The sequence below is a fragment of the Crassostrea angulata genome, chromosome 1 (genome assembly GCF_025612915.1).
Source record: "Crassostrea angulata isolate pt1a10 chromosome 1, ASM2561291v2, whole genome shotgun sequence".
NCBI classification, from domain to species: domain Eukaryota; kingdom Metazoa; phylum Mollusca; class Bivalvia; order Ostreida; family Ostreidae; genus Magallana; species Magallana angulata.
In genome coordinates this window covers 11,728,739-11,854,228 of record NC_069111.1, presented here as the reverse complement: position 1 = coordinate 11,854,228, position 125,490 = coordinate 11,728,739, and the positions used below count along the sequence as shown (strand labels likewise).

The window sequence follows — 125,490 nt, the reverse complement described above, 5'->3', positions numbered from 1 at the left end:
CAGATTTACCATAATAATATCTACGTCAAATTCGATTATGGATTTGATTAAGGTGGAATAACGCACCTGGAAAAATTCCCTCAAATTAACAGGAAATATTTTGATAATGAAAGATATAATCATATATAAGCTGTACAAATGTCAAATAAGTGAACAATTTGCAGTTAAGGTGTAAAAAATGAATATCTAAAATAATTATTCCAGTAAGTAACAACAAAAGGCCCTGTGGGATTCGAACTCCGGATGTACGGATCACAAGTCCAACACTTTATCCACTGGGCTATAGAGTAAGCAACATGTTTTAGTCCATAAAATCGTTTTCATAAAACGAAAAGTCGTTTCGATCAGCGGTCAGCCATTTTGTGACGATGTGTTATTCCACCTTAATTCAATTCAATTCAATTTCAATTCAATTTATTTCACTCAAACCGTCAACATGACGGTACATGAGGTACATATATATATATATATATATAAATATTTACAAATGTATGTATAGAGTCAGAGGTACGTGTACAGTACAAATTAAAGAGAAAAAAAAATATGAGAAAAAAGTACAAATGTTCAAGGAGGACAGACTGATTCAAAAATTTCAATTATAAATAAACAGAGTTTTTTAAGTTTTAAAGTAGACAATAATTCACAAAATTTAAAAGTGTTTGGTCTTACACAAAATCTAGGTTCCAAGTATTTTTGTCTAATACATGAAAGAGCATTACATTCTAATATAAAGTGCATTTCATCGGCTATTTGATTTTTATTACATAATGTGCAACATCTTTCATTAAGAGGAATGCCTAACCATCTACTAGTTTCTACAGGAAGTCGGTGATTCGACGTACGGAATTTAACAAGAATTTTTCGAAGTTTTGATGGCAGAATACTCAAATATTTTTCATATCCAAAAATAAATTTGAAAGTTCTATATATATGACCTTTTGAAGAATTTGCAATATCAGCCGACCATTTCTGCACAAACTGGTCTTTAAGCCTTTGCTTGACAGCATTTGTAATCCAATTAACATTTACAGTACATTGTTCATTCCAAATGTTTGAAAAACCACACTTATTAAAAATAGAATGTATACAATCAATCCATGGGTTTTTAGAAAAGTCATTATTATATTGATTCAATAAGTATTTGTAAAGTATACGAACAATTTTATTTTCTGGCCCGGTGAAAATTTTGCCCAGTATGAAACCATTCTAGTATATATATTAACAGATAACGGAAACCTTCCGGTTTCTCCATAAACCATGTATGATGGGGTACAGCTTTTTAAATTCAGTATATGTTTCAAAAATTTCAAATGAATACGTTCTATAGTTTCTATATTTTCAAAGCCCCATACTTCACATCCGTATAATAATACCGGCATTACTACTTTATCGAAAAGGTCTAACTGACACTCGACAGGTAAATTAAATTGCCTTATTTTCCTAATGACCCCATACATAGCCTTCTGTGCCTGTTCACAGAGATGTGTTTTTGCTTTTCTGAAAGACCCTGAACGTGAAAAAACAATTCCAATTAAGTTATATGTTTTTCGACAGAGTTATATACCCCTTGGACAAAGAAACATTCCAATTGGTTTGCAGTATCCGTTCATCTTCACAGACGTTGCACGTATTGAAATATAATTTGGTAGACAGATTTATCTTGCATGTAAAGTATATAGGTCAAGTTTTATTTTGGGTACAATCTAACAATTTTTGACAGAGTAATGTGCCTTGGACTTGGACAAATTCAAATGATTTGCAGTTTCTGTTCATTTTTAGTCGGATTTTCCAACATAAAATCGGGTTATTGAAATTATGAAAATGGCGGGCGGGCGGCTGCCAAAAGAATATTGTTGTTCTTTGCAGATTAATTGCACATATATCAGAGGTGTGCATATTGCTAGGATTTAATTTCTGATTATTTATGAAAAATACCGCCTTTTGAACAGTCAACTTATTCATTTTTTGGCAAAATATTGCATATAGGGTAGCCTCATTGTACAATGCAACAACTACTCTTACAGTTTTCAAAATAAGGAGTTGTTCTTTTGCAGATCAATTGTGTATATATATATATATATATATATATATATATATATATATATATATATATATATATATATATATATATATATATATATATATATATATATATATATATATATATATATATATATATATATATCAGAGGTTTGCTTATTGCTAGGATTTTGATTTCTGATAATTTATGAAAAAATACCAGCTTCTTAACTTAGTCTTCTTTTGGCAAAATATTGCATTTATCGTACTCCATTTCATTGGATACGGTAGGTAGATTAGTGTTTATTAATTGAGAGTTGACATGGTTTATGGATAGAAAACCCGGTTTGCTGTCACATTGACAGCTTTTCACTTTCTTCGCAGATATTGTAAGGCAGGGGGCATAAGTGTTTCACAAAAAATTCTTAATTAGTTTCTTATATTAAAAACATGCCAATGGTCCACGTATTGTAGTCCTTTTTTAAAGGACAGCAACTTGTTGTTATAATAACTTGAATGTTGAATATGATGCCGAAGTTTCCAACTATCAAATAGCTTTCAAATACTTTTTCAACTTCAACTTATACACATACATTCAAAAACATATTATATACATATAGCAATTGAAGAGAGAAGTATCGTCAGAATATGTAAGAATGGTTTTGTATATTTTTCTTTTTTTTAACAATGTACTAGTATTTATTTTTTCATTTATTTTTAAACTACTTCATGCTCTCTGCAAATAGAATTGGAATGAAGTTAGTTTTTACCTTTGTTACATAAGATATATAACACAAGAGAAATGACGACTGGTTTTTACAGTGTACATCTAAAAATTATTCAGGTTTCAAACTTTCAATTTTTCTTAGTTAGTAAAATGTTGGTGGGTTTTGTTGGATTTGTTTGTTTTTGATTTATTTTGTTATTATTTCTTCCTTTATTTCATTTTGGTTTAGGGATTTTATTAATTTTATTATTTTTTTAGCTCTCTGGGTCATATCAAGCAATCTAGAAATAAGTTACAATAATTTTATCTTATCCGATATTATGAATTTTAAGTAAATGCCTGGTTGTTTAAATGCTGCAACCTAAAGCTACATATTTAATCCTTGAATTTAGGATTTCTACGAAATAATACATCTTAAAGGATATAATTTTTAAGTAGATAAATACATTAATGTGTTTAACTTGATATGTCAATAAACTTACCTTCCATAGAGGTTTACTTACATTGCACCATATGCATAAAGTTTAAAAGTTCATACAGTATTTTTATAATGTGCAGGTTTACACATTTTATACTGTGGAATCATTAAATTTCGTGGTGGCTCAATTTTCGTGGAATTCGTGGGTACCTCTCATCCACGAATTTACATCCTCCACGAATTAATAAATAAGTGTTATAAAACCATATGTCCTCGTGTTGGTATAAAAGAATACACGGAATTACGTCCCCACGAACCTGTAAAAGTGAACAAATCCACGAAAATTGGCCCCCACGAATTATAATCATTTCACAGTATGCAGTACTGTACTTCTTTGTGATGATTTCATGTATTATTATGAAACAGTTAATCATCAAACCATCCCTTTTAAATTCAAAGCTGTAGAGTCAATTTATTCAACATTTAGACAATAAAATGTCAGCAATGGGGAAAATATCTGGTACCAAAAAACAGCAACAAATATTCTAAATCAACCACATTTATAACAAACTTTTCAGTGATGTTAAGATCAAGTTTGGTGCATAGCTTTGTTGACTTCAATCATGGTCTAAAGTTATCGACACAGCTCTCCTTGGTGATGATGCTGTCACAGATACATGTAGCCCCTTGCTCAGCAGGGGTGTAGTTGTGGAGGATACTTTGGCCTGGCGAGCTTGAAAACTATCAAACATTAAAAAGGAACCTTTATGCGAGAACATAGGACACCAAACAGTCACCTTTGTATTATTCTAAAATTGAGTAATTAATTTCAAGCGTAAAAAAATACATTATACTGCAATAGCCCCTATTAAACTCTTGTTAAATTTTCATAAAATTCTTCTGTGTTGACAATATTTTTTTTTCGGAAAAATACATATTTGGCTAATTTTTCACGACAGTTAGAAAGAAATTACTACATGCAATTTCATTGTCGCGTGAACGTTTATCAAATAATCTATCAATATTTTAAAGATATTTTCATAACAAGAGGCCCAGGGACAACATCATTCGCCTGAGCAACAAACTTAAAGCCATAACTGGTCCAATCTGCTTTATTCTATCAAATACCAAACATCTGGAAAATTAAGAGGAGTAAATCTTCTTAGAAAAGATTTTTAATTTACTCCACTTTTAAACATTAAGTCCCTTTTTGTTCCAGGTTTTTTTCTATGTTAAATTTGACGCCCCCCCCCCCCCACCACCACCACCACACACACATACTGTGGTCCCATCCTACCTCCAGGGATCATGATTTGAACAAACTTGAATCTATACGTGTACATGTCCTTAGTTTACCTGAGAATGATTCCACCAAAGTTTCAGCTTTTCTGGCCAAATGTCCATACAAGTTTTAACCTTTCTGGCCATGGTTTTTGAAGAGTTTTTAAAATCTTTTTCTCTATTTATTCCTATGTAAAAATTCAACTCCCATTGTGGTTCCACCCTACCCGGGCCGAGGATCATGATTTGAACAAAATCAATCAGGATCGATATTTGTAGATTGTATGTAACAATAGCAACTTCTCCAGCTCTGCTGGAAAGATCCGAGAGGTTGCAATTGTACAAGAAAAATCCCAAGAAAAGATATTGAAAGTTATCCTTCTTCAATCAACAATTAATTATCTTTTCGTCTCAATAACTGGACTTAACTCATATATGGTTTTATTTTTTTAAATTTCGGACCAATGATTTAAATTAGTACATGTACAAGAACATAAATGGTTTTCAAATGCTCTAAATCAAATTTTACATGTAAGAATGTACTATCGAAATATGCACCCTTAAGATCCTGCCAATGGCCTTTGTGAATGCTACAGCTTGTGGGGTGTCTCCTTCTTCACCATTTTCCCAAATATCGGTAAGACAGAGCCTCGTCCTTGACCATGAAACTTGTCTTGGTGGAATTTCACAATGAATGATTTTATTGTTCGCATGCATCCAATTCCTCTTCTTAGCATCCCAAAATGTACTCTGAAATTACTCGCGACATGTTTCCTTTCTAAATAATAAATAATAATAATGTGACTATCACCAAGAGTTTGTAGCAAGGCTTCACAGAGAGAGAGAGACACAATACATTTTTGTTTTAAGATGTCATGAACAATGTTATTAAAACAAATAACTCAAAAGTTGAATACAAAGTCTTTTTATAATAAAAAAATTATCTTAGTACATATCTCTGATTGAATTATCATTTAATTATTAACATGTTTAAAGAAACAAAATACATACACACAGCATGAAGTTGTATTATTGATAAAAAGGAAAATGCTTACTTATTCGAGAAGCCTGTAAATGAAATTTGCTCTTACACTGTTAAAGATCCTATTGAACTGTTTTCTTTTTCCAATTTTCCCATATTATTCCTTATATTATTAGCAGCAGAGCAGAATAAATAGAACCATTTAACAAGACCTTGGACTTTCAGTAGAACGTAACTACCTATTTCTTGCGTCAAATGTTAAAAAAGACGCTGGTTTCAAGGGAAATATATACACCGATTGCATGGTCTTAGCTCAAAAGCCAGACAAATCTTGTTGATTTCAAAGAGCAATGGCTGAATGGCCTTCAATGAAATAGACAGGCCTACGTCACATGCTGTTTGACACCAATTCCCCAAAGTCCAAGCTCCTGTTAAAATGGTTCTACATGTGTACATGTCATATCAGCCTACATGTATAGATGTCACTGAATCAGGTATACACTCCTGAGACGTAGCATCGATTTCAAAAGAGGCAGACCTCCCCTAAAATCTTGACACCCCCCCCCCCCCAAAAAAAAAAAAACCAAACAAACAAAAAACAAAACAAAAAACTCATGTTACTGGACGTTTATTACATGTACAAAAACAAAAACAAATGCATGTGCATCTAGTTGAACTACTACTTTTTGACATTGGGCTTTTTCCTAAAGGCTTTATATTTTGAAAAAAAATTATCTGCCACTTTTTTCACTTCATCGTCTTTCTCGGCCCAAAAAGGATTAGAAATAAGTTTCATGTTTAACGTCTCATTAAGAAGTTCATTTACACCGATATCATAAATCACTACCTATTATATACATGTACATGTACCATTAGAGTTCCATCATGCAGTAAGACCAAAAATATTGGCATATCATGTACATGCGTGTATAAAATTGTAACAGCAGTACTAGTCAGAACCAAGGACTACGTCATAGGGTGGATGTAAGTCTGAAGCCCTCAATCAATTAAGTTTATCCTGGTGGTGAATATAAAGTCACCTGTATATGTTTAAATAAATATCCATTTAATATTCAATATCATACAATGTTTTTAAAAGAAATATATACTAGCGATATACCTACAAAATCAGAAAGTCAAAATGTTATCAAAAGATCTAAATATAACACATAAGATAAAATACATTGGCTATGTTAATTTTTTTTAATATGCTAAATAAATATCCAGATAATATCATGCACTGTTTTTAAAAGACCAATACTAGCGATATACCTTCAAATTCAGAAAGTCTATCAGTCAAAGTCTAAAGTCTAAAGTCAAAGGTTATCATAGCACCTCAATATAACACATAATATATGAAGATACATTGGTAATGTTTTAAAATCTTTAATAAAAAATGCACTTTAAATAAAGATATTAAAAAACATTTCTCCAATTACAAAAATCGTATTCAAACAACATTTGTCGGACCCCTCTGCGACCTAGCAGTTACATGGAACAGTTACTTAAGTCTCGAGTCCCAATAGGTCTAAAAAAAACCCGAACAAAATGGACGAATAGATAAGAAACATTTTGTCTCTGCAACTTTGCTTGAAACGATAGAATTTAAACTAATAATAAATCAACTTTTTTCTTTTTTGGGTACTCAATATTGGTGGCATTAAAAACGCTGGAAGTATGTCGTGGTGAGCGATGGGGACATCCTGAAAAAAGTAAAGACACTCAAATGGCTTTGATGATTATTACAAATCAGCAGGCATGTTCACGAAAGTTTCCCAAGATATGACCTAAGTGTGTTCCTAAGATTTGACTTAGGAAAAAAGTTAGGAACATCCTAAGATCAACTTAGGACACGTCTTAAGATGTAGCTCGACAGTAACTTAGGAACATCTTAAGTAAGGATATCCTAACTTTCTACAACCATTCTTATTTTTCCCACTTATTCATAAAATTCGAATTTGAGAGACTTGTGCAGGGACAAATCATCAAACATGTTGCCAGAGAAAACGTGGCGGTAGTTACATGTATCACAATAGGCCTAAAACTAGTAATTTTAACGTATACATTTTAAAAAATTTACATTTACTTAAATATATTTTAGTGAACAATAACAACATATAAATAGTTAAAAATATCAACAACCAAAAAACACAAAAAAAAACCAAACAAACAAAACAAAAAAAATTAAACAGCGCCCCCAGAAATCCAAATTACTTCTTTTTTCGATGAAATTATTATCAGGACAGAATAGGCTTACAAGCAAATAATTATTTAGATAATACGTGTTCATTCTTTGAGTGTAAATTAACATTTGATGATCTTGTCATTCAAGTATATGTTATACATAAACATACGCTTTTCATAGAATTTAACAATACATGTAGAAACACAACCAATTTCCCTTTAATCTGTTATATATAGAATACACGATGGTAAATAAGAAATAAGTTGAAATATATCTAGAAAATTCATAAATACAGTTTATTCAACATTATGATTTTTTCAAAGATTATTTTTTTTTCAGAATGAAGAGTGATCACGCATGGCTTATATAAACTGACGTTTTACTTTATAGCCAAGGAAATTTGAATAATCTTATCCAAAAGTAATTAAAACAATGAATGTAACTTACTTAAAGTACATTGTATTTATTAAAAATAAGTGAATAATTTTCATTTGTCAAACAGAGACAGTTTTGCTGGGAAAAAAAATTGCTTAATTTGTCAGCTCCCAGGCAAGCATGTAGCAACGGGGAAGTTGGGGGGGGGGGGGGTTTCAGGGTCCCTCTCCAATTTATATTGATAAAATGAACGTACATGATAGAATTAATGACCATGCGCCCCCCCCCCCCCCCCCCTCCAGGATTAGGAATTAGATGCTTGTTGGAAATGCTGGAACTGTAGAAAATATTGCTTTATTCTATCAGTCTTAGGAAAAAGCTTCACAACAGCCCCGATATCCCCGAAAAAGGTTATTATACAGCCTAAGGATGGTCTTAGGACAAGGTAAGTGATGTCCTAAAGTTAGGACAAAGTTATGACGTTTCCTAAATTTAGGAGAGCTTCGAGAAACAGACTTAAGACCAAGACGTATCCTAAGATGTACTTAGGACACACCATAGTCCTAAGATAGCTTCGTGAACATGCCTGCAGATCGCTTCAATTCTAGGATGGGAAAATAGCCACGTACGAAAATCAAAGTCACAAAATATATCTTATGACAACCTCAATTAATATTTAATCTAATTTCAGGTAAAGTAGGCACGTACTAAGATTAAAGTTTAATAGTATTATAATAATTGATTAATAATTTAATATAGATAATTTTAGTTTATCGATTGTAAATCTGGAAATAACTCATAATTTACAGAATACTTCATGCATGCTTTGATTTAAATCAATAAGATTACGCTTTGTATTCAAAACAGAATAAAACATTTATCTTATTAAAATTGCTTCTATCTCGATCTCTTCTTCTGTCTCGTCTAGTATGTCCTTTAGTATGTCCTCAAACCAATCATTCTGAAAAGGTAATAATGCATTAAAACGTTACAAATACAATTGAAATCGCGATTAATTCAATGCCGTAGAAACAAAAAAAATGATAGAAAAAAAAATAGCTTACCAAGCGTTATGTTTTTCTCCGAGACAAAATTAACGATATGCCAAATGTACTCGACGTACTAACCAACTATAACAGTCATCATCAGCAATATATATAAGTGTATGTACACCAATTCACTTCTGTACAGCATCATGATTGTTAATATGCAGAAATTCACGTGCACATTCATGTAGCTTTTCATGACAATCCACATTTTCGCTAAAATGTTACATATCGAACGTTGTAGCTATGTGATTTTGAATGGCTCATGCGTTAAGTACAATTATAAACTTTTTAGTTTGTAAAATATATTTCTCACAAATTATAAATATAGTCAGAAATCGCTCGTCTACCCAGCCATCAATTTACCACATATACCAGATATTTTATGTATTTTTACCCACTACATGTAGATAAAAATTGATTTCTTTATGTATATTTTTCCAAAACAAAAGAAATAAAACAGGAAAGCATAAAACCGGGCTCGGTATTAAATGGCCATAGTCACGCATGGGCTATGGTGTCGACGGTGCGCTGCTTCTTAGAGATCGCGTAAAAAAGGAATTGAGTGATCTATGCGGGATTTGATTGAAAATCCAGATTTGAGACAACCCCTTCATAACTATAAACCAAGCCACGGACTCTTTGATGTTCGTGCGAATCAGAAAACTGTATGAAATTTGATCCCCGATGTGAGGGGGGTTAGTTGGAATGAAGATCCCAGAGGGACGAGTTGTGGCCGTCTCTCTATGTTGAAGTAAGGGTCTAGAGATCTAACGGGTGATAGATTCGTCGTTTTGATATCGATGAGAAGGTGTTAATTAGCGTTAAATTAAATCTTGTTTGCGATTTATGAGGAGTCTGATACTGTTTAAATATACATATAAATTTGTCTTCATGCAGTCGGCTTAAAGCTTTTTTTAACCCCTCTTTGAAACGGTAGCTGGTTCTAATAACTGACTCATTCATTTTAAAGAGTTGTTATATATACTGAAAATTTTTTAAAGAAAAGATTTAAAATTAAACGTTAATAGTGGAAAAAGCAAATAGTATGGGCTGCAATAGTAAAGAACAACAAAAATTCAGACAGAAAAAACAACTGAAAGACAAAAACAAAAAACAAACCCACGTGCAAAATAACGTAACGTTACTAAAAGTCAGCGCTGGTGAAAACATCAGGATACATATAATGCTGAACCGTGGAAAAAAGCTGACCAACCTATGACTTTAAATTGCATGTCATAAATCAAGACAATACAGGTTTGCGACTACCGTAAACCAGCGACTTCCTGTGGCGCAGGACATCATCACGACTAATTGTCCAGCTGTTCCGATAACAACCGTCCCACTGATAATGTCTGGGGGTCGGAAATTTCCCACCAGAATACACTTTTCTTCAGTGACCAGTCTATATTTTTTGCATGTCGGTGCTATATAGTTTCCGATTACAGAAATCTAAAAATATCTTTTTTACAACGATAAATTTTGCATGGTGTTACATTATATCATATTCCCAAGGCTTGTTTGCAAATTCAATAACTGTGACTATATAATTTTTGGACAGTTTTCCCCTGATTAGTTTACAACTGCATCTTGCTGATTTTACGGGACATGTGCAACCATAAAGTTTGCACTTTGAAGAGCTTAAAAATGTTGCATGCACAGATTAACAAATCTCTTTTTACGTTTGTGATTTTAGGAATCCGTTTCGGTGTTTACATTTTGGAAACTTTACCACACGCAACGGGATTGGTCTTCTTTGCAGCCTGTGCAGAGAGATACAAGCAATAGTCCTTAAATCAATGCACGTGCTAAGATTGCACGTGCATCTAATTTTAATATAAGATTTATAGCTTCTTTAATGATATTGTAAAACAATGTTTACGACCGTCGGTTATAAACACACGTGGTTGCCAAAAGTCTTTTTAAACTCAGTTTCCTCTGCCTAGCTTTGTTCAGATTCGTCAAACAACCCCTTCGTTGTTCCCGAAGCTCTGTTGGACCCCCTTAAAAGATAAATAAATGTCCAACTGAGAAGGATATAGACGTCTCTTTTATTTATCAAACATCAAATTAAAGGCGGTGGCGATAGTTGGAGCATGCGTTCTGTTGGAAATGTGTCGACTCTTCGTCTTCTTCAAATATTTTGATGCATCTGAAATAATAATATCAAAAAATTAACTTAGTAAACGTCTGCTACTGAGAAAACATAATCTTAATTTGACCAACTATTACTTAGAATTGACAGAAATATATGTAAAGTTTTATTAGCAAAATTTCAGATTTTTTTTTGTTTTTATGGTTGGGGATGCACGGTATTTAAATGAGAAAGAAGCGCTCTAGTTTGAATTTTTCTTTGGAGAAAAATGGACATTCCCACAGCCATCAGTGAAGCATATGTCCCGAGAAGCCTTTCTGTCGACATTCTTGCTGCTCTGCCGGAAAATGTACGACATCTTTTGGCGATATCAATATCCCATTCATCACCGAGTCTGTCAGCAGGGGCAGATAGGCAACTTTCCCCTCACAGAGAGGTGTTTGGAAAATAAACAAAGCTATCGGCGAAATAAAATATATCTTTCAAGTTTACAACTACTTTTCCTTTTCAAATTTATATTATCTTGTATCGTATCAATCTATAATTGCCTTTTTTCTCGGATAGAATTTCTGATCATTAAAAGACTACACACATGTACAGGTTTATACATACATAACTTAGGTTCATCAGAGAGACAATGCATATTAACTTAAAAAATACATGTACATGTAAATCCCCCTCCCCACCATACCACCATATAGAGTATTTAGAAAATAATTGAAAAATCTGTAAATGTTTAACAATTGTTATTAGGAGTCCCAAGTGTATGATAAATCGTTGCAATACAACTGGTACATATGTACGCCAAATCATATTGTAAGAAACCTACCACCATAGCAAATCGTTTGTTATGCAATACGCAGATTGGAGGGCAAGAAAGTAAATTAATAGTACCCAAACGTGGTGGAATTCCTGTTTCTTAGTTTCGGCAACTGTGCGTGAAAAATTGCGTTCCTATTGGCCGAGCCCCGAAAACTCTCGCGGGAGGACGGACAGATTTTATCTTCGAAGCAGAAGAGTTCCTCTGCATTTCTTTGGCACATCTGAATATCTCATTGTCGTTTCTAACAGTCATAGATTTATGACGGCAAGATAGGAATTGTCATTTTCTCTAAAAATAATGGAAGAACCAGAGAGGGGGATTAATTCTAATTCACAGAATTGTTCTTCCGGCCCGTGTTCCTCATATTCTGCAATGGGACGATTTTTCCAGAGAACCAGTGCATTTGACTGCATGCACCCCTCTCAGACGGGAGGGGTAGGACTAGCTCCACCACACACGGGGTTCGGGTATTCGGCATATCCGGGTGATTGGGGATTTATGCATGGACCAAGTTACACGCCAAGTTTCAACTTCAACAGAGCATTAAATAGTCCGTCAAATTTCTATTCGGTGTCCAGAGACTTTGGAACTTCGCTGGGACATACTGTGTCCGGTCCGCCCCCGCTTATTGGAGCCAGTGCGAGTTCTGTTGGAATTTCCTGTGAACCTGTGGATAATTATGGAACGGGCCTATGTGGGGAATCCCCTTGCTCGCCTAGCTCCAGTGACAATTGTTTGTCTGATGATTTAGATAAGAAAGAAAACAAGGGACAAGGTATATGTATATTAATTCACACTCATTTTGACTTACAGGACTTATCAAATGTAAAAGAGCTCTAATTTAAGGGAGGGAAATAGAATTATTGGCTAAAAAAATAATATCACTTTGTTCAAACAGACTCTTAAAAAATATTTCAAAAGAAAAAAAGAATACACACCCCTAAATAACGAGAAAAATATCATCATAAAACAATTTTATATGATGTATGGTACGATAAAATGTAATATGTAAAAAGATGAAGACAAATCAAAGCATGCAAAACATAGTATAACTGTCTACTAAAATGTTAACATATGCCAATGTGCATTTCTTATTAATATTCGGTTCAAATTGTACATTTGTACCTTGTACAAAATTAATTTGTAATCACAAAAACAAGTCCCAAGAAATTATCTTTTCGTTACATATATATACTATTCTTGATTGATTTCTGTTGATATATACAATAATAAAAATATCTTTTTCTTAAATTTATTCAAATTTCAAAGAAAACGTAGTCTGTTTGATAGTTTCTATTGGTAACACTAAAACGCTTCAAATATTTACATCTAAATATATTTTTTAATAAAAGATGAGAAAAGATGAAATGTTTATATAACTACATGTAGTGGATATATCTTATGAAGAAAACTTGCGTTATAAACATCGTTTTAAAACATGTTCTCTTATAAATAAAAAATGGGAGAAAAGAAAGTAAAAATAAAATGATTAGTTTAATTTGGTTTTCTTATGGGCGTACTTTTTTATATATAATGCGTCGTTCATTTTTTTTTTTTTTTGTATCCGTTAACATCAAACTTCTCTATATTGTGCTAAATTGTGAAAAATAAATGTTAACTCTTTACATCAACATATTAAAGATAACAATTAAAATTTGTAGAATTGGGTTGAATTATTGACAAAATCACACTGATCTCAAGAATAAATAATCAAGCACTAAAGATCAAACATATTGTCAACAGTAACCAGTAGTTAGTATTGGTGGAAAACGGCGATTTGATTATTTATTCTCATAACGTAAATTCTATTGATCTTAATTAATATTGACCGCAAACTGCAGGGGATAGCTTGCTCGACCGGGTGCGACTTTCAACGGTGGTGTATATTACACGTGTATAGGTGCGTTCTTGGCCTATAAGATGGTGTATTCAAATTGTTACATTAAAATTTTAAAATTCACAGAATTTAAAACTTTATCTAAATTGTAAGCTATAGATATTTTTGAATTCTATTAATTTTAAAGTTTGAATGAAACAAAATAACTAAATGTGAAATTGTACAAATTTAATGCCCATTATTTGTTATCAAATGAAACATACTTTACTTTTTTTGTTGAAAAAAAATCAAAGAGATAATTACGATTGTAATATGTTTTGATCAAATACTCACCAGCTGTGGTACAGAATGATATCAATACTAATTAATTGTGTATTGTCGAATATTATATACATCTAGCTTCAGATAATATCGTTGATATATCTATAAAAAAAGGTCTTGGAAACTACTTTAAAACACTCGAGATACATGTACATTTAGAAAATGAGTTAATCATATATTTTTTGCGAATTCAACAAACATTCATTTATTTCTATTAATTCACTAAACATTTGACATAGGCTGTCAATTCCTTCCATTACCTGTTAAAATTAATAGAGTACAAAATGATTGTTCGATAAAATTTTGTTTGAAATTCTAGTAATATCTGAAAAATGTCTTTATGTAATGGAAAAGGTACCACTTTTTCTCCACTTTTATACTTTGTCCTACAATCGTCGTAGAGATGTTTCCTGTCGTGTTAAAAACTCTTTTTAAAATTTATTTTTGATTCCTAAAAACACTGTCAATATATATCGCGGCGATTATTTGTACATGCACTCGGTACTGCAAGGAACATATTGTCGCATCTCTGAGGATTAAGTATTAGAAAAAGCAGTTACAAAATGTGTCTTTATCGCAGTTGTAAAAAGGTCAGGGAACGGAATTCTTTTAATTTTTGTTTTATTAGCTATGCAATAACAAGGATATCTGCATTACAGCAACAAGCATAAGTGCGACAAAAAAATCACAAAATATTAATCCTCTTTTTAAATAAAAATTAAACCTAATGATATGATTATTTTTTTACAAGAATAAAAGTGTTAATCTTTTATTCATCGACGAAACATGATTTTCCCCCTAACACTGTACGGAGACAAACCATGAAGTTCTGTGATATTTGACCTTACGTGCACGTGGAGAACAAGATTACCTGTATTTTGTAAGTCTTTTTGTTACTCAAAAGAGTTATTTCATACATGTAAGTTTGTGATCTCTTGTCGATCAGAGAGTCTGTTGCTTTCAATTTGAAAATTGTAAATTGAACTGACAAAACGTTCTTATTTTAAATAAGACGAAACAAATTATATTCGTTAAGCTAGAATAAAAAGTAGAGATTCAATGTACACGAAAATAAGTGTTTTTTTATTCATTTGTGAAATTTTATAATCTTATCTTTAAAACTTTAAAATTACGTTTCACAAGTCAGTATTTCCACGAAAACGCGTGGAAGTGCTATATTATAGTCAAATCTGGTTTCATTGCCAAACTTTCCCCAAAACGAATAGATAGATGGTTATCGTCCGTGACAAATTAGTTATTAATTAATGATTCCGACACGCGAACGACTTCATTTAGTGGTGTTAATGATCTCGAGAGATAACGTGATTGACGATGCACAAGCAGACGATACACCAAATCTCACGCGGTCCCGATGAAAACTGAATATAAATGGTCGATTTGTACAAGCTTTAATTAATTTGTTTTGACTATGAAACATGATTAAACAGAAATATCCTTTTATGAAATCTTAATATCCTGACCGGGGACATTTTAATTGCAATTAGTTCACGCGTATTCAGATATATGTACAACAAATGAGAAAAGGAAACATTATCGTAGAAACAGGAAAATATATTTAGAAATTTGTACTGCCTTTGAAATTTATCTGCATTGTTTTTGCATATTTTTTTGTCGTGGAAACCGTTTCTCTCTCAGACATTGAAACGCAAATCGAGATAAAATATTACACGGTTGAAGGCAGACATGATTTTCAGCCATGCGTATCTGATGGAAAATTCCCGTGACACTCGCGATCTTTCAAAAATTACCGCTTTGAAGATAATAAGATCGAGATAACACCTTCATGAGATTCATATACATGTATTTGACAAAAACATTTCATTAATGAAAAAAAGAAGATTTAGATTTTTCCATCGCACAGAGATTGTGCTAATTAATTTTCACCTGGTTTGAAAAAAATGTAATCAAATATCATTTTTGCTGCACATTTTGTGTTAACATTATTGAAATAATGTCTGAAGACAACTTTTCCAATTTTCTTGTCATATTTGATGTAAATTAGCGCCGATAGGAACAGTTACAAATAACTATATTTATAATATCTCTCTGTAAACTTTTTTTTTCGAACGTTTATTGCACAAGGAAAAACGTGTTGTTTTATCACAATTATGAAATAAATCTTCTGTTTTCTTTGCCTACATTTATACTGATGGTATACAATTCTATTATTAAAGTTCGCTAAGAGCTTCATAGTTTCATATTGTTTACGTGAATCCTTTTTTAATTGGAAATCTATACCGTGGAGTTTTTGATTGCACAACTGACTTTGGAAATATCCGCCTAAAATATTAAATATTGAAATAAATACCTAAATCTGAATGTCGTAAATCTATATGGATTTATTGATAATGCAATTGACTCTAGAAATACCAGCCTAAAATATTAAATATTGATAAAAAAAATTATGGATGTCGTAAATCTATACCACGAAATTACATGTATTGATGATGCAATTGACTTTGGAAATACCAGCCTAAAATATTAAAAATTGAAATAAACACCAAATTCTAAATGTCGTCTTCTAATTGTTGACTTCATTGGATCCTAGGCACGAGCAAAACAGGTGTTCAGCGACGCAGACAAATACATTGCATGGACAATAATATGTTGTTTATGTTTTCTATAAATATATATGTTAATTAGAATGCACTCGTATTTAGTGACCAATCTATAGTTTCTGGTTTTCCTTGTTGATCACAAGTGACACTGTCAGCTGCGGCCGAAACCCACCTGTACAATGTGCAAAGTTTGTTCACATGTCACAAAATTTAGCACAAAAACATCCAGGATCGCCATAATATGATAAACAATGAGATTATGACTGACTGAAATTTTGACATAAGTCTAAAATTGCTTCATGATACTGAGGCCTGGTTTAATAACTATATATTTCTATAAACTCAATCGTTGATCTTGTTCAATCTTGTAGATTACGAAATATATTTTGAAAATTATATCATTTCTAAGCGGTTTTGATTGGTGTGGTGTAAACATTTAAAAGATGTTCTCCAATAAGTCAGTAAATTTTCACAGAGCCATGATTTTGAAATGCTTGTATAAAGAACAGACATGTTTGTACTGGACCATGTAGGCGCTCATAGCTCTATAATGTTTGTGCATAAAGAGATCGAATGATATTTTTTTTTCTAAACTGAAGGAGTAATCTTTATTTTTAAAATAAGCAACACAGATGACCTGGAGCATGCGGTGTGACCAAGACCCTATAAAAAGTTTGTAACTGAAAAACACCCCACATGCAGGACTGAGTTAATATCCTAACACTCCAAAATCTCTTTACAGACAACGACCCGTACAAGCTAGATCTATCCGTCAAACCGAGGAAAGAGAGGACGGCCTTCACCAAGCACCAGATTCGGGAGCTGGAGAAAGAGTTCGCCGTCCATAATTATCTGACCAGACTCCGGCGGTACGAGATAGCTGTAGCCCTGGACCTCACCGAGAGACAGGTATACGGCAACCCCCCCCCCCCCCCCCCCCCGAGAAAACACCTGACCGCCTGTCAACGTTATCGCAAAATAACCGTTCACGCTTGATAGTCATCAATATCTTAGAATCAGTAATGATTTAAATCATATTGGATTTTAGCTCAGTCTAATCACACCTGTCACCCGTATTAACATAATTTTATTTACAAACAACTGATGTTTACTTTTTAAGAGGGCTGGATGGTGGTGGCCATATTTAGACTGTATTTATCTCCATTAGAATAAGAGCTCTGTATACAGATATAGGAAATTACTCGTTTAAAAAGCAAACATTTATAATTTTTTTTCTTTACTAAATAATACTTTATGGATTAACAAATAATGATAATCTTCAAATTAAAGGTAGATCTGATGGATAATTTGATGACCACAGAGCCTCCTTAACGATGTAATCATAAATTTCATTACAAACATTAAAAGTCTTCCTAATAATGTACCGATTATTAAGAAAAGTTAGAATATCATTGAATAAAACTCGCACAGTATTAATTAAAAACAGAATTAACTGTACATGTCGTTGGTTTTGATATAGGTAAAGGTATGGTTTCAAAACAGACGAATGAAGTGGAAACGAGTGAAAGGTACAAAGCTGGTCAAAGATAAAGTGGACGGACAACTTAAGCCGATAATGGCACCAAATGTTTCGTCCACCGCCTCGGACGTACAGAACTGCGAGGTACCCCAGAGCTGAGGGACCGATAGGGGGCGGGATTCAAGGAGCGACCCCTGGCGGATTATTTCTGTTTATTACGTGTGTGTGTGTGGAGGAAGTTTACTCCTGAACTGTGCGAAATTGACATCGTCGAGTCAAAATAACTTCTGCTGTGTAACAATTGGTTGGAAATTTTAGGACTATCGGATTAATTAATTCGCACTCGACTACTACACTCCCATGTTTTCACTTTTTGATTGTTTCACAGCATTTTCTGTTTTAACACAGCGAGGGGTGAAAACATGTATTACATTGTAATCACTGACCCCTGAGTATACTTTTTCATGGTATCAATTTATACATTTCAAATAAATAATACTGTACAAAAATATGAATTTGGCATCCATTTTTCACCGAGTGCAAAACTTTACGATATGTTTGAGTACTGCGTGTTATGTTGTATTTAATTTATCACAGATGGTTAACACCGATTTCAAAAGTGATCATCCCTGAAAGATACAATGTGACTAAACAGGTACAAATATACTATAAAATACGTCATAGGTGTGTATTAGACATGGCATGTGATAATGATATTATATCGCTTTCCAACTCTATTTGACACTTTATATAAAGAGTGAATTTTTTTTTTAAAAGTTCAACATCTTGGTAAAACACGTGCAAAACTGAATAAGTCCATCTTACATGTACATCTCTATAAAATAAATGCATGTACATGTACATAGGCAACAATGTGCAGAAATCTGAATGTAAATGTAAACTACGAAAAATTATAGGAGGAGATCTTTAAAACATGAGTATGCAGCCAAGAGAGAAAACTAAATATAAATTAATGTAACGTTTAACCAGCATTCTTGGATTATTCAAAGAAATACATGTCCCCTACACATCAAGTTCAATATCAATTTACTAAAAAATAACTAAAAAGGTAAATACGGAAAACAAAAATGGAACAAAATGACCGACAGACAGCGATGAAGACGATAATTTGTTTTAATTTTGGTTGTAAATTTTGAATTTACTGGATAGATGTAAAAACAAAATTTCTGTACGATATGACAGCTAAAGCATGATATCTATATTCAAGGCACTGAAGAAAATCTGTTAGCGGTCCATGGACGAGAAACGGAATGCTGTTTCCGTGAGCGGAAGGAATCGGCTAAATCGTGAGGACAATCCTGTGATGTTCATATCCTAGATGTCGCTTAACCGGATACGAGCAGGTTTATCCTAGCAAATAAAAAAAATGTTTTCTTTTGATAGATCAAAGTCATATGCGGGTCCATGTCGACAGAAAATAGTTTATTTTTCCCCACCAAGTTAAGCTATATCTATTTCACTTTAAATATGTGAATAGCCAATACAAAAACAGAAAATCTGCTGAACGTGTGATGCACGTGTACACAAAAACTTCGCGCCCATCATTGTTTTGGCCACGTGCTCGTGCCCATATTTATAGGCAATGCGTCGGTATGCGTTTTAATTATCTTTGTTTATGTTACATTTATTGTTATCGCCGATAATGTTTCGTTACTTTCAAAGCTGGTATGTAAGTATCCAGGATCCTTAATGAATGAAAAGCTATTAATCTTCCGTATAATACTTCTTTGATGAAACTGTTGCAAAACCGATCCCCTTCATGCAGCAACAATGTCGAACAGTAAATAACAAATTCATCTGCAGTGCTGGATTTAATAATAAGACAAAAGAGTGAGAACATAAAATAACGAAAAATTTGTATTTCGTACAAATTTCCATTATGGAAAAATTGATTGTCAACTTAGTGGCAGTAAAATGAGCAAAAGAAACAAAACAATGTGGAAATTCTTTTAGAGATTAAACATTAAAGTTCATGTACTTGGTTTAGACACAGACTGAAAATCAATATTTTATCTTGGTCCGTCCAGTTTTAAAGTATAACATTGTACATGTACCTTTCTTTGGGAATGCTACATGCATATGTACATGTAACAAAGATAACGCTCTGAGACAAAGATAAGATATCAGAAAGAGTTGTTAAATAACCAAATATTCGTTTTAAAACGAGATTTTTCGAGTTTATCGCACAATCTCGAGTAATTTTTTATTGTTAAATCGTAGGCACTATCTGTTTAAAGATTGATTTATCAATTGAAAATTCACAAGAATCCAGTAGTTTTCAGAATATTCATATCAGAAACAATATTTTTAAGTACAATTATAAATATAATTTGATATTCACACGAGTACAAACGTTGACTTTATGAGCAAACATAAGAGCCGGATAACAAATACAAAACGACAAATTATAATTCATATTCCCAAGCTTAAGGAAATTTAAAGACAAATCCAAACAATCAATTTTCGACAGTACAATTATTCAGATAGCTGGAAAAATGAACGCGGAACTGGATAGAGTTTGCTTAAATGTGAGTTTTTGATACATTTTTCATTATTAAAAATCAACAACTTTTGTAAATTAGGACGTAATTTCGGGGGTAAGGTACATAAAGTGTACCCCCGATCGCAGACCACCGGTGCGTGGATCTACAGTCTGTGAAAGTCATCACTTTTCCGCCTTGCACTCTCGCCTTTGCATCTCCGCACATCTGCAGAGCATTCGCCGAGCGCTGTTTCCGTTCGAGGATATCACAGGTGCTACTGTTGAAAATGATTATTTTTTCTTAATTTTTTGCTTCACACGTTGGAAAATATACAAAATCTGCGGCAAAATTTGAAGCAACAAAAGTAAGATTGATCAAAATTCTACAGATAACACCACCTTTTACATCATTATTGTAAGTAAGGATTTAAATATCACTCAGCTTTCACATAATAATTTAGATATTAAGGATAAAAATCAGTTACACTTGAAAATATTTTTTTTGGTGATATCAATATCCCTTTTTTTTTCTTTCGAAAAACGGTCCTTTTGTCAACTTTTACCTATTATTTAATTTATGATTTTTCAGTTTAAAAAATAGTTAGCGATGAAATGCCATCTTGATGAAATGCATGTGTATGAAAACGATTGAGTTCATGACACTGATCCAAAAAAAATTAATATATAATCTATATGTAATTTTTTTTATATAAATCGTCACCGTTGCTTTTGATTGAGGGAGTTTCAAATATCCGTTGAGGATGTAAATTAAATGCTTGAATTTTGTAACCTCTTTTCTAAATCATATTAAAATTTTCGTTGCAACTTTTTCATATTATATAAAATACATGTATAGATACAGATAACACTCAAATATCTAAAAAAAAATTGAAGATTTTTTAACCCTTATTTATACATAAGATTTGTAATTGTCCATTCAAATTATAGATTTATAGAATTGAAAATTTAAACTAAAATATAAAACAAAGGTAAGTTAAGTCACTTTAAAAGTTTGGAATATCAATTTAACATTTTGTTTTTAAAATTTGTACTTTTTAAAATATACGGAGACTGGGTAGTTGACATTAAACGAACAAAGAAAGAAACGAGAGAGAGAGAGAGAGAGAGAGAGAGAGAGAGAGAGAGAGAGAGAGAGAGAGAGAGAGAGAGAGAGAGAGAGAGAGAGAGAGAGAGAGAGAGAGAGAGAGAGAGAGAGAGAGAGAAACGAGAGAGAGAGAGAGAGAGAGAGAGAGGGCTTTCAAATATATTTTTTACATTTTATATATTTTAATTGCCGATTCGACACCTCCCCAACCCCCTTTCCTCGAGACAGTCATCAGACAGCGTAGGGGAAATAGTATGAAGGATGGATCTAAGGGTGATGCTCCCTAATATGAATCTACGTAAGAATGAACTAATATATAATTTACCTAATATATTTTGGATTACTGTAATTACACACCACTCATCTTTTAATTGAGATGAATAATGTATTCTAAATGTGTACGCATCCCGCCCGCTCCTTCAAACAGTTAATTATTCAATATCCTGCACAGTTCAATAACTTTTCGATTTTAAGATTTCATAATTCCATTTACCACATAAAGTAAATGCTGTTTAAAGTTCATAAATGATAACTACGTGTAGATTTAGACCAAAGAAGGAGTATTTTCCCTACGGAGTGAGGTGAAAATTTTGCTTGATTATTCGATATTTACAAATGTCTCTTTATATAAATGATCGTCATTTAAAACTATGAAAACAATCCCCAAAATTCTGCTCCCCCCTTCCACTATAGCTTTCCAGGTTTCAATACACAGCTAAAAATGAAAATTCGGGGATTTTACATTGCAAGTTACAAGAAAGTACACATATTCTGCTTATGAAGGTTTAAAAAAACACATTTCGCATTAATTTACGAAATGACCACGATTTAGTTTTATCTCAAACATGGTGGTTTTACTTTAGCACTCATTTTTATGGTTTAAAAAAAAGTCTGAAACATATTCAAAGCAATTTAAGGTATCACTGAACTTGTTATTAATGATTAATAATTACAAAATTTTGAACTCGAAATATGCGAATCATTAACCTTTACTATGAAAACTCGGGCATTTACATGTTTTATTGATATGTTTGAGCAGACGTATTATTTGTAACAGACGATATCGGCCACAGGATGTGTAGGCAATTTTAATATCGAGTAAAACATGTAATAAATAAGTAAATAAAACGTCTTTGTTCTACAACTAATCGACAGATTGTTTTGTTACCATGAATTTTGGATTATCCATGTTATACGCCCACAGGAGTTGCGTCTCTTTTATTGCGTTACAACGAAATTATCTGATGAAACGAAGCAGGGAAAAAATGACTGACCACACGGAAGTTTCCATGCAAGCAATTCCAGTTAATTTCTCAACAATAGAATGATAGGTATTGAAACCGAAAATTCTGTTTACTAGATATTATAATACCCTAGTAATGATTACCAACAGTCTAATGAAATATTTTAATATAACAATTAACATCATTGAACATATCACAGACAATTAACGGAAACGCGTGGTTGTTGATTTCAAGTAAAACTAAGATAAATGTCATCAAACTGCTAGGGATTAAAAGGACAACCCCCCCCCCCCACACACACACATACATGTGACGTTTCATTAAGGAATGGCATCGGTGAGTTGATTGAGTTTTCAAGTTCTTCATTCCTTAGTTATACGTTATATGCTTTTGATATGTCTTTAAAAACATACTATCTTGTTTCGAAATTTTAAAAATATTTACAGCATCTTAAATCACCAACCTTTCCTCTCCGCTACTGTATGAAAAGAGGGAGAAAATCGGGAAATGGGAAATAAAGTACCTAGCCCCGTACCGCGTGCGATCGGACATAATCTACAGAGCTAGACATAAAAGTAGGAGGATTATTGAGAGACGAGCTTTGATAACGACTCATATTAAGAGACAAGCTCAAATATGTCTATGCGCTAACATATCTAATTTTTCTTCTAAATTTGAGCGCGATTTTAACCAAAATATTTATGCTCTTATTCGTTCCACTCAACCGAACATAAATTATTTACAATAATAACAAAACACATGATTAGTGAAGAAAGCGCTTATTTGCTGCATTTATTTAATATACGTACAAATAAATATAAAGATTCTTCAAACTTCTTTCAGAAATAAAACAATTTACATTTTATTTTGCACAGTCCTTCAATTTTTAAATGTCACTAAATATGTGGGTGGGTGGGTGATGGGGATTGTGAAATGCGGCAAAGAAAAGCCTTCGAATGAGTGAAAATCGTGCTTAACTTGAATACCTGTTCTACAGGTTATACGCTATAAATAGTAGCCAATGGCTATAGGTTTAAATATATAAAACCAAAACATATAACATGTGTTCTAGTACCTATGATAAATTAATTTTCTCAGGGCTTGGATTTGATTATTGTTTAGGAAACGCTTTTGTCAGTGTCAATAGCGACACAGTTGTCATGTACAAATTTTTATTTTTATTCCCCATAATCTAAGTGTTTGTGAAGGACAACACTCTGATCCTCCAAATAGATAAATAAATATTAAAACTTTACAACCTGCCAATACATATTTACATAATGTGCCACAATATGTCGTGTATTGTATCACTTGTACATGTATATATACATGTATCAGTCATCTTGGCATTTTTTCATACTTCTACTGTAGCTTCCATTGTTTTCATATACGTATAATAGATATTATAATAGCTTCCATTTTCTTCGACAATTTCTTTTTTCCTTATGACCCCCTAACACATTGAAGAAACTTGATTAAGTTATTCCCCCAAAGATACTTCCTTTGCTCAAAAGATAAAAGTCAAAATATGAAACTTGGTTAACAAACAGTCGTACTGAAGTATTTGTTTCAATAGAAAAGTAAGGAGGCCGGATGTTTAACAAACTACCCATCAGATAAAATTTTAGATGTAATATTTTTAGCCATAAATTGTCAATTAGTGAGGAAAAAATCGACATAGTTAAGCTTTAAATGTTTCCTATATCTTTATATATAGAGCTCTTCTTCCAAAGGAGATCAGTAATGTCGAATAATGGCCACGACAATTGGGCTCTCCTTAAAAATACTCATCGAATCATTGGCCAATAATGACCTGTTGAGGCTTTTGATACTGTTAACGGAAGTCGAACGACTGAAACATAACTGATTATTTAATCTGTTCCGTTCGTCTCAGTTTACACATGTTTCTGGGCCTTTTCTTGTCCGACAATTAAGTTATTTTTTTAGGAGGTCTCAGATTAAGTGGGTTCTTTAGTATGTTAAAAACACCGCCGGACCAAGGTGTCCGCTGAACGCACGGAAGCACTGGCAGTGCGTTTAAATATTCATGTATTCAAAATAGATTTAATGCATGTCCTTTTTTTATTTGACCGGTCTGCTTTTGTTGATCGCAATTGAAATCGAGTCATTAACGAGCAACTACTACACTTGAGAAGGACACATCTGACCTTCACCACCGTATAGCCTGTACAGGTCTACCGTTCGTTAGCCGTTTCGTCTGGTTCGCATGCGTTGGGTATAATTCGTTTTATCTTGCAATTGTTCATTACGCCGATTGATGGAACCTTTTAGTTTCCTCGTTCTTGACATTGGATGGTTTCTGAAAGAATCCTCAAATGAAGACTTTCTGCGATAGACAAACGGATAGTGCAATGTCCTTGTGTCAGTCTGTTGGTCACATGTACATGTAAACATTGCTTTGTTATATAAGTATATCGTAGTGCATTTTTTTTAGATTTACAATGTACATAGATTTACAATGTACATGTATCAAAATGCATTTAGATATTGTCGTACTTTGATATTTATATTTTTTAATATTGCTTTATGTAATTCTTTTAATAAACTCATTTTAATGTTTACTTAACTCTATTTTTCGCTCCAACGATGTTGTACTCGGCAAATTATGTGTTGCACCTTACATATGAATTAGGGATGTTGGTAGGTAGACCAAGGCGGAAATGAAGTTGGTTGCAATACTAAGTACTGATGAATTACTAGAAGGTGGTTCTTAGTTTGCTTATAAGAAGAGTCTTAGCGTCAATCGATATTTTACAAAATCCTGAAAAGAAATTTGATAGCTCATTAATGCTTCATTGACACACCAGCAGACACTGTGTCGTAAATAATTTGTCAAACTTTGAGAACTGATTACACGAGGACCAGAGTATTGCAGATTCATCACTGGAGAAACTCGAGAGAAATTCATCATTTTATGTATCGACCGATCGAAGTGCAAGACAAAGAGAGGACATAAAGGACTTTAGGTAAAAGTAAACATTTCAGCGAGGTATATCAATGAGAAAGTCAGCAAGATTCCAGTTTCCTCTAATCAATGCAATGGTCGAGGGGTATTAGACTCGCACTAATTCCCACAACCCAATTGTCTTATGATACTGATAAACATTAAAACAACAACAAAAACCCAAAAAACCAACAACAAAACAAAACAGACATGCACATATGATGACTGTTGTGGGATTGGTTTCAAGCAGTCAACAGCTTTTTTATTGATTAATGAGCATGGTATTAATTAGTAATGCGATTCCATTTCAACGAATGTTCACAAGAAGCATACTGTGCATTGATACAAGCATCAAAGTATTTGTTTTTAAGGTGGTAAGGGACATCTGTCGATATCAATATGGGTTAAAGTGCAATATAATTAAACAACTTTCACAGGTTTAGAATTTTTAAATCTTACTATATTTAACATCCCCCCCCCCCACAAAAAAAAACCAAAAAAACAATTAAAAACTTTTTGAAAATGTAAGAATTTCAAAATCCCCTTAGGGATTCAACTCATGACATACATATTCGTAGTGAATCTTCTAAACCACTGCCTACTTTGTTAGATGACAATTCAAAGAAAGAAACTATTTATACCTGATTTTATAGTTAATTTAGATAAATATACGTCACAACATGAAGGTGTTTCACACTACCTTAAAACAAGAATATGTCAGTGTTACGATTTTATATTATTTGAGATTAAGGATATATTGAAAAGCACTGTGTGAATTGCATTTTGTTTGACATGTATGGAGAAGTGATGTCATATGCAGCTCAAACTATTTATTTGCTTTCAAATGCATTAATCATCAAGTTGTGTATGCAACACACAAGCCCATTTTGACATTATTTCAACGTAACCAATAAATATCTTTATTTATGGTTACATTAAAATTAAAGCCAATGGTATCATTGAAATAAAGGTAAAAAAAACGCCATTGGTCCTTAGGGTACAATATCTAAAAAGGTCATAGTCTTGGAATGGAAACTACTAAAATTGTTGTTTGACAGCAAGTGTTTTACAAATATTTACAAATGTCATAGCTTAAACTATAAGCGGTAAACACCTTCCTTCAATTCTGATGAAAAATGCCAAATAAATATGCAGAATAGTTGCACACGGGGGTGATATTACAGTTTTTGGAGAACAATATAAATATTTTTTTGTGAAATATAACTGTTTCCGGGAGAGCAATATAACTGTTTCCGGAGTGATTGTGCTTTTTTTCGGGGCAAAATAATAAAATTATCCCATTTGTGGCATAATGAGAAAACTTATTAGAAATGTTATATAACAGAATAATGCATGGGGTCGAGTAAAACATGTTATATCATCGTTTGATTGAAATGATATCTCTCATTCTCTTAAAATAGTCGAAATTAAATGAATTTTGAAAGATAGGCAAATAAAAGTATGTTTAATACTACATGTTTTGATATACATGTATATTATGACCATTTGAAATTGAAAGTATATTACCGATTCCGCCCAAGACAATTTTTGTTTTATAGTATGCCAAAAACATGTACCAGCTTTATCTTGTTAGTTTCTAATTCATCACATAACGAAAGTATTATTCTGCAACTTTGAGATTTTGAGATAACCGATCAGCTTCTCCGTGGCAGAGAAGGTACTGATGACATCAGGAACAAATTACATGTAGATATGCTCGTCATGTAAAAAAGAAATAAACTCGTTAATCAGTTAATAATAGTGAGAGAATTTTGTTGAAATATAACAATGCTGTCTGTCTCATAATTGTAGTGTATATACTACCCGTGTGATAAACCTTTGCTTTATCAAACGGGTGATACTTTATCAAATACTTCTGACTCGAACTATTTTTGACACATCCCCTCACTTCATAGTTTTAAAGAATTTCCTGTACAGTACCGATCAGACCCAACCTAACACCAGAGTATAAACCCCAACTAAACCCCGGGTTTACTTTCTGGGTTTACTTTTTTAAAATGTGGGTCCACTCGGGGGTTTACTTTGGGTTTACTCGGGGTTTACTTTGGGTTTACTCGAGAATTGCTTTTGGAGTCAACTATACGCACTGAAGTGTGAAGCAGACCTGTATTTTATCTTATCATCCTATAGCTACTGCCTGTGATTCCTGCCCCTTGTATATTCCAAATACACGTGTAGCGTCTGCTTTCAGGGTATATTTCTGATATGGGTTTACTCTCTGTGTCCACTCTGGGTTTACTTGGGGTTTACTCTGGGTTTACTCTGGGTCCACTCTAGTAAACCCAGAAAGTAAACCCAGGGTTTAGTTGGGGTTTACTTTCTGTTAGGTTGGGTCTGATCGGTACTGTATATATTCCACATCACTTTTTCTACTACCAAAAATTGATATAAAATGGATTTTTTCGAAGATTTACATTATAAATATGAAGGTATAAAACACATAAATGTGTAACGAATAAAACCGCAAGTCAAGTTAGTTATCAGGGAGTTGATCTGAATTGTCGACGCCATGAAAACAAAGCTTAAGCTGTGTTTCTGTACAATTACTTATGTAAATAATGGGTGCGTTCATAGTTCTGCCGTCAGTAGACAAATGTTGCTGTTGGTAAAATTAATTACCATTGGTATGTCGTTGATACCAATTTTTTTTTTTATGCCAAAGGTATATTTTTCTGCAGACGATCTAGAGTGTGGTAAGTGTTGGTAGCTGACGTCACAACTAGTTATGAACATGGTGGTAAAAACCAAGACGATATTGGATCCCGGATTTGGGGAGACAATTTTCCCTTTATGCTTGACGATTAGCGATAAAGCGTACACGGTTCTTTTCATTTATTTTGGCTGGAGTTTCTTGCCATGTTATTTCTTTAGGCATAATCTCAAGGAGTGCAGATGAAACTGAGCCTCTTTTGTTATACTAGTATGGAAGCTACTCTTTTCTATTCCAAATCTGTCTGCCATTGAACGAAAACTCTCTTTAAGTTAGTTACCAACTTTATACCAAAGAAACATGAGTAGTTCTTTTTCCAGACTTGGTTGTGGGCCAGGTATGAACAGTATTGTCATTGTTTTTACACAGGTATGAGTGAGTAAACAAGATGAGTAATGACCGGGTTCGACCATTGCATATCGATGTTGCAGAATCCACAACACCCATACCGCGGTCGTGTCAATCCTCTCAGTGAGATTACACCTCATAGATGTTTGGTCTTGCAGCGACTTGATTCATCAACTTCTCTTGTTTTTAACACACACAGTTTTACCAACATTTCCATTGGAGTTCCAATAGTAATAATGGTAACACTGGTAACGTTGTTAAAATAAATAACATTTGTATGCCAATGCCCGTTCAGGGTTTAGTGGTACAGTTCGTACCGTTGTCATCTATTTGCACCAATGGTATATTAAAAGTTGGTACCACTCGTAGAACCTTGAACGCACCAAATGTTTCTCAAGACTTTTATTTCACCACCGGTAAGAATCCTTCTTCAATATTTTCAACTTCGAATCATAAGACTATGTGTGTTTTATTAAACATCAACAACTGTTCCTCGTTCGAGTCAATTCAATTTATCGAGCATTCGCAACTTTGTGCATGTCAACAAACTGAACTATTCAAGTCTTCAGTATTTTCATTTAATTTAGCGATAAAGCTCTAGGAAAAAACATTTAGCGAAGACAAATTATTTTAAGGTCCATTTCAGTGAAACTTTACAAGAAAACGGCTATATTTATCTCAGAAGTGACTTGCTAATTTGTATTGCGCGAGATCACAATAACCGCAAAACACAACGCTGCATCAATTAATCTGAAAAAAATTCAATTCGTGTAATTTAATTTCGTGTCATATCTCAAAAGCTTCACAATATAACTCTAATCCTATGAGATAAATAGAACATCTATAATTGTGTGATTTTATATTTGCTTTATCCAACTCTTTGAAATTGTTATATTCGCTTGGCAAGCCTCGCGAATATATACGTCATTTTAACTCGTTGGATAAAGCAAATATAAAATCACACAATATAGATATCCTCTCTATATAATCTAATAATTTTGGACCTTATGGACGAAAATCAAGTGATCATGCATTTGTTCACTAAAACAAAACAGTATTGTCATTGTTTTTTTTCACAGGTATGAGTGAGTAAACAAGATGAGTAATGACCGGGTTTGACCATCGCTTATCGATGTTGCAGAGACCACAACACCCATACCGCGGTCGTGTCAATCCTCTCAGTGGGATTACACCTCATACATGTTTGGTCTTGCAGCGACTTGATTCATCAACTTCTCTAGTTTTTAGCACACACAGTTTTTACACGTACTTCATGATACCCGCGCGTTTTCTGAAAATTTGTCATCAAATCATAAGGATAACTTAAATATCCACTAATTGTATTTCAGTATATTAATTTAGATCTAAAAGGATTGGAAGAGAGTTCCAAAACAAAATTTAATTAAAAAAAACTCTCCTTTTCTTAACAAGATGTATTAATTCAAGCTAACTAATAAAGCACTTAATCTTGCTGGTTTTTTTAATTTAATATTTCATTTCAAAATGGAATTGGATCGGACAGCAGGCATAGCCTATTTTTTTCCTCTCCTCACAAACAAGATCCAAATAACATTGTGTAATTAGATTACTAAAAGATTACTTTTACAATTACCGTGCATGCATGAAAATAAACGATGTACAAACAAAAGATGCATAGACAACAAGAATTAATGAAGGAAAAATACAAAAAAGGGAAAATAATGAAGAAACAAAATAGACCAAAAAAACTTTTAAAAGTAATAATATAAATCCGCAATACATTCCACTGTCTTTTGTTATGCTCTAAATAAATTAAACGATTATATATTATATTATTTAAATGATTAATTGTTCTTTAATTTGATAAAAATTAGGATCTACGCGTAGATAAGCCAGCTGAATCTGCTAAAACTGAGCAGTAAATTGTTAAATATAAAGTAATTATAGTAATTGTTAATGTCTTTTTTAAGAAACTCTCTCATGCGATGTGGAACTATAACACATGGAATATGATATAGTTTTTCCCGTTAAAGCGCTATGTCACCGCTCCGTTTATCATAACATGTAATTCCCCCACAGATAGGAGTTAATCCTAGCTGTTTACACAGCCTAGTGTTTTATTCATGATTGCAACGAAGATACCCACATCTAAAGGACATCACTGCTGATAGTAAGTGCATTAAAAATAAATAAAAAGCTATTGACGACTTTAACACGAGGGATTTGGTCACATATAAGTCGATTAGATACTTCGGCTGTAGGAATTCTACAAGCCAAGTGAAAGCATATGAAATTTTATGTTAAATGTGCTTTGTTTAAACGCAGTTCATAATCCGTTCTATTACCCTTTGCGTTAGCAACACACTTGGCAACGAGTAACACAACAAATTGTTACTTGCGCGTAAATTATCCGCGCACGGTTCGCCGTAGAATTCACGTCCTTCCGAAAGAAGTCATGTATGCGTTTAAAATAATACGAGTAATTAATCAAAATAAAAGCAGTAATTTTTTTTTTAAAACTAAGATATTCAGTATTATTAATAATAAAATAAATAATGCCTATTGTAGAGGGAAACAGTTGAAATTGACACCCCTGAGAAAACCATTGTTATTGACCTGTGTTCTGTGATTCACATGTAATCACATGTATTCACGTGTGCGACATGATTGTAATCAAGTGACTGTAGTTCTTAATGAATTATGTCAATCAGTCCAGTTATACTTATCTACTACTACTACTACATGTACTACTTTTATTTACACTACCAATCTACTACATATACTACTACTACTACCACTACTACTACTACTACTACTACTACTACTACCAATCCACTACTACCACTACTACTACCACTACTACTACTACTACTACTACTACTACTACTACTACTACCAATCCACTACTACTACTACTACTACCACTACTACTACCACTACTACTACTACTACTACTACTACTACTACTACTACTACAACTACTACTACTACTACTACTACTACTACTACTACTACTACTACTACAACTACTACTACTACTACTACTACTACTACTACTACTACTACTACTACTACAACTACTACTACTACTACTACCACTACTACTACTACTACTACAACTACTACTACTACTACTACTACTACCACTACTACTACTACTACTACTACTACTACTACCAATCCACTACTACTACTACTACTACCACTACTACTACCACTACTACTACTACTACTACTACTACTACAACTACTACTACTACTACTACTACTACCACTACTACTACCACTACTACTACCACTACTACTACTACCACTACTACTACTACTACTACTACTACTACTACTACTACTACTACTACTACTACTACTACTACAACTACTACTACTACTACTACTACTACCACTACTACTACCACTACTACTACCACTACTACTACTACCACTACTACTACTACTACTACTACTACTACTACTACTACTACAACTACTACTACTACTACTACTACTACTACCACTACTACTACTACTACTACTACTACTACTACTACCAATCCACTACTACCACTACTACTACCACTACTACTACTACTACTACTACTACTACTACTACTACCAATCCACTACTACTACTACTACTACCACTACTACTACCACTACTACTACTACCACTACTACTACCACTACTACTACTACTACTACTACTACTACTACTACTACTACCAATCCACTACTACTACTACTACTACCACTACTACTACCACTACTACTACCACTACTACTACTACTACTACTACTACTACCACTACTACTACTACATGTACTACTTTTATTTAGTCTACCAATCCACTACTACTACCACTAATCTATTACTACTACTACTACTACTACTACTACTACTACTAATCTACTACTTCTACTTCTACTACTTCTACTACTATGCCCATCTATTGTATTAGTTTAACCTGAAGGAGCTAAGAGAATTTTCGATTGTATTTTCATTGGGTGGAAACATTTGAAAATTCTGTTGGTGAAATTAAACACCGCCTGTGACCGACTTTGACAGTCTCGTACATAAACACTAGTTGCATACATGGATAACAAAACTCTCCCCACAAAGCTTTATAATAGAACTCAGGGGATGGGATGCCGTTTCTGTCTTTTAAATGATCTAAAATGTACACAAATATCATATAAAAAAGCTTTTCATATTGCAAACATCATCCTCTTGCTCATCTAATTCCCATATATTTGTTGCGTGATGCACACAAATGAACATAGCAGCACGCACATCAGGTCTGCGGTTGCTTTCATGTTAGGAAGCATTTAATTAGAGTCCATAGGTAGATGTACAATGGAAATAACTCTGGGTGTCGTGCAAGTAGTTATAACAAATGATAATTGAAAACGCGGAAGAAATTGTTCTCAGTAGGTAACTTGAACGATTTTATTAGGTTAGGAGAAGTATAAGACTCTTTATAACTGGAAGCTCATCCTTTAAACATATTCTTATCGGATGTCCAGGTTCCTGATACAAGTACAACTCTGTCTTTGTCTGAGAAATTCATTATAGTGTCTGATTGATTATGTATGATGACATTCGATTGGTTGGTGACTTCAGCATATAAGCATACTTACTTACTTAGTCCTCTTCGTGCTGGTTAGCACATTAGGCCAGGGATCTCCATGCTGCTCTGTTCTGGGTCAATCTCTGAACATGTCCCTATGTCCAGTTGTTCTCCTTCATTTCTTTATTCACTGATCTTCTCCGGGTCTCTTTTGGTTTTCTCTCTTTCTCTTTCCAGTTGGTGTCCATGTCATCGCTACCATTGGGATGGAAGTATGGTGCATTCTATTTTTACATGTACATGTTTATTTAGCAGTCCACAGTAAAATCATTATAGACGAGAAAAGTTTGGTGTTGATGGAGACAGTTTTCACGTGACTGACCTCTACCAGTCAGAATTGATAAGTATACATTGTCGCAAATTTGACGCAAATGGGGAGATTGTAAAATCGTTGACAGTTATATGATCAAGTTCCGAATTATTTTGTTAATTCATTAATATCAATGGCACATGTACATAATGTATGTCTTGATAGAGAGATAAGTTGATACTAGTATATTGATAGAATCTCGAATGAAAAATATATAGATAGATTTTTCGATAAACAGATATATATTTGATGGATGGATGGATGGGTGGATAGATGGATAACATAAAAGAAACTAAGTCTAGGAACTCAAGATAAATGTTTCTTGATATATTTTTTTTTCTCAGTTTTTGAGGGAAAAACTCAGGTTGTGTGTGTGAGAGGGTAAAGGATAAGGAGGATACATATTATAACCAACTAAATACACATGACTGTACCTATTGTTGAAAATATTAGTTCAAAATGCCTACTCGGGATTGTCGCTATTTTGAATCTTTGGCCAAAATCCGGCCTAGAGAGATCATCCCCCTCTCAATCTGATTCAAAACATACAAGTTTAACACTTATGTAAATTTGTTAAATGAAAACATTAAAAATATAGAAAAATAGTATGTTTTGAATAATGCAGCCGCTCCTTCCAGAGTGTCGGTTGTAACATGGCAACAGGCAACATTGCTTGACAATGACTGATTTTTGTGTGCACGGAACATAATTAAAGTTTTTTGTATTATTAATTAACCGAGAAAGTTTGAAACAGGGTATCTGGTAATATCAGGGTAAATAACATGGATTGATTAAATGTAAACACGACAATTTAGTTCATGTTTGCAATTTTCTTCTGTATTAAATAAAGTATTGCACGCTGTCAACCATGGTTTTCTCGGGGTGACAGTACATGTTTCCGATGTGGCCGTCGCTATTTAGCATGCAATATTTATTACGAAGCTTCTCATATCAATAAAATAAGTCATGTTACATAAATTAATCTGTTAGTTATGACTTTATTGAAAAGTACATGATAGAATGCCACATTTTCTTTGTATTTTTTTATTGACCCTCGTACATTATACTGAATGTTATAAAATACAAGTGATGCTCGTAAAACGCAACTGCATAATTTTCGCGCGTTTTGTGTTGCTAATATCAACCGTTGTCGTTTCATGTGGTATGGGACACCTCCAAATTGTAACGTACTTCCGATCGAAATAAACCATAAAATCAACATAATTTTATGAACTTTTTATTTCCCGAAACTGTTACGTCACAGCGTAGCGCAATAGTTAGAGGGTTAACTACGAATCTGTTAGTCATGAGTTCGAATCCCACTAGGGTTTTTAAAAATGCTACCTTTCCAAAAAAATTCAAAACATATTTTTTGGTCAAATATTGTAAAATTTGAAAATTTTAAAACGTTGAAAGTAAAACGTTGAAAGATTATAATCCACTTTTATCCACATTAATATCGACAGGTGTCCATACCACCTCAATGTCGTCTGTTGCTCTACATAAGGGAAAGAACGCCTTCATCGTTCAAGGGAGATTTCTTTTTTTTCTTTCAATGTTTCTCGCACAATCATATTCCACTTTTTTACATTAATGTAAAATATACTGTATAAACATTAAACTTTTGTTGTCTTTGCTGGCATGTGATTTGAGGTATGGTGTATCTTTGTTCTGTGTCATTCTGTTTTGAAATAAACTGTAAAATAACTTTATATTTGTTTTCATCCTCTCGATACTGTTGTATCTGGGGTGTAGACAAGCTATGATTTTATAACAATGCCTGTTATTGTCAAAAAATTGTACAACTTAAACTAAATATTCTTAAAATGGTGATAATTAAAATATCCGTGTTCCAAGCCAACTAATAAACAAACTTTTACTTGTATATGCAAAACATTATCAACTACATAATTAATGTCTGGAAAACTTACAAACAGTTAAGAGTTTTCAAACTAAAAATTTACAAATTATAATTTTGTTCAAAGGCAAATATATTTTGGATGATTAGTGATCATGTTTTGCAATTAAGCAAATGTCATTTTTAAAAATAAATTTAAATGAATCTTTTACAAACCTTGTCTAATTCACATTTTTTTCGTATGACTTTTTTATTATCTGTAGTAGTAAAGTATTTCATCACATTTTAGCCCATTAAATAATGTTTGGTTCACTAAAAGTTCTTGACAATTTTCAATGATAATGGGGATCTGGGGATTTCAAATTCTCAAATTCTAATTCTTTTTAAAGTTTCTGAATTTATTGCATCTTGATTTACAAAATCACTTAAAGATTAAATAATAGTAATGTCTGCCTGGTATTGTTAAAATGCAATTCAGCGTAATGAAAGTTCAAAGCAATAAATTATTCATTGGGTAGTATTTTATCTCGCGCATCGTTTTTTTTTTAAAATAAATATTGATCGAATCTTGTAATTTGGATTTTATTTGAAAGAAAATATCCAGGAAGGCGATTAAAACATGATTTACTTGAATACAAACTTCAGCTTACAATCTTAGATACTGTAATTTGTAATGCCTGCCACTCAGTGTTTCGGGAAAAAAAATATGCTGGGCACTAATACCGGTACATAATTTTCGTTGCAATATCAGAAAATTACAGCAGCTGTTAAATTAAAAATTTAACCTTTTAGCAAACATCAAATAACACTGATTTGTTTGCAGGGTTTCTTGTAACAAGTGCACAATACTTCAAACTTTCGTGTATACACACAGCAGGGGACACTGTCAAAGTAGGAATTACAAGGTTGTGAGGTAGAATCCCCCGCAGGACCAAATGTCTACAAAGGACGGCGTTAGGGTCTGGGTCCCGAACAAATTTATCGACGACTCAGCGCAACGTATGAAAAGGATTCTTTGTATAGTCCCAGTCCTTATTAATTGAAAAGGTCGTAGTTCCGGTTTGTCATGAAAATCTTCGTTTTTATCTTTGGTAAAACATGGACGATATTCTGCATGTACTTTTGTGATGAAACACTTCTTCGGATTTTAATTGCTAAATAATTACTGATTCGACGTCAAATATGAAAACTTCTTTGCAAAGATAGTGTAAGTCTAGAAGTTTGGGCAACATCCCGTTTTCAATAGGTCGATGTAGTTAGCTTTGACAACAAAATATGCCAAAGTTCTGATATAAAGTTCAGAAAAACACGATGATCATATAAAGTGGATTGAGCGATTGCCAATCCTAGTACCGTTAAAGTACATTTCAAAGAGAAGGGCCGATTTTTGAGCCAGAAATACGATACTGGAGTTTTATAATTAATTTTAATAAACTGAAGGCAAAAAAATTACGTTCAGTGTTTGATACCATCGTTCAATATTTTCTAATCATTGATAACACTAGAATTGCTAAACAATGAATCAAAAGAAGGTGATAATTAAAAAAAAATTCAAAAGAAAGAACCGTTGTGTACTTGGAGATCAGGTCAAAAACAATTGTTGTCATCAGTTGTAATGACACGTCCAAAAATAAAAATGAAAAAAAAGATTTAGATCAGTTGCAATGACTACGACTCTAGTCAGGGCGCTCAACAAGATTGACCAAACCCGTCCTTTACCCAAAAAAAATTTATTTGTTAAAACGTGGAATAAAAGAAAATGACATAATAGTGATACTGTTGATGGACATTGTTTTAGTGTGACAGATGGAAACACGTAGGAAGATGCACATATAGATTTACCCAGCTCCCAATCAACTACGGGGCCCCTTAGGACAACAATATCCCTGGTAAAATATCTATCTCTTGTTGAGATACTTTTTTTTTAAATCCACTATTTGTTTAATTGATTTTGTGCAGAACGCTAAGTAACATAAGAACTGCTTCAAAAGATCAATATCGCATAATTTTTCCCAACATGACAGTAAGACAATATATGATTATCATGAATTCCGAAATAGAGATTTTTGTTTTTCAATTAAATTATGAAATAAAATCAGCATCCCTCTCAAACATTGTTTGCTTAAGTAATAGTTGACCTTCAAAGATTTCTTTTTGTTGATTGAACGTATTTGACCAATTCCAAGTTTCATCATTTTCCCTCCATCTATATACAGGTCCCTGGAGGGCAATTTGATGTTTTTCTAAGTAGTTTGAATCATCAATATTTCATGATTAAAAAGTTATAATTCCGTACACTGTTTCCAATCACTTGATATCGGAAATATGGGTAGCCGTAATGTGGTTGGTTTTTCATGCATTCAGTTCCCAGCGATTAATTTCTCATATAACGTGTACATCAGATACTCTTTATTGCGGTTAATTTCCGTTCTTAATTTTATTTACACAGTGATGGGCGACAATGCACATCGAAAATAGACTAATAACATGGTTACATGCCAGTTACAAGGTCTGACAAAAACCTAAGCTAAAAGAGGGATATGCGTGTACTTCATTTCATATTTCTTATATATATATATATATATATATATATATATATATATATATATATATATATATATATATATATATATATATATATATATAGGTACTTGACATGGTTTGCGGGTCATGATCCATAAACATGGGTTGTGGGACCCTGCATTTGTGGTAGGCTTATTACAAAAGGAAACGCATTTTTAGGAATAGTTTTTGATGAAGAAGCCAAATATAAGATGAATATAAAGATTACTCATATTTGGTTTCAAAGTTATAGATAACGTTGTGGGTCACCACATTGTGGGTATACATACCCACAGTGATATATAGTAGATAATATATATAACATACTTGTGGGTAGGAACCCACAAACCATGTCATGGCAATATATATATAGATTCTTTATGGGATATATCCCACAAACCATGTATGGGTGCTAAAACAATGATATATAGCATACAGCTGAATATGATTTGTATAGGAGCACAAAATACAAAATATCATTTTATCAGACTTATATATATATATAGGCTTTTTTAACCCTTTCGCTGCCACGTCAAAAAAGACGTTATTACGCTTCAGTGCCAAGCATGACGTTATCAAATTCATGTTTTGACGTAACAATCTGACACAACGCGCCGTACCATTTTTTAGCGTTGCGGGATGCAGTTTTGTGTTTAATCAATAATTTCTAATGTTATTATCGAAAACAATGGCTTTTTATCTTTTTCTCTGTCATTTCAAATAAGACGTTACGCCATTCTTTTTTTTTTTCTTTCTTTTTTAAGCGTCGCCAAATGAAAAAGAAATGTAAAGAAAACCACGTCTTTCAAAAAATATGAATTACTTCATTAATGATGCATGTTCCCAATCTTTAACAAATACGTGCAGTTTTTAAAATAATCACGTTCTTATTCTGTCAATCTTAATTATAATCCACGCATACATGTAAATTTTTTATCATTGAAATTTCATGTAGTTCTATAAGATATAATGCATATATCTCTTATTTCTTTATTTGCACATACATGAGAGAGAGAGAGAGAGAGAGAGAGAGAGAGAGAGAGAGAGAGTTTAAGTAGGTTGACTTAAAAAAATCATAAATTATCGGATTTCTTTTTTGATAACCTAATGACGTGCAATGCAAACTTAATCATGTTTTTCACACCAGAAATTCCCTCAAATTGTGAAAAATGGAACTGATGGGGCGGGATTATCAAATAGTTATCACGAAAGTATATGGTCTAAATAGCAATAACTAAGTTTTTCCCACGAATAATTTGGACATTTATTTTTAAAACATCTTCATTCGGCCTCGCACCGTATGGGATTTACTGACCATGTACAAACCATATTAGATTAACATTAAACTATATGTGTAATTAAGCAAAGCACCAAATGTTTTAAAGCGATTTTATATAACCAACTTACATTGTTTTAGAGCCTGTATGCATCATTAATACGATATTTTTGTAACAATCATTGTCATTAATAGCGGATAATTTTCAAAAACTAATTAATTAGTATAACGCAAATATGTTAGTGGTCAAGAGGCGGGTATTGCTGGCTGCAGCTTTAAAGGTTTATCATGATGCAGTTTAAGAAATTCGCAAAAGGAATTGGTTTTTACTGTGTGTTAGATATGCAGACAGACAGACAAAGAATGACAGTGCTAGATTGGTAAGCAATTCCTTGTTCGTTTTAATAATCATTTCTATGAAATCGCGCAAGCATAAACGTCCATCCAAGTTTATGCTCGTAAAGTCATTTGGGGGAAATTTCGAATCACCCCGCGTTCCGTGTTTTAGAAAGTGTGGTGTATCGCACTGCAATGTACAAAACACGAACAAATGAAACTCTCCAACAGTCACCACCTGCAATGTAATTTACTTACATAGGCGTCGGAATCGGAGGGGGGAGGGCTAAGGGGGGCTTAGCACCCACCCCACCATTTTTGCAAAGTTAGACCTAACCATTAGGCACATAGCATCATAAAAGGTTAGCCCCCCCCCCCCCCCCCCCCGGATTAGGAATTTCATGATGTGGGAATTTTTTTTATTTTGGTAGGTAAGATTTTTTTGGAAGTATAGGTATAGTACTACCCCCCCCCCCCCCCCACGGATATTTTGGGAATTAGTTTTTTATCATTTTTTTTTTGCTTGTCAATATTTTTTAGGATTAGTCTAGCCCCCCCCCCCCCCACTCACTTTCAAATTGCTTCCAACGCCATGCAGTGATTTATATATAGAGAATTTAAAGAAGAAATGACATACATTAATAAATTATTTTGTTATTAAAATATTCTCGCTAACCTCAGTAAAGAGAATCTATGTGATGAAAACGCTGCTCAATATTCATTTCTCATTACACTGTATGCTATTGCTTTATTCAGCGAGAAAATTGATATATTGTATGTTTGTTACCGCATGCGCGGATCCAGAAAACATTTCCAGGGGGTGTCCGAGGGATAATTTTGTTTTCCAATGTTGGAGAGGGGTTTTGAGGCCTATTTCGGGAATTTTGCTATATAATCTTTTTAATTTGATTTCCCAAGAGGTGGAAGGAATAGTCCATGCACCCCCTTCTAGGTCCGCACATGAACGAGTATGATCTTTCTGTTGGACCAAAACAACGAACTGTATTAAACATGCGTATTTACACATATTTTACAATCAAGTTGAACAAAAACTGTTATTCAAAATACCCCAAATGACTTTAATGATTTCGTAAATAGAATAATATATAGGCTTATCGTGAAATTTTTAAAGCTGCTATGTTCGATTTTATACGATGGCTATGCTAAGTATGAGTATCATAATAGACATTGCAGTAGTTTTCCAGGTACATTAAGCCATATTTTATTGAAAAAGTGATGTACACAATTTATTTACAAAAACAAACGACATAAATTGTATTGATTTCTTTCGTCTCATAATAAAATTCGCTGCTGAGGTCAAGGCGGGTATGGTTGTATTACGACTTTGAAAAAAATTCAAATCAAAAATAAACGTCGGTACATTTTATTCACTAATATTTGGGGAAGTGTTTTGTATACATGTACAATCGATACATCACATGCGGGTTGAATAAACCCAATCATTCGGGAACAAAACCAAGCGGTTCCCGTTTCTAAACATTCCCAAGATGGAGTTGGTTTGTTTTGGTTTTTGTTTTCTCATACAGAAATTTTTTATGTACTTTAAATAATACAAACTTTGAAAGGAGACGGATTTTGTTTGTGTAAATAGGCATTTGTCTAATAAATTTGGTCTGTATAGAAAAATATTTGATACTCCCATAGCCAAAAAAAATCGGACTATGTAGCTTTAAATTATCTGTATGTTTTAAAATCTTCCTTTTCTCGGACAGGTGAACACTATCTTAATTTTTACATTTTATTCCATACAAAGTAAAAACTTTTACCACATCATACGTGTAATATTGACAATCACGATCGTCAGTTGTTAACGTTTGAACTCTCGGAAAAAGATGTATAATTTTGTTCTTAATGTTCTCTAATATCTTAGCTTATTTATCGATACAACTACGATTGTGATTTATATTATAGTTCTAATATTCAAAGAATCAAAAACAACATAGACCTAAGAAAGTTAACGATTACACATAGTTCATCATCATACGATGAAATATAACAGTTATGAAATGCAAAACATTTACGATTCTATATCTCGATTAGAGCTAAGAAGTTTTTTTTACCAACTTGTGGTCTTACAGTTTGTTTTAGTGATTAAATCCGCTTGACCAACTGAGTTGTCTAAAATATAATAATGATAAAATTTTGTGATTAAATATTTTCATGAAGTATATTACAGTCCTAGAAATCTCTCCTTCTTTTACCGCTATATTTGCACCTTTACACAGAGTAGATGCTCTTTATGACCATAAAACAGGTAATGAAAGTCCGTGCGGTCAAAACCATCCATGTGAAAATTAAATGTCTATGATATGCGGTATCCCATTTTAGAGACACGGTTGAAATTTAGTTTCAAGAAAGAATGTCTCTGTTTGAAATGCTCTGAAGAAGGAGACAGAAGATACGAAAAAGTTATCAATAGGACTTGAAGCGCGTACGCGGGTGGGGGGGTTGTGCACTGAAGTCTTAATCTCGAACACGGTCGAAGCATCACCATTATCTCCAAATAAGTTATTACATGCAGTTCTTGTTTTTCTGTCCAAAGATTCAGTATTGTTCTTTTACATGCATGAAAACTACAGTAAAATGTCACCAGATGGAATTTTTTTTAATGTTGATCATCTGGCTAAAATTTTGTTCTAGGATCATATCAAAGTAATTTTTTCAGTGCCCCATTCCTCCTTATTTGGCATATCGCAGTTTATATTGCCGTTCACTAATTAACTCTGAATAAAAATAATACATATAAAGTACATGATTCCTTTATATTGGTGCTTAATATTCTCTCGATTTCTTGCAAATTATACAATACCAGAGAACGATGCTGTATGTAGTAGCTTTTTACCCGATTAAAAAAAACCGCATTGATATTACCGATGTGTTTTATTTGATTTTTTTAATCAGCACTAACGGCAGCATGAAAATAAAAAAGTCGCGCACACTCGAATTATACTCGGCCTTCGGTGGTGGACTAAAGTAATAGCTCTCGCCATGTTAAAGTTGGACTTAAGACCTGTATTTTGACAGTATTTAAGATTATCCTATTAAGATATGACAAATTTATGAGCTATGGTGAGATCTTATGAAAAATATTTTGTCTTTTAAGATAGATTTTAGTCAAAAGTCGGTTATATGTTAAACGAGCCCAGGGTTTATATGGCAGAGTAGGAAAAAGTAAGATTGGTCGTGCTCTTGTGGGGGAGGGGGCATTTCCTTTGGTCCAGGTTGTGCATTAGGACAGATATTATTTTCCCGTTCTGACGGAAAAGTCCTGGGGATGTATTCACAAAAACCATACGCCAGCCATGGTAAAACGCAGACAACGAGTTTGCGCTGTGTGACAAAGGGTGCTTTCCATTTAACCGGCATCGCCGGATTTGCCGGTGTTGCCTTCGTCGCCGATTGCTGGAACGCGCGTCGCCGGCGAGCGATTGTGGCAACACAATATACCGTTGCTGATTAGGAAACAATATGGCGTCGATGTTATCATATTCTACAAAACTAGTATTTCTAAAACTACAATTTGTCGTACTACATTGAAATACATTAAAACTGCAAATAGCCAACATTTTTGGATCAAATTTTAAGATAGGTATCAGTTTTAAGCTGCAATCGTCATCGTTGGATCATTGTGACATTGCCAACCGTTCCAATAACGTCGCCGTTTGCCGATAACGTCGCCGGCGAGGCAACGTAAATGGAAAGCGCCCATAGTGACGTCATGATTATGATGTCATTTTTAACGTTGTGACGTTATCAGCAGTATTTCACTAAACACATAGATCATACGATGTATATTGATACAAATTTAAAAAAATCAATAATGAAAAACAGAACCTGAATATATTTAATATTTTTTTTATTTTAATGTATATTTTTTCAAATTGCCATAGGCCCAAATAGGCCCTGTGGCACTTAACGTAGATATTCAAATAGGCCCAAATAGGCCCTGTGGCACAGAAATGGTTAAGGGAATTTGTTTTATAAAAGTAACCGAAGAATTACTAACGACTTGTCTCCTAATGGCAACAGTGCATAGTATGGGGCATTCCTGAAAAGGTGGCAGATTTTTTTACTACATGTAATGCATTGAACAGAGCAGCCAGTGATGCACTGAAGAAATTTACTTTGTTAACCCCTTGAAATAAAAAGATATAGATACTGTGCTTATGAATCACAGACTTATGTAATTTAAGTCAGAAGCAGCATGCAAAGCATGCTTTGAAATGATCATATACTAGTATATGTTAATGCATCTCAGGAAGAAGTTTGGTCTGTGTACCCCTTTTGATAAGATGAACATAGATCAAAACATTGTCCTTAACCGGTGTCAAAGATAAAAAAATAAAATGTCTTCAAATACATTGTTTTCTAAGTTTGGTTTCTATAATTATCTTCAAAGAGAATATGGTAACAGACCAGAAAACCTCTTCACTAAAATCATTGACGCCTGAAGTGTCAAATGCCATTGGTTTGAAACTACTTGTAAAAATTAAGGTGTGAACAACTTATCTCGGTTATAGCTTAGGCCACATCAAAATGTCCTATACGCTTTTCCTTGTGACTTTGTATTAGGGTAATACCCCAAATCATTATTTTCCTTGTCACCTTGTCCATGTACTACCACGTCTAGGTCATGACGAATCCCTACATGACCATGACCATCTCTGTGTCAAATAAAGGCAGCAGCAAATGCATAACCCCCACCAAAAATATTGCTATGGCATAGCAATCCATCCTCAACACTTGTAATGTAGACACAGATTAACAGACAGACAAGGTAAATCCTGTATACCATGATACCTTTATTTGCAGAGGTAAAACAATATTAATAAGGGAACACTTTTGTCAGTTAAAGATTATATATTCTATTTCTCAAAGTTAGAAAAATGTGTCATGCATGATTTCAAACACAAGACATGTATATATATGTGAACATTCTTGATAGCTGTAATAGTAGTAGCATTTGAAAATTGTTCACAGAGAGACAAACAGAAAGCTACACAAACAGATCATCGCATACACTCTTCTGGTCTATGGCCAGCAGAGCTAAAACCCACAGGTGTCATGAGAAATTGAACGTCACAGATGTCCTCTGCAAACATAAGGGGAAATATACACTACATGTAAATATTAGATATTAATATGATTGTCCTTTTTTAAAAACGTTAAGTATTCTAAATTACATTGTAATATACTTTTAAAATATATGCAATACATATTTCAATCATGTTCACTTGACCTTAAACATAAAAGTAACACATAAGAAATTACAACATCTTATTGCTGATATTAAGATTTTAAAACGAATAAAAACTAAACCATGAGGTTACACCACAGGTACACATGTTGCAGATGGGAAGCAGAGAGAGTAATACAGATATAACACATACACATTCAATCTTCAATCTAAAACATGAAGCATACAGACGACTCTTGTTTATAAATAAGTCCAGGGTATTTCATGAGGAGATAATCTTCCAATTACTGTTTAAATTTAAAGGGTTTATTACAGAATCATTTGTTACTGCAAGACCAAACGTCCTAAATTTGCATCCTCATCTTCCGCCATTACGTTTAACGGGGGCTCATTGGAATCAGCGTTCGTATCTGCTGATTAAGTCTCAGCATATGTTGCATTTTACTCTTTTTCTGATGAATACTTCTATCAGCAAGAAATTTGCAATTGTTTTTTTACTTTCAGTGCTTCTGCCTCTCTTGGTACACTTTAATCTTTAAAGTCCATATAAAATTCAAATGTCCTATTCCATTGTCCATTTTTTCTTTGATGGTAATGTGGTGCATGATGGTTTATCCACTGATTCTATACCACTTGGGACATAATCCTTGTGTTCTTCAATAGAATCTGTGAATCAAATATAAGAAAGGTTCAGTGAATTAAATTCTACAATTGTACATGTAAGTTAAAATAATAGTGTACGCAACACATTTTCATAACATGCTAGTGCTTGGTATTCAATTTGTATACACACTATGCTGCAGTAAATTGTGACCACATCTTTCAAGTAATAATGCTTTAATGTTTAAAAACTAAAAAATTATCTGCGATCACATATCAATGTATATATTTAAGAAATAAACAACGTTATTTAGTGAACATGGCGTTATGAATAGCAATTGCTCTGTTGGCATATTCCATGATGCACGCTAGCGCATCATGGAAAATATGCCAGCAGAGCAGTTTCTATTCATAACGCCATGTTCACTAAATAATCGTTGTTTATTACTTATATTTGCATTTTACCACTCGCAAATACCCTGTATTAGCCTAGACCTTGACATTTAGCTATTACATCAAAAGTACGCATTCAGACTGTAATGTATCTTTTTAATTCACATAGATTTGTTAACAGAATCAATGATATGTTATAACAGTAATTCCTTTAAAATGTTATCAAAAACATGTTTTAATATTACATGTAAATACGTCAATTTTAATGGAGTTGGAGAAAAACACATGATGTATTGTATAGTGGTTTAAATCTATAACGTCATGGAAAAGTATATATAACGTTACACCTTTATGACGTCATAGTATACTGACAGAGCAATTGCGATTATAGAGAAATAATTGCAGCTCCTCCGTATTGGCTTACAGTGGGAAAGAACAATGGAAATGCAAATATATGCATATAAACATATGTCTAAACTTGCAATATATATATGTACGCATATGAACAGTCAAATATCTGACCTCAAAGACACAAAAAACTCATAAACAACCCACTGCAAAAATATTTGAGCAAACAATCTATGACAGTGACCAACATCCCATGTACCTGGTAATTATGTTTGCAAATAAACAGATAACTAAACTCAAAGACACAGTAATAAACTATAGGAAAAATTTTAGAACAAATAATCTCTGACAGTGACCTACAATTCATGAATAGACACAAACATTTATACATGAAAGAGATTCAAAAACCACAAGCATTCCCATACATATTTTTCATTGTACATATGTACAAACTCAATATGTATGGACGCATATATCCAGTATACAAATGTCAATTAAGTAAACTCAAAGACACAAAAACTCATGAACAATCAACTGAAAAATGTTAGAATAAGAAATATATGATGATAACCCACAATTCATGAACAGACACAAACAGGTATACATATACATGACAATATCCCACAATCCATAAACAGACCCAAACATGTATATACAAGACAATGACCCACAATCCATGAACAGACACCAACATTTTTTTTACAGTACAATAGTTCATCAAACAAATTAGGTAAAATTTTCTCCAGCATTCTATCATACTAATATCAAAACTCTTGTGACAAAAATCAAATTAGAAATTACTGTGGAATCATTAAAATTCGTGGGGGCCAATTTTCGTGGATTGCTTAAATTTTACAGGTTCGTGGGGAGGTATTTTCGTATATTTTCTTATACTACAAAAGGGAATATGACTTTAAAGCCCTAATTTATTAATTCGGGGAGGATGTTAATTCGTGGATGAGAGGTAACCACGAATTCCACGAAAATTGAGCCACCACGAAATCTAATGATTCCACAGTACATGTTAATCATATATGTAAGTAATGGAAATAAAAGATTAATGTGAACAATTGAAGATCTTTATAGGAACATGGTTACAGTAACATTTTTTTCTAGACTAAATGCTCATAGTATTACATTTAATCATATGTACTAGAGTTTATAACTGTGTAAACATTACATGTAATTTGTATATAATTTGTTATTGTATGGATTTTACATGTTTATCAAAAACAACAGTTGAATTTTTATTGAACCTGTTATTTTCCACAGGATTCGATGTTGGGATGAGATGTTAGTAGTGTTTGGCTGGGAAGTTCGGTAATGAAAAAAATGTAGAAATACAGATAATTTATTAATCATGTAAGCCAATAAGTCATTTTTGTATACCCTTTAGATGAAGCAGCTAGGATTAACAACTAGGCAATTGTTAATAAAAAGGTTTCTGCAAGTATCTTAATTTGTACATTTTTTTATCAAACTATGCCATTAATTTATCACATTAATTTTGAAGATCATTTAGAGCTAATATTATATGTTTATCATGAACATCATTTATCCTTTCCTCTGGTGTATCATTCCTATCGTATCTTGCATGTACACTTTTCAATGTACATGTATAACATGCGTCAATCCTATCATATCGTGCCTGGTTTCTATCCTATCATTTTATTATCATGTTAAATTCATTGCGGGTACAGTATAACAGAGAACCAAAAATTAACATAAAGATCAAATATCTAACTCAAAGTCACAAGAAAAATGTTTGAGCAAACATTCTATGAGAGTGACCCACATCCCATGAACAGACAAAAACATTTATATATATGACAGCACTCCAAAAGCAATGAGCATTCACATATATATCTTTGAATTTACAAATGTCTGAACTCAATATGTATGAATGCATATACACAATTGACTAAACTTGAAGACACAAAAAACACATAAACAAATAACATGAAAAATGTTTAAACAAACAATATATGATAGTGACCCACAATCCATGAACACTGATACAAACATATATATATGGTACCCGCATCAATATTTTTTACAATCTTGTACTATCATATCATTTATCAGACCTATTGATCAAGCATACAGATCTATCATCATGCACAAATCCAGTAGTACCGAGTGTTAATCCTAGAAAGTTTATCATTTAACTTCACGGTTTTTCTGTGTATCCTATTATGTTAATCATATCGTTCCTTTCCATAAGCAAGTCATTTTACTTGGAAGTTACGTGTTGTTCAATACGCCGTTAAAGCAAAGATTTATTGATCAGTAAACTCAAAAACATAAAAACTCATGAACAATCAACTGAAAAATGTTAAAATAAGAAATCTACAACAATGACCCACAATCCATGAACAGATCGACGCCAACATGTAACATATTTAAACAATAAAATGCTTTCTATAGTGATTCATTCGGGATATGAAGGTAGTGACATTGCAGGAAAAATACATAACCGCTAAATAACCAGCATTAGCGGGTTATGTAAATTTTTCCTGCAATGATCGCTACCTTCATAACCTGCATGAATCATCAAAGAAAGCATTTTATTGTTTATATTAACATCTTTCTTTAACTAATTAATAAATTGATTATGAAAAGTTAGTAAAATTTACTAAATTACTGTTGACGTACACATGTACGTTAGCTAAAAGAAACAGCTAAATCGTCTCCTGTGAGACTTTCAGTCTGACATCATCATGATTATTTCATGCAGTCCGTGATTTTACTTAGGTCGCTGTAGGTTCAGATCAATCGATAAACAGGGCGTGTTAATTTCAGTCCTGTCACTTTCAGCCGCTGTAGATTTCGACCAATAGTTAAATGGGGCGTGTAGATTTCAGTCTGGCTGTTTCTATAGAGCTATGAATTAACTATAACCTTTCGTAAGAAATTGAGGAAATTATACTTAAAGTTTGTAGATGTAAATATACGACAATGACCCACAATCCATGAACAGATACAAACATGTATATACATGACAATGACCCACAATCCATGAACAGACACAAACATGTATATACAGTTCAATAATTCATCAAACAAATTAGATACAATTTTCTCCAGCATTCTATCATACTAATATCAAAATGTTTGAGACCAAAATTAAATAAGAAATTACTTTGCTATGTAAACAAATCTTTTGTTTTAATTTTGAATGTTGAAGCAAAAATTCCAGTTATAGACCTAAAATGAATGTATTAAATGTTAGGAACTGTTTTTTTATTCTTAAAATGAATAAAATGATAGACAAATCAGCTTGAAAAAGATTTGTATATTGAACCTATGTAAATAAAAAAAATAGGGCACAATCCTGGTTTACATGACAAAGAATTGTGAGCTTTGTATCTTGCTTGTAACTCAATGACTGACTCTCAAATTTCATTTGATCATTAGAAATATATCCTAAAGCATTGTAAATAATGAAAACAGAAAACCAAAATTTGACCAAAATCATGACAGTGCCCCTTTAAAATATTTGCATATATACAAATGTATAAACTCAAAGACACAAAAAAGTCATGAACAAACTACCTGGTACAGGAGAAATAATACAACAATTAACCTACGATAGTGACCCACAATCCATGAACAGACACAAGAATGTATATATATGACAGTGAACCACAATCCATGAACAGACACAAACATGTATATATGACAGTGAACCACAATCCATGAACAGACACAAACATGTATATATGACAATGAACCACAATCCATGAACAGACACAAACATGTATATATGACAGTGAACCACAATCCATGAACAGACACAAACATGTATTAGTATAGCAACCTTAGAACTATAAGCATTCACATATATATACATATACATGCAAACACAAATAAAACTCAAAGAAATGGAACACCTCAACTGCCTTATGTAGATAATGCCCATAATATGCTGATAGTTCAACATTTCATGCTGATCATCAATCAACATTACATGCTGATACATCAAGTGAACTTTACATGCTGATACTTCTTCATTATATGATAATTTATCAATTATCATTACATGCTGATAGTATAACATTACATGCTGATATTTTTTTATTATATGATTATACCTAGTATTCACTATATGCTTTCACTAATACATGCTGATATTTCATAAAATGATGGTATTACAGTATGCGGTGATTCTAAATTCGCTATAAGCAGCAGGATCGTGATTCGATAAAACTCAGGGATATTACTAAGGAGAGAATAGACTAAATTCAAGCTACATTGTACCCAACAATTTAAACAAGCTTCTTTTATGCTTATTTCCTTATATAAATATGGACACCCCATTGGTTATTATCAAAACTTATATTCCCAATACTAGGGCTTGTGCCATTCAGCTGAAACTGGATGCTGGAGGGAATGGGGGCACCATCACTTTTGATTACATTTGTTGGAACTTGCGCCGAAATCTCTGTGTGTCAAACAACTCCATAGTCCCCTTATTGTAACTCGTCTTTGTTTAGGCGCCTTCAAATTGGATGCCAATTTTATGAGTATGTTTTATGTTGTAGGTTGATTGTTTTAATTCTGCAGGCAGGCGCCTTCAAATTTATTTTACCCCCTTTGGATTGGGCATTCTACGCCATTAAATAGCAATTTTACTTTCTGTCTTAAGGTACTTCACTACACCGAGACTTATACTTTTTAAGACACTACGTCACAAGATGGCGATTTAAATGTTTTGTTAAACTGTTTGTATCAATCGATTCAGATGTATATCGTCATAGCTCAGTGGTTAAAGTATCAGGCTTGTGAACCGCAGGTAATGAGTTCGAATCCACCTGGGGCTTTTGCTCATGTTTACTGAATGACATTTTTGAAAATATCATTTTTTATCTAAAATTGTACATTTTCTTGCCTCTTTGATATATATAATTCTTATCCATCATTCTTTCTATCATAATCAAGTAAATTTCTGCTGATTTGAGAAACTATTTCAAGGTGTAGTGAGGTACCTTAAGGAAATCAGAGCATGAGCAATCATCCATTAGATCCCAGCGCTTCTCACAAACTATCTTTTATTTAAGGGGGGGGGGGAGGGGGGGGGAGGGGGGGGGGGGGTGGTGGTGGTGGTGGTGGCAGTCCTACCCCTCAATCACAAGTCAACAAGTAAATATAAAATAGGGAATGGGGGGGATCCCGTATTTTACAATATTTCATCTATTGATCTACATATGATCGAATTTCCATTTTCATAAAATTATTGTAAAACTACATACAAAGGATAGAGCATTGCGTCCTCCAGATTGCAATATCTTACATGAAGTCAGATGCTAGGGACTACGTGCGCTGTTGAAACTGATTTTAGCAGTAACTGTACTGTTGAAAAAAATTAGTGCTTACATTGTCCACTCCTTTACGTGGATCTCCAGGGAAAGCCCACCCATAAATCTGATGTAACCTGAATGACAGAAGTCTTTGTTTAGGTGCTATGAATACTTTTAGCGGTCCACTTTGACCAAGCGCCATAAACTTGGGTTCACTTCAGAATGCACATTTTTGGACAAAAAATCCCCTGGGGTACCTCGAACCCCCTGATTTGTATGCACTGATGGGGAGCGCCAATGGTTTTCCCAAGCAGGCTTTCTTTAAATATCTGATCAATCTCCGAAACAGAGAAAAAGCCCTGTGTTAAAAACTTGTCAGGCATCAATGAGTTCTGAATTTTAATGTATTTCAATCTCAAGATGACCCTTCCCTATTTTTAGAATCACCGCAGAGTGAAGTACCATCACATAATGAAGAAGTATCAGCATGTAACAAAGAACTATCATCATATAAAGACAAAGTATCAGCTTGTAATGTTAAAGTTTCAGCATGTGATGTTGAAGTACCATCATGTAAATTAATGTTGAAGTATCATCATCATCCACATCAGGTAGTTGAGGCGTTATGTACAAAGACACTAAAACCTCATGAACAAACAATCTGTTAGAATGACCCACATCCAATGAACAGACAAAAGCATGTATATATGACAGCAACCCAAAAATCATTAGCATTCACATATATATTTGCACTTACACAAATTTCTAAAGTCAAAGACACAAAATAGGCGTGAACAAACTACAGGAAAAATGTTAGAACAACCAATCCATGACAGTGATCCACATCCCATGAACAGACACATACATGTAGATATGAGAGCAACCCAAAAACCATGAGCATTCACATATATATCTTTGACTAAATATGTATGCATGCATATGCACAAATGTCTAAACTCAAAGACACAAAAACCCATGAACAATCCACAGAAAAAATTGCAGAACAAAAACTCTATGACAGTGACCCACAATCCATGAACAGACACAAACGTATATATATACGAGGGTTGTCCGAAAAGTTCGTGGACACATGTAATTTTATTCAAAATATAAGCGCCATTTTCAGGAAGGTATTATAATATTGTAATAAAGAGCATAATTATGTATATTTTTGTAATTGAGTTATGAATGTATATACATTGCCTATACAGGCCGCACAGCCCAGTATGACGTTAAATTATAATGACGTAGTACTGGGTTTATTGAGAGTAATATGCTACATTCACCGTTTGGTCAGAAGGTACAATCGCATATTCCATCAACATATCACTTGTGCCACTTGTGGATAAGTTTTCTTAATCGTTTCATTCATTTCAGTTTTTTACTTCAGTTGACACAATTTTTTTATTGCCAGCGGTCAGATGAAGTTGCTTTTTCATGCGTTTTAAAAGACATATTCTTGCCGTATTAAATATTTTTTAAATGTCCTCTGCTGGTTTGAAAATATTTTTAAATGATGTATGAAAACAATGTACACAATACAGACTACATCACAATAGAAGATTATGAAAACAGTAAATATACATATCTAAAAACTCAATTACAAAGTTTGGACAATTTTTGCGCTGGGACGTGCATACTTTCTGCGAGCCTTTGATACATTAAAATTTTACTTTATTTCTATAGAAAACAATAAAGACCACTTTGGTTTGATCTGAAATTTTATGACAAAGATTTAGATATATAATATGAATAAATTAACCCATTTAAAATGATAAAAATGCTATTGTCCACGAACATATTTGGACAACCCTGGTATATATAGTATATATATATGACAATGACCTACAATCCATGAACAGACACAAACATGTATGTGTGACAATGACCTGCATTTAATCCATGAACAGACACATATATGAAAATGACCCACAATCCATGAACAGACACAAACATGTATATATGACAATGACCCCCATTTAATCCACGAACAGACACAAACATATGCCGGTATATATATATATTTATATATATATGACAATGACCCACAATCCATGAACAGACAAAAACATATATATATATGACAATGACCCACGTTTAATCTATGAACAGACACAAATACATATATTTGACAGTGACCCAAAAACCATGAGCAATCACACAGTTATATGTTTGCATATACACAATGTCACAAAGACACAAAAAAAATCATGAACAATCTACAGGGAAAATGTCAGAACAAACAATTCCATTTCAGAGAAAAAGCTGTCATTGTCAAAGTTAAGGATAAAGGCTGATTAAAAAGTGGTGACAAAATATAACTAAAACAATAACGACATTAAGAATCCTCGACACCCTGTGACTTCTACTTTTAAGACAATACGTCACATCATGGCAATTTCAACGCGATGTGAAACAGTTTATATCGCCAATAATTGGTGTTTTAAATATCTCTGTGCAGCTATGGGTTTACCCTCAGTATACCAACCCACAGGTTCTGAGTGTGAATACTGGAGGAGCATTTATTTTAATGAAGAGAAATGAAATTTAAAGTCCCCCCTTAAAAAACTGATTATAAGGGGGTGGGGGGGGGGTAATTTTTAATTCAAAACACATGGTAAAAATCAATATCTTTAATTAAGAAAATGGGCTTGTATGCAGAACTTTTAACAGGTGTTGAGGACCCTCAAATAATGTACCTGCATGTATTACCTTCACTGATAGTTCCTTCCAGACAATGCTGATGCTACTACCATTACAAGCTTCTATCTCATATTCTGAAAAGAAATAAAATGATTTGGTGATTAATTAGTACTCGGATGGCATCCTTTAAGGAGGCTGGGTGGTTAATAAATTAACCATCAAATCTTCTTTAATTTTTTTGATATGATTTGTCTAGTTATAAACTATCATTAACAAAAGAAAAAAATCTAAATATTTCAGCTTTAAAATCTTATTACTTTTCTCTATCTTTATACATAGGTCTACTTATTAAGGAGATAAAAATAGTCCAAAAATTGTTGCGCCAATCGAGTGCTCTTAAAAAGATCCTAGCACTAAACTATGCGGTATATGCAAAACTGCCGCTTCCAAAATGCTCCCTATAGTATACAAAGAACAATGATATTCTAGTGAAGTCCTGCCTTGACAAAAATTCCCTATCATTCAGAATACATGTATTTGTGTAATAAAAATACCTATGCAAGGCTGTTGAACATATTCTGCAACATGGTCCTTTATGACCTGTTGAATCTGTTGAACAAGTATATACGGTAATTATGTGCTGCAACAGATCTTCACTGTTCTGCAGAATCTGTGGAACATCTGGGTGTGCTTCAACAGGATTTGCCTTCAAATTCCTCCCTAGAGTACAGGCAAAGAATAATTGTCAATGAAATTTTAGTTACTTAGTTACTACAGGTCTACTGTAGTTACTGAAATGTTCCCCTACATTTCAGAAAGAGTAACTTAAGGTAATACCTGTAGTAAAATGCCAAAGCTGTTGAACATGTGAAGTTACATGGTCCTGAGTAGACTGTAGTATCAGTTAAGAGCCCATCTTAACTAGTTAGTGGAACATCTACATGAGTTACCATTGTGTCCCTCTCTAGAATGCTCTCTGTTATAAATTTGAAAAAGATTTCATTGTAATTAGAGTTAACCTTGTAAATCATGTGTTGAAAAAAGTAATGTAGTTAATGAAAAATACCTGTTCATGTCTGACAGCTGATGAATCAGTGCAGTGTTCAGAAGAATCTATGGAACGTGCATCACAGTGCTGCAACAGAGTCCAAAGTCATATCTAATCTCCTACTGTCTATCAATATTCCTCCATGCAAAGAGTCAAAGCTTCCATGGGTAGTTGTTCAACATTAATTTCATAACAGCATTATTTTTGGGCTTGTCTGAGGTTGCATCATTAAATAATGTGCTTTCCAAGCTTTTGGAAGATTCATACTTATCAATGCTGTAAAATAATAATGAAAACAATACTTAGATAAAAAGTCTAATGTTACATATAAACATAAGCATTCATATGAGGAAATATTATGGTTATATGAACAATGCATGCGTTATGAAACAACAATACATATCACAATATAGTGGTAACGATATATGAATCACAATGTATTTTTAAAAAATACAAGGGCACCGCAAAGCAGAGCATCCCCTCGCAAAATGAAATGAAATATTTGGGGGGAGGGATGCATTATTTAAAATATACATGTAATTAAAAATAACAAATAATATTTATCTTCATAAAACCTCTTTAGATCAAAATATTCCTTTCCCCATGCACGCTCTTGGGGAAGGGGGGGGGAGGGGGGGGAGAGGAGGTAATAATTTTTTTTTCTTCATACAAATAAAAACCTGAAACACACTACTATACCAGCTGTATGTTTCTCACATGCTTCTCACACGCTATACAGTTTTTACAATACGTTCCTAGCATAGCACGGTTTGCTTTTTGTATGATATGATAAATGTTACTCGCACTGTATGGTCTTTTTTTCACATGATATGATATCACAATGCTTCCTGTATGAAAAAGTGTATAGAAAAAGTGTTATTCATGTATCTAGCTGCAATAATGTAGCCCTCTCCGATTTTTATATCTGATGTTTACTGAAGAGGGCTACAATTCCACAGGATCTCCATAATGGTGCTAAATTAAACACGAAACGTTTCTCGCACGAAAGTCGCACGCTTTTTGGGTGTAGTAGTACGTTTCAGGGTCTGTAATTAAAGGAGGAAAAAATATCGCCGGGTAGAAATAAAAAGCTGATTTCTTTTTATAATAGAACACATCTACAAGTTTTTTTCTGTAGATTCAAAATAAAACTCTCGATGAAATCTAAACCAGGTGTCTCTGAAATCAGTCTGGGTTGGGCCTACTTTGTTTATACACAGTTGAACTCTTGGCACGTGCTACTCATGCCCGCAGTCTTCGAGAGGTTGACTCATTATATACACAATATAAAAGTCACACAGAGGTGTGAACGATTATCATGATTAAGCACATATATAAATTATTATTGTTTAAGCAATACGGTAGGATATATCCAAATCTTAAGGAATACATGTAATTACACTGACGATAGATGGACCGTAACATTAGCGGGTGAAATGAAATTTCCGGTGAACTATTTCATATACAGTATTATATACTACTTTAGACTCGATCAACAACAAAGACACAGGGTTGCATGTGCTACCGTATATATGCCTCCAGGCTAGGTTACTATCCCCCAGTGAACACCAGTTTGTATACATGGCAGGGAAGTGATAAGCAAACGATCTTTAATCAATCCGGTCGTACAAATTAGTGCATAACAAATATAATTTAAGGATGAAATGTTCAACAAGTCCCGGGGTTGAGTATTGGGGGACTCTCTACTTGCACCTGTAAACAATACATTTTTACGTATGCAAACGAACAAAAAAGTAATCTAACCGCTCAAGACAAGTTTTCTGAACTCGCAGACTTGTTCCCCATGTACTGTACAGCTGAAGAACGGTACATAGAATTACCGAAATACCCGCGATTTACCGAAATACCCGGTGAAAACACCGAAATACCCTTCAAAAACACCAAAATGCCCATTATTACGCCATAAAGAGTGTATGTCTAATATTTTATATAGATAGTTATTGTATATAAAGTCAATTTTTTTTTTTTACTTACATTATCAAACTGAAAATTGGGGAAATACATTTAAACACTTAGATTTAAACTATGATGTTAAATATTTGTGCTCAAATGAGGCATTTCGGTGTATTTGAAGGGCATTTCGGTAAATCACGGGTATTTCGGTAATTCTAGTTACCCGCTGAAGAATGACACTTGCATTCCGAATTTGAGATTTCAGCATTACGAATCGGTGCATGGTCAAAAGGCAGCCGTTTGACGTTTCAGCCTAAGAGCGTCCGCCATTTTTTCTTAATTGTACTTTTAGTTCGATAATCTTTGCTTCCTCGTCATATTTTTATAAATATGACCTACTAATTACTGCTAATAAGAAAATATATTCAGTACTTACCCAAGTTACTGCTGTACTCCGCCATTGATATCCAACAATGCATTGCGTGCATCACAAAACCGTTTTGTGGGACACCCCGCTGGATGTTTATAGATAGACAAAATGTTCAAAACTAGTAGCTTTGACGCGATGTTCTAAAAATAGATTTTGAGTTGTGGGACATTTTTCAATATATCCGTGTGGGTCAAAAAAACATTTTTTTTTGTTTTTTATGTTAATAATACCATTTTCAACCTCCCTGTGAATTTTGAACTACATGGTTTATGGGTCAAAATATAGATGACCCATAAACCACCTAAGGATCCCACAACGTGAGTCTGAGGTATATGAAATAACCCACAACACGGATTTGTATAACTATATATATATATATATATATATATATATATATATATATATATATATATATATATATATATATATATATATTTATATATATATATATATTAGAATAATCAAGCATTACAATATTTTACCAAATAATATGTTTTAAAAAATTTTTGAAAAGGGAAAGACAAGCGCGCAACAATTTTGGTGAAAACAAATTGTACAAAAAATACATGCGTGCTTGATTTGGTTGGGTTTTTTTTCAATAGGATATACGTCACGGTACGGAGGTGTTCCAAATCATCTTTAACTTGATTTAATTACAACGCATTCGAAAATACATTTCCTATCGCAAGTGGGGTGGGGGGGGGGGGACCCGCTCGACGGTGCGCTTGTAAGAAACATGACCTTGGTAAGCCGTTACACAACTCTATTATGCTATTAGGTATCTTATTTACCTAGGTTTTACGTGTTCACCAAGATATAAAACAATTTACTTTAATTCAAACTTAGTACTATAAAAGCAATGTCTAATATACATGTATATGTAGGTCTAATAACTATAAAAAAGACCTCGATTCATTTTCACCTTACAATGCATCGTTGCGATAATTCTGCAGTTCTGACGTACATGTACATGTGACAGTGAAATATTATCATATTTGTTTAAACGTGTGTCTGACGAAACCAAAAAAAAATGAACCAAATGTTTGTATCAAAAGCGTCTCTAATACCTCGGGGGACAATATGTAAGTGAGTTTGGAGCATGGGCAAAGTCGTCATTAAACAGAGATAAACAGATAATACGAGCCAACACTCGTCTTTTGCAGTGCCAAAATGCATTAATTCGCTATCAAATTTCCGTTCCATTTTTATTTCAAATCGACCGCAACGCATAAGTACATTAGATACCAAACTTACATGAGAATACTGGTTCTTTAAATTAGAAAGCTGCAGACAGAGAGCAAAACATACGAGATTTTTTTTGAAACCATATTTTTTGTTCTGCGCCATACTGCCGATGTTGTTGAGTCCGATAGCTGGTTAAGTACCTGTAATCGACGATCCCATAACTACTATAACACACTATTTGTAGTTCCGACAAAAATGCCTTTGGGTTTTGTTTCTGTGGTCGGTACACAAAAAAAAAAAAACTATCAAGAGCATGAATACGAAATTGGTTTCGTTCGATTTTTTTTATCTCTCCTTATAAATATATGAATTAAAAAATGATGATACCTTTGAAATTAGTGGTAATTGGAGCATATTAATAAAGCTACAATTATTTTAACGTTAATTCTTGCTAAAACCAAACTTAAACTATCGTTTTAACAAAATAAACCTGAAGCCAAATAAATTAATTTTATACTATTTCAGTAACCCGTCTGGCAAGGCTAACAGTTAAGTCTGCCAGGGTATGCATTGCAAACGTTGTGAACGCACAGATACCCGGATGATAATGATAGGAACATTGTTATAATTGCAGAGTTTTCTTTATTGTTTTATTTAAAATAAAGTTATTTGTTTTCATGTTTTCATCCTAATCAGTTTCTCCCGATGAAGAAAATGGACATGCCAAAGAACGAATCTTGGACTTTATAATTTTTCCACGAGTTTAGCTTGTTCGTTATACGCTACAAAGTATCTAATTTGAAAAAAAAATCGATAGAATATGATGGAAAGGGAAACCTAGGACAGAGTTAGATGGCAATAAAAAGTGAAGTTACAGAATGTATTTGAAATAGTTTTGTACAATGCTGATTTCACGTCACGGTAAATAAACAAAGACTGTCTCGTTAAAGAGAACGTTACCTCCTTCGTTTTTATTAAATGATATAAGCATGTATGATGAAAAATGACAATAACAAACTGTTTACAATCTCAAAAATCCATAAAACGAAATACAATTTCAAGGCAGAGCAACACAGATCTCTAAAAAGATAGAGGTAGGATAATATAAAATGGAATATGGTCATTAGTACCAAATCAAACTGTATACAATGTTAATAGGATGGCAGTGAGCAGCAGGACTCAAAGAAAATTAAGGCTTAGCTTTGAGAGATTCCAAGAAGAGCTATTAACTTTGTGTTTGAAATCACGAAATTTTGAAAAGATAGAGTTAATATCAAAGATTATGTACCCTGTGCTCGTCAGTTTCCTATTGGTAAGTTATTGACTAACTGTATAACTCTTCATGAATTTATAAAAAAAAACCAGCTGACTCGGAATGAAATAGTCTGAAAATTTCCTCCCGTCAATCGATCCTTTTGAAACCGTCAAAAAAACTGTTTCAAACATTTTTAATTTTATTCATGACATTTTATATATAAAATGTGCTCTATATGAACAACGAAAGTCCTTATATGCATGTATATTTCTTCTATTTTTTTTTCAGAGGGGGGGGGGGGTGGGGGTGGGGGAGTTGATATGTAAAGTGCAAGTTTTTGTGTCAGTTAGCCCAATTTTAGTCACATGATCATGGCACTGCAATGTTGTTGTTTTTTCCCTTTTAAAAACTGATATCTTCGATGACTATTAACCCCCTTGCAGATGGTACCTGATTAAAATTTAAAATTAGATGTTAGATCCGCTGGATTATCGGTATTATTGGAAAAAACTTAGGTCTAAATGCTCTACCCACCTGATTTTTTTTAGATAAAAATTACGAAATGAAGTAAACAATGAGTTCCGGATTATCTGAGAAAAAAATCGTTAAATCTCAATTTGAAATCATTATGGCGAATGCACTTTATTCCTCTCTGTAGGGTACTGTAATATCATTGAACATGTCAGTTTTTAAGGTTACCAATTATTTGGTGTTTCAAATTTGTGCAGTATTTTTTTAATTAATTTTCAATGTTGAGGACACGTCTCTTGGCCGTATTGTTTTCAAGTGTGTTCATTTCGCGTCAATCTTTCTTTGTGTTTATGGCGCGAAAGCAATTACATTAATGTGTTCTCATTTTTAGTCAAAAACAACGTTTACTATACAAAGAGAACCACTGAATGTGAATTTTGATTTTAATGTTTTGTTAATTCGCCTTTGATTTTGATTACTGTATGTTTTAATCTTATTCAATGCGACTTTGAGGTTTTAAGTTTTTTTTTCATAATTTGTGTTCTTTTACATGGTAATATTGCCCTCTCCGCGGTCCATAGAGGATTGTGGTTTTCTGTATGCATTGTAAAGGTTTGTTGATTTAAAGTAATAAAAAAATACAAATAGTGATAATAGTGATCAATCAAATCTGAATGTTGAATATATCAAGTTTGAACAATGGGGAAAATGTTGTTTTTAATACTGAATATAATGACTTTGCAATTTTTTGTTGAAAATAAAGTCGCTAATGGAACTGAGCATGTCCTTACATGGTGTAAAACTGTCAGGTGAGTTTATCAAATTCAAAAAATAAATTCTTAATAAAAATGTTTTTGTTCATAGGAAAAAAAGTTGTACCACAGGATCTTCAGGGATGTACTTTGTTATTCAAGTTAGTACGTATAATGTACCATTTAACAATTATACAAGGCTTTGAAACCTAGAAACAAAAAAAACAAACAAACAAACAAAACAAACAAACAAACAAACAAACAAACAAAACAAGAACAAACAAAGAACAACATTAACATCAAATATCGAAATCAATAAAATTGCCACTCCAATCTTACTTTAGGGGCTATTTAATATTGTGTTTTGATTCTATGGTTCCTCTGATCAATTCATATTTTGTTTGGTTATAATCATTTTTCATGTGTTAAAATGACTGTTCGTGTTTGAAATAAGCAATTACCAGGGTTACAGAGATTTCCCTTCCATTTTTATCAATCTTGAAGGCTGTTATCAGTATAAAACTTTGAAAAAAACCGGGGTTTATAATTATGGTATTTCTGCAAAATCATAAAGCGTCTTTTTTAGATTAAGTTTCCAGCAAAGAGACACTGCGGTTAAATAGTGTTTTGTGGTTGCAACCATTTTTAGACTGTCTTGATCTCCTTTAGAAAAAGAGTCCTATACAAAGACAGAGAAAAATACTCAAATTTAAAAGCTAAAATTTATGGATTTTTTCTTGACTAAATACTAGTTTATAGATTAACAAATCATATCTTAAAATTAAAGGTAGATCTGATGGTGAATATTGTTGGTTATCTCGCCCCCCAAAGGGATCCACTGTTCATAAAAACTCTTTCAAAGAAAAGACTTCATTAATATCTTGTCTTCTGAAGGTTATTATATCTTTTTGTCTTGAAGTAACCTGACTCATATCTATAGGCGAACAATCCCCCTCTATCATGTGTTCGTAATGACATACTTTGAAGTTTCATTTTTATGAAAGTGTGAACGTTATGCAATATCACTTTTGTAAAATGCGGGGTAAACCATGACAACTGATGAAATCAATGATATGCCTTCTTCAATTTCAATTACCAAATGATCAATAAGAAATTTATTTCAAGTTTGGTCGTATTATCACCGGGGAAATTATGGTGTTTCTATACATCCGGCGACAATAAAACTAAAATGCTTTAGATGGTAAAAAGCACTTTATTTGAACTTTAGGTCGGTATGGGTGATTTCTGGGAATCCAAAAACTACACCCGAACAATCTGAAACCTAATTCCTCTCTCCCGACAATGGTGTATAACACAATATAAATAAGAATTGAAAACAATAGAAATAAGCACTTAAGCACGAGTGACATATGTCATAGAGTAAAACTTCAATATGACTGAGTCAATTAAATCAAAGGTGAGGTGTAAGAGTTAATAAAATAATTAAGCAATTATAACTGAAGTGAATTATTGTCTTGTACACAGGCACGTAGCATCGTTTTTGAAAGTGGGGGGGGGGGGGGGGGCAGACTCATCCAAAAAATCTTGACGAGCCAAAAAAATAAAAATTAGAACTTTCCCAAAATCTTCAAAATCCTAATCCAGGGGGGGGGGGGGGGGGGGGGGGGGGGGCTGGCGTAGTATATAACTTCAATTTCAATCCTATTTTCTTTATTTTCATATCAATTTTTTACATCCTCGAAAAAAAGTGGGGGGGCCAACTCCATGATAATTCAATTTTTTACATGTAAATTTAAAAAAATTCGTTGCTGCAAGAAAAAGTGGGGGGGGGGGACCCCCCCCCCCCCCCGATGCTACGTGCCTGGTACAAAGGGAAAGGTATATTTATGAATAGATAACAGTTACTCAAATTTCACTCCATGATAGTATTACATTGCTTTGGTTCCGCAGAACTTTTTAGAGGTTTTAATATCGTTGATTTTTATCCTACATGGTTTGAAATTCTCGTGATAGAAGTAGTGTAGAGTAAACTTGGTTAAAGCTAATTCCTAGGGACCGTTTGATTCACTTCGCTATATCCGTAAGTCGTTATAATCGTATAACAAGTTCGTAATATTAAGTTCATCGAATTCTTTTCACATGTCACCATTAAAAAATCTTTGTATTTAGTTAGGCAATAAATAGGAATTCATTTTTGAAAACGTTTAAAGAATTAAATCAAGAATTGAAAAATATGCTTTTTTATAATATATAATATTATAAGATAAAAGCAAGATCCATACTTTACTGGCATATCGATCCAATTTTAAGCTAATTTTGTATACAAACTGTATAAGTAAGGAAGAAATTAAAAATACAGACATATATTCATGATATTGGCAAAATTGCTATCAAAGACAGAGGCTTGTTATTGTAAACTAAACAAAGAAAAACGAAGAGATACAACGTATGTATTTAGCATACAAAAATAAATTTTAAAAAAGCCACAATTTATGAACCAGGGAAATATGTATTTTGTAAAATCAAAAGTATTCTCTCTCTCTCTCTCTCTCTCTCTCTCTCTCTCTCTCTCTCTCTCTCTCTCTCTCTCTCTCTCAAAATGTTAGTTGATAATTGTCAAAACATCACATACTTGACAATGATGCAATATATGTGTAATTCTTGTTGCGCTCTCCCCAAGGGTAGCACCGTAGAACAATATTAAGAAATAATTACAAAAGGGTTGTTGAGATTCCTGCAAAAACCTGAAAAGATATATTGAAAATTCGACGGACTAAAGAATCTATACAAAAAAACAGTATACTAAAATAACAAATTAAAGGAAAACACATACTTTCGTGTATTGAAAGAAGGAAATCGATAATTCTAAATTCTAGATTTTTTTCACCTGCAGTTTTTTTTATTGTTGTCTAATTGTTTATTCATGGTAAATTTTCTCTCATATTAGTAATCTGAGACATGCATAAATAATAAAGCAGCATTTTATGTTTTTTAAATTAAAACCCATTCTCACACATATTGACTTTTTAAAATGCATACACGTCCGCTCTGGGACTTAATAGTAAATACATTTATTGGTGTTTAATTTATTACAGGACATCTTATTTGGTAGTTTTACCTGGTGCTGCGTACTAAAGGAAAGAATAGTCGCTTACAGTTTCATGTGTAACAACTTTTTCGTACTTGATACTGATATTACATCAAAGTAATTGTGGCATACTATTTCATGTTGACATTATAAACCTTTGTATTGACATAATTACAAACCTGCCATTGACATATATGAGTTATATATATCAGGCTTGGGGCGAATTACATTGTAAAGTAATGCATTACATTACCATTACTTCATGAATTTGGGCATTAAATTACCATTACCATTACTTGATTTTCTTGAAGTAATGCATTACATTACCATTACATGAGTAAAGTAATGCATTACCATTACCATTACTTTTTTTTAAAAGTTTCAAATATACAACACTCTTTAACATATCTACAGCTTCATGCTCAGTATCAGGTTCAAATTCAATGAATAAACAAGAGTAATTCTATATTTGCTCAATATACATGTATAATCATATTGAGGCAATATGAACAACATATTACATAAGTAAAATGATATTTATAGACATTTGGCATGATACAATATCAGATATGAAATAGAGACACAGGATAACATGTGTAACAAAAAAAATTTATGAAATAATGCTGCGGTTTTTAAAAGCTAAATATAGATATATCCCCAGATTACACAAATCTTTAAAATTTTGGACACTATATTTTATTAATTAATTTTATAAACAGATGATTTTTCCCGGTTATATATCTTCATATATTTTAATCGTATTTCATTTTACAGAGGACACTTTAAGACAAAAGATTGCTGTTGCACTTTAGGATCGAAGTTTCAAAGGGTTCATCTTTTAAATGCATCCATCTTCCGGGCTATGCTAAATAAATGTTTTGCAGGAGCAGTCAAAGCTTGGACTGGAAAATACTGTTTGACGATCTTTATCTTAGGATATATTAAGTGCAATAATAGATTAAATACATAAATCTTGTATTTTCTATCAGTCCAAACTAATGTACAGTGTAATTAATATACAAGAGAGAGAGAGAGAGAGAGAGAGAGAGAGAGAGAGAGAGAGAGACACACACACAGAGAGAAAGAGAGAGAAAATAAGTAAGATTATTTTCAAATGGGTTATAATATTAGAAGTGATATTGATTTTCATCATGGATGGACAGTGCATTCATTTTGCTTTTAAAGGTGCATGTCTGTCTCCTATTCTATTGTGACATAGCGAAGGGAAGGGGATTGGGGTGTTTAGCACTTCTTATAACAATAGATTGTTTTGATACTTAGATTATCCTGGGGGCATAGTGTGTTGTTGACACATTTCTTATTGAAGTGCAAACTAATTCGAGTAAATTGTTTAAATGATTAAAAACTCTTAATAACAACACTCTTAAAAATGTTATGAAATTGGGCTGTTATCTTAGTAATATAAACAATTCAAAAATGAATTTTAAAAAACCTTTTTTAATAAAACATGTACAATTAAAACATTTTTTTCTCAATTAGAATTATTTCTTTCTTCTTTAAAAATAAATTTAATCAAATTCAATTTCAACTTTTCATTTATTCATCACATTTTTTTAAAGTGAACATGCATAAATAAGCATAGTAATGCAAAGTAATGCCATGTAATGCCAGCATTACACTAGATTTTGGAAAGTAATGCATTACATTAGCATTACTTGTAATGCTAATTTTGTGGCATTACACATTACTAGCATTACTTTGAAAACATGTAATGCATTGCAATGCATTACCATTACATTTAGCATTACCCCAAGCCTGATATATATATATGACCCATTAGTGTCATACGCAGGGAAGGGATCTACATATACGTTTACTTTTACTTTTTCACTTGATTCAAACACGACCTAAGTTGTGCTCATATAATCAAGAAACAGAGAGTTTTTTTTCAAGTGAAGATTAATCAGTAACTAGATCACCCGGTCATAATATTTCAGTAGTGATACTAATAAGACGACTTTTGCGAGTGAGATTGACTTAAATTCACTAATTCACTTCTAGCCATACAGCAGGTAAATGGTCAAAAGCATGGCATGAGTTTTCGGTGAGTATCTTTTTTTGGAAATCGAGATTTATGCTACATCTGTGGTAAACCGGTAAAAATATAAAAAAAAAATTAGCATTAAAAATATGTTAAAAAGTTTCCATAATACTGAATTTATGCAAGCACATGACGTTGGGGACCAAACAAAGCCTCACGGTGTGATAAATTACCCCACAAAGATTCTTTTCAAGCAGCGCAATGTCCGCGTAAATCTTTCTTTTCAAGACCTAAATCAAATTCGATACAATTTGTTCGTTTTATCAAGTGAATGTGAATTCTGATGACTATTACACAGAGAAAAGGTTTCGTGCTAATACGATTGTACTGTGTTTTGCACGCCATGAAATTGATGAATAGCCATAAGAGAACGTACTGGCCCAATCCTTGTATTTGTAAGGATTAGTGTGAAGAAACAGTAACTCCATTACTCAGTCTTCATCAGATTTCTGCACTCTGTAGCTGCATTGATCAAAAAAATTATTTATTAAGTCATTCAATGGATTTATCGCGCGTGCTCTAATTTCCGATGAATTGGGGCTTTATTATTTGTTCCGCAAATAATCCTCTGAGTTATATTTTTTATCAATGGGAGAAAAGAAATTCAGTGAAAATTGTATGTGGGATTTTGGTTTTTGTTTCCGTTTTGTGATAAGTTAGGAAACAGCGCACATTACAAATACCAGGCAAATACACGTACGACTGAGAGATCTTGACATTCAAAATCTTTCGTGTTATAAATACATTTTTTCACCTATCTCTAATTATGATTTATGACATGTCGACTGGACGTTAGTTACCAGTTTTTAACATTTGTAGCCTCACCATTTTTTTTAAAGGAATATATGTTTATTTTTAATATTATTCTAAAAATAGATAAAAATAATATTTCCCGATTTTTAAAGAAAAAAATATATAATTATCCTTAACCCCCATGCGATGCAAACCTCCAGAAACGAGTCAAATTTTATCAAAATAGTTTCAAAATTAACTTTTGTGCATTTTTGAAATAAAAAGTGACATCCTTATCCACCAATCCAAACAATGAATCGAAAGGGTGCAAACGATATCGATTTTATCAAACTTAATGTGACCTAACAACATACATATAGCTATCATCCATATAATATCGATTATGCAGATAACACGACAATTTATTTCGATGGGGTTTGTTGGTAGTAATTTGGCTAATATTAATGCTCATTCAGACACAATTTTTGCCGCATTCACTCTTTGAGTTGGACGATGTGGATTATGGATACCATCTATATATTGATAATATCAATACGAGTGACGTTCAACAAGTAATGTTATCGTTTTAACAAAAATAACACAATAAGATATTTTTTTCTTATTTTTTAATGGTTACCTTAGAAATACTCTCGATCGTTTAAAAGACGCACATATTTCAACAGATAAATGGCAGAGCCCAAAGCATTACTTGAAGCATATCTTCCTCCTGACAAATGCTTTTTTAATTAAAAGAAAAAAATTACAAAAAGACAAGTCCGGCGAATAGGGAGGATGGACCTTTTCTTTTTCTAAAAATGATCTCACAGTTTGTGATTTATGTGCTGGGGCGTTGTCATAAAGAAGTCGAATGTTGCGAATTCCAGATTTTGGTCTCTACCTTTCGTAATGCTTCTTAACTTTCTTCAGCACATAATCTTTGTATACATGTCCGGTGATTGATCTGCCTTTCTGGAATAGCAACTTAAACTATAGGACCTCCACTAATAAAGAAAATTGCGTATTATACTTTCTGTGTACTTATTTTGGCACGTTTTGCTATAACAGTGCCTTTTGCCTTTTTAGTGAACCACATCTTCTGATCAGTTTACTCTGGGGTTCAAAATAATGTACACATGTTTCATCACCTGTAAAAATTTTCGATAAACGTCGTCCATTGCAATTTTGTAGATTTTAAGTGGTTTTAACACATTTCAACCCGCAATTGATTTCGTTTTTTAGGATCTGTTAATAGATGAGGTATCCATCTTGCACAAACCTTTCGGTGGCCAGGGTGTTTCTTTAAAATTGTAATACTGTCTCCGATGAAATGCCTACTAAATTTGCTATTTGTTTAATGGTTAATCGACCATCGTTAGTAATGATATCGTTTTTTTAGAACGTATTGCATCTGTTGATGCCGTACGAGGTGCTCTATAACGTTGCTGATCCTTAGGGTCTGTTTGGCCATTTTTGAAATAGCTGACCCACCTGTAATCCTGTCTCAATGACGTACACTTGTTTTCATACATATCGCACAGTTCTTTGAGAATTTCTGTCGAGTCTTTAGCTAGTCTGACATATGTTATTTTGGTAGTCTCTAATTTCAGCCTTATTGGATGATGACTTTCCAGTCATATTATCATACGGAGTATCGGGCAGGGGTTATAAAAATCAGCTTCTCAAAAGAGTATTCGATGATGAAACGTGGTCAGATACACGGCCATAAATAGAATATGAACCAAATCATGCGTGAAAAAAAATCCAAGGTCAATCGAACCCTGTATTTTATGGAATCGGATTGGTGACATTATATAAATAGTGCCTGTTTGGGAGGGTAACAGTTGAAATTGACACCCCGAGGATACATGTACCATTGTCAACCGACGCAAAGCGGAGGTTGACAATGGTTTTCGAGGGGTGTCAGTTTCAACAGTTATCCTCCCAAACAGGCACTATTTATTCTATTATCTGAATGTCTTAATATTAGAGATTTTTTTACTGCTTTTATATAGAAATGACGTGAATTCTACGCCGCACCGTACGCGCATAATTTATGCGCATGTAGCAATTCGTTATGTTACCCGTTGCTTAGCGTGTTGCTAACGCTGAGGGTAAAAGAATGGATTATCAACTGTGCCTAAACCAATCAGATTTCAGTATTTAGCATGAAAGTATAATAATATTCAGTGTACGCCGGTCGTAAAAGTCCGTTTGTTGCTGTCCAAAAATTTATACATGCAATCTGATCTCACTAATTTTATGTCATCTTTCCATTTTGTAACACGATTATTGAAAATTTTAAGAAAAACTAACACTGTGTGATCTATTGGAACCCCCCCCCCCTCCCTTTTTTGCAGCTCTCTAATGATGTCGAAACGCCTGAGAATAAATCAGAGCCATTAATAGTAAGGTTGCACAAATCAATGAGAGGCAGGATTTGTCTGTGGAGTATGGCCGGTGACAGACATATCGTGTTCTAAGGGAAGTACCATCTAACCAAATCGCCTATTTTGGTAAGTGGAACAATTACACTGTAGTGTTCCGGAAAAGTTATAATTCGCAAAATTAAAAAAAAATATGTATTAGTCGATAATGACTTAAGCGCACAATTTCGTTATGACCAAAACTTTCGACAACGTTTTCTCTAATATCCTATTATTTTCTTTGCCAAACATTCTATTTAGAATTTGAACAATATTTTAAAAAGTTTTAAATGTATCATTTATCAAACGCTAAGAAAAAGAGACCCATTGAGTTCTAATTTTTATTCTTACAGAAAGAAATCAATATATATTGTGTTTATATTAAAAATCAAAGAGTTGGAGCTGCAACAAAATCATCAATTTCAATTATAATAGAATGCTCCGACTTTCAAAAAATAACTTTTTGAATTTTTGTTTGTTGAGGTGTAACTTTTTTTTTTTTTAAATTTCGGTATACAAAGTTTGAATAATGCGAGTAAATATTATGAAAAATATCGAAAATTGGACAAAAAAATTATCTCCATATGCGAAATATTCCGTATATTTTGTATGCATGCTTTAATTGTTGATGAATTCTATTCCATACAAGAGTGGAAATTTTATTAATATATGACAAAAATATCGGGACAATTAAACAATTTGCACAGAACTAATGGTATCTCATGTGCAGAAATTTTAAAAATTCCAAAACCCTCGCCAATCCCGAATATCGGAAGTGCTGTCTGTCCAATTTGATTCTTATCAAATATATTTTACTTAACTTAGTTTGAAATTGAATTCCTGTACCAAATATTTCGTACTATTTACATGCACCAACTGTTCGGATAGTGCAATTAAAACGATAATACTTTATATTTGGCTGCATAAGTGGGGCAGTTTGGCACGGAGAGGTATTCTTAATCTAATATTCTATCCCATTAATTGGATCGATATGCCATTAAGGCTAGCGCCGTAGTCCCTTTTTATTGGTCGGATGATGTTTCATATTCAATATAATTGCACCGCCATAAACTTTTGTTAAGAGTTTTAAATGAGGTTTTCTATAAACTTGTTGTCAAATTGTAAATTATGTACGTAAAAAAATTGGTGCAGACACTTCACTAGTTACTTGATTTTGGTAAAAACTCTCTAGTTTCCGATTCCAAGTTTTGCAAGTTTAGCAATTAGGACGTTCAAAATTGAGCAAAATAGATGCATTATTCCAATATCAACTGATATCGATTACGCACGTTTAATTTCTAAACGTATACTACATGTATATATTAAACTATATGCTATTAAATTTACTGACGAGACTCTGTTTTGTGTGAAATAAAGTACATTATCGTATCCGGTTTCAATATTAATGTTTTATTTTCATGACGATCTTGCAATTTGACCTATGACTAAAATTCTTAAATAAGCCGTTTCCTTGCTAAAAATATCATCCCTAGGGTTGATGCGGGTTCTTATTCTTTTTTTTTTTCATACAAATAACTTCTATTTATTTTCCTTAAGGAAATTGAAAACTAAAGGAAAGCATATTGCAAGAAGGAATTTAAACTCTTTTTGACTTGTAGCTAATATTGCTTCATTTCACTATTAGCTTGCAAAGATATTGAGAGGGGGGGGGGGGGGGGGTTAGGTTTCTCTAATTCCTGCCCCCCCCCCCCCCCTTCTAGAAAATCGATCACTAGAGTAAACGTGTCGAAATGGTCTTTTAAAAATGACATAGATTCGAGAAGTTTGTAATGGTGAAATACACACACTATATATCAATTTCATATATATATATATATATATATATATATATATATATATATATATATATATATATATATATATATATATATATATATATATATATATATATATATATATATATATATATATATATATATATATATATATATATGAAATAATCGTCGATAACGGAAGATAAATTTATCAGTTATATACTCACTAACAATTATGGACTAATTAAGAATTGACTTTTCGAGGGGGTCAGTCAACACCCCCCCCCCTTTTGACCCCTGCCATCCCGCCATTTTGGTATTTGTGACTTTATAGCGCAACCGGTCGAAATGCTTATAGAAAGGTTTGTAATAATGACGTAAAGCATTATTACCCATGACGCATTTTTACGAGAATGAAATTAATACGCTTCTTGAGTGTACCCCGGGACCCCCCCCCCCCCAACTTGCCATAAGGTAAAGTTAAATGAATGTAATTAATTACACACGTGGTCCAGATTTACGAATTCCCAGTTTCAAAGAAGTGAAATATGTGTATTCATCGAGGATTTCCTTAATTTTTTAAAAGAATGTACTTTACAGGTATTAAATGGTCAAACCCCATCCATTTCTGATAATTTCGAAGTCCTCTTTCTGCATGATTTGGTTGCAATATAGAGTCTTATGGAAATATTTCAGTATATCGTGCATTATGACAAGATGATATCGTCATTCACGAGTTTTAATATACAAAAGTCATATTTGCTGGAATGTTCGGATGATAGCAGGGTAATAAAATACCCCACTTTGACAAACTGCACTGAAGAATCCAATGTTTGTTGTTTATTTCAACAAAATAGACGATGCTACAGAACGATAGTTATACTAAAACAATATCATATCCGGCAATGGCATTATGGCTAACTTCACAGAGGCCATAGAAATCGTTGGCATAGTTTCTTCAGTGAAATGTGGTAAACCGAACCAAGTGATAAGGCGCTTCTGTCGTCCCAACGCCATAAAGTTAATCCACTGCCACAGGTGAGGCAGAACGACTTCCGGCGACTTTGATTTTTTCGATCTTTTCCAGGATTTGCCTCAGTACTATGAGAATACTAGGGCATGACGAATTTAGATTAATGTTTTATCGCTAAATATTATTTGTGTCATCATGATAGCGATTCCCTCTGTAAGTCAGTGAATTGAAATTAGTAGACTTGACATGTTATAAGAACGATAAATAACTGATTTGACATTCTTTTTCTACAGGTCTTATGTTTTTTTTTATAATTTTGATCACATGAGGAGATTCAAAATGGGAAACATATATAATACTATAATATCTTTTCTGCATTCGGAGTGCTTGGGAAACCTCGCACAATTTTTAACATTATCATCCGGGGTACTTTCTTGTCTTTTGAAATGCAAAAACATTTTAGTATTTTGGTTTTTTAAATTTTAGATTGTGCAGTAAAAGGGGCGGTTCAAAACAAATAATTTGGACTTTTTCATTCATGTGATTGGATGCACACTGTATTTTGGCTGCTAATTTAAGGTACCTATGATAAACGAGACATTTCGCAAAAAAGAGGTTGAAGCACAGACTTGGAATAGAGCATAGATGGGAAAGGTTTTTTTTTTGTTGTGTGTTTTATATGGGTGTCATAATATTCCTATGTTAACCTGATCATGTTATATCTCGCTCAGCCTGCCAGTGTGACAAATGTTATACATGGTTACAGCGGGGAAATCGAATTTGTTAAAGTCTGCGGGGTTTATTCGTGTGAAACAAACCTATCAAATTTACAAGAAAAATCGTTTAATATGCTTTTGTAAAGCAGTGAATGAGTAGGATGAGACCGGAGTCTTTTAATGAACGGAACTATTATATAATGGCATCATTAACTGTTTTATCATATGAATTCAGTCAGCCGAGGAACACTTTTACCAGTCAACACTAACTTAGGACTCTTAAGAGGCTGGGTGGTCCCGAAAATTGACCACCATACTTTACTTAGGTTTTTTAAAATGATTTTTAAGCTACAATGTATAAACTATCATTTTGGAAAGAAAAACATCCATAGTTGTTAACTTTAAAGTTCGAATGTTTTCCTATATATTTATACACAGCTCTTCTTCTAAGGAGATCTATAAAGTCTAAAAATAGTCACAACCATCCAGCGCTCGTAATGATCGACAGTTAAAGTATGTAGCCCAGATATGATTTTGCAGAAATTGTACAAACTCCTTATTTATTTATTTATTTGTTTGTTTCCTGAATTAAATGTTGAAACTTTATAATGGTTGTATTCAATTAGAAAATTGATCCGTTAAGTCAAGGTTTCTAATTCATTATTCATTGTAAACTGGTCAAGTTATGATTATGACTCTGAATATTTTTTATGCCTGTTAACATTTTTTAAAATAAAGCACAGTAAAACAAACACATAAAGCTCGGATATATAAATCAATATTGTATTATAATTTTTTAAACCCGTCTTGTCAAATTTCAGTCGACGCAAGTACTTTTTTAAATAATGTAAAGAGTCACTTGACGATGTAAGACTCGAGGATCCGGGTTATCTGTTGCCAAGGGGATTTAAACACAAAGGAAACAAAAGCATGCCTAATTAATTTTTTGAAGTCTATCGGCGTAACAGACGTCTAATGGATGACTAGTAAATTGAACTCGTTTTTTGTAACACCATTTTTCTGATTAATTCCTCCATATTATATGATAAATGGAACTCAAACAATGGTGATCTTGGCATATACTTTCTTATTTACGTGTTTGAAATATCAATAGTGGTCACTATATTCTTAATATGTGGTCTGGATAAAAACCAGCATTTTTATATGGTATCTGTGATATGGCGTTTTCTTATCTGTTCTCAAAATTTCCTCGACTTCTTTCATCTAGAGAAACAGGTGTTTTTCAAAGTGAAACGATGATTCACTCATAGATCTTACTGCTCCAGTCACGGATGTAAACTGATGCCGTTTTCTTGGTTTATTCCAGATGACCGAAGACACTGAATTCCACGCTATTTATTCCTGTCTTTGTTTATAATATCCAACAGTCAATAGGTAAGTAAATAGTGTATACTTGTCTCAGACATTACTTGCACTCTTTAATTGCTGCGATCAGTTTGTCTTGAAAACTAATCCACGGTTTTTTAATGAAAGGAAAATGTGTATGGAAGAAAAAATTGGATTGTTTATTTGAAGAAAATGATCATTTAAAATACACGTTTAGAATTCAATGTTTATATTTCTATTCAATATTTATTTTTTTTACATCAGGCCTAAGTGAAAAAAAAATTGTGTGTTTATGGTAGCTCGACCTAACCTACAAAAATGCCCCGATCCTACCATTTTTAGATGACTGTTTTATCCGATTGTGATTTTCATATAATTTCCATTAAAACCCGCTTTTAAATATGACACAAACAAAAATTCTTTTGATTTTATATTTGTATTTGTACCCTCATGCAAAAAAAAATATGATAAAATAATAAAAAAAAAAAAAAAAAAGATCCCCACCCACCTAACCTAACGTTTGCATCAGTGTTACTCTTCACACACAATTTTTTGGCCTAATTATACTGACAGTGAATAAAAAGTGGTTGTTCGGCATTTTTAGCGCATTCAACGAACTTGCATAACCAGGCTGAAATGGAGAAAAAATTGCCGCAAACACAACGAAATGTATGTCCTTTAAATCTGATGCACGATCCGTCTCTAATTATACCGTTAAGAATGCCGGAAACCCGACTCGACTCTTCATAACCCTTAATGAAAACTCGCGACAAGAAACGGTTTAAATTGGTCCGCAAATTGTTCCTTGATAAAGAAAAGGGTCGGCAAAAGGAGTATAATGAATTCCTACTCGTAAGTAGCTAGTGGGGAACAGGGCGACTTTCCTTTAAAGATACATGGTGAAGCAGTAATAATACATTTCCCATAATGATACATGTTTTGTTATTGATGGATTGTGTCGTGCTGTATGGACGACGGGAGAAGTAGAACTACAGTGATGCCATTTGATATATACATGTATTTATGTATGAACACGTATCATAGATCTATATATATATATATATATATATATATATATATATATATATATATATATATATATATATATATATATATATATATATATATATATATATATATTTCTTCGAACCTCTCTTCAGTTTCTAGTTTTTATATAAGTGAGCAAAGTATCTAAAATTTTGTTATTGTTGTCCAGTTCGTTACATTGATTTAAGAAAAAAAAAGCTAGCCAATTCTTCCACAGATGGTACTACATGTATTTGTAACTCTGTGCAGTCTGTGTTCTTAATGCAGCGAAATAATCCACGCAAAGTCAACCTCAAGTAAAAAACCAGATGCCATTTATAACCATTTTAACAGCACCTTAGACTTATGTTAGTATGTATCTATCTATTTCTTGGTCAAAACAAGTCGAAAATGACCTGGTTTCAAGTAAAATATGCATACGATTGCTTGTCTTAGCTCAAAAGCCAGACAAATCTTGTTGATTTCACAGAGCTATGGCTGAGTGGCCAGCAATGAAATAGACAGGCCTACGTCACATCGCTGTTTGACACAACTACTAAAAGTCCAAGCTCTTGTTAAAATGGTTCTATTAAAATTTTAAACACTATCTATTTCTAGGTATTTAAAAAAGTTGTAACTAAGATAGTGCACTGATAAATAATAAGTATGATTATAGTTACGCAGTTTTAAAAACTTCTAGGAATGCTTAATTAAAGTGTATTCATTCGCCAACAAATTATTTTAACCTACTAGATTGTGATTCGTTTTTTTCAGTATATGTATTAACACAATCGGAAATACTTGATACAAAAAGTCATGTAAAACAACATATGTATACATCAAGCGTGTATTTCCAGTGTTTTATTCTATTTTTAGAAAAATGATATCGCTTATATTTTAATGAACCACAGTATATCAGAAAACTATTGTATGTGTCAAAATTTGATCATTTCTATTGGAATATCGTCTTATGTAATAAAAACGAATATAGGCCTAATAACTAGACAACCCGGATCAATTACTGCGTTTTTTATTCGCAAAAGACACTATGAGGTTCGGTAACCTTGGTATTTGCCAAGGTTTGGCAACAATGAAACATTGTAAGCAGAAACTGGGTCGGTAAAACTTGATTATCTGCAGGAACCAAACAGTCCTGATAAATCAAAGACTAATGACTTCGGTTCTCAAAAGATCTAGTAACGTGACAAATGGCACCATTTCTTAACAAAACAAAACAAAACAAAACAAAACAAAAAACAAAAAACGATCGTTTCTCTGTAACATTGATGGGGTTTATACTACAATCAGGACGGCGGCGTTCTTGCTCTGTCTATATGAATGCTTTAGTTTTGGTTCACTTATTAATGTGTTACCTAAATGGTAAAAGAAGCATAAAAACTGTTTATCAACGGAAATCGGAAGTTCAACTTTTCAGCAAAAACGATTAATGGACCACATAATGTTTGTACGCTTTGAATGGGTCATATAAAAAAAAAACAACTTTTTTTAAGTTGGGCATTACATCTGAGATATTGCTCTTCACCGTAAACGTTTAACAAGCAAATGCACTTAACGTAATAAAGAAACAAATTGTTCCATATCGAAGGATCATCCCAGCAATGCGTGGGGGGTATTTATGTCTGTTACGTTGACCAGAATTGATATTAAATATTAAACAGCTCGCGGTAAATGTAAACAGTGTAAGTGAAACTTCAACGCATTCATTGTTGACATGTAGCCAAACAGCATGTTCCGAGGATCGTTTAAGCTAATGACGGAAATTCGGAAACAAATTGAGACGAATACTTCCTTTTGATGGCAGATACATTGTAGTTTATCAAATCCATCAAAATAATGACACACTCATTACCTATTTTACAATGTGTTATAGCATACTGGTGACGTCACTATCCGACCGGAAGTGATCTTCAATCATTTATAAACTTCAGACACTCTACTGATACTGATGGCGGGCGTTGATCTCACCCGATTCATACATTAACAGATATTATATAATCAGATGGGACTGTTTCTCGGCTAGATGTTGACGGAAAGTGTGCTTATCGTCTGAAAAGATAAAGAATATGTCATTGTATATAATCTTTAACGATTATCTACGGTAACCACCTTGTAGGTTAATCAATGGAAAAAGATGGTGATTGTCGCAAGATTCTGAAACAGTACTGTGGTGAAAATTGACAGCTGCACTTTTGGGTTTGTTTTATTATCCAAAATTAGAGTATCTTCAAAACATCCACCCTAGTCGTTTACATACGTAACAAACTCTCTCGGCGTTGGCTAAATACAGAACATATTTCCATGTAGGATGGAGTTAGGAGTTCTTCTGCATCTCTCTCATAAACATGGCTTTATAAATATAATTACATGTATGCGTACCTACTCGACCGTGTGTAAGAACAATGTACTATTACACTAATCCATGGACGATGCCAATAGAATAATCGATTGGGACTTGTTATGTTAACCCAGACCAAATGGGAAGCATGTTTGTTTTGTTTTTCTTACTGTTTTAGGTTTGGCTTTTGCCATGGAGGGGCACTTTTACTGCTGAAAATAAGAAATTATTCAGCACCAAATTGTTATCATTTTTCTAATAATAGTACAACCATCTCTTGAAAAAAAAGAAACTAAAAAAACAACAACAAAGAAATAAAATTATTTTTAACCTTCTTATTTGCAAATCCCTATATTAATGAATTATATTTATCTGATTTTTGACTTTTTTACTTTAGACTTACAGTGTTGTGTAAGGTTAGGTGTAGGTTAAAGGTTAGTTATAGTGCTAATGTCACCGTGGGCTCGTGACGTCAGAGGTGGCATTCCTTCGATAATTGTTCAGAGGAAGATGGCGATGACGAAAGACTAAAGGTACCAATCATTAATTATGTCGTCATTCGTATTTCCATAAGTTTCATTTGACAGCAATCTTATTTATGTGAAAATATCGGGAGAGGAAATGCAGTATAACATGAGATGCTTTAATAGAAAAGAGCGAAATTTGGGAGCTTGGCGACATGCGTTTTCTGTGTGTTTTAACAAATAATGCAAGAGTGGAGAAACGTAGCAGCTTTTATTACCAATCCAAACGGTATTTGAATGTACAATACATTAATAAAAACTGATTACTTGTAATTAAAAAATAGTGTACTTTCGACTGTTTTTAATAAAAACAATCCACATTGCCCTTTAACTTTGTGCTCGGTCGATCTGCTTTAAGCTTTTACTAGAAGTTGACATATCTCTTCACCCAACTCATATCCGGACTATTCTGTACAATATACACTGTAATTAATGTTTAACTCAAAAAGAAAAAGGATATATTTAGACTGGTCTAAGCACGAGTGTCTGTGACGACCCACTTGAATAGAACCTAATCAGCATAAGAAGAGCAAGGGACCAATCCTCGGCTTAACAGCATTAAATTAATGACGTCACTGGGTCGATCTAACTAAACGATACTACTTATTATATAATCACATGTATAAAGTTCCCGTTTTGGCTCTTCTGAGCCTATCCAGAAAAGAGATCATCCAACCCCTCCCAAAGCTTACAAGATTCATCTGTAAACAAAAGCAAAAATATTTAGTTTTATTACATTTTATATCAAGCGTGGTTTCTAAAACGGAAAATGTCTGACAAAATATCACTCTCTTGAAACAAGAAAGAATTCTTTATTCAACAAGTTTAGCTTTTTAAAAAAAAGCTTACCGTCTTTAGAGCAAACTACGGAAGCTTATTGAGGCCAGATCAGTGAATAAATTAATTTATTTTGCGTTAAATCGCAATAGTTATTGCGTTTTAATGCAATCTTTTGCGTTTATTCGCAATGTATTTTGCGTTTAAATGCAAAAGATTGCGATAAAACGCAAAAAGTTATGCGATTAAACGCAAAGTGGATTGTGTTAAAATGCAAAGTTTTGCGTCTAAACGCAATGTATTGCGTTTAATTGCAAAATTTTTGCGTTTAAACGCAAAACAAATATTGCGTTTAAACGCAAAACTAGTATTGCGTTTAAACGCAATATATTTTGCGAATAAACGCAAACGTTTTTGCGATTAAACGCAATACTTCTTGCGATTAAACGCAATAATTTTGCGATTAAATGCAATGATTTTGCGATTAAACGCAATAAATTCATTTGCTTATATATACACTTAGTATATGTACCAAGTCCGTGATTTGATGACACCACTTGACACATCACAAAGACTCAATTTCTGGTTTTCACTTGGAATAACTTATAATGAAATAGTTAGTTGTCATAACTTGAAAGCATCAGGCACTTCTAAGCAAACGTATCCTGAAAAGAAGGATTGCGCTATAAATAAATACAAGAGAGAGAATAAGTCTTTGCTTATATTTGTTTCCAAATTCTTCCTTAGAGATGACATGCAAAATGGCTATTGATGGATGCACCAGTGATGTTTGCTTGCCGGATACTTTGTATCTAGACTGTGAGAAACAGTTGGATTGAAAAAAACCGGAAAAGACTTCATCGCAAAGAGTATTATGCCAAGGGGCCTTATAAATAGAGGCATGTCGATTCGTGTGACAAATTAAAACAAATGGAACTTGCACAAACAGTTGCATTGATGGCTATACTATGAAAATTTATTGTTTCCAAGATATAACCAAATTGAATAGCTTATATAACCTTTTCAAAAAGTAAAACCATCTATTTGAATAGGTGATTCCATCTATTCACACTCAATGAGTGATACACGTATCATTTTTTTCAAATATGTAATATCCCTTGTTCACATCACAAGATAAATAAGTGATTGATAGGTAATAATACCAATAAATGCTATCTTTTTTTCAATAGGAGATATCACTTATTCAAATCAGTGATATAACAATTACAATAAATGCCAAATCAGTTCGTCACATTGAATAAACAGTATCACTTTCATTTGACAATGATATAATAAAGCATCATGGATGGCAGTTATACAGTGTATGTGCGGATTATTTGATTTTATTGAATAATTAAGATTCGATTTATGAGAAACAATATGAAAAACAATTAGAAATAGATGAGAGAGTACGACGAAAAAAGCGAGAAATGTCTAACATAACGTTTAATGAACAGATTGACGGATGATTGTGGCATAACATTAGTATGTCCTACTTATACATAACATAAGTATGTCATAAACCTCTTCTTGAAAAAGTCATGTTCAAATTAAAAAACATAGTTTTGCAATAAAACGCAATAACTATTGCGTTTAAACCCAATACCTTTTGCGATTAAACGCAACGATTATTGCGTTTAATCGCAAAATTGTTGCGTTTAATCGCAAAAACGTTTAAACGCAATAATTTTTTGCGATTAAACGCAATACTTTTGCGTTTAAACGCAAACCTTGGCGTTAAAACGCAATGTTCTTTGCGTTTAAACGCAATAGCTATTGCGTTTAATCGCAATCTTTTGCGTTTAAACGCAAAACTTATTGCGATTTAACGCAAAAGATTGCGATTAAACGCAATAGTTATTGCGTTTAAACGCAAAAGAAATTATTGTTTCTGCTAAGCTGGCCTCAATAAGCTTCCGTAGCAAACTCTTAACAGCAATATTATTTCAAAGACAATGTAATTATTTTTTTTTCTATACACGTCGCCTTTTTCTCCATGCAATAGCGTGCCGAACTTTTTATAAAAAATATGTGCTTTTTAAGCGTGCGTGCTCAAAATGGAAAATTATTTACAGCGTGTTATTTATTTGAAATCGACTGTAGTCGGTAAAAAGAGATCTTAGGAAAGGTTGTATCACTGTAGTAAAATCAAAGTGAATACAACTGCATTCAGTATCATTCATTTTTACTGATATTAGTTTCACCGTATCTAATACACAAACTTGTTCACTGATATTAGCCATACCTTATCAAATTTCATTGGTATTTGTATAATCAAAACAAAAAGAAAAGAACAAATTATTTTAAGAGATGTTACAGAATATTGCTTTCAACTAGTTAACAGAAAAATGAAAGCCTGAATTTCACTAAGAGCCATTTTAATTGTTCTTTCGTTTTCTCACTTTTTAAGATTTGAAATCTACGAAAATTGTTAAGTCGTACGTAAAATCGATCATCTGAAAATTATCTCCCTTGTGCCGAACAGTATATCAACCAATGAAATAAATGTAAATTTTCACATCATATATTTTCTACCAATCACAAAGGAGAGGAAGTGCACAGCCCGGAGACTGTAAATTATTTCAACTCTTTATACCATCTTCCAAGGAAGACGGTAATAATGTTACTTACAATACTTAACGTTCAATGGCATCTTTGAAATCCGCGGGCTTTAGATGCGAGAAGAACTCTCTGCTTGGAGAGATACTAGTTCAGTAATGTTAACAATTTCTTAAAAGGTACAATGTATATTAGAACTTATTTGCCTTGTAGCCTTGTACGGGGGAAGTATGCTAATCATTGGTTGTGTGATGCACTTCTTTGTGAGCCAGAGGAAATAAGAAACCTGTTCAAATAATAATAAAAATCCACTTATAATACAATTACAGAGTTAACGATTTTAGAATACACAAAATTTAACTGTTGAAAGGTGCTTTACGGGTTGAGTATTTTTTCAGCAATACTAGCTACCTTTATACCCGCATTAAATATGTCATTAAATAAAAAGCCATCTATTGTTTAAACAAACGAATATCTCTGTAGTCTTATGAAAAATAATGTTGTACTGTTTCACAATGTTGCACTTAACACAATTTCAAACAACTTCTATGTGAAAAATATCCGTGGTTTTTTTTATAAGAACTGAACGGAAATAAATGTGTCAGAAGTCATGCACAGTAACAGGTTTTAGAAAAGACATCAAGTAAACGTTTGCAAAATGTGTTACCTGTGCTACATTGTACCTGTACCAGGTGGGATGCACACTGCCCACACAGGTAACTCTGTAGCTGCTGCACCTAATCTATATAATTAAGATTAAAGGTCGGCAAAGTTTGGCATTTCAACAAATATTCTAATGAATTTATCCTGAAATATGAACAGCATTTAGAATACTTCCTTGAAATTTAATCTACGAGACATTTGGATGGTCCGGCACAAGTCGTTTACACAAGTAATCTAAAAGATAACAATAACAACCAGAGTGTTACCATAGACATTAGGTGGACAGTCAGACGGACGGACCGACGGACCATTTTCTTTATTTCAAAGACTAAATAGACTTGACAATTTAGCCCACAATATTCTTCTGATAATGGAATAATATTTCACTGGAAAGACATAACACCGGGATAAAGCGAACACTGTGACTATTCTAAAAACAGAGTAGAACCACCGATCCCCCCTCCCCCATCCAAGGAAATATAATATGGTGTTGGATTTACATACTAGTTGTAAGTACATCTTAAATGTTTTCAATTTTCATCAATCTTAATACCAGTATAATCCAGCTTACATGTGGGACAGATATTTTTTTTGAGGGGGGGGGGGGGGGCTACAGCAGTTCTCCACAATACCGATCCGTACACAAGTGTGTTTCCGATAAATGGCTTGACAAGGGTATCTTTATGAATTTTTTACAGCCTTTAGCGCAATATCTATTCATTAGTTTCATAAATACATTGGTGGATTCCTTTTCTCTCATGTTTTATCCCGCTAATTTTCAGTAGAACAGGGCCCCGTGTCCTTTTTCATCAATCTGCAGATCTAAAAAATAGGTCCTTGAACAAATGAATATTAGTTTTGGCAAGCATTTTCAATATCGCTAATGCAGCTTGAACGGTTAATGCCTATCAATTTTTTTTGTGCAGAGATGAAGTAGAAGATAATACACACAATACGTTGGATAGCGAATTATGCAATTCGCTGACAACATATTGCGAATGTTTGATGTTGGAGTGACTGTGGGTAGAGGCTTTCTCAAATCCTATTACATAGTCCCTGTGGACTAATCATTAATTGTGTTCTGGGATTAAAGGACTATTTTCTACTGGAGAGTGTTGGGGGGGGGGGGGGATGAAAAGTCAGCTTCGTTTAGATTTGGGTCTACCATTGTGATCAGATCAGGATAGTGCAGTACAAGCTGCGTAGAGTATTATCCATTAAAATATGAAATGACGAACCCCAAATCCTACAAAAGCAATTGAGAGCGTTTGAGGACGTCTTCTGAACACCCCTTCATGTCACCTCCTATTTTTGAAACTTTACCTAAAGGTCACAATATATGGAGGTAAATGCAGTTGCTCTGCTAACATAACAACAAAGCCATTGGATTAGCACATATTTTGGAACCTGATTTAAATCTTGAAAAAATCTTTTGAATGAAAATTAATGAAAACAATTATTAATAACATTTAAACAGTTAAACCGTTAAAATTCTGCATTAAACAGTTTAAAACCCGTTTAACCGATGGAATTCCTACAATGTAGATATTTGCGTCATCTTCGTTACGTGTTCTAGATTCATTACGAGGCTGTAATTGTGATAATATACAAAAAGGAGAGAATTCTTAGAATGATACTGTCTTTACGTCTGGCGTTTTTGCAGATTTGAACAATGCGCAATCGGCATCATTACGAGTGTTTCTACCATAATTTAGAATAGGGGAATATCCCATGTGTTACAGTATCAGTCATTCAGTATTCTAGATCATCATTTAAAAAAACATTGACTTAACGAGGATCTCTCTCATTTTTTTTCTTACTCTGACAGCGGAAGCATTGAACCAGTCAAAGTCAACTGCGCTTGCGTGAACGCGAAGCAGAGGGAAAAATCAGTATTTTTGTGTAGGACCAAGAATAGTTCTCATGAGCTTTTTCTTCACCATTTTCATTTGCATCCATTGACGGTTGTAGTTTCTCAAAAGTTCAAAAGATGATTGTTTTGAAACAATGCATTTTTTGACATATCTTCAAATACTAAATTTTCAGTAGCTCTGAGAGAGAAATGTAATTTCAGGCTTCTAAGTGTTTACGGTTAAAAATAAGCAAGATTATTTTAGGTAGAGAAATGTGTGTTTTACTGGAGGGCAATTTCTTTGTAATACGTATTGTTTATGATCATACAAATGCATGCTATGGTCCACTTAATGGTATGGCCAACTCCGACTCTTCTCATCCCGTAATTATGTATATTAAATGTTCTATAAGTAATGGATCATTATTTTTATCAAAAATTGGTATGGTTATTGTGTACATATACTTAATGTTGCCATCCTGTCTAAAAAGATATATCGTCGGAGGCGTTGAATTCGTTACGGTCTTATAGTCGTGTTCCTTTTGTTTCTGTCGCTAATCTCAAGAGAGTTAGTTCGAGATTGATGAAAAAATTATGGTAACAAGTTGAACCGAGAATCTAAAGTGGAACACTCCGTTACGGTAACGACTCATGGGCCTCGAGGATATATTTACATCCACTAAGGATGTATTCTTCTAAGTTTCACGGAGACTGTTTGTAATTAATATATACATGTATACGACCAGACAAAAATCTACCAATCCAATATATACTGATCGATCAAAACTAAAACTACAATTGAATGTAAAATTTCCGTGAACTTGCACGGACAGACCTCAGACATTCAAGTAGACTGTGGTTACCATGGTTACCATTCTTTGTAACTTTTTAATCGACAATAATAATTTACATACTTCTTCTTTTTTTACATTTATTGATAACTGATTGATTAAAATATTCACTTATAGACGAAAATTAAAAAGCTTTCTTTGATGCACCATTCGGGCTAAGAAAATGGTTAGCACTGGAGATAAAAAATAAGTTTTAATCACATTTCTTGTAAACGAATATATAACTAAGCATATGTAAGTTTTTGTCGTTTGAACAATAAATATTATAAAATTAATGCTTAGATATCAAATCTTGTTCTTATTCTTCAAAAATACGTATCATTGTTACTTTCTTTACATGAATCAAAGTTGTTTTAATTTGTGTATTAGTATCTTAAAGATATACATCCAGCTGGTATTCGTGTTCAAAAACCATTTGAATAAGGGAGTTTTTCAGTATCATAAACAAATTTCATGCAGGGTTGTCAAATACATATTCTGGTGAGTCTTTAAGCCTGTTTGTTATATGCATGGTTGTACAATGTATGACCGAAGGCTGTGTCTTTGAGAATACGTCATGTGATTGTTTTGATATTCATAACAATTAATCAAAAGATATGAATCGCGAAGCTCTTAAAATTAAAGAACGTTGCTATTAGAATGAGTGTCTAGATAGAGTTTTCATATGCTCTAAAAGTGATAACAACACAGAACTATTTGCTTCTCTTGATTAAATTCTGAATAATGATGTTATGGTTCGAGAACTGTGGGGGCATCGGGGACAACGTTACGTGTTGATACTTATCCGTTTTCTGTTACACCGTGTCACTTGAAACTTCGTACATGAACTTTGGTTTTATCTGAGGCACAGTGTAAATTCCTTTACCAAACCAGCAAAGTGAGTTACTCTAGTGTTCTAAAACATCAGTGATTGCTTTAAAATTTCTGAAATTTTTTTTTAAATATATAGTTATTACCTTAGATAGAGGAGCTTTGTGTAAAGTTATAGGGAAGAAGATGAGATTTTCAAGCTATGATATTGGATTTTTTCTACTTTATAAACTACACTTAGTAACTGTTTGGCCAAAATGTCTAATTTAATTTCAAACTAGATCTGATGGGTAATTGTTGATCTTCATCCTCCTTAAATATGAAGTCGCCATTGGACGACAAATGTTTTAAACTACATGTACATGTATTTTGATGCTTGACTTTGCTTTTGTAAATAAACAAAACTGTAAAATCAAAAAGTCAGCCTTTAACAGTAGAAAACTAAAAACTTATTTGTCTATTAGTATTATAAAAGGATCATTAATATTTTGGAAGATACATGTAACATTTATGCAACATGATAAGCTTACATGCTTTGGTAAGTAAATCTGTAGATCCCTGACTTACATATACAAGAAGGTATCAGTGTGGATCTATTGAACAAACCTTTTAAAGCGAAGATCGATATCTATTAACAGGGATCAAAGTCAGTGCATTGTGACGCAACAGGAACTATACCATCCGCTTAGTGTGAATTGGATCTTAATTGGATGTTTTTGTGAAGTTACCATGATAGTTATGTTAAAAAAATTATATATATATATATTAGGCATGGGTTTTTCCTGCTATATCTTTGTTCTTGCAAGTATTGAGCTAATGTTGGACTAATTTATATTTTTTCGGGTAAATGGTTTAACATTTTATGTCGTAACACTAAAAAAAGCATTTTTTAAACTAGTTACTTGTATGTAATTTGATGCCTTATTTTTTAAACCGGTTTTGTCATGTTTAAGATTTTTTATAATTATTTACTGCCATCCGTCAGATTCAAAATTTACAACACGACACTAAAATCAACCATAAAAATTTATTGATGCAAAAGTCCAAAACTGAGCGCAAGAAGTTGCAATGATTTTGCATGTACGTAACAGAAGCTTTACGATCTTTTAAAACCCATCTTTTCCTCTTAAGCTACAGCTCATTGGCAAGTGCCTGTAAGGAGTTCATTTTGAATTATTCACAGGGGTGTTGTTACACACAACCGTGCGAGGGATCGGACTGAAAGTGTTTTCCTGTGTGAAAATATACTCTGAGAAAGGATAAACCTTGAAATAATATGCCCAACGTGCATATGGACCGTAGTTTGGGGTAGGGAGTTTGTGGCAACGCACTTTTAACAAATTACGCACTTTGAAAAAAATTTTCAAAGTGCGTTAAATTTTGAGCAAAATCAATTTGAAAATTTTTTTCAAAGTGCATTAAATTTTGGACCAAGTTTTTTTTTCAAAGTGCGTTATGAAGGTACATCAACATTTTTAGTATCGACACTCTTAATGCACTTTGGGGAAAAAAATTTATATCACAAATTCTGGAACTAAATTTCTAATTTGTTGATAGTATGATGATTTTTAACACTCGTGAATCTAATGACCATGAACACTTTTTTCCATGAGCGTTATTATCGACGATATCAACGCATTTTTTTTCAAAGTGCGTTGACTTGGTCCCAAAGGTCAAATCTGAAAATTGAAAATGGATCAGGAAGATTGTCCACATGTCTGATTATTAATTTATCCGGATCTTTGCTGTCTGTCCATCATGATTTACGCGTATGGCATGATATATTATTCCGGTTAGAATAATCATTATATTTTGGTTGGTTTTTTTTTAATATGATAGTTTCTGTTTTCTGCTCCGTCGGAGCCTGGGTCTTAAGGTGATGCTGGTTCAAATGAATTATTTTTGAAAGATAACTTTGCTGATTTTGGATTAATTTGTCATCGACATAGCTCATGACAAGTTCTGCATGTACTACAGGCATCGTCATTCGTTTAACTCTGACACTTTGACGTCATCATCATTCTGTTAATATGCGCAAAGAGTACGTAACGCAGAACATCGATAAATAGCACTTGCTACGCGTCATTTGAAAATATTACACTAGTTTGACTGTTTGCATTAAAAATGTGGCTCATAAAAAATCGATTCTATTTACAATTCACTTATTTCAATATGCTCTGCCACTTGTCTATTTTTGTTATACCCACTGACTGTGTAATAAAACTATTCTAATCCTCCGTTGTCCTCATACATCGTATAAATTGTGCAAAGCGCCTCAGCTATTGGCTGCGTTTTAAATATTGTATTTGATAATTTCCGGATTTTTGAGTCTTTTGATGTGGAATATTTTCTCAAATGGACAATATGAAAACAGTTTAGATACGATGTAAGGTCGTGTAGAACTCATTGACAAATAATCTCTGTGAAAAAGAAAAATGTCGACGATGAAAACTTCCGTCAGTTCACTTTGTACGCCTCAAAAACCGAACATAACTTTTTTCGTTAAATGAGCTAGAACCTCAACTCCAAATGCCAGACTAATTAAGGCGTGACTCATCGATTTTATTTTTACAATGTATCAGTAAATGAAAAATTTACATGTATCAAGAGTCTCAACGAGCCAGAATACCTGATATCAATAAGGAGTTTTCAGTAGAGAATCGATGATCTATATAACCACTAGGAACACAGTACTATGTAACAAAGATGTTCTGATTAAAGCGTTAATCCAGGCATATACCATCAGACATTGAGTCATCCCAATGATAATATGTTTTAATAAGAATATCCGTCGCGACATGGATTAGCATTCGATGCGATATCATTCTGCTCTATTTCGATATAACTATTAAGAAAATTAGATTTGATAATGCTTCGGAATATTAAACAAAGGTTGAGCAGACAGAGCTGTCTAAGATTACGTTAGAAACTAACAGACTGATTTGTGAGTAGGTTTTTCATATAAACTGCTTTATGGCAGGTTGTAAAAAGATCGGCAATCTCTAATACGATTAAAAAATCGGAAATGAAATGGCATTGCTAAATGGTCACGAGTCGATAAATTACTTTCAGGCTTTGGTTTTTCATTGCAAAACCAAAATATTTTGACAACATTCAACAGAATTTAAAATAACAATGACGGGGCGGATTTATGGCATTATGACGTCAATACCAACGGTAATCAATCGTCCGCTTGTTTACGCCACATTGGTTGATCAAAGCCATAGCATCAAGCAACTTTGATCACCGTGTTCGACCGATTGGTAGAAGAAGTTAAAATACCCAAAATAAATCGAATCGATGAAGTGCAGCACGCACGACCGGCGAGGAACCTGCACGTGTTCGAGGAGCAATGGTCAAGCACGGTAACCTAATTTCGCTTAACCTTGTTGGATGGATGAAAGCTTGGTTTAAAAAAAGGAAGGACATATTCAACTTAAGTTAATAATCTGTGCACTCTGAGTGGAAGCTATCCGTCGGATAACTATGTAATTGTTTAGGTCTTTTCCCCCTCATTTCCTTGTCGTAATGAGTAGGCTCCTACAGCTCCATGTGCTTCCCCCTTATGTTCGATTGAAATCAGCGGGAAGGAGACTGGTTTGATTTCAGTATTCTTTTCTCGCACATCTAACGAATCGGCTTTGGAACATGCCCCCAAGACACACGTGTTCGAGTTTACAAGAAAGACTCTGGAAATAGGTCAGGTTAGATTGTTTATTTTTTATGCATGGATCTGTAATCTGTAACCTAACCGCTAATTTTAACATCAAAGTAAAACTTGACAGTAACGTTCTGAATGAAAGAAGAAATACCTTTATAAAATATATACGCTTCCCCCCTCCCCCCCCCCCCCCGAAAAAAAATCACTTTGAAAAAAGATATTTTGATTCCAGTCTAATAGATGTACCTGATGTCTTAAAACCTGATAGAAAAAAGAAAATTTGGCAGCGATGATGAAAAGGTATAAAACTCTTGTGTATAAAACACTAATCATCGATCAATAATCGCGTGCTTTATATAAATACTTACTGCAAATTCTGAGGCATTATACACACTGTGGTTACTGCAGGCACAAGCTACACTCGCGCCCTAAACCAATAATCTTAACAGACTTTGCACTATGTCAACAGTATGATATTTATCATAATCTAAACAAAGATTTTATGTAGTGAACGGGACTAAATTATTCATTCGGTAATTTGTGTGCATAATGCGAACTAGTATCAATGCTCTGTTATTTAACTTCGTGTGCTGTATTTGTGCGGACCTAACTCGGGCTTGGAAATTTCCAGGTACAGTAGAAACTTATTTGTAACTTAAACTATCATTTGTAAATATACATGTAACTGTCATAAACTATGGATTAATGGATTAACTAGTAGTAAAGCTCGTATGTAATTATTCATTTGATATAAATATAAAAAAGATTAACCGATACAGATAAACTTGTAGTAAAAATTGTTTGTATTTATACTTTAAAAAAAATAAGTAATAATCTTCGGCTAGAATATTGATTAAATATAAATATGTATGCTATCAATGTTGAGCCGAGTACCGCGATATGACTGCTTGGAAAAGGGATACTTAAGCTTGGATACAAGACCCAAATTTGAAAACAGACTCTAATAGCAATTTTAAATCGGTATCACTTTTTAAAAAATCGCGTAATATAGACAAATGCTCATCACGTTCATGTTTATAAGTACACTCTGAAAATTTTTTCACTGTGTTTTAAATAAAGGTATAACTTGTGCTTATTCTGATCATGGACTGAACCTTAAAAACTGTACATGTGGAAAAAAAACCCCAATATATTTTATTGATTTTTTATTATTTTTTCATCTACATTTAATTAAAATAAATATTTTTTCGTTAAGTTTAAATCAATTTATGCAATGTGATTAATGGGGGGGGGGGGTGTCGGAAGTTGAGTTCATATACCATGCACTTTTTTCTTCTGGCGCACAAAGTGGTTAGAGCAATTAATATGATTGCACATTGCATAAAATCAGAACACCGCAAAAATAAGTTTACATTCGGAAGACAGTGGGAAATTAGTTGAAGAGACATAGAGGTGTAGAGTACCAGGAATTCTTACCTTGAGCTTTTACCAATTAGGTACATATACATGTTTTGGAAACTTTGGCTCATTAGTCTTAGATATATGACCCAGGTGATCATTACTTATTCACTTATTCCAAGCATTTTATATTGTATACTTACTTACTTATTTATATTTGGTCATCGTGATGTCTGGGTCATAAAGTGATACGCAATAAATGTTTACCAGTGTAAAAGTCATCAAATTACCGTGATTCAGCGATAATCGAACATGCCACCTCTTTGCACCCAATAGTAGTTAAAATTGGCGTTTGATTGAGGATACCAAAATCTACTCTGAAAAATAGACCAGAAGGACTTTTCACAAATTTCTATTTCATCCTTAAAGAGGTATCTTTTGTTTTCTCTTCATATATGTCAATTTAGCTCACCGAGACGAAGTCGTGGAGCGTATGTTTTAGAACAGGCCACGTAGCCAAGTTATATATGCTCCTGTTTTCCAATCAAACTTGTTAGGACAATACACCTATGTGGATACTTATAAGGACTTACCATACAGTACGTTGATTCTGAATCTGATCCATAGACTTTAATTAGATGACGGAGTAGATTAGTTTTTTGGAGCATGTTAATTATTTTTGAAGCAGGTGCGCTGTGACGGCTATATCTAAATAATTACTGGTCCTAACTTCATCAGGCTTGGTTAGATGATACTGTATATCATAATATGTCGTATGGTATATTTCAATATGGTAATTATAATAATTAGGGATGTGTTATAACATTTCATCATATTATTTATATAAATCATAAATGGGATATCTATATATTTTTAGCTCACCTGAGCTGAAAGCTCAAGTGAGCTATTCTGATCACATTTTGTCTGTCGTCTGTCTGTCCGTCTGTCCGTCTGTCCGTCCGTCCGTAAACTTTTCACATTTTCAACATCTTCTCAAGAACTACTAGGCCAATTTCAACCAAACTTGGCACAAATCATCCTTAGGCAAAGGGGATTCAAAGTTGTGAAAATTAAGGGTCATACCCGTTTTCAAGGGGAGATAATTAGAAATTAATGAAAAATTTCGAGAAATTTTCAAAAATCTTCTTCTCAAGAACCAGAAAGCCAGGAAAGCTGAAACTTGTGTGGAAGCATCCTCAGGTAGTGTAGATTCAAAGTTGTGAAATTCATGACCCCCAGGGGTAGGGTGGGGCCACAATGGGGGGTCGAAGTTTTACATAGGAATATATAGAGTAAATCTTTAAAAATCTTCTTCTCAGAAACTAAACAGCCAGGAAAGCTGAAACTTGTGTGGAAGCATCCTCAGGTAGTGTAGATTCAAAGTTGTGAAATTCATGACCCCCGGGGTAGGATGGGGCCACAATGGGGGGTCGAAGTTTTACATAGGAATATATAGAGTAAATCTTTAAAAATCTTCTTCTCAGAAACTAAACAGCCAGGAAAGCTGAAACTTGTGTGGAAGCATCCTCAGGTAGTGTAGATTCAAAGTTGTGAAATTCATTACCCCCGGGGTAGGGTGGGGCCACAATGGGGGGGTCGAAGTTTTACATAGGAATATATAGAGTAAATCTTTAAAAATCATCTGCTCAGAAACTAAACAGCCAGGAAAGCTGAAACTTGTGTGGAAGCATCCTCAGGTAGTGTAGATTCAAAGTTGTGAAAATCATGATCCCTGGGGGAACGGTGAGGCCACATTGGGGGGGGGGGTGTTAAAATTTTACATAGAAATATATAGAGTAAATCTTTGAAAATCTTCTTCTCAGAAACTAATCAGCCAGGAAAGGTGAAACTGTTGTTGAAGCATCCTCAGGTAGTGTAGATTCAAAGTTGTGAAAAACATGATCCCTGGGGGTAGGGTGGGGCACAATGGGGGGTTGAAGTTTTACATAGGAATATATAGAGTAAATTTAAAAATCCTCTTCTCAGAAACTAATCAGCCAGGAAAGTTGAAACTTGTGTGGAAGTATCCTCAGGTAGTGTAGATTCAAAGTTGTGAAAATCATGATCCCTAGGGGTAGTGTGGGGCCACATGGGGGGGGGGGGGGTGTTAAAGTTTTACATAGGAATATATAAAGTTAATCTTTAAAAATCTTCTTCTCAGAAACTAATCAGCAAGATGATTCTTTATCATTGCTAAAACTTTGGCTCCAGGACAATTCTTCGGCCTCACAAGAAGGTTCAGAGTTTGATGTAGCTAAATATCCCATATATAAACAATTGTAAAGGATCTTTTTGAGAACTGCAATACTCAACATGTGATATGACTATAGAATTGAAGCAGGCAGCTATTTTTTCATTAGAATCTTTTTGTATTACTGTATTGAGTTATTGCCCTTGATTTATTGATTCTTGATTATTTTAATTAATGCATCCACTGTTAACCAATTATTGTGATGATTATTTTTATACAATAATAAATATTCAATGTATATAAGTTGTTCTGCATAAGAAGTTTTGGGTAAGGCCATATTATTTTGTTTATTTTTGATTTCCAATTTTTAGATACTATGAATTATTTTAGGTTGGCACATATATAGGGACAGTGTCTAATGCATTTTGATGAGCGACTGTTTGGGGTTAAACTTGAACAGGTATGGATAGATTGAATGTCTGAGTGTTTTCTAACCTTCGATACAAAGTGTGCGGTCATTCCTGCCCTGTATCGCATTAATACAAGTGTGCAGTCATATCTGCTTGTATTGGTGGTGGTAGCGGCGGAGCACTTATGTATGGTCATCCATGCTGGTGTTCAGGCCTTTCTAGCGCAAGTGTGCGGCACTCCCTGCTTGCGTTAGGTTGAGCTGTTGGTGCAAGTGTGCGGTCATCCCTGCTTGCGTAAACGTTGGTACCTGTTGAGTTGCGTAGGTGTGCGGTCATCCCTGCCTGCGTAAATTTGAGTCCCTATATATGTGCAGGAGCGGTGATTATAGTCTGCTCTTGTAAATATTGGCAGCAATCAGGGCTATCCGAGTTCCAAGGAGGAAAAATGGATTTTATTTATACAGGATCTACATGTATTATTGTACATTGTCCAGATTGTTTGTTTTATGACTCCATGTAGCTGACTTTATCATACCTATTGTTCCTCAGGTGAGCGATGTGGCCCATGGGCCTCTTGTTTTGAATTGATTCGCGATATGTCACAATATTAATATCATTGAATTCGTATCATATAATATTTAGCGATAAAGTATTAAAACATAATCATTTTATGTTTATTTTATCGTATCATGAAAATATGTTACGTCTTTGGTGGTATGAAATGTTATTGGTCTCAAGTTAGGGGAAATAGTATCATCAAATAAATATTTTTTTTAAAGAAAAACATGCAATTGTATAATACTATTTCCCCTAACTTGAGACCAGTAACATTTAATACCACCAAAGACGTTAAATACTTTCAGTCAATATTAACTTTACACAACAGAAAAGGGATGTACATGTAATTACCTCTAGTCACATACTAGGCTTTTTCTTCGAAAGCTGTTTTAACCGGAAACACTAAATTACGCAATAAAAATCCTTAAAATATCCTATTATCAAGGTAGATGACCGTACGTGCAGATTTTCACTGGCAGATAAAATAAAATATTAATTGAATATTCACTTCCTTATCATGCTGAACGAAATCTAATTTTATGCTGGTGTATGTTGCAATAATTCAGGTCACTTACATGTAACTGCGTCAAAGAGTGGACAGTGACCGCGAACTAGACATCATATCAGTTTAAGACCTCAATATATCTGCGAAACCGCCTATCGAGGCGGAGAACGTACCGAAGACCCACGGAATCTAAAGTAAAGAAGAATAATGAAAAAATCCATAAAATGACGCAGCAATTTTTTAAAGTCCACATCACAGCGGGTTCGAACACGATTCGGTAAATCAATTGAGGAAGTTCTAGAGATGAATGACACAAAGATTATTATACGCGGTAATCTATCCTTATTAAGAAGAACAACAAAATGTAACATCAATGCTTTATAATTTGACCTCTTTCTGTAGGGGAGTACTAGTGCACAAGTCTGGTGTCGGTTTTCCGCCTACGTGTTTCCTATATTTAAAGCAATATGAGCCGTATTTTTTAGAATTTTATTTTTCTGCAAAAAGCTGCTAGTATGATAAGTCTGCACATAACTTTTATGATAAATAAGGTTTGAAAAAATCATTCATTTTGTCAGAGAAAAGATTTCTCTTCTATAAAGGATTGTATAAAGCAAATCAATTTTTGTAAAGGATGACAAAATATGATGCTCCATTTAAAGGGACTTGGACACGATTTGACTTAAAATTTTCAAATTTTATTTTTCCATTTTCAGTGTTTATACTAATAAATAAAGAAGTTTATAATGCTATGTCAAAATTTAAAAGTGAAATATCAAGATAAAAGCAAGTTACAGAGTTCATAATTCTTTGTTTTCAAAGCTCAAATATTGTCATTTTTTACATTAGTGTTGTATTTGTGTAAGTGTCAATCAAATGTATCTTTTTTTTGTTGATAATAGTATTTATGAAGATACTGAATTAGTTTAAATTGTTTTTACATGTCATTCTGTCTAAGAAATTGTAATTCGCTATATTACATTTTTTGTAAACAACTATAAAACTCAAGCTTTGTTTACATTACAAACAATTCTTACCTCTGTATCTCGCTCGTAACTTGACTTTGACATTCAATAGTTTGGTCAATCATTTAAAATGCACCAGTAAACCATTTTATACATAAAAATAAAAATAAAATTTTTGATCTCAAATCGTGTCCAAGTCCCTTTAAGGCTTCTTAACGGCCTTTTCACACAAAAATATGGCTAAAAGATTTTGAAAAACCATGATATTTTGTCATTTCAGTAGAAAATAATATTTTCGTAATAAAAAATTCAACATGAAAACTGCAGCTCATATTGCTTTAAAGTAGATCCAGTGTTCTGTGACGTCACACCTTTTTGTAAAACTTTAATTTGAATTCTTTAAAAATTATGCAAGATAGTTTTATTTATTTTATGTGAATTTTATCACATGGATGTAATTAGAATTATTGGTAGGTTCAAGATATTTTCGCACTTAATTTTATCCTAAATTTCCAAATTTTTATATATCTTATCTATGCAAAGGGGAAATAATTCTTTTTCTGACTTTTATCTCAGTTGTATGTCTAAATGCTATTTTTTTTCTTATTTCAACGATTAATTTAAAATGTTTTTGTAATTTTAGTTTTCTGATAATGTTGACGTTAAAATTAAACAAGAAAAACAAATTTCTGCCTACAAGATTTTACTTTTAACAAAAAAAATATGGTTTTCTAATGCTAAAATATGCCTTAGTTATGTTTATCTGGCATCTCAAAAAGTGTGATGACATGTATATTTTTTCAAACAATTGATGACATTTAAAATCTATCAAGTCGAAATCAGTTCGGTTTTTCAACTTTCCTCAGAGAATTTTACGAGTAGGGAGCTACCTTAACTAGAGTAATTCATTTTTCTCTAATGAAATTTAGAATTGTCAATGAGCGTGTTTCTTATGCTGGACAAATTCTTGTCAGAGAGAGGGTATAAGAGTTATCCCACTTAGTACTAGAGGTGAAGCCATTGAAACAGGACGATCACTAAGATGTTGACACATTTTTGATTAACGATAAAATCATACTTATTCTACGAGAGAGAGAGAGAGAGAGAGAGAGAGAGAGTGTGTGTGTGTGTGTGTGTGTAGGTGTATACAAGGAATGTGTGTATACTTATATGGTTCAAAGTTAACGATAGGCTCTCTATCAAGTGTACATGTATGTAACAATTAAAACCGTGAATATAATAAACACGACATTTACAAATGCAAGAAAATTGTTGGTCCAAAGAAAACAACAGATGGTGTAGCTGTAAATTACAAAATGAATTCACGGGTATGAAAATTATAATAATCCAAATCAAAGAGTGGGCGATAAATGAAATAAAAGTGAGAAAATGTTTCATTGCAGAGCTTTTCAAACAAGTGATATTGGTAATAACAGGTGAGGTGAGACAATTTCTTTGCTAATTTATCTAGCTGATGATAGTTGATACACTCAAGAAAGTAATCTTAATAAGGAGTGCTTATAGGAGGAGTTATCCGTACAATAGCGGTACCCTTTTGGCAGCCGCCCCCCCCCCCCCCATTTTCACCATTTCAAAAACCGGATTATTTCATTGAAAATGCTCATTGCACTGGTTTTTTAAATCATTTTCTAATACATTTGGACCTGCTATAATGTTTATTTGTTCACAATATTCTTTGATTAATAGTCTTTTGTTCATTTGCAGGGATAGGATACCCACACAGTGGCAGCATGAGCGGCGATAACGCCACAAATGGCAGCGGGGTTGTGGACCCGGACAAAGAGTTCTACGAGCTGGCAGTCTTCATCAATGGAGAGATCCTGTATCCATGTATATGTATTCCCGGGTTACTCGGAAACATCCTCACACTTGTGGTTCTATCTAAGGCGAACATGCTTTCCTCGACCAATGCTTTCCTGAGCGCTTTAGCCGTGTCGGACATGGTCAGTCTAATCAACGACATAATCTACTTCTCAGTCATGGTGCTGTCCAACTCATGTCCAGATATTGCTTACCACATTTACGTTCACTTCTATCCTTTCGCACATTTTGTGTTCAACATAGCGAACTCTGTGTCGTCCTGGCTTACCGTTTCTGTTGCCATAGAACGCTTTTTGCTGGTTTGTTTTCCCGCCAAATCTCGAACAATGTGCACGAGACCACGCGCTATTGCTGGAGCTGTCATCATTAACGTTGTCATGTTAACTGTATCAATGCCATATGCCTTCCGATACAAAACAGTTCAAGTTTTCGACGATCTGAAAAACCAAACTTCTCTGAAGCTCAATTTGACAAGTCTATGGCAGGGAGATACCTTTTCTGTGTACTATTCTTGGAGTATAAACTTTCTAAGGTGCAACATTCCACTTACTCTATTGATCATCCTAAATGCCTGCATTATCAAAGCACTCCTTAAACTCCGTGCCAAAAACAGATCGCGATACATTCATCGACAGAAGGTGACATTTATGCTGGTAATTATAATTATGAAGTTTCTCCTCTGTACCACCCCTGACGCCATTTTGTCGACGTTTTACAAGTATGGATACACTGAGGACAATTTTAAAGTTCGCGGAATCCGAGAGTTTACGGACATGCTTCTGGCTTTCAACGCGGCGACTAATTTTGTTGTCTATTGTGTTTTAAGCATGACATTTCGGATGAATTGCAAAAAACTGTTTTGTCACAAGGAAGTCCCGGCCGGCGATGGAGGAGATAGGAGATCCGTGTACAAGCTATTGTCGGACAGATCAATATTTTGGAAACAAAACAAAAAAAACAGTTGTGGCCTTTGAGGTTGGGACAGGGATCATGCCAATGTCCTATGAAGTGATAGGTGGCTTTTTGTTCTCATTGAATTATTTGTTCCATCCTCGCTTGTTCTAAAATCTATTCTAAGCCAGGTCTTTGTTTGCTTAATGGGACAGAAATAATTTCACGAGTAAAGGATGAATGATGAAACTAAACGTGTGAAGGCTTGCTGTCTCTACACATGCATTTTTCAACTGAATTTTTTTTTAAAGAATACAAATAGATATTCCAGTTAATTAATAAATCTGTTATCAAATGTCAGATTATGATTGCGGTATGACACCAGAAATATGCTACTGAATGCAATCTGCTGTTCCAGCGGTACTGATACATGTTTTAATACTGTAAACGAATCAAACTTTAGCTTCAACCATATTTTGGAGATAGATTTTTTAACAAGACTTAGTCATTGTCAGTTTAATGGCATTATACATGGCACATTGCAATGTATTTGCCGCAGTCCGAAAACTGCTGTTTGCCAAAATATTTCAATAAATTAAATACCCAACTAACGTTATTAGATATGTTAACAGTGGCTAAATTCCCAGTTTTTATCAATCCCCTTGGTTCAAATGTTTGAAATCCTTGTAACATGTATTTATTTAATACCATATCAAAAAATGATAAAAATTATTTGCATTTGCAAACTAAAATCCTTCAGGAACAATATATTTCCTTTTATATAATGTGTCTTTCTCAAGCTGTTGTTGATACATCGTTGTGATACTAGTATATATACTGTTCTATGGTTGAACATACATTGAATGTGAAATAAATTTGAATATTTTTTTAATAAAACGTGGAACATTTACTCTGTCTTGTTTCTTCTGTACATGTACATACGAGCTTGGCCAAAATTTCAAAACATACACAAAAATATCCTATCTCATTAGATGAGAACCCATTATTATTGCATGCATAGCATTAGTTCACCTTAGCTAAATTAAGGCCAGTAGAAATAGGGCGAACAGTTTACAATGCAATTAACGTCAACTGTGAATTTACTTGATGGGTTTAAATACAAAATTTAATTTACAACATGACAACTTGTAGTAGTAAGTAAATTCCTTATAGCTGACATGAATTCATAACTACCCTGTCACTCCCCGTGACCACTGACAACCGCAATACTAGATGCAAGTATCTTGGAGATAAAATTATAGTCAGTGCACTGGTAGGGAATACCCAATTAGATACCAAACAAAATTTAACAGACTCAATCTTGGGCTCATATGTTTCACCAATCAACATTACGGAACGTTTCTCCGTGTTGCAATGTTATGACATCGCACGTTCACAAATATTTTATGTTTATTTGATTTGTTCGACCCTATGGAGCTTCCATACTTTTGTTTAGAAACTTTTGAAACCTGAAGACCATTATGCATATCAAAGTCTTTATTTTTACAACCTTAGAAAAATTAAGCTATAGATCTCTTATCTAAGAGAAGTTATTAAGACACAATACCCACTTCGAAACTAGAAAATTTTTTTTATAAAGACAAGAAATGACGTCTTCAACAACAAAATTTCCGATAGCGTTCAGATGATTATCAGGCAGAGCTGAAAGACCATTCCGTGTAGAAAAGGACTAAAAAAAAAATAGAATAACAAAAGGATCTTCTGTTGAAAACGGGAGACCCCAATTAAGAAAGTATTTCGGTCATTTGACAATAAAATAATATTCAGAAGAGCAATTTTTTTTATTGATCAATGAAAGAAAAAGTCTGTTGCAGCAATCCACATTCAATCAAAGTCCCTTAATAAACTTCCTTCGGATTGGTATTGAAGAGATTTTAAGCCCAAACGATTTAACCTGTTCACAAAATGGACAAAAATCATCATCGACAGCTTTTGAACACCCCTGCGAATGTTATTTAAGCATTATTTTTTGAAAGATATAGTCTCATAAATGCATAATTTGTGCATACAAATTGAGTAACGCGCGTATTTTAGAAAAACAGTTCAATTAATTGCTACAAAATTTAAAGATAACTTTATTATGTTTATTTTACTATTGTTCTTAAATTTTATCTTTTAGGTCATCTTAGTATTGACCTGAATGCATATTGGTATGAAAACCTGTAATTTATAAATGTGAACACCAAATACTAAAAACGGAATTAGGTAATAAAACAGTTTTAATGCCTGAACAGTCAATAGACCCGAATATTTTTCCCGAGGTGCAGGGAACAGCTCAGTATGATCTATTACCCGAGGCCAACGGCCGAGGGCAATAGATCATATTGAGTGTTCCCTGCACCAAAGGAAAACAATTTCGAACACCATTTTGATTCTTAAAAAAGTACGTCTAATTTTATTTTAAAATTTTCTCCAATAAGGACTTTTGATGACGTCATTAGAAGGGATGGGAATTTGATGTGGAAGATCTTGGGAAATATACACTGGACCCTCCTAAGAAAAAAAATAAGCCCCTAGGATACACAGGTGGTTTTAATTTTTTAAGGTAACTCCATACTCGTAAAACTCTCTGATGAAAGTTGAAAAACAGAACTGATTTCAATTTGATAGACTTAAATTTCATCAGATATAAGAAAAAATAAACATGTCATCACACTTTTTTGAGATGTCAGATAAACATAAATCAATGCATAATTTAGCATCAGAAAACCGTACTTTTTTGTTGAAAGTAACATGGTTGTAGGCAGAAACTTGTTTATCTTTTTTTAATTTTATTGTCAACCGTGTCATAAAAGTAAAACTACAAACACATTTTAAAATTAATTGTTGGGATAGGAAAAATTATAGCTTTTAGACATACAACTGAGAGAAAAGTCAGAAAAAGAGTTATTTCCCCTTATCATAGATAAAATGTATAAAAAAAAATTTGGTAATTTAGGATAAAATCAAGCTGCGAATATATCTTGAACGTAACAGTAATTCTAGTTACTTCCATGTGATTGTATTCACATAAAATATATAAAACTATCTTGCACAAATTTTAAAGAATTCAAAGTTTTACAATAAAGTGTGACGTCACAGAACACTGGATCTACTTTAATTGTTAAAGTACGTTGAAGTCGAGATATTCTGAGGGTTGAGGGAAGAAGAAGGATGGATCTCCTTGAAAAAAAAATGTTGGAATCGGCGAATTACATAAATGCTTGACATTCTACATATATGTAGAAAATTACTCAAAAGTATACCGGTAAACCTTGGATAGGAACTCTTGATATATTAAGTAAAAATGTTAAAAATATATAGAAACCTATAGTCTATATAGGTCTATATGCATGTTTAGGGTTTATTTTATCCTTGACAAAATATTTAATTTTGTTAAGACATTTAGTTTAGTTAAATTATGTCTGCACAAATAATTGAAATCCTTGTGTAACTCTATTGGTGTTGATGACGTCAGAGGGCAGTAAGTGTATGGTATGAAGGCAAAAATAAGCTGACAAATAATAATTATCAATCAGATGCTTTGTCAACGTTACATATGTTTTGCTCTGAAAAAGCGTTTGGTTGAACTAGACCAATTGAAAAAATGTTACATTTTAAAAGTGATTAAAAAAAGAAAAATGTATCAGTGAAACAAAAAAGTATTGCGATTTTTTGCATTTTCAAAAACTGATAAAAGCTGATATACAGGACTTTCTCCTGAAGTTTGTAAGTGGGATTTTCATGTGCTGCAAAACCTTAATATCAATAATAGTATGTAGTGTTGGAAACAAGTATTTAGCTTATGCCAGTATAATAAATGCAAAAAGTATATGTGTCGGGTATATAACAGTAAAATTACATTTTAAATGAAGTAGTCATAACAATGCAATTGTTCTCAGGCACATTTCAAAATAAAACACAAAACTGATATTTCTTGTTCATATATATATTTATATTCACAATCTTATTAAAAATCATTACCAAAGTATACATGTAACTAAGATATAACAATTTATTAGCTCAACATTTGTAAAAAGGAAAACTGTAGTCTTCTCTAGTATGTAAAGGCAGGATTGTCTTGACTTAGATTGTTGAAATTGTTTGGGCGGGGGGCACTTGTCTCATCATGCTGGTGTCCATCTCTGATGTTGGCAGGCGAGAAATCCGAGTGTTGACATATATATTCTCGAACTATAGTTTCAGCATCCAGTCTTCTAATGTCGTGCAACATGGCCTGTAATATTAATTAAGATTTAAAAAACAAGAAACTTGCAGAGTTTATCAAATTTGAAATTAGATGTAATCCCTACATTACATTAATTTGCAACAGTTTACTGATTGTTACATAGATAAGTCTGATGAGCAACTGAGGCCTCTGATGAGTTATGCACCTTGGAGTATCTAGACATACAGTTAAGTAATTGCCAAAGATTTGAACCCCGGACGATAAATAGAATCATTTCAACAAGACCTTGGAGTTTCAGTAGGATGTAGCTATTTATTCCTTGCGTTAAAACAAGTTAAAAATGACGCGGTTTCAAACCAAATGCGCGCATCGATTAGCTCAAAAGCCAGGCAAATCTTCTTGATTTCAAAGAGCCATGGCTGAGTGGCTAGCAATGGAATAGACAGGCCTACGTCACATTGCTGTTTAACACAACTACCCAAAGTCTAAGCTCTTGTTAAAATGGTTCTACTTCTTTAGGAAACTTACCGCTAGTTCTTCGAGCGTCATGTTGCGGTGTTCAACCACACACAGGAGCTCCTCAGTTGGACTGGATTGTAGACATTTCAGGTACTCGATGTACTGTGACAGATTGAGAAGGTCCGCCAATCGACGCCAATCGTTTCCAAGGGGGTTTGTTGGATCCAGTTTGATTTTCAGCTTGCTTCTGAGTTCATAGGGTATGTAATGTGTACTGTCTTTACACACTTGCTCAAAGAAAGGTGCAGAACAGCATGGGGCCGAATTCACTGACACGTTCACATTTTCCTCCGTCTTTTTCACCTCCACGTTCGGAAACGATCCCGACTCTTGACTTTGACTTGTGTGAATGTTTATGATGCACGAATTATCAATCAGCTGCTTCGGGTCTTCCGTGGCGTGGACAACCACTTTTTCGCCCTCGTTTTCCATTGTTTCTTGGTAGACGTTCAAGTGGAAGTTTAGTTCACGGACCGGCTGCTGGGATTTCTTTTTAAAGCACATGACGATGTGAGGACATTGTCCGTGCCATACATGAAGGTAGGGGACACGCTCATACTCGTCACCTTCTATACTCTCCCACTCAGAGGACAGGTACCTGTAAACCAAAACAGAAAAGACTTTGCAACGTTTGGCAGAACATTTATAAGGAAATATTTACATTTTCTGTGTCTTTGTCTGTGATTGCAGTACGAATCGATTTAGTAACGTACGGTCCAAAAAAAAAAAATCAAATTTTCATTTATTGGGGCGCAAGCATAGTTTGCAGAAATAATATTCTTACTATATTTAATTGCACAATTGCTAAAAATTATATAAATATAAGCAATAAGGAATCATTCTTTGAATGTTATGAGGTTTTAATTTCGTTCGGGACGTGAACAAATCTAATAAAAAGGTCATTATTGGATTTGGTCACACCCAGATAAAAATTATCACCTCATATAATATATATGTAATTTCCTATTCCTTAGATACTAGTAATGAGTAATGACAACTGGAAAACAGTGCTAAAAGAATGATAACTCGTGCTAACCAAAGGACTTACTTCAACATTACCCTGATATCTAAAATATCTTGTAGTTGTCCGTGGAACAAAAATGCCTTTTCCGGGCACATGAGCACGTGATTAAACTTCGCCTCGTTCTGAATTGCCCATTGCAAAGCGCATGGAGTTTTGTTGAGAAAATATACACGGACCTTGAAGAAAAAAAAGAACAATTTCACCATTTTTAATTTTTAATTTTATAGGCCTAGATTGTCGTGCCCATTTTAAGACTACTAAATAAACCTCTTTCATAAGAAGAGCTTTATACAAAGAACAAGGAAAACACTCAAATTTCAAAGCCAGATTTTTCATTTGATTTCTTTACTACATGATAGTTTATGACTAAAAATATCGTATCTAAAATTCTAAGGCTCAAGTAAATCTGTTGGATAATTTAACTCTGATGGATAATTTGAATCTGTTGGACAATTTGAATCTGTTGGATAATTTGAATCTGTTGGACAATTTGAATCTGTTGGATAATTTGACTCTGTTGGATAATTTGACTGTTGGATAATTTGACTCTGTTGGATATTTTGACTCTGTTGGATAATTTGACTGTTGGATAATTTGACTCTGTTGCATAATTTGACTCTGTTGGATAATTTGACTGTTGGATAATTTGACTCTGTTGGATATTTTGACTCTGTAAGATAATTTGACTCTGTTGGATAATTTGACTCTGTTGGATAATTTGTTGACCACCCCAGCCTCCTTAAACTATGGAAAAGATTAGTTTTTTGTATTATTTCATCATTCATACATACATCTACGAAAGACATGTAGGGCCTTCAGTCTAGAAGAATTTTTCTCTAAAATTTGTTAGAAACCAGATGAATTATATACCAGATACTGTGGAATCAGTAAATTTCGTGGGGGCCAATTTCCGTGGATAAGTGAAATTTTATAGGTTCGTGGGGACGTAACTGAAATTTTATAGGTTCGTTTGGATGTAATTTCGTGTATTTTCTTATACCTATAAAAGGAAAAAAGACTTTATAACCCTAATTTAATCATGGAGGATGTTATCAAATTCGTGGTTGAAAGGTACCCACGAATTCCACGAAAATTGGACCACCACGAAATCTAATGATTCCATAGTGTATATTGTATACGTCCTACAGTCGCTCGCTCAACCGAATTTTTCAAGGCAAACAGATGTTTTTACTCTGTTGATACAAATAGAAGAAAATAAAGGAAATTTGACGTTGTATGTTTTTGTACATTAATTATTGAAGAAGAGAATGGTTGAAAAATCCTGTATACTGTTTGCCCACGATTTAAAAAGCCAATGATTCTAATTAAGTAAGAGGTCGTCTAACATGTTATAAAGAGTAAAATAAATGGAGAAACCAATATAAATATATATACGGTTAGGATAATTGTAACTTTTAATAGAAAGAAATGCCTGTGTTGGCTGCCCTTTTCAATAGATACCTCATGATGATCAATGCGTTTTGTCAATGGGGTTGAAAATGCTGCAATTTGTAACCACTTTGCCATCTTGAGATTTCTCAAAGGTCTTTGAATGCACGTAAATAATGTAAATGAATTGATTTTGAGCCGGCATTCGTCAGAAGTCAAACTACAGTTGTCACCCTGGCTTTCCTGACCACACATTGTTGCCCACTGTTTGTCTTCGTAAAGGTCTGTTTCACTGCGCATGACAACAATATGGCGCGGGTCGTAGGCACAGTGCCGATACCGAAGTTCACAAGGCTTGTTCAGTTTGAGCCCATGGGGCCCCACGTACACCACTGGGCTAACCAAGGACTCTGTCTCTAACATAGACGGGTTATCACTTAAATCCCAATTCAGAACCAAGCACACTAGTTTTTCTTCTCCCACAGGGACGGCGTTTGGGGGTACCCACAAGGTTATCCCCATGTTGTCCAGCACCAAACAGTCTCCTCGTGACGTCACGAGATGGGCAACTGATACAACGAGTTTTCCTGAAACAACGTTCATGTTACTCCGTTCTGAAACTGTGTAAATATCATTGCAGTGAATGAAAGAAACGGTTGATGTCCCAATGCTTCCTCCGAGAGAACGTGGGCATCTGTCTGAGTTGTTTGACCCATTGTCAACACTGAGTATGGGCGCCGTAGACCCTGCGCCGACCAGTTCATTGTGTATTGTTGGAACACATTCACTTCTTGTTGGCAGTGCGCTAACTGGCACCGCGGTTGGCCGAAGAACAGAAGTCTGACTCTCCCCAAAGTTCTGCACCGTCAATCCCTCGCGACTTTCACTTAACACAGGCCGGATCACACTTGTGTCACTTCTCCTGTGGGATAGTTGGAATTCCCCTAAATATGCTGGTCTAGATGGCTGACAGTTTGGACACACCGGATGCTCTGGGCTGGAAGCATGCTTCTTTTTTCTGTAGTGTCGGTGATACCGCCATCTCCACAAAGCAAAGAAAATCCCGCAGACAACAGCCGTGGTCGCCGAACTGGCCCACATGTAGCATTCATTGCTCATCTCTCATGTTTCTGTAAGCAAATTATTGACAGGTTGATTGATTTATTCATTCAGTGATTTATTTTTTATGTATTTATATTTACATGTTCAATTTGTTAGCGATGTTTCATTAATTGTTAATTGGTTGATATTGTTGATTTAAAAAAAACTTGATTCTACACTAACCGATGATGCTTTCATACAAAATACAGCTTTTCTTGCCCAATAGTTTTTGAGAAGAAGATTTTTAATGATTTTTCTCGTTAAATTCCTATCTAATCTTTGTCCCCCAATTGTTGCTCCACCATAATCTCGGGGATCATGATTTGAACAAACATGAATTTCAACTACCTGAGGATGTTTCAATACAAGTTTCAGCTTTTCTGACTAAATGGTTTTTGGAAAAAAGATTTTTTAATAATACTTACACTTTTACTGAACAAATGTTCAATAATTCAACATTTTATCCCCGTTTAAGGAGGCCTGGCCTTTTAATAAAAAAAAAAATTGGAATCCCATTCACTCAATAATGCTTTTAGCAGCAGAACTGTAGCTCTCCGGGAAAAAAAATATTGACAGAACTGTCGCTCTCCGGGAAAAAAAGATTGACAGACCGGAGAGCTACAGGGCCACCCATTGAAAAAAATGTATATTAATTGCGCGGAAAAACGTGCGCTAGTTTTGGACTGATTTACCTTATTTATACGCAAATTCTGTGAAAACAATTAGTATACCATTAAATTCTTCATGCAATTTACTACTGATATCGTCTCTTCACTTGCCTCGGATAGTCTTTTAAACACCATCACCAGTACCGTAAACTCATGTGGTGCACTTTGTTTACATGTAAAAATGGCGACTCTCGATCTCGATGTAAATTCAACATAGTTACTTGATTTTCCGAGGTCGGTAGCGTGTTTCGGAGAACGTCTGAGGCAAATAAAGAGACGATATCAGTAGTAAATTGCATGAAGAATTTAATGGTACTAATTGTTTTCACAGAATTTGCGTATAAATAAGGTAAATCAGTCCAAAACTAGCGCACGTTTTTCTGCCCAATAAATATACAATTTGTTCAATGGGTGGCCCTGTAGCTCTCCGGTCTGTAAATATTTTTTTTCCCGGAGAGCTACAGTTCTGCAGCTATAATGCTTTGTGCTAGATATGGTTGAAATTGGCCCAGTGGTTCTGGAGAAGAAGATAAAACTGTGATTGAAAAGACAAAAACAACGCCAACAACGACGACGACAACAGACAACGGACAATTTTTAATCAGAAAAGCTCACTTGAGCCTTCGGCTTAGGTGAGCTAAAAACCAGAAAGTTAATTCATAAGATATTATAATGGAATGCTGTATCAAGTGCCTTTTATATAAGGCGCGATAGTAAGACTTTGATAGTATTGACACTTCTAATTGTAATAACATAGCCCCAGGCATTAAATAACTAAAAGCATTCTTTAACCAGACAGTATTATTTTTTATTTATTATTATTTATTTCGTTTTTCCACTTTTTTTACCAGTCCTAACAAGTTAAGAGAAATTTTATCAATTGACAACCCTAGTTGTACCACATGTAGTAAAGGGTTCATAAACAAAACTCGATTATCAAACCATGTTGCTTAAAAGTTTAATTTCAACACTCATGTACTTTATTTTTTTTTTAATCTCAACTGATTATGTACTTGTGACTTTGGGTCTTTTTCTGACTGCACCGAGTGCAATGGTAATGTTCAACAACTCAAACCAGACAGGTAAATGATAAATAAACACTCTGAGAAATGATTAAAACCTGTAGTTTGTACACCGACTACCTAGCCTAAACTACTCATTGAATTTGATCTTGACAACGCTATCAAAGTGCTAGCCTGTTCTCAATATGAAGGTCATTGTGGCATGATCTTCACAAACATGCCTCGTACATGCTTTGTGCATTTGCTGATAACGATATTCTCTGTCAAGATTTTGATCTACATGTACGTCTAGAAATTAACTTGTGTATGTTTACTCAATTTGGCTTGATATTCAACTAATGATTGACTTCACACCAGGCAATTTTCGGTGAATAGAGCATTTGATAAATCTACAGGCATGCAGTATCATTTGTATGAAAAGGGAAAAAATGTGGGACACGGGTCGTCGAAATACCGCCGTTGTACCACTAGTACAAAATGGTCTTATTAACTCCCTCTACTAAACATATGCATGTAGCTAGCATAGCTCAACAAAGTTGTGATGCAAACACTCCATGAACTATCTAGCATTCTTCTAGACAAAGTTGTGCTGTAAAACTGTAAGCTATTACCTAGACGAAGAAGTGCTGTAAATCGTTAATTATTATATCCACTACGAGTGATCACCTATACAAAAATGTGCTGTAAATTGTTATCATTATATCCACTATGAGCCATCACTTAGACAAAAATAGCTGTTATATAAATAGTGCCTGTTTGGGAGGGTAACTGTTGAGGGTATAATTTACGCGCATGTAACAATTCGTTGTGTTACCCGTTGCCAAGTTTGTTGCTAACGCTGAGGGTAATAGAACGGATTATTAACTGCGTCTAAGCCAATCAGATTTTAGTATCTATCATAAAAGTATAATAAAAATTGTTATTATTATATCTACTATGAGCCATCACCTAGTCAAAGATGTGCTGTAATCAAAACCATCTGTGTATCTATCATCAACACAAAACTCATCTGTAATCACCACGACAATGCACTTTCACCATGACTTTGCTTTAAACACTTTATCCACTATTGAAATACTTCATAGACATAGAATTGTTATAAACACTATCCACCTTTTACCTAGATCAAGTTTTATCTACTGTTAGATATCACTTAGACAAATAGAGCTGGGTAAACTGGATACGGGGTCGCTGAAAGTAAAACTACATGCCAGTATTTACGAAAGCCGAGAAGGATCATTCGAGATTCGAGATTCGAAATACGAGATTCGAAATACGAGATTCGAGATTCGAAATTCGAGATTCAATATCTAAATTAACCAATCAAATCAAGGATCTGAAAATATGTATCCTAGCGACATCAAACTGTTTTAAATAAAAATCATACGTACATGCTCTTATATACAAATAAATGCTATGTTCACTTCTCCCACCCTAACTAAATAATTATTTGTATTTACTTTTACACAGAATATCTAAGTAGACTAGTAATAATGCAGTGTGCTTCGCGGATCTAAGTGATTTTTGTTTGCCCTGGTGCATTTCCACCTGATGCGTTTGAACCCTAAGGTATTTCACCACCAGTAATAGTTTAAAACCCGGGTTTATTCACCCCTTTTGTGTAAAAATACGGTTATGGCAGAGAACTTCATAAGCGTAGCTAATTTATCTCGAATCTCGTATTTCGAATCTCGTATTTCGAATCTCGAATCTCGAATGATCCTTCTCGGCTTTCGTACAGTATTAGATGCAAATCAAGTACATTACCTACTCTGTCATAAAAGTAATCCATACAATCAACCGATACTGTTTGGTACTGTAGTTATATTTAAAATTTTCATAAGTTAATATTTTCGTCGATTGAGAAGCTATCGACATTTATGTATATGTATTAATTTATTCATGTACATTTGTGTATGCTTTCCTTCAATTTCTCTACTTTCTCCCAATCAATGACATTTAACTTTGTTCCTCTTATAGACAATTACAAATTACAACAAAACCTGTCCATCTCGTTCTCCAATAAGCAATTTCACATGCAATTCCGGACAGTTTATTCTCATGTGTATCGTTTCCAACTGTGGTTCAATATCAAAAAATACTAAGAGGAGAACAGAAAAGAGCGTGATCTTGATATAATAAAATTGGGATGGGTTTGGGATTTTAGATATCTACAAAATAGCATGGATGTTTGACAATTTAATTTAAGTACCGACGCATCATTGATTATCATTATTGATACAATTAATAAGATCTTTAGATTCCGTGTCAATTTACTAGCATTCATTGTGCTTCATTTTTAAGGTGGAATGCTACACCAAAATTTTATTTTATGGATCATTAGAGTATCATTTCTGAAGCAAGATGGTGTTGTTCAAAGAAGGATAGATGCCCTTGATTTTTTTATACGAATTTTTTGGTATTTTTTTCGAAAATGTAGAAAATCTGTTTTGGTTGCAAGTAATGCACTGCAGAGTTTAAAATTTGATGTGAATAAATGCATAATATAGATATCTAATAAACCATGACAAGTAATGTCTACAAGATGTTATAATTTTTTTAATACAAAATTATCTATGAAAATAAAAAAACATCTTTTGTTCATATTTTTCAAACCTATGGATAAATATTTTTAAAGAGAAGTGTCTAGTGGAGAAGAAATACACTTGGCAATCACTTTTTAAAAAGAAATTGAATCAAGTTGACGAAATTTTAGAAATATTGCTAATTTTCAAAATATGGCCGATCACGATTAAAAACAAACTGATCCCGATTTAAATTGCTAAAAATTCAAAATCAACAATATTTCCTTATGTGCAGACAAGAAATGAATTGAATTTTTAATTGCTCTTCTAATTTGCAAACCATATTACAACCAAACATCCTAGTTTTTGGGTGAAATTGTCATATATTTAAAATTTCTCTCATTCAAGTCGGGATAAGTTTAATTTCGATCGGGTGTGGTTCAATTTTGAAAATTTGCACTATCTCTAAAATTTCGTCAATTTGATTCAATTTCTTTTTGAAAAATGATTGCCTTACATTTCCTTTCTATAGAATATGTTTCTTTAGAAAATTTTATTCATAGGTTTGAAAACTATTATCAAAAGAAGTTTTTTATTTTCATAAATATTTTTTTGATTAAAAATTTTTTATTAAAGTTTTATTGCCATTACTGGACATGATTTATTAGTTATTTATATTATGCATTTATTCACAGCAAAATTTTAACTCTACAATGCGTTACTTGCAACCAAATTACATTTTCTACTTTTACGTAAAAAATACAAAAAAAATCGTATAAAAAAATTAAAGGCATATACAGTATCCTTATTTGAACAACGCAATCTTGCTTCGGAAATGATACTCTAACGATCCATAAGATAAAATTTTGGTGTAGCATTCCACCTTTAGACCGTCGCCTTTTGCCCTTTCAGAAGAATCCCCTGTTTGATCAAACATGTATAAATTATGTTTGTTTTTCAAATTGGGTTAACGTTTTGTATCAACTTCCTCTCCAAGATTCCACAGTCACAATCACGTCAGCTGTAAGTCGAAAATTCTGCAATTTGAGGACAATTGTATTCTGATAACAGAGGAGCGGTAAAAGTCATGTACTGCACATTTCTCAAGATAAACACGCCTCTGTGTGCGCCGTCTACCTGTGCTTGTACCTGGAACAGCGGCGAGGCTAGTGTAAACATCTGGAAAAACCCCGTTCATTTTTCATTCTACCTTTGCTTTTGTCAAATAAATCCACGGACTTAGTTAAGACATGTTTTTGTGTGTTATCGTCACAATGCAGACATTCAAAGGCTGTTTTACATTGTACTGAAATGTAGCTATTAACATTTAGACATGCATCTGTATTAAATTTTATTGATCAAAAATTATTTTCAAAACTGATAGCCTAGATTATTCGAAATAATATATTTTTTTCTGATTGATTACAGTATGTGATAAAAAATAGAAAAGAATTTATTTATTGAGACATTTTTTCATTAAGGTGAACAGGTGCATTTTAAGGTATTGATTTTGTTTTTTATTTCTAGATGTTTGTTGTCGTTCAGATTAATGTTGCTTATCTACATGTACCATGATTGATAAACTTAGAATTTTTTAACACATGTATGCTCAAAACGTTATTTAAGCAATATCTTACCGATTTGATTATAAATCATGATTTTATTACTATCCATACACAAGTATACATACACATAAAAACCTATACAAAATAGGTTAAGTGTGTGTGTGGTACCGATTCGCAAGAATTTAAAGTCATAACGCTCCAACGGGAGGCGGATGTTTCACCTTATCAGTTAGCGATGGATTTTTTTTATATCGTTTTTTGGTTTTTTTTTTTAGATTTTTTTTTTTAAAACTCTTACCTTGAGTCGACTTGGTCATGAAGTATTTGATCTCTGCAAAAACAGTGTTGTCATGCTAACCAGTCCATTCGATAAAACACAGGGTTTGAATTTCACTTCCGGGATAGCTACTCTGTTTGATTAGGAGGTCTATTTTTAGATTCACACACCCAAATAAGGGGTAAACCGGGCCGAGGCAGAGGAAAATTTCCCCAAATATCGTTACCCACCAATCAGAAGGCTGGGTTAAAGAAGGGTCGGCTTATTGAAATGACGTAGATAATATGTAAACACAAACACACTTAAAACATCAGCAGGTAAGTCCAATTTATGGAACGCCTCAACTGCCTCATGTAGGTAATCTTCATAATATGATGATATTTAAGCATTGTATGCTGATACTTCAACATTACGTGCTGATACTTTAACATTACGTGCTGATACTTCAGCATTACATGATGGTACTTCAACATTAAGGTATTCGATGTATAACGACCACATTTTGTACCTAATAAATTAATGGTCCGATTTTCTTTATCATGATATCATTTTGAAGGTGTTATCAAATAAAAATACTCCACCAAAGGAATTTTGAAAATATTAATTATGGTCCAACTAATTACACCTTGAATTTTGTATTGAAGTCTATGGGCAATGTATGTTTTAATAAGATATTAAAAAGTAGCTTAAAATTTGTAAAACTCTCTTGGTTAATACATGCATAAACTTTCTCTTTATTAAAATCTGAAATAAAATAAATCATTTACCGCAGGTATTTTGACGAAGTTAAAGTTTTCTTTTTTCAACAAGGGGAGATAACTCTTTAAAAAAAAATTAAGGTGCAAAATGACCGGCTTCTTATATGTTGTCAGTCATGTGAATTTGGTTTTAACTGGTTTAAAATGATTCAAAATTGTTCAACATCCCTTCATTATACATTGAATACCTTAAATACTGATATTTCAACATTACATGATGGTACTTTAACATTACGTGCTAATACTTCATCATTACATGATGGTACTTTAACATTACATGCTGATATTTCAACATTACGTGCTGATACTTTAACATTACGTGCTGATACTTTAACATTACATGATGGTACTTTAACATTACGTGCTGATAGTTCAACATTACATGCTGATACTTCATTATATGATGATACTTCACTATGCGGTGGTTCTAAAAATAGGGAAGTTTTAACATTGGGCTGTTTCTCTGTTTCAGAGATTGATCATACAGGAGACTGAGACTAGTTTGGGTCATGTCAAAAAGCTGGAACTACAAATAATAAAAAACAGGATTCTGCTTGAAAATATATGTTATTGAAAAACTGTAGATACTCAAATTATGAAAACCACTGGCAAACAATTTGTGAGAAATTATGACAAGTTTTATGACATATGTGATTGCTTAAACTATTCTCTTTTTTTTTTTTAATTATATTGACTTGTGAACAAATATTTTGATACATGTATCCCCTTTTCTATTGTATTTTTTTTTATCTTCTATATCTCCCTTTTTCTCTTTTCATTTACTGCTATTTTTTTATCTATATTTTTTTTGCAAGAAAACACGTTTTCACACTATACGGATAATCTATTTCCTTTAGATTAATAAGATAATACAATATGTAGAATCTTGAAATGTATGAAATATGTCTGAAATATGTGTGTATGTGGATTTATGTGTAAACAAAAATAAAAAAAAAATTTTTTTTAAAAAGCTGGAACTGAAGAAGTACACAATACACTACAGCTCATGAGAGAGGATCTCTACTGAATAAAAATATTGTCGAAACATACGATTTATTTTGGTGCAATGTATTTAGGCAAACGACAACCACACATGCAACTTATAAGATCATGCAAAGGATAAAGCATTGCATTGCTGTTGAATCTGATTTTAGCAGTAACTGTACTGTTGAACAAATCAGTGCTTTCATTGCCCACTCTTTCACGTGGATCTCCAGGAAGAACCCATTAATCCCCATAAGTCCAATCTACATGTAACAGAATGACAGAAGTATTTGTTTAGGTGCTTTTAGAAAAAAAATTAGCTGTTCGCTCTGACTAAGCGCCAAAAGATTGGGTTCTGAATGCACATTTTTAGACCAAAATTCCCTGAAGGACTTTTGGTACCCCCTGATTTTTTTGCGCTGAGCCCCAATGAACTCACAATGCAGCCATTCTTTAAAATTTAAAATGACCCATTTAAAAGACAACACTTAATCAAATAGTAGCATTTGTTGAGTATCTCGATCTAAACAAGTTTTAGTGGACCTTAGTCCAATCTGATCAATCTCTGAAACAGAGAAACAGCCCAGTGTTAAAAACTTTTCAGGCATCCACGTGTTCTGAGTTTTAGCGTTTCCGTTCCCTAGGCGACGCTTCCCTAACCCTATTTTTAGAACTACCGCATAGTGAAGTTACCATCATATAATGAAGTATCAGCATGTAATGTTAAAGTATCAGCATGTAATGTTAAAGTACCATCATGTAATGTTGAAGTATCAGCATGTAATGTTAAAGTACCATCATGTAATGTTAAAGTATCAGCATGTAATGTTGAAGTATCAGCATGTAATGTTAAAGTACCATCATGTAATGTTAAAGTATCAGCACGTAATGTTGAAGTATCAGCACGTAATGTTAAAGTACCATCATGTAATGTTAAAGTATCAGCACGTAATGTTGAAGTATCATCATATTATGAAGATTATCTACATAGGGCAGTTGAGGCGTTCCATACCAATTTATATCAATCAAAAGCAGTTTCTGATTGTCATTTTGAAAACAAAATTACATGTATAGCAAAAAAAAATAAAAAAAAACAAACCAAAAAAACCCAGAAACAAGGTGGAAAATTCCAATTACAGTTTTAATTAGTCTGCCGTTTTAAAAGCTTTATAATACGGCGTACGGTGTGTCAAAATACATGTATAGGAATGACCAGGATGTGGTGTTTTATTCTTTCGAAATGTGCAATCTTACGCCTCACGCCGGCACATGTACATGTTTATGTACACTTTAGCAAGGACTTTTGCTTATGTATACCCTAATTTACCACCTATCTACACGTAGGTGTTATCAGGAGTATAGGAAAATACCCCGCCTGTATGTATAGTGTTAATCTCTACCTTTCGGGCTTAGGCAGACTGCATATTTTTTGTGAATCAACCCTGCAATGAACCCCTTTAGGAGACTTAGATAACGTATTTTGAATTGTGAAGTATACGATATCATGTATCATTTTTTTAATCGTTTGAAAGTTAGTATCGTTTTGTATAAAGTTTTTGTTTTATTTTATAAAGTTTTTTTATTATTATTATTTTATTTTTTTTTGCATTTCTTTGTTGAACACATCAGATTTTAAATCTACAATTGTGAGAAATACATTACATTAGTCATTTTCATTTATTGATTATAAAGATTTATAAGGAAAGAATACCAAATTACAAAATAAAAATTATTACAAATTGATGATCAACATTATTAATTTAAATTAGTTTACCCGTATAAACTGAGTGAACAGTACAGATTTGTAACGTATGCTTCAATAATTTCATCAATGACTCACATACTGTTGGCACGCAAGCGGAGTTAATTTAACAAATTTAAAGGAAATGAAAATAACGTGAAAATGTGAATATCTTAATATGCGGTGACTGACCATTATGGTCTAGTGATCAAATCCGATAAAGACAAAAAATCTGAATGTTAGTTTTGATCACGTCACGACAGCGATTAATGATAACTTATACATGTATATTCTTTAATAAATACAAACTAAATATGTGTGCGCTACATGTATGCGCTTATTTTATTCGGCTGGGGTTAATTGTATACACATACTTGTGATTCCATGTTAAAACCCCTAATTTAAAGAATGATAAAATATGGTAAAATGTATAACATTTTGGGATATATTTATAATTATGAAATATCTACGTCTCTTGAAAGTTTATAAAACTGTTTATTTATCAATGTTTAATATGTTGTTTTATTGAGTTTAAATAAAGACCGAGAAATTGATTTTTTTTTCAACCTGCACATTTTTCAAAATTTATTTTTCGATAAAGGTTAGCGAGTATTTTCATTAAATCACATATATTTTTTTCTGTAAACCGATGATATTTTATGTTAGATGGTGTCCGTACACTTATATATTGCTGATGATGACCCTTTCAATTTAGTACATTTAGCATATCGCTGATTTAGCAGTTGAGAAACACATAAGGCTTGGTAATTCGGAATAACTCAAATTTCTGTGCTTGGTTCCGAGTGTTAAATACATAGTTACACTGACACGTGACATAGCCCTCTTCCTTATTGGTGGAACTGCCATGCCATGGTGACGTCAGACTTTAAGTGTACTGTGACGTCATAATCATTGTTTCGGACTCAACACGAATAGATATACCATTCACGATTGTTTTGGAATCAACAGGAATTTTATTCACGATGGCATCCGTCAGACACACTACTCAATATTCCGATGCAAGTATTTAAAAATCAAAGCATTTTATGTATTTTTATCGCGTATAGAACTTATATCCTACCGTATCATAACTTACATGTAATATGTAAACGGTGGGACCGTTGGACCGAGCGCAGATTTAACACAGTGTAGTTTGATTTGTGTATGATAAAATCTATTTAAAACGCACACAGTAGGATCCGCCTGCATGGTTAAACTTTCCTGGCAAGTAAATATCAAAATCGTTAAAAAAGCCAGAAAAACGTCAGATATTTCGGACTACATGGTTGCCTACTCATACCATTCGTCAAAGTTAAACTAAACGTCGCGTGCTCAGTCTACATTATGACGTCATATTTCAGACGTAAAACGTTCAAGTTTTGTCTTCGGAAATAATGAAGACAGTTACGTGATTCCGAATTTTTTAATTTCTTCTTTTATTGTTTATCAATTTAATTCATATGAATGCCGCTGTAATAAAATTGCATACTTTGTTCAGTATATTAAAGATCAGTTCCTTGACGTTAATGTTTTTATAGTCCATCTGATAATTTGATAAGACATACATGGAACAAGTCGTGTTTCTTGCTTGAAGCACTATTGAAACTTATCTGGTTTCCTTTTTAATTTCTTTTAATTCAAATTAACTTCTATTGAAACACTGGAACTTATTAAAGCGAGTTTAGGGGCAATAAACATCGAAAAGTACCAGTCAATCAATGATCGAACTAACTTTTTAAAAACAAAATGGCTGCCAAGATGGCGGCGCCCAGGGCTGGAAGAATTTTTTTTTGGCCTTAGTACCCCTGATTCAACATTCATTTTTCAATGATTTTCTTATATATACGTGTTACCATTAATCCTCGCTTCGCGAGGCGGGCTTCGCCCGCCTCTCGCTGCGCTCGGTAATATGCAAGTACAGCAAAATCTTACTTTTGTAGGCCTACTTGGACATGAGCTATTATGTGCCACCACATCAATACACGCCTGCGGAGATTGCGACGGTAAAATAAAGACAGTGATCGATTTTCTAATTCTATGGGGTGATTTTGAATTATGTGTCAATTTCTGTACTTTTCTTTAGTGCTTGATCAGCCAAAGGCCGCAGCCCCCCCCCCCCCCCCCCCCCCCCCCCCCCAAGCCAGTAAGTAAACGTATTCAGAGCAACTTATTTATCAAAAATCCTCAACCAGACATACATGTATTGACGAATTTTATCTATTTCCCTATAATTTCAACCGATTGATAATATGGAGTAAAATGCACGTTATTTTGTATCCAGTACTAGTTACTAGAGAGTTTCTAATTGTGTCGGATTTGGTAAGCTATTTTTTTTTCGATCAACATTTTATTTTTACGGCATTGAATTAATGGTGATTTGAATAAGTTGGTTGTATATGTAACGTTTTCATGAATTATCTTCCTTTTCAGAATGATTGGTTTGAAGACATACTAGATGAGGCAGAAGAAGAGATCGAAATAGAGGCAATTGTAATCAGATAAAATATGTTTTACTCTGTTTTTAATATGTTTTTTAGCGTAATTTCGTTAATTTTTAAAATCAAAGTGTGCATGAATGATTAAAATACTATTATACTTTAATCTTAGTACGTGCCTACTTAAGGAAGGAGTCTTTTCTGGTTTTCGACTTGTCAAACGTAAATTAAATTAATTGTTCATTAAATCAAGATAAAAGTAAATTAAAATAGTATGTTTTTCTCTCTGTTTTACTATCATACAACTTGGCATAGAAAAAGTAATCAATGTTAAGAATCTGACAAGGACTATATTGTTGGCGTAATATTGGCGTAGGAAAATATTACATGTTTCGCAATTCAGAATTGCTGCAGATTAAGGAATCTGTTTTAGCATTTTAAAAACAATAATATTAATGTAGGATTTTTTTACTAATGTGAACTAATAATATGATACATAGGCTTCAGAATATGTTTTTAAAATATGATTTGCCTATCAAATTACATTTTTATAAGTTTTTTAAAGCGCCTATTCTATACATTGGTTTTTGAGAAAAAATCTCTAAAATCAGTTTTTCTCTCTTATTAAATGGTCATTATATTAGCTTTTCTGTCAATTTATATCTTTATATAAAGTCATTATAATACATAAAAATCAGAAATATTTTATCATTGGAAGCATAAAAAATAATCAAAATTTCTTCAAAATTTAAGAAAATTAGAGGAAATGCGGGCTAAGCAATATCAATTTTAGTATAAATATTTATTCCAAGATAGTAGTATAAGCTGATAGACATTCTGATATTCTATCATTTCATTAAAGAATAAAATCTTCAAATCTTAAACAAATGTCTACAGAACTACAAAGAGCTACACTTATTTTTATCATCCTTTACGTTGAGGAAAAAGGTAGTGACTTTGACCTGACCTTTATGCGAAAACAAAAAGGTCAAATTTAATTAAACTGATAGAGTCATTTGGTAATATGATCTGTTTGACTGTGTCAAAATTTCATGAATTTCTTATCATAAGAAGTATGTTTGATAACGAGAAGACTCCTTCTTTAACTTTAAATTAGATTAAATATTAATGACGTTGTCTTATATATTCTGTGACATCGATTTTCGTATGTGGAAAGTATTGAAGCGGTCTGAATTGTAATAATCATCAAAGCCATTTTAGTGTATTCAATTTTTTTTTTCAGACTGACCCCATCGCTTTCCGGGATATAGTTACAGCATTTTTTAATGCCACAAATCTTGAATATCCAAAAAAAGACAAGAGGCCCATGGGCCACATCGCTCACCTGAGGAACAATAGGTATGATAAAATCAGCTTAATGGAGTCATAATACAAACTATCTGGACAATGTACAATAATACATGTAGATCCTGTATAAATTAAATCCATTTTCCCCCTGGATATTCTTATGTTTATAATCATTAGTCCCTTTTCTAACAGGATGATTTTATAGTCATATCATATGTTGAGTATTGCAGTTCTCAAAAAGATCCTTAACAATTGTTTATATATGGGATATAAACGTACATCAAACTCTGAACCTTCTTGTGAGGCCAAAGAATTGTCCTGGGGCCAAAGTCTTAACAATTAAAAAGAATCATCTGGCTGATTAGTTTCTGAGAAGAAGATTTTTAAAGATTTACCATATATATTCCTTTGTTAAACTTTGACCCCCCCCCCCCCTATTGTGGCCCCACCCTACCCCCGGGGATCATGATTTTCACAACTTTGAATTTACACTACCTGAGGACTCTTCCACACAAGTTTCAGCTTTCCTGGCTGATTAGTTTCTGAGAAGAAGATTTTTAAAGATTTACTCTATATATTCCTACGTAAAACTTCAACCTTCCATTGTGGCCCCACCCTACCCCTGGAGGTCATGATTTTCACAACAATAAATCTACACTACCTGATAATGCTTCCACACAAGTTTCAGCTTTCCTGGCTGATTAGTTTCTGAGAAGAAGATTTTTAAAGATTTACTCTATATATTCCTACGTAAAACTTCAACCTTCCATTGTGGCCCCACCCTACCCCTGGAGGTCATGATTTTCACAACTTTTTATGTACACTACCTGAGGATCCTTCCACACAAGTTTCAGCTTTCCTGGCTGATTAGTTTCTGAGAAGAAGATTTTTAAAGATTTACTTTATATATTCCTATGTTAAACATCGACACCCCATTGTGGCCCCACCCTACTCCCGGGGATCATGATTTTCACAACTATGAATTTACACTACCTGAGGATCCTTCCACACAAGTTTCAGCTTTCCTGGCTGATTAGTTTCTGAGAAGAAGATTTGTAAAGATTTACTCTATATATTCATATGTAAAACTTCGACCACCCATTGTGGCCCCACCCTACCCCCGGGGATCATGATTTTCACAACTTTGAATCTACACTACCAGAGAATGCTTCCACACAAGTTTCAGCTTTCCTGGCTGATTAGTTTCTGAGAAGAAGATTTGTAAAGATTTACTCTATATATTCCTATGAAAAACTTCGACCCCCCCCATTGTGGCCCCACCCTACCCCCGGGGATCATGATTTTCACAACTTTGAATCTACACTACCAGAGAATGCTTCCACACAAGTTTCAGCTTTCCTGGCTGATTAGTTTCTGAGAAGAAGATTTTTAAAGATTTACTCTATATATTCCTATGTAAAACTTCGACCCCCCCCCCCCCATTGTGGTCCACCCTACCCCCGGGGGTCATGATTTTCACAATTTTGTATCTACACTAACTGAGGATGCTTCCAGTCAAGTTTCAGCTTTTCTGGCTAATTAGTTTCTGAGAAAAAGATTTAAGATTCACTCTATATATTCCTATGTATAACTTCGACCACCCATTAAGGCCCTAGCCTACCCTCGGGGGTTATGATTTTCACAACTATGAATTTACACTATCTGAGGATGCTTCCACACAAGTTTCAGCTTTCCTGGTCTTATGGTTCATGAGAAGGAGATTTTTAAAGATTTACTCTATATATTCCTATGTTAAATTTCGACCCCCAATTGTGGCCCCACCCTACCCCCGGGGGTCATGATTTTCACAACTTTGAATTTACACTACCTGAGAATGCTTCAACACAAGTTTCAGCTTTCCTGGTCTTATGGTTCATGAGAAGAAGATTTTTAAAGATTTACTCTGTATATTCCTTGTAAAAAATTCGACCCCCCATTGTGGCCCCACCCTACCCCCGGGGGTCATGAATTTCACAAATTAGAATCTACACTACCTGAGGATGCTTCCGCACAAGTTTCAGCTTTCCTGGTTTTATGGTTCATGAGAAAAAGATTTTTAAAGATTTACTCTATATATTCCTATGTTAAATTTCGACCCCCCATTGTGGCCCCACCCTACCCCCGGGGGTCATGAATTTCACAAATTAGAATCTACACTACCTGAGGATGCTTCCACATAAGTTTCAGCTTTCCTGGTCTTATGGTTCATGCGAAAAAGATTTTTAAAGATTAACTCTGTATATTCCTATGTTAAATTTCGACCCCCAATTGTGGCCCCACCCTACCCCCGGGGGTCATGATTTTCACAAATTAAAATCTACACTACCTGAGAATGCTTCAACACAAGTTTCAGCTCTCCTGATTTTATGGTTCATGAGAAGAAGATTTTTAAAGATTTACTCTGTATATTCCTATGTAAAACTTCGACCCCCCCCCATTGTGGCCCCACCCTACCCCCGGGGGTCATGAATTTCACAAATTAGAATCTACACTACCTGAGGATGCTTCCACACAAGTTTCAGCTTTCCTGGTTTTATGGTTCATGAGAAAAAGATTTTTAAAGATTTACTCTATATATTCCTATGTTAAATTTCGACCCCCCCATTGTGGCCCCACCCTACCCCCGGGGTCATGAATTTCACAAATTAGAATCTACACTACCTGAGGATGCTTCCACATAAGTTTCAGCTTTCCTGGTCTTATGGTTCATGAGAAGAAGATTTTTAAAGATTTACTCTGTATATTCCTATGTAAACCTTCGACCCCCCCCCCCCCCCCATTGTAGCCCCACCCTACCCCCGGGGGTCATGAATTTCACAAATTAGAATCTACACTACCTGAGGATGCTTCCACATAAGTTTCAGCTTTCCTGGTTTTATGGTTCATGAGAAAAAGATTTTTAAAGATTTACTCTATATATTCCTATGTTAAATTTCGACCCCCCATTGTGGCCCCACCCTACCCCCGGGGGTCATGAATTTCACATATTAGAATCTACACTACCTGAGGATGCTTCCACATAAGTTTCAGCTTTCCTGGTCTTATGGTTCATGAGAAAAAGATTTTTAAAGATTTGCTCTGTATATTCCTATGTAAAACTTTGACCCCCCCCCCCCCCCCCATTGTGGCCCCCACCCTACCCCTGGGGGTCATGAATTTCACAAATTAGAATCTACACTACCTGAGGGTGCTTCAACACAAGTTTCAGCTTTCCTGGTTTTATGGTTCATGAGAAAAAGATTTTTAAAGATTTACTATGGTTCATGAGAAGTAGATTTTTAAAGATTTACTCTGTATATTCCTATGTAAAACTTAAAAAAAAAAGAAGAATGATTCCTTATTCCTTAATTATATACATCCGAACAATAAAATCATTCATGGTGAAATTCCACCAAGACAAGATTCATGGTCAAGGACGAGGCTCTGTCTTACCGGTATTTGGGAAGACGATGAAGAAGGAGGCACCCTACAAGCTATGACACTCACAAAGGCCTTTGGAAGGATATTAACTACAGGGTAAATGTTTCGATAGTACATTCTTACAATTTGATTACGAGCATTTGAAAACCATTTAAGTTAATTTTAAATTATTGCTCAAAAATTCAAAAAAAAAAAAGCGATATGAGTCAAGTCTGGTTATTGAGACAAATATATTAATAGTTAATGAAAGAAGGATAACTTTCAGTTACTTCTTTTCTTGCATAATCGCAACTTCTGGGATCTTTCCAAAAGAACTGGAGAAGTTGCTACTGTTACGTACAATCTACAAACATGATCCTCGGCCCGATTAGGGTGGGGAGACAATGGGAGTTAAATTTTTACAGAGGAATATATATAAAAAAAAGCATGTTTCAAAACTCCTTCTCAAAAACCATTGGCCAGAGAGGTTAAAACTTGTGTAGACATTTGGCCAGAAAAGCTGAAACTTTGGTAGAAGTATGCTCAGGCAAAATATGTTTGTTCAAATCATGAACCCCGGAAGTAAGATGAGGCCACAGTCGGGAGAAGATGCGAAATTTACAAAGAACAACTGGAACAAAAAGGGCTTAATGTGGAGAAAATTAAAAATCTTTTTATGGAAGATCTACTCATCTTAATTTTTCAGGTGTTTTGTATTTGAAAGAATAGAGCAGATTGGATCAGTTATCGCTTTTGATGGTCATGATAAAATCACAGAAGTGATAGATTTTTTGATAAACATTCACCCAACATTAGAATAACATCTAGTAATTTATTCCTTGTGTCTAAACCTAATAGCCGTAAAAAAAATTAGCTAACTATGTATTTTTTCTATTAAAAAATACCGTCAACACAGGAGAATTTAATGAAAAGTAACTAAGAGGTCAAGTGGGCCTATTGCAGTATAATCATATTTTACCTTTATAATTACATGTAATTGCCTAATTTTAGAAAAATACACGTGACTGTTGGGTGTCTTCAGTGCCTTAACGATCTTTAGAGTTTGTCAGTTTTGCAAGATCGCCAGGCTAAAGTATTCGCCACAACCACACCCCTTCTGAGCAAGATGCTACCTGTAGCTATGACAGCATCATCACCAAGGAGACCTGTGTCATTAACGTTAGACCCTGATTTGAGTCAACAAAGCTATGTCCTAAACTTGATCTTAATATCACAAAGAAGTTTGGTATAAATGTGGTTGATTTAGAATATCTGTTGCTGTTTGGGGTTTTTTTTTTTTTTGGTATCAAATACTTTCCCCATTGCTGACATTTTATTTTATTTATTAATTAAATGATGAATAAATTGACTGTACGGCTTGCCTTGCTTGTTATTTACTCTACAGCTTTGAATTTTAAAGGGATATGGTTTGATTATTAACTGCCTCTTTAAATTACATGAAATCACCACAAAGAAGTATAAACATATACACATCTTAAATGTGTAAACCTGCAAATTATAAAAATACTATAAAACTTTTAAACTTTGTGCAGCTCTTTTGCGTTTTGTTGATCATCCAAAACCTGTATGCGTGGTAAAATAGTTGATGCACAAAGTCACAATGATATAAACAATCAGCGTATGATTGATTAATTACATGCCCTAGCTCTTTGCCTCATAACAAGCAATCTAGAAATAAGTTACATTAATTTTACCTTATTCAGTATCATGATATCAAATTAAATGCCTTGTTGTTAAAATGCTGCAACCTATAGCTACATATGTAATGCATGTGCATGAATTCAGGATTTCTATGAAATAATTCAAGGTTTAAAAGGGCTATTTTTGTTTCAGATATAGATAAATACATTATTGAGTTAATATGTTAATAAACATACCTCGATGAGAGCCTTTCATAGAGTTTACTTATATTGCACCATATTCACAAAATACATCAACGGTCTGTTGTCATACCAGTTGTATTTCTAAAAATCTAATCTTGCTGTTACTTTAAAAACTGAAGGAGGTTTGTTTATCTATCGCATGCAATTCTTAGGCTTTGCCTTGTGGCAACACACTGAACAAAATATTATATAGTAAACACTTTATTTCTTAAAACTGATTGAATGAAATCTAAAGTTT

At 33.5% G+C, this 125,490-nt stretch overlaps 3 protein-coding genes and 1 pseudogene across 9 annotated transcripts; 2 read left to right on the top strand and 2 right to left on the bottom strand.

Moving 5' to 3' along the window:
- Positions 1-12,150: 12,150 nt before the first annotated feature.
- Positions 12,151-18,684, top strand: LOC128189742 (homeobox protein MOX-1-like). Its single transcript, XM_052861480.1, has 3 exons — positions 12,151-12,726; positions 17,431-17,597; positions 18,169-18,684. Exons 1-3 carry the CDS (start codon positions 12,249-12,251, stop codon positions 18,325-18,327), a joined length of 804 nt encoding a protein of 267 aa, XP_052717440.1. The 5' UTR covers positions 12,151-12,248; the 3' UTR covers positions 18,328-18,684.
- Positions 18,685-44,871: 26,187 nt separating this feature from the next.
- Positions 44,872-55,428, bottom strand: LOC128192683 (uncharacterized; annotated as a pseudogene).
- An 11,165-nt stretch (positions 55,429-66,593) lies between these two features.
- On the top strand, positions 66,594-99,348 carry LOC128160441 (FMRFamide receptor-like). 7 transcript variants are annotated; one of them, XM_052823782.1, is made up of 3 exons: positions 66,594-66,681; positions 74,625-74,692; positions 97,437-99,348. In XM_052823782.1, the coding sequence occupies exon 3, from the start codon at positions 97,463-97,465 to the stop codon at positions 98,525-98,527; it is 1,065 nt and encodes a 354-aa protein (XP_052679742.1). In that variant the 5' UTR covers positions 66,594-66,681; positions 74,625-74,692; positions 97,437-97,462; the 3' UTR covers positions 98,528-99,348. The 7 variants fall into 7 exon arrangements, with proteins under 7 accessions (XP_052679742.1, XP_052679733.1, XP_052679750.1 ...); XM_052823773.1 differs by lacking the exon at positions 66,594-66,681 and adding an exon at positions 69,798-69,923; XM_052823790.1 differs by lacking the exon at positions 66,594-66,681 and adding an exon at positions 74,258-74,283.
- Positions 99,349-102,354: 3,006 nt separating this feature from the next.
- Positions 102,355-112,885, bottom strand: LOC128164462 (UNC5C-like protein). The gene is made up of 5 exons (XM_052828288.1): positions 112,745-112,885; positions 105,638-106,695; positions 104,201-104,352; positions 103,162-103,750; positions 102,355-102,681 (listed from the first exon to the last, which is right to left on the bottom strand). Exons 2-5 carry the CDS (start codon positions 106,682-106,684, stop codon positions 102,502-102,504), a joined length of 1,968 nt encoding a protein of 655 aa, XP_052684248.1. The 5' UTR covers positions 106,685-106,695; positions 112,745-112,885; the 3' UTR covers positions 102,355-102,501.
- Between the last annotated feature and the right edge of the window lie 12,605 nt (positions 112,886-125,490).

Bases quoted from the DNA above. Each gene is read 5' to 3' on its own strand.
- LOC128189742 (XM_052861480.1), top strand. From the start codon at position 12,249: ATGGAAGAACCAGAGAGGGGGATTAATTCTAATTCACAGAATTGTTCT. The intron at 12,727-17,430 runs GTATATGTATAT...ATCTCTTTACAG, and splicing joins GAAAGAAAACAAGGGACAAG to ACAACGACCCGTACAAGCTA. The intron at 17,598-18,168 runs GTATACGGCAAC...GTTTTGATATAG, and splicing joins TGGACCTCACCGAGAGACAG to GTAAAGGTATGGTTTCAAAA.
- LOC128160441 (XM_052823757.1), top strand. From the start codon at position 90,273: ATGCGAACTAGTATCAATGCTCTGTTATTTAACTTCGTGTGCTGTATT. The intron at 90,355-97,436 runs GTACAGTAGAAA...GTTCATTTGCAG, and splicing joins TCGGGCTTGGAAATTTCCAG to GGATAGGATACCCACACAGT.
- LOC128164462 (XM_052828288.1), bottom strand. From the start codon at position 106,684: ATGAGCAATGAATGCTACATGTGGGCCAGTTCGGCGACCACGGCTGTT. The intron at 103,751-104,200 runs GTAAGTCCTTTG...TTTGGTTTACAG, and splicing joins GATATCAGGGTAATGTTGAA to GTACCTGTCCTCTGAGTGGG. The intron at 102,682-103,161 runs GTAAGTTTCCTA...TTAATATTACAG, and splicing joins TGACGCTCGAAGAACTAGCG to GCCATGTTGCACGACATTAG.